This window comes from Tenrec ecaudatus, chromosome 4 (genome assembly GCF_050624435.1).
Source record: "Tenrec ecaudatus isolate mTenEca1 chromosome 4, mTenEca1.hap1, whole genome shotgun sequence".
Lineage (NCBI taxonomy): Eukaryota > Metazoa > Chordata > Mammalia > Afrosoricida > Tenrecidae > Tenrec > Tenrec ecaudatus.
The window spans coordinates 35,532,636-35,676,814 of NC_134533.1; the positions used below are offsets into that span (position 1 = coordinate 35,532,636).

The following is a 144,179-nucleotide window of genomic DNA, read 5'->3' on the forward strand; positions in this document are numbered from 1 at the left end:
ATACCAGGAGGTGAAGGGGAAGGTGAGGGGGTAGAAAGGGGGAACCAATCACAATGATCTACATATAACCCCTTCCAGGGGGACAGACAGCAGAAAAGTTGTTGAAGAGAGACTTCAGTCATTGTAAGACATGAAAAAACAATAATTTATAAATTGTCAAGGGTACAAGAGGGAGAGAGGGAGGAGGGAGGGAGGGAGGAAAGGAGGGGAAAAATTAGGAGTTGATACCAAGGGCTCAAATAGAAAGAAAATGTTTTGAGAATGAGGATGGCAGCAAAGACACAAATGTGCTTGGTACAATAGATGGATGGATGGATTGTGATAAGAGTTATATAAGCCTCCAATAAAATGATTTAAAAGACAAACAAACAAAAACATTAACCTGTACAGGAAATCTAAAAAAAAGAAACAAAAAGAATTTCTGGGTCATCTGATAAAAACCAAATCCAGACTCAGTGGCAATGAGTCAATGCCAACCCCCAGCAGCCCTCTAGCACAGTGGAGAACCGCCTCTGTGAGTTGCTGAGACTGCTTCTTTGTGGGAGTGGAAAGGTCAGTCTTTCTCCCACAAAGCAGACGGTGGCTTGAACTGTTCACCTTAGCAGCCAGCACATGACCACTGCTCCACCAGGGTCATGATACAGTTGGTGTCCAGATTGAACTTTCTGAGCAATCACTGGGCATTCTCAGATCCCTTCTTCATGCTCCTGCAAGGTCAGGGCACCACAATGTTCCTGCCTCGAGCAGAACCTCTCCTTCTCCTTCTCCTCCTTCTTCTCCGTCCCTTTTGTTTCACTTCAGCCTGCTCCTTTTCCTGAAACCTACTTAGCTGGGGGTGACGGCAGCAATTTTTAGAACATTTGTGTGTGCGTTCTAGGTGAAAATGTACATCGAAAATTACTGCCCCATTCAACAATTTAGACCCAGCGTGAGCAGCGAGGTTGGGTGCTCTCCCACAGTGCGTCATCACGCTCCCCACTTCCATCCCCCAGTTTCCATGCCCATCCTTGCCTTCTCGAGTCTGCTTCTGGGTAAATGTGACCCATCTGGCCTCACAGACTTGATGTTCTAAGGAGAACATTTCCCGAAGATGCTGTTTATCTGATGGGGAATCTGTTGTTTGGCCCGAGAGCTGACCTCCAGGCATGGCTTCAGTTCCCAGGGTACACATGTGTCTTGGGGGACAGTCTTGGTGATCTTGCAGGAAGTCTGAACCCTGTTATGAATTTGAGTTTTGTTTCACACCTTCTTCCCATCCTAACCAGAGCCTTTTACCGTGTCCCTGTCATCGGGCGCCACCTAGTTTGGGCTGGAGGAGACGATGCTCGGTGTGGCCATTCATCCTCTGGACTCATTGCTTCCCAGAGCTTTGGGCTTTCTTTACCCTCCTGTGTTCGGAATGGAGCCACTCACACGCTTTTAAGACCTCAGATGCATTAGCCGGAAACAAGGCTGCAGAAATGGGTGGGATACAAATGTTCCGACCAGCTACGGGGGCACTAGAGACACTCACTCATCTGTCAGAAGGTACAGTGGTAATTGGGTGCTTGGCGCACTCTACGCCACTCACTATGGGGATGTGGGGTGCTGGGCAAAGACTGTGGTGGACACTCAGTATGTAGGGAGTACTTGGTGTCACTTGTGTTTGTGGGGCAAGAGCAAAAGGGGGTGGGTACTTGGAAGAAGGATTCACGTTATGGATGAACAAGGCCTCCAGGAAGACCCAGGGGTGGGGAGCATGCTTCTGCACTCACAAGGCCTGGGTGTTGGGTGTGCCTCATTGCCTGCAGCCAGCAACAGGAAGCTAGCTCTGACTGACACAGGAGGGGGCATGTTCTTCCCATGGTCTGGTCGGTGAGGGGGGCTCCTGCTAACACTCTCTATTACTGTGTGCTCCACCCACCCTACCTACTGGTAGTCCTGCCTCCCGCTGTGCCCTGCGGATGCCAGGAGTCCTAGAACACGAACCCTGCTTCCGCTCCACTTGGTTTGATGCTAGCAGGTTCGCACAGTTTTTCTCTCTCTCTCTCTCCTCGGGGGTCCCTGGGATCGCCTCCCTGTACCCCTCACTGTGCTGTGCCGGCCAGCAGACGGCAACCTTACCTTTGCTTCTCTCCTTATTCGTTGCTGGTGTTCAATGTCTCTTTTCAATGAGCATTTGATCAAATACTCTCTTTCCATTGGTGCTCAGGCTTCCAGGGTCGTTGTCTGTGTCGGTATCACTCAGTTCTCTGCTCTCTGGTGTAGAGGTGTCTCTGCTAAGCGGTCATTTGTGCCAGGCACTCTTGTGGTGCCAAGGACACTGCCGCAGGGCTGGGATTCAGCCAGTTTGCACCGGTTCGGCCAAACCGAGACCTAATATTGTGTTGAGTGAGGGGAACCGGTTGTGGAAAGACACTTGTCATCAAGGGTCTCTCCCAGGTAAGGTAGGCGGCTGGACTTCCGCCCGATGTGGACACCACACATTTACATTCCTTTCTCTTTTTCCACATTTTCCCAGCATTTTCTAACCGCCTCTCCTAGTAATGTTCATTGTGTCCGCAGGCTTAAAAAAACTAGACACACTCTGCATGTAAAATGCATTTATTCATTTTAGAAGACTTGTTATACTTGTGATGAAATACTACATGTTCATTCCCTTGCGTTTGTTACTTCAGTAAACAAACATGTCACATAAAGAAAACAAAGTGCCAAACATGCCCCAGTTTCCCACGAGATATTAAGAGTTAATTGTGCAGTTCCTGAAAGTCTTCAGAAAAGCTAAAAATGTTGTCAGAGCAATTGCTGTAAGCTCAGCAGAAGCGGAAGGGGATTTTCCACAGATGAGCATGATGTGCTCAGGGGAGAGAACTCACCTGTGTCTAATACACGAACACAATGGCTGGGGCCTAATTGGCCCCCCTCTGCAGGACTGGGCTTCCCCTCCTGCGCTGAGAAGATGGTTACGGAGAAAGCACACAGCCGATGGCGCCCGGATAAAAACGAAGATGGCGAGTGAGAAGGCCAGTCAAAAAGCGATCTGGAAATACCTTAAATCGTGGTTCGATTGGTTTTGTCGGGTACCATTTAACATTCTTTCATTAATATGTTAAAACTCTAATACCAATCTAGTTTTGTGAACCCCTTTGATTATTCTTATTTAAGCGCTAACTAGGAAATAATACACTACCTTTCGGTATATTATTTTTTTATACTTGAAACAGTCATTAGGGCAGCTAACCTGTTGTTCAATTCTTTGAATTTTCCCCGTGTGCTGTGGGGATCATGATACTTAGCACAAAGTTTATATTTCTAGTAACTGTGTCCTTGGAAGCCTTCCCTAAGAGCAGAGGAGGGAGGAGAGCATGGCAGGTTTGATACAGCATCCTTGTCCTCAAACCAGACAAGCTGATGGGTAGGTGACTGCACAACTATGTCAGTGTATGCATCTGTGGGCTCAAGTTCAAGGACTCGTCTGCATCTGCTCTTTCTGAAGGCTCCAGATGATCCACCTTCCATGCTGAACATCTGTTTCTCCTCCTTCAAGTGAGAGTTGTTCCAAAGAGAAGTGTCTGTCTCCGTGTCTTCTGGATTCCCATCAAGTACCTGGAGGGATGGGAAAAGAAACACGGGCCACCCGGGTATTGGCTTGGCTTCTCCTGGATGACCTGCAATTGAGCCTACCTCAGCCCCTGCAGAACTGATTTCTTTCAGAAATTCCCTGTTGGAATCTCCATAACAAACCCAATTTCTCTCATTATATTTATATTCTTCAAACATCATCAAGCCCTTGGACTTATTATGCTAAATGAGCATTCGCTTTCACCTTGCCTCTGAGGTGATTTATTAGACCCCTTAGTGTGGTTTACAGTAAAGATGATCTTGTCCTAATCAATTTTCTCTGAACTGCGGGGCCGGGGAGGTCATCCGGTCACGGTGATATTATTTGAAAATTAACTCGTCGATGTGCTTGTCAATGAGCACAGAGGATGCTTTTAGGAACAACAACAGCAAAGAGCATTTTCCACATCAACTTTCCGTGAATGGGGCATTTGTCAGAAAACAGATTTTTTTGTTGCCTATGAGTCATGAAAACCAGCATTTAACATTTTTAAAGTTTCTAATTCTTTGGGGGGAACAATAAAAGACAGAAAATGCGCCAATCTTCTTGAAGTATTCTTAATTTCTTTTACCAAGTTCATTCAGTTAAACCCTGAATTGAAAGCCAACATTTTTAGTACAGAATCAAACGTATTCCCAAAGACCAAGGGAACAAGCAATCTGTGTTGCATTTAAAGAGACTAAAAAGTCAAGACCCTTCTGCGGCCTAGATGACTTTGAAACTTGTTGAATAGCTCATGGAGGCAAATTCCATCCATTTTCAGAAACTGTAATGAGAATCATTTCTGTTTAAATGGTTTCCTTGAATCCATTCCTGTTAAAAGGATCAGAATGTTCTCCCAAAGGAGGCCAATGCCAGCGCCAGGGAGCACAATGGTCCATCTGCAGTTCATCATGGGATGGAACAGGGCCGGCCATGTTTCGTTCCATTGTGCCTGGTGTCACCAGGAGTCGGGGGCTGACTTGATGGCATCTAAGACAGCCACGTGTTCAGGCAGAAGTGTGGTGTGCCATGACAACCGTGGACTGCCCACGGTGATCTGTTGGCCCTGCCAGTTGCTAATGTAGAGCCTTAATTTTCTCATCTGTAAAATGAAGATTATAACAGTATTTGATTCCACAAGATTGTGGTTAGATGCCATTATTTTCCTTATTTTAACACACTTGCATAGAGCGCTTTGTCTCAGGCATGGTTCTAAAATAATGGGTGTTGTCTAGCCGGTTCTCGCTCATAGCTATGTTGTGGCATAGCACCCATTTCACAGATGAAGCACCTGGCCAACCACTTAATGAAGTTAATACCTAGAACACATTTAAAGCCATGCTTGTAGATAGTAAATTCAAAGTGAGTGTCAACAATCACGGATAAACAGCTGCCTTTAATCCCTTCCTCATAAGATATAGTCTACTGTGCTTATCTGCCCAGTCACAAATGACTTGGTAGCCTTCGCCCCCAGCACGGTACCTGGTGGTCAGTGGAGAGTCTGTAAACTATGACTGGGGGACGACGACTTCACGTCCCCTGCTCTCGTGACCTTTGACGCCTTTGCACGCCAGATACGGATTAAAAAAAATGTGGACTAGTGCTGCACCCTGAAACTTTCCTGCTTCCACCATACAAGCACCTGCCTCGGTGTCGCTTTCACTCCGCGTCAACGCTTCAGTCTTTCTGGTCTTACCTGGACACTTCAAGGATGGAAGGCAGGCCACCAGGCCCAGTTACAACCTGGACCAAGGAGATATTCGGAAGCATCCACTAGGGGGCCTATGCAAGCCAGAGAAGACCGGCAGGTTGGGGTTTCTGGAAAGGCTAGGACCTCCGTGGGAGGATTCCTGTTGTCCTCCTCCTTGATTTGCCGCGGGATCACTGCAGGTCTTGACTCATTTCGATGTACACAATGCTCTAAACTTTGTTCAAGGAGAAAATGCCCTAAGAGGAAGGCCGGTGTATAAAGGCGGGTGTATTGGCAGAGGTGCCAGCCTGAGTCTGCCCCACGGGAACGCAGCGCTGACCCTGCCTGCAGCCCAGCCCGACTCGGTTTTCCTGAAGCTGTTTTGCCTTGCAGTCCATGGGTGCGGTGTAGCAACGATGAAACACACAACTTTCCTCTAGTTCCTGAACGCTTCCTCCCCACCCTCCCTATCACGATCCCAATTCTACCTGACAAATCCGGCTAGACCACAGGATGTACACTGGTACAGATAGGAACTGGAAACACAGGGAATCCAGGACAGATGAACCCCTCAGGACCAGTGGTGAGAGTGGCAATACAGGAGGGTGGAGGGAGAGTGGTTTAGAAAGGGGGAACTGATCACAAGAATCTCCCTATACCCCTCTCCCTGGGGGACGGACAACAGAAAAGTGGGTGAAGGGAGATGTCAGAAAGTGCAAGATATGACAAAATAATTATAATTTATAAATTATCAAGGGTTCATGAGGGAGGGGGACAATGGGGAGGAAGAGGGAAAATGAGGAGCTGGTACCAAGGACTCAAGTAGAAAGCAAACGTTTTGAGACTGATGAGGGCAACACATGTACAAATGTGCTTAACACAATGATGGATGTATAGATTGTGATAAGAGTTGTAGGAGTCCCCCAAAAATTATTTTTAAAAAGAAAAGAAAAATAGACTCTAAATCTTCAAACCAAGGCACCAAATTCCATGAGGTGCTTGTTGTACCTAGGCGGCCTCACCAGCTCCTCTATTTTTAAGTCATGGTTGTAAGTATAGCTATTGCGCAACTTTTGTCGACTCAACTTTCTGCAGGTGCACACCTTACCGACAGAAATGATAATAATGGGCTGCGCTGCTCTATTCCTAATCAATGCGATTTTTCCATCACTATTAATGGCCTCTTTCCCTGTCCCGCCCACCTCTGGTTCCTATTAATAAATTTTGGTCTAAAAAAAAGAAAGAAAGAAAGAAAAGTGGCTTCAGAGACATCAAGAATTAAGTAAGTGGGAGAGAACAGGGTCCAAACACAGCCAATTCCACCTGCCCTCAAAGTGCAGCCACTAAACACTGCTCAGAGCTAGAGGGGAGTTTGTGTTGGGGCTGGGGCAATGATGTTATCCCCACTGTGACCTCTAGATCAGTTCTCAGGTATAGAAGAATATTAAAATGTTAATAAGTGGTGACCAATTTTAATTTTGGGGGGAGGAAAGTTATTCAAATCTGTCTTATCTTTTACACTCTTCTTACGCACCTGGTAGCTTTCCTGATTTCTTGCTTAATCCCTAACTGGGATTTAGAGAATCCTGGGAGAGGTAGATGAGAGGGGCAATTCTTCCTAACTCCATAACCTGGCTGGAAGCTTGGCTTTCCCTTAAGCCTTTGTTGCTGGAAACCCATCTTTCCACTTCTGTGCCAATGAGTTCCCCTCCCAAGGTATCAGCTGAGGATCTCTGGAGCCCAGCCCATGGATTCTGAGGCCCTTTCCCCCTCCCCACCTCCCTCCCTCCAAACACTGCCCTTGGCTGTGGAAGAAACTTTACACAGTGAGGACTCTGGCAAAACAGGCTTGCCCAGGGAAAGCCTTTTCCTGATGGAGGGCTCTTTGGAAATCTCCTGGTGGGAAGGGGTAGGCTTTTAGGACCCCAATTCTTGAAAGGATTTGAGAAGGGCTTAGAAATTCTTGGAATACTTCTGACTCCCCTTAAACTGTGGTTTCTATCTATGCATACAAGAAAAATATTCAAGATGGCAAACAAGGGGAAGAAATTGGTGGTTCCCAGGTTAAGTCCTAGGCTTGCTATAAACGTGATCTTATTTAGTCCCATGTCACCCCCACGCCAGCAGTCTTTCTGGTAGAGGCTGCCGTCCACAATTGACAGATGGGGAAACTGAGGCACGGAGCCATTAATAACTTGGATGGGGTCACATGGGTGAGGAGAGGCAAAGGGGCAAGGTGGGATTTGAACTCAGAGTCCTAGTTTAAAGCGCACTTTTCGTAGGAAACTTTAGTGGCCTTTCCTGAGGTTTTTCTCCTCTTGAGGGAGAAAAGAAGGAGGAAGTGGTTTGGATTTGACTTCTGGAAAACAGTAGTCACCACACGATGAGGCAAGCGGTCTGCCAGGAGAAGGAGGCGGATCGCGGAGGCGGGTTGGGGGAGCCCCAGCTGGCTAAAAGGCTGGTGGTGAAAAGACCAGGTTTCAACACAACCGGGGAGCGGAGCTTGAGCCTGGGGCAGCTGTTGAAGCAAGAGCTCAGCCAGACTTCCTGATCTGCTGACCTTCTGCCAAAGGCATCGCTCAAAAATCAGGTTGATACCCACGCCTCCTTCCTTCCCTTCCAATAAACGCAACATGGATGAGGTTGCTTCTGGCTTCCCCAATAAACTCTACAGTCCACGTGGCCTATGTGGTGAGCGGACCTTTACTCACTCAGCCCCAAATTCTCCCCATGGTTTCTGGAAGCCCCCTTTTGGCCTCAGAAGGCACCGAGAAGGCAGATGTGATGTCCTGGCTTGTAGCAGTTGCAGGTATTCCTTTAACGTTAGCAAATCTCAGTCACTGGGCTTGTGATGAGGGTCCAGCAAGCACAGAAAGCTGGGGACCTTGGACAGAGCGGAGCCCCTTTCCATATTCTACCACTTACTACCCGACTGCCTTGGGGATCACAATGTGCTTGTCTTCACTCCAGGTGCCTTGCACATTAAAAATGAGATACGAAACTCTCCTACTAGGTTGTAATGAAGAATCCTGGCACTAAGTCCTCGACCCTAAGAAGGGGGTGTTGGAGAGACAAGGCCAGGTCCTGCCCCACAAGGTCACCTTCCATTGGAAGAGACAGATGCCACGAGCACATTAAATACCATTACGGAGTATTCTCCACACCAGGGACATATGGGCAAGGTCAAGGGTAGCAGTGAGAAGAGGAAAAGGTGCCTTGTCTAAATGATGTGAGATGAGACAATTTTCTGAAGAAATGCGTGAAGCCCAAACTGCGGTCGAGCTGTAGCCACTGCTTGGATGGCCAAGCTTCTCCAAAAGATGTCAGCTCATCTTCTTCCGGAACCCTCGCTCTTTAGCCTTGTTTTAAGGAAAAACTCTGTTGAAAACAAAGGGCTTCCCTTATGGGCAGTTTTGCATACTGAACAATTCTGGCTCAATCCGTCCCACCCTCAGTTAATCACTGCACACGCTTATACTGGTTCATGGTCAGGGAACTGGGAAGGACGGTGAAGAGCCTACTGTGTGCGTGTGAAAGATGGCAAGCAGGAATTCATATTTTTTTGTTAGTACACTGAGCACTTTACTTTGAACTTTTAACCAGAGGATGCACTTGAACATTGGAAGAAAGAGCTAGTGAATTATTTCTGAAAAGTAGCCATTGAAAACCTTATCAATCTTCTCTGACACCCTTGGAGTCAACACGAGTTGAAGGCAACTGGAATGCTTCCGTGCAACTGGTTAATAGACAGCAAGCATTGTAATCGGCTTATCAGCTTACAAACTCGTTCACCCTCATCTCAGCCCCATGAAGGCCTTATCTCCACTCACTGACTGATTAGAAAACAGATGCTCAATGTATTTAAGATGTGTGACCAAGCTTGTATAGTTAAGTAAAAGGTAGAGTCGGTATTGAGATTCAGACTTGTGGTTCCAAAGGTCAGGTCATTTCTACCATCTCAGGCAGTGTCTGAGGCATAGACTTGGGTTTGAAGCTATAAATGAGCCTGCTGCCTTCTTTTCAAAGAAACATGGCTTCTATGAAGTTGTTTGTGGCTGTCTAAATAATATTGCCAACATAGCAAAAATGGAATACAAGCTTCATGAATACAGATTCATTCCCGAGCGCGTCTAAGTCAGGTTGGTGGGGAAGTCTCAATGGGCGCAGCTCGTCCACTTTTAGCCTTCCTTGAGTGCAAGACAGAGCTTGACGCCTTCTCCACGAGTCAAAAGCTGCACAAGCAGCCACTGCAACAACTGGTCTGTCCTGGTAACAAAGTATGTGAGATCAAAGCCTTACCATCCTCACTTTGAAGGAGCATCCTGTCTGTGTGTCTTCCAAGACAGATTATTTTGTTCTTCTGGTAGTCCATGGTACTTTCAGCGTTCTTCGCTAGCACCATAATTTGAACGCACCGATTCTTCTATGGTCTCCTTATTCAAAGCCCAGCTTTCACATGCATATGAGGTGATGGAAAATACCACGGTTTGGGTCAGGCGCACCTTAGTCTTCAAAATAGCTTCCTTGTTCTTTAGCAGATTTACCCAACACAATATGTAGTTTGATTTCTTGATTGCTGCTTCGTTGTGCAACTTTCACATGCACTTGAGGTGAGAGGGCAAATTTACAGAACACTAAAGGACAAATAGATATTGTCCGTAATTCTGTTTATAACTCAGGAATTTGAGCATGAGAATCTTTCAACACATTTTGTAAATTTATTTTACTGAAGGCCGTGATGATTGACCTGGTTGTATCCAGATTCTTTGCAATGTTTGTCCCATCAATGCACCTCAATCAAGAAGTAAACATTTTCCCCACTTCCTTACATCCAGGCCGAGATTGAAACAAGAAGACCATGTAATGATTACATATGAGCACGGAAACTTAACTTCAAGATGTCCTGTGTGCAGTTGCTCTCACCTGGAACTCAGCAGAGTTGGATAAGCCAGCTGGGGACATGTGAATACGATGGAAGAGGCCCAGTCATTCAAGCCATCCCAGATGAAGACATCTTGCATCAATCAGCTTCTAGCTGACCCCATTTATTGACCATCGGACATGAACAAATCCTAGCCCCGTTCACCTCAAAAAATTACCCAGCCAACTTGTAGACGCATAAGAAATAATAATATTTTCTTGTTGTTCTTTTGTTCCAAGCTACTAAATTTGGGGGTAATTTTAATGCATCAATAGTTAGCAGATCTAACCAAGAAATAATTGGATTTTTCATTAGAGGTCAGTAAAGCTAAAGCATTTATTGTTTAAATATTAGGGCCTCCATTTTGACCAATTTCCCCCTATATTTCCCATACCATTGTCATCTTGAGAGCTCCCTTGATCATCGTTTTAGGAATTCCCTTTATTGTTGCCTGAATTTATGCCTTCCTCTTTTTCAGTAATCCCCATCCCCAACTTGTTGGAGCATATCTTTCGGGAGTTGTTTAAAAACTTCTCTCTAGATTTTTAATGGTTGCTATTATTTTTTTAAATAATCAATTTTTTGAGAATACAGAAAAGGTTTCAGAAAATATAGTTTCCATATTCCCCTCTTTCCTGCATACTGTTTCAATGATTAACATCTTGCATTCACGTAGTACCTCTGCTATTCTTGATTAATCAGTATCGATACATTATTATTAACTACAGCACATAGTTTACATTAAGGTTCGCCCATTGTGTTGTATGGGTTTGGACAAATGCATAATGCCATGTGTGGTAGTTAAATAATCTGGTGCCAACTTGAGGCTATTAAGAGTGAAGGGGTGGAGTTTAGCCCGTCTATCAGGTCACAGCTTAATGACCTCATTTGGAGGCGCTATGGAGATAAATCACTTGCTGAAGGTGGGACACACAGAGATTCTCTGCGGAACATTCCTGTTGACAAGCCACATGGAGCTACACTGATAGAACCTGAGTCCTGGAGCGGGAGGAGCCACGTAGAGACCCACAGCAGCGCTGAGGAACCTCCACCACCACTGGATTCACAAGACTTTCCACGCACTGGCCTGTGATCTTCCTGCATTCGGTGTCATTGCATGGCTGTGTCACTTTAAAGAGGGACTTATGGATTAATATTGACATATGGGGTACTATCAGACTTATGGACTTGATCTGGCCTGGGCTGGAATGTTTTCTTAATGTACAATTGCTCTTTGATATAAAGTTCTCTCTTATACACATGTGAGTGTCTATGAATTTGTTTCTCTAGTCAACCCAGACTAACACACCATGTATCTACCATGACAGTTCCATAAAGATCAGGTTTTGCCCTAAAAATGCCCCGTGTTATTCTTTCCTCCTTTTTCTGAACTCTAGATCCTTCCGAATTTTGAAGATGCCGTTTCAGGGTCTTCTATCTTCCAACATGGAAGTTGAGAAGCCCAATCCTGCTCTGACTCTGGAGACTGCATGATACCCATGTTGTTCTCTGCAAGTTTATGGAATGTTCTACCAATTGTCAGATAACATGCCTTGGTCTGGGTCTGCGCTAACTCCTTGTGCTAAGCACTCACTTGGCTCTCCTCATCCAAATATCTACGTCCTTCAATTCTGAGAGTTTCCTGATTTATTTCTGAGATGATATCTTCTCTTTATGTTTGCTCTTTCCGTGACCCCTATCATCAGTATGCTTTATCTTTCCTGCTGTTTCTATGCCTTTACTCTTTGGCAATTGAATTTATTTTTCGCTTGATGCTTTCATCTTTAAAATGTGAAGAATTGACTTTCTCTGTGTTCCCGTGTATCTTAGCATTGTTAGTGCTTCATAAATACACACTCTCCTCTGATCGCACTGAAGCTATTCGTGATCATCATTTTTTTTTAAGTTTCATCTTGCTCCGTACTCTCTTTATTCACAGTGACTTTTCTCCTGTGATCTGTAGCCCCCGTGTTTAATATCAGATACTTCCTCAAATGTCGGATGCTCCTGGAGTACCGTTCATAGTTGAGAATGAGCCACCGAAACTAAGACCAGGTTTCAACACCCTGTGTGCATGGTGGGGGCTTAGATCCTCACTGTACATTGATTTGTCAGGTCATGTATTTGGGGAAACTACCACATTAATGTCCTTAATGGTTTAAATCAAGTCTCCCAAAAAGATATGCTGCATTCTGACTTCTGGTGTCTATAAATGTGAACTTGTTTGGAAACACAAGAGGGCTTAAACATCTGTGGAAAATGTTCATTAAAGAATTTTATTTTTTCCCCACTAACTTTTTGGAACCATCTCAGGGGGTCTTGGCAGATGTAATCAGCTAACATCAGATCATCATGTAATAGAATGGGCCCTAAGTTAATGTGACTGGTGTCCTTTTGGAAGAAGAACAGAAACACAGACCCAGAGGTAAGGCAGCCATTTGAAGATGTGGTCAGAAACTAGCACGATGCAGCCACAAGCCAAGGAACACCAAGGATTTCCAGGGGTCACAGGAAGTAGGGATGCACAAGGGAAAATTTTTCGCCTACATCCTTCAGAAAGCATGACCCCGCAGACTCTTTGAGTTCACACTCTGGTCCGTGAAACAATGTGTCTCGATTGTTTTATGTCACCGGGTTTGTGGTACTTTGTTAAGGCTGCCTTAAGAAACGAAGACAGGATCTTCTGGGTTTTCTCTTGGGCTTCTCAGATTCTCCAGAAAGACAGATTCTGCCTGGAGGACATTCTGATAGGCAACTTGAGGGTCTTAATATCGCTTATGTAAAGTGTCACTTTTTCAGTCTTATATTTCAAGTATCAACTACATATACTGGAGGGTCCTTAACCAAAGACTGTTCCACTCTCTCCAGAGAATAAGTTTCCAATTCTTTGCCAAGGTTAGAGTCACCTAGCTATGGAGAGCGTGGGAGGTGTCTAGAGTTCTAACCATTTCTTAAATAAATGTTCAACCTGTCCTGCTAATTTTAGTGGCACTGCAGGTTAAGTATTGGGCTGCTAACTTTAAGGTTCGTGGTTCAAACTCAGTGGCCACTCTGCAGGAGAAAGATGAGGCTGGGTGCTCTCACAAAGTTAGTCTCGAAAGCCTACAAAGGCTCAGCTCTGTGGCACTCTGGAGGTAGTTCAAGCTGCCAATGCCCTAGCCTTTGGAATAACCTGGTTGCCTTTGAACTTCCAAATTTCTAGCTAGGATCCAGATTTTCCAAAGTAGCTTAATCAGTTACCAATTGATCATACTTTCCGGCTTCACAATTTCATTGCTTTTGCTACTTTTTCCACGCTCTTTGACTCGATCGGTTTCTACATTTTTGGAATACCCATTTCCTGTCTGTTAGAAGGCTCACAGGAGGGAATGGAGGTAAATGTCTTCGCTCTTCTCTTTTCAACTGGACCCCCAGGGGTAGCTCTTGGTTCTTACGAAACTAACACTTTACGGGATCTCATTCAGTTGGAAAAATATGGATTATAAACCCATGAAAAGTCCAATTTCGCCATAGAAAAAACTTCCAAGTGATGCAAGTCTTTGATGATTAAAAATAAAAAGAATGAGTGTAAGGTTTCCATCATTTCAAAACTCTTTTGCATCCTAATTACCCAGAGGGCCAATCACAGCTCAGCCCCTGCCACCCTCTCAGCTCCTGTAATTAGAGACTTCTCAGTACATTTCCATTAGCCTTTTTATATTTCTAATAAGTGCTTTCATCTGGGCACATACATATTGTATTTTCCTCATGATTATTGACCTAGCAATTCATGTACAAAAATCAGAAGGTGGGTGTGAAGAGACAAAGCAAAACTAAAACAGTGGACATGGTACAGGCATGGGCAATGAACTGTTCTTTCTACAGTCAGCACAAGCGATTTGCCAAACGCCGCTCTTGTGTCGCAGAGGTGAGTGGCTGGATCATGCTATTTGGTCCTTAGGCACATTTTTCTCTCCCAGACAGCCTAGGGATTTCCTTTTCCCCACTCCTGTTGGAGGAGTACTGGCTCAGCCTTGGCTACAGAGTCCAGTCAAGTCTCAACATACGCACTTAGAGAGGTTCTGCTGGAGAAATCCATCCTAACAAGGGAGGTCCTGCAACTATGTGGACACAGAGGTGTCTTAAGTACCGTTTGATTTTTCAACAAAACACAGTTATTGGAAACCCAGTGGAGCAAGGGTAATTGCTACCTCAATGCAAAGTCCTCGGGAGGCACAGATGATTTAGAGTTGCAGGGGGGAAAATTATATCTCTAGCTTTCAGGCTGCTTTGCAAGTTACTTAGTTAAATGCAGAACCTTTACTTTTACAAGCAAGGCCCAGGTGCTGTACATGATTAACATGATTTTTAACCAGAGGTTACACGTTTGAGTCTGCCTAGAGGTGCCTGACCCAAGCTGTGATCTTTTCAATCACCTTAGATGCACGTGATAGTTGGACAGGGAATAGGGGACACGGAAGAATAATTTGATGTGTTTGAATTATGGCGTTGGCAATGAATATTGAAATTACCATGGACAAACCAATCTGTCTGCAACGACGTACAGCCAGAATGCTCCTTAGAGGCAAGGATAGCACGGCTTTGCCTCATGTACTTCAGACATGTTGTTAGAAGAGATGCGTCCCTGGAGCAGGACGTCATGCTTGGTAAAGTAGAGGAGGTGGGAAAGAGAGAGGCCCTCGACAGGATGGATCCACACAGGCTGCAATGACGGGCTCAAACACAGGAACGATCATGAGGATGGTGGTGTAGTGTCGCCACAGGTTGGAACAGACCCCGTGGCATCTAACCACAACAGAGGTGACTATGAGTCAGAATTACCTCCATGCTCAATGGCGGTGAAGTCCTTTTTTTTTTTTTTGTGAGGTGCCTTGGAAGAAAGGCCTGAGGACCTTATTCCCCCAAAGGCAGGCATTGGAGACCCAGTGGAGCACAGTTCTCCTCGGACACACGTAGGAGCAGCGTGAAGGAGAGCTAGAACACCAGTAAGTGACTACTGGTTAAGGACTCAGCCCACTTGGCAACACACTGGCAAGAATAATTACACAGGAAAGCTTCCATAATCATGCCATTATGTTACAAGGGCGAGAATGCACCAAATCCCATGAACTTCAGGAGCATGGCATGCAGAGAGTCGATCAGCTCTCTGTTAAATACTCTGAAGCAATAGAAATCTTACCCACCCGGCTGCTGTGAGAAGAGTGGCCCCTCTTACTGCCGTCTGTGAGCACAAGTATGTCCAAGTAGGGACAGCAGCAACAAGAAGGACTATACTGAATTTAAAAACCCGACTGAAAACGGTCCATCTCAATCTGTTTGGGAATGCCTAGAAGGGCTGGTCTTGCTATCCATGCCCCAGAAGGAACCTGAGAGACAAGAGAGCCTCGTCGGACCCTCCTACAGCTGGACCCATATGCCTGAATGAGTCGGTCACGTCTGAAGCAGGCCCAGGAGAGCTCCTGGGAAAATGGGCAAAGTGAACACCAAGGACAGTCACAATACAAGAATCAGAAGGACCTGCTATTTTTTTTTCTTTCAATTTGTGGGACAAGGATGAGAAGGCCAGACACGTGATTGTGGGATTGGTCAATTGAGATCCACAGAGGAAGAGCTAGGAGGTTTTCTGAAGCCAATGCAGGGTGGGAGCTGAGGGTGGATAGCGGGAAGCAGTTGTGTGGGAGAGGCTAAACAGAGGCCAGCTCTTCTTTAAAGGCTATTTTTCAGCATAAACTCCAGGAGTAAGCTCTGTCCTAAATTACCTGGGCACCTAGCTCTTCTCCCTCCTCCCTGCCTCCTTTTGGTTTTTTTCTGTGGGAGACACACTTCCATTTAATCATATCAGTTTAGGCAACAGGTGAGATTTCATGGCAGCCTGTGGAAGAAGGTGTATCATTTTATAGGATCATAAACAATCGATTCAATCTCTTCAATTACAAGTAGCCTTTTGAAAGGTCCTGGACCAATGGAGTCTAATGGCCAAGGCATAAAGACTACAACGGAAGTCCTGAGTCAGGCACAGGTGGGGAGAACATGAGGTCAGAACACAGAACCATTCTTCCCCTTTATTGCCATAAAACTGTATCTGGTGATAAGATTCCAATTGTGGGGAGCCCAGTAACCTTTTAAGGCAGTGGTTCTCAACCTGGGGGTCAAACAACCCTATCACAGGGGTCGCCCGATTCACCACAGTAGCAGAATGACAGTTATGAAATAGCAACGAAAATAATTTTATGGCTGGGGGGGGGGTCATCACAACAGGAGGAACTGTATTAAACGGTCGTGGCATTAAGAAGGTTGAGAACCACTGTTTTAAGGATTCCTCAGACACTGGACTTATCCTGAGTAACAGCAGCAGAAGTGGAAGCAACCAATTTGTAAGTATAAATAAATAGCTAGAATCATACAAATACTTGAACAGGATTTACAACACCCCTACCCACCCATCTACCCATTCCAATCCATTGACCACTGATTGTACTCTTCCATTTCCATTGGCTTCTCCTTTTATTACAAGTGGTCTGAAGGGACTTTTGAATTTTTCTGCAATACCATGAAAAGGGTCTGCTTCTATGAAATGGCATCTCACAAATGGTAGGCCATGGAAATTTCATTTGGCTTTGAACCCTCTTGTTGTTTGAGAACAGGGGCCCATGAAAACACAAAAATGGCCTAAGCCTCTCTCCTCACCAGGCTGGTTTAGGGTGGGGACAGGAAGCCTTTGGATAACTTTGTAAATAAAACAATGCTGTTTTTCTTGGTGGGACAAAGACGGGGCTTCCTACTACCACTTTCTACTGAGTTATGGCCTCGGAAACTCACAGGGGCAGTTCTATCTTGTCCTGTAGACTGCTTGGAGTAGGAATTGACTCAGTGACCGGTAAGTCTTTCCTGTTCTCCTGTGAGACTTGAGTAAGTGAGCCTGAGTGGAAGCCTAGGCCCTCTGAGATGACAGCTTTCAAGGAGGATCATTTTTAGAGTTCTTGGCTTGGCTGTAGGGACCCTCCCCCCTTGCTGGTCTAGAAACCGAAGGATCACAGCACAAAGAATAAAGATGGCAGAAGGACAGATGTTTATTATGCATCAGCTTAAGCCCTTTTATGCTTCTGACAAAGTAATTAAAAAAAATACAGATCAAAGGACCTCCAGGGTTTGATATTTCAAAAACACAGATAAATAGCTTACTACAGATAAATAGCTTCACCCTTTGGGTGTCTCCCAGAAGCATCTGACATTTTACCACAGAGGTTGGGGGTGGGGAGTCTGGAGACAGGGATGTATAACCAGTACACCCCCATCTCCTACCGCATGGGAAAGCAATGTCCAGGGGTTGGGTTGGTAGAAGGGCATTATGGAACCATTCAAATTTCCTCCAAGAGACCAATCCCTCTTCGCCCTGGGGAATGCTCAGGTAGCTGCTACCCAGGAGGTGTGGAGAGGGAAGTTTAGGGATCAGGAAGATGTGTTTGTGACTTTTGTTACAAGCCATCCACAGCTCACCTCCATAGGTGAGAGGCCTCTAGGTGGGAACTGGAACATTCAAATTCATGCCAATTACTCGTTGGACTCTCAGTTCAGAAAGCAATGCTGATTTTCTAAATTGAACTTGACTTTTAAAAAAATCACGAAAAATCCCATACACAAAAAAGTAGAAAATGTTATACTAAAAAAAAAACGATCCCCAATAAAACAATCAGTAGCACATTGCATCTGTTACATGCCAGTCCCAGTTCCCGCTCATGGTGTTCTCTCTGTTGTTTCTTTCCCAGGTCGCAGGGCAGGTGTTACACGCCAATCTTCATGTCCACATTCTGCAGGTTCCGTGTCTCATCGGCTGTCATGCACTGGTCTGGGGTCTCCGATGGCTCCTTGTTGACCAAATGCACCATTTCCTGAGACTTGCTCGCTTCTCCATTCAGTTCACTCGGCTTTCTGTTCTCCACCGCGCCATTGCCGTTGATCACCAGTTTCTTCTTCTGTCCGCATCTGATGGCACACCGTTGCGGGGGGGGGGGGGGAGGGACAAAGACACAACAGTCAGCATTGGCATCCTATTGTCACCACCATCAGCTCCTCCACTCAGGTTTACTTATTTAACAGTTTTTGGCATGCCATTCCTGTACCACACAATTCACTCCAATCATCAACACAATCATTTTGAGAACGAGTCCCCCATTCTTGTGCCCTTTATTGTTTGGAACTTGTTATCCCCCAACCTCCCCGGGCATAGCCTACTTAAAACACAAAATCCAAACCTGCCTGACCAAACTCACTCACCCAAACAACTCACGTCTGACTCCTGGAGTCGATTCTGACTGACAGTGACCCTGTAGGTCAGAGCAGACCTGCCCTTCTAGGGTTCCAAGTCAAACTTTTTACAGGCAGAGAAGGCCTCCAGTGACTTTCCCGGTGATGCGTGGACGTGCCGATCACAAGGTCAGCAGTTAGTTAGGAACCGGCAGCTGCTCTTCAGGAGAAAGACCGGCTTTCTACTGTAAAGCAGGACAGCCTCAGGCGGCAGTTCCACTCTGTCCCATGGGGTCACTCGGAGTTGGCATTGACTTGATGGCAGTGAGGGAGTTTCTGTATCTGTAGGTCTACCAAGCCCGGATTTTACATAAAGAAAATTATATCAGTAACCCCAACAATGAGAATAAAATGAAACCCAGAATAACCTCCATCCAAGTGAAAACAGAACAGAAGCTAGAACAAATTAAAAATGGGTCAATGATCCATGTTCCATGGCAACCTCTCTCTCGGCAGGGATCCACTTTCCAGTGGCCTCTGTCCGCGGGCAAGACTAGTCACATGCCTGGTCAATCTGTTCCCGGCAATGCAATGGAGGTTTAATCCAGTGGGAACTCTGGGATGGACGGTGGGCTTTCACTGTCATCCACAGCCTTCTGGAACCGGGTGCTCAGAATACCACGGAGGCTTAGGGCGGACTCACTCTGTGTTCAGTGCTTTCTCCGCTACAACTTTTGAACTTTTAAACAAGAGTGGTTCTCAAAGTGAGGCCCCTGGGCCAGCATGAAGAGAGTATTACCTGGGAAATGGCTGAAATGGACGTTTTCAGCTATGTCCCAGTTCTACCGATCCTACTTGGGGGAAACCAACCTGGGGTGGGGGACCAGGATCTGTATTTCACAAGCTCTTGGGGGGGTTCTAATGCACAATCAAGTCTGAGACTCGGTGATCACAATCCACCTGGATAGCAGGTGTTCTGACATCTCCTCTATTACGGGTGAGGAAACTCCTCGAGCCCCGATCCCACTGGCCTCGAGTCACTGAACTCAGGGCCATCTTTACAGGAGCAGACAGCCTCGTCTTTCTTCCCAAAAGCAGCTGGTGAGTTTGACCTGCTGACCCTGCAGTTATCAGTTCAGTGTTCACCCAATAGCATCCCCGACCAAACCCAACCAAATTCACTGCCACTGGGTCCCTTCAGCCTCGTAGTTCTCCCACAGAACAATAGAGAACTGCCCCTGGGCGGGCTGTAAATCTTTGTAGGAACAGAAAGCCTCAGTTTCCTCTCCCAGGAGAGGCTTGTCAGTTCAAATCGCAGACCTGTGGCTAGCAACCCAAAACGTCACCCACTCCAGAACCCAACCTCAGGGCCCAGAAAAGGCACGACGTGCTCCAGGTCACTGGGTCAGTAACACAGGGTCAGGATTCAAACCCAGGTCTGTCCCACTCCGAAGTGCTCATTCTAATCTTATGAAGTTATGGAAATGCTTCCCGTTATGAGTGTTCGCCGTCTCCACAGGCTTAGGCTTATATAAACCATCGACGTGACGACTGTTAATCATTCTGATATGTGTATTCAAGAAAGACACACCACTTCCTCTTCCTCTGCTGGCCTGACCAGGGCGATTATTGCACTCACAGAGAAGAACACAACGTTTCTAGATGCAAAAGGCCACACTGATTTTCCCCGAAGACTAGTTAACCTGCAGAGAGCAGGTTAAAGTATGGAAAGCAAATGCTGACTGTTGCTTTATGGGTTCTCAGGAAATTTACTTGAGACGCAAATCTGGAAGTGAGTCTGTAATGGAAGAGCTTGACTTTGATCTTATCCCTGGGCATGGCCTGGCAGGGCTTCACCACACCCAGTCTGACACATTGCTTCCTCTTCCTGGAACATGATCATCGCTATACGTGTCGGAGTCACACGGTGCTTAACGGAACAAAGGTTCAGAGCCTCACACCTACAGTGAGGTGGGGGAGAAGAGAAATGGGCAAGTGCTTATTGGGCGCCTTCTGAATGCCAGGCACTTCACTTGCGATGCCACGGAATGTTGCTAATCATCCCCTCCCTGGTAGCGCTATCCCATCATACAGCAGTGGAAACTGAGGCCCAACAAGGTTTGAGGTCACACAGCCAGGGCCAGGCCTTTATGAATAAAGCCTGGGCTCTGCCCAGCTCATCAAGGCTGCCAGCCATCCGAAGACTTGGAAGCCGCATGAAGTTAGACCGGCTCACTTTGCTGCTGGACATTTGAAGCTGTAGAGACAAAGCCTCCATTGTTCAGGATCACGGGCCATTTCCTCTAGAAAGGCCAAGGCCGTAAACCTTAATCATGTATTTGGGGAAATAGAAGTTATACCTCCTCAACAGGAGGTCTAATCTTCTTCTTTAGCAAGGTGCTGGATGAGGGGTGGAGCAGGATCCGTGAGCAGGGCAGCCATTCAGGGCAGCTGGGTTTAGGTGGACAACACACAGGCAGCAGAGAGCGGGGTCAAGAACAGGAGCTTGAAAGGGCTGCTTTTGAACCCTGACCGAACATGACCGAACACTTGACTTGCAGTCTGACTTGGGAAAACTCATTTAACCTCTCTGTGCCTCACTTTTCTGATCTGTGACAGTGGGTATCTGAGAGTATCAGCATCACAGGCTTATGGGAAGTCTTGAAGCAGAGCATGGCTTTCAATAAGTGCATTGATTATTGCTCCTTGGACGGGCATCTAGAACGGTATCTGGAACACACTAAGTGTTCAAGACACGCTAGCTGAAATGGTTAATATGGGTTAGGAGACGTTTCTCATATTTCATCTCACTGCCTCCATCGACCTTGCTATTATTAATAAGAAAATGATTTCAAAGGCCAAAGGTACAACGTTGCTTACATTACTTCAGACTCTCACGTGGTCGCCTGTGTTCTTTGGTGAAAAGGTGTCTTATCAAAGTCATTCTCGCTTGCCTACCTAATAGATCATTGAGGAGTTAAATGAGATTGAGGGGGTGGGTGGGGGTTAAGCATAAAAGCTGTCTGTGCATGGTGGGGGGCTTACTGTCATGCTTTTAAGTGAAGCTGATTTTGCAAATGGATAACATCTGACCTGTAGTAACAGAGGAATACTGTCCTGGGCTTAGTCTTACCCTATTTCTCTTTGGATTTATGTGTCTCTGTTTTGGGGCCCTACTTTCTTTTTTTCAGGAGGCCAGGATTATCTTTATAAATTACTCGGGGCAAAGATTAGTGTTGCAGGCATGCAATAAGAACTTTTGATAAACAAGTCCTAATTTTTTTTTCAGTTATCGGAACTCAGTACTAAGGGCACTCAGAGACCACCGGTTCAACCCCTTCCCTGCGTAGCAGCTCTGAGAACCAGGAGGTCCAGGGTATGATCCAGAGCCCCACACCTCATCAGGGCAAGGCCCAAACGGCAACCAATTTTCTGACTCTCAGGGCCACAGCCACAGGTCTTGCCAAACTTGGTCCTGCACTTCTCTAGTTTCCCTGCAAATCCCAGACAGTAACTGAGCACCCAGTGACTCCCCTCCCACCCCCCGACCTTGCTATTATTACTAAGAAAACTATTTCAAAGGCCAAAGGTACAATGCTGCTTGCAGGTAGCCCGCTGCACCACCAAGGTTCCTCCATATTCGCCATGCGTCTCGGTCTGACTCCCTGCGCCCCTGCAGGACTAGGTAGAACTGTCCTGGGGGTTTCTGAGACCGTGTACAGGAGGAGAAAGCTTCTTTATCCCATGAAATAGAACTTAGTTCAGAACGGCTGACCTGGTGGTTAGCAGGTCGACATAGAAGCCACTGCACCCCAGTCTCCTTAGCACCCCTTCAATCAGGTTCTTGAAGACGGCGCTGCTCACAGATCCCCGTGCCTTGGAGGCCCTCGCTCAATCTTGCATGCCAATTTCAGAGACAGAGAGACTTTCCATTTTCTTTCTTCCTTTTTTAACTGTAATCCATATGACAGTGCCTGGCATGGCTTCTGTTCTCAAAAAACTGTTAGCTGACGGGAATTCGACAGGCCATCCTTGCCTCCGAACCTCAAGATTCTTTGGATCTCTCTTCCTCCTCCGTAAAACCGCTCGTCCGGGGATCCACTCAAGAGTCCTCGGCTGAACCAGTGAGTGCCCTTCTGCAAGCCAATATTTTCAACCAAGGAGTCCCGGCGGGGTCGAGGGGAAAGCACTGGGTTGCTAACCGCTAGGTCAGCAGTTTAAAACCACCAGCTTCTCCGTAGGAGGAAAGAAAAGAGGCTTTCTACTCCTGTAAAGAGTTATCGTGTTGGAAGCCCACAGGGCCAGTTCTTCCCTGTTCTGTAGAGTAGCGACGAGTCAGAATTGACTCGATGGCAACTCCTCTGGATGAAAACACGATTCTGCTTGTCTTCAGTGCGACACCCCAAGGGAAAAGCTGCCGACTGGTGAGAGGATTAGACCCGGGCTGGAGGCTTGAGAAACACACGGAGCCTGGAGGCGCTCTGTTGCCGTTAACCATCCTTCAGCTGCGTGGCAGATCTGCTTTCAATTAGCAAATCAGGCCATCATAATTTATGGCATCCAAGTAGCTACTTTCCTGGTGAGACACTCGCTGTGCCGGGCCCTGCATGTCCCTGTTTACCTGTTGCTAGGGCAACTGCTGGCCTTTGTAGGGGCCGGGAAAGGGGGGTGGGGGCTGTAATGAGGCCCTTTCTCTGCTGTTGACATGTTGGGTAAAGACAGAGAGCTAACCAGCCACCCTGTAAGGGCTCCAGCTGCTCTCAGGCCAGCTGAGATGCTTCACTGAAGACCCCACCCCCCACCGGGACAGCATCCAGGGCCGACGTTTCTATGGTGACAAAGTTATGGAACTCTATATATGAGCTGGAATCAAAGATCTGATTTCAAACACGAGGAAGTTCACATTTAATTGAGCAAGAGTAATCCCTGGCACAACAAGGAGGCTGAGAAGAAGTAAAAGGACATAGCGAGGCTCCCTCCAGTCACATAATTTAAATTCAAGTACACACAACAACAACAAAGATGCCCCATTTAGTTCATCGTAGATGTTTCAGGAGGTCTGTGAAGGTTTTTTCTGCCCCTGCTAGTGTTTGTTCCTTAGACGATTGGCTGGAAGATTGGGGGTTCAGATGACTCAGAGGTGCCTGTAGAGACACCCTGGCTTCTGAAAGGGGAGCACTGAAGGCCTGCTGCAATCCCACTCTGCAGACTGGGGTTCACCGTGACACTTGATAGCAACTGGTCGCTTAGAGCAATCAGCTATCTTGACTTAAAAAGATTTTTTTAAATTATGTTTCCAAGGTCATAGACCGGAGCAAAGCCATTAACATAGCACATTTATTAACTTGTAAAATGACATTATTTGAGTTCCTCCAATAGCAATGTACAGGCCATGGCATGGGGATTAGCTGCTCACTGCTCTCCAAAGGCCATCCATCCAGAGTCTAAAGACCTCTCCTTGCCAGGAAAGATTCTGGTTTTGTTTTTTGGCCAGCTGAGATTTTGTAAAGGTTTACACAGGTTGTGTAAAGACTCAAGCTGTGGGCATCTCCCGGCTGGCTGACTGGATGATGTGGCAAAGCAAAGGCCAGCCCTGTGGCTTCCACGTAACCAAAGGGAACCTCCCGGGGCATGTACGCAAGGCTCGCTCTGACTGTGTGTGTGCTCGCAGAAAGGGACTGCGCCTCTGAACGTCCTGGGTGGAAGGACAAACATGATCCCAAACTTAAGGTCTGCTTTATGTCAGAGTGCCAGCAGATTTACGAATCTAGGCAGGCCAAAGAGCACTACAGCCCCCGAGCCTGTAAATAAATATTGATTGAATGATTCGGTAAGTGAGAAGGTACACACCCTTCTGAAGAAGTCGTTCACAGTTTTCATCAGATAGCATCTCCATGGTGTTTAACCTTGAAAAATTTAAATGCTACCACAGAACACTCAATAATTATGAAACCACACTCTAAATTCTCCAGGTGTCTCCTCTCTTTAAAGAACATGCCAGAGCAGACCTTTCAGCTTGGAATATGTACCCGAATCCCTGGGATCTGGAAATGCACATGCTGGTATTTCTCTTGAGCTCCCAGGATGCTGGGCTGCTAGGCCCAGAGAGCATGCACTGGGCAGCACAGGTACGGGTCACAAGGAGCATTTCCTTACCTTCTTCGACTATTGACAGCGATGCACACGGCGAGAATCAAAGCCAGGGCCAAGAGGGATGCCAAGATGATGAGCCACTCTGGAATGGGAGAGCCAAAAGACACGCGTGAGCTTTGGAAATGCACCCTGTTAACAACCATCATGTGCTTTGTACACTGAGTTGCTCCAGACAAGATGGGCAGCACTGCACAGGGGGCCCAGCCAAAAGAACCAGCCAACAGGCACATCCTACTGAGGATTTGTTGTTGGTGGTGTTGGTGTCGCCTACAACAGTTTTGATGAACAGACGTCTTGTTTTAAACTTATAAAATCATGCGAGATCTCCAAGTTCCTTTAAATAATAAACTCGCTTCCCCAGAGCTGCAACGCGAGCTACCACAACTTGTAGGTGCACTTGGCACAATGTTACTACACAGACTGAGCAATGTTATGCTTCCCTTAAAAAGAAGCCTCTTCCCTATCTCAGAGACTGCATCTCACATGCTGTCAGGAACTCAATACAGGACCTGAAATCTGGTGTTGGCAGTGGGGACACACTTGTGGAGTGCTATAGGGTTGTGAACTTGAGAGTCATTTGCCCAAATCCTTCTAAATTGCTCATACTTTTGATCCAGTAGTTGCATTTCGGGTATTACTAGGGACTCAGAATTAGCTGTGTGAACTCTCATTATTATATTATTTATAATAAGAAGCATTAGAATAAGCTTACATTAGAATAAGTCCACTGTATCCTATAACAAATACAGGGAAAGAATATGTAGGTACTGACATGAAAAGTTGTGCCCAATTATTAAGGAATGTTAGCTTCCTACCGAGTATCTGTGTTAGCATACATTTTACAATCTGAGTTACACTGGTAAGGAGTACAACTACAGTACAATACTCCTGCACTCTTGGATCCAAAATGCTGACATAAGCTGAGGGCGCAACAGGAACGCTCACTCACTGATGGTGGGAATGCAGCCTCTTAGAAGACCGTCTGGCAGTTTCTGACAAAGCTAGTGTAGCATACAAGCAGCAATCGGGTTCCTACATGGTTATCCATCTGATCTGAAAACTTAACCTAATGATGAGTGTTTCTAGCAGCTGTATTCGTACTATACAGAACTCGGGAGGAACCACAATATACTTCAGAGAGGGACTGGATAAATGAACTGTGGTCCCATTCAAACAACAGAATATTATTCAGTGATAAAAAGAAATGAGCTATCAAGCCACAAAAAGACCCGGAGAAAACTTAAAGGCATATGTTCATATGACAGGAAGCCGTTGAAACAGGCTACCTATTACATGATTCCCACTCTCTGACACACTGCAAGGATGCAGCAAAAGATGAGCGGCTGCCACGGGCCCAGTGCATGGGTGGGAAGGATAAATAGTGTGGCATGTGTGATGCTGCACGATATTGTATGATACGGCAACAGTGGGTTCCTGGCACCATGCGCAGAGCTGTGCAACGCCAGGGGAAGGTGCCCGTGACCACCAGGACTTCAGTTAAGAATGCTGCCTCACTGCTGGCTCTTCAATCGTAACAAACGCACCAGACTAATGCTAGGTGTTCCTCATAAGGGGAATTGTGTGAGTGGCGATAAAAAAAGGGGGGTATGTGGTAGTTCTTGGTGCTTTCTGCTCAATTACTCTGCAAATCCAAAAACTACTCGAAAAAAAAAAAAGTCTATCCTTGAGAAAAAGGAAAGCAGACAGGTACAGTATCCACCGAGATGGTAAATGTGGTATCTTCAATAACAAGTGACTATATTTTCAGTCTTCTATTTGGCGGCATTTTCTAAAAGTTCTGCAATAACTGTGCATCACTTATGGACTAATAAAATGTTCTATGCATGTGAGGGAGTTAGTTTATTGTGCCAACCTGGCCGATAAACACATGTGGGGTTAATTGAAGGGTGGAGGGATAAATGGCTCGGTGAGCCTCGCCTTTCTAGTTCTCGGATCTCTTGCTTTCTGATGGTCAGACCAGGGTGCAGCTGCTTTAGCCAGTTCCCTGCTTCAGCTTGCAAGGCTCACTTCCTGAAAGACATCCCCAAGGAGAAGCCACATGGACCTACCCTGGTGCAGCCCTGGGTGCTGGAGCAGCTGTGTGGAGACCCCTGCCAGCGCTGAGATGCTTACACATTCACTGACTTGGCTTTCCTCCTGCAGTCAGCATCATTGTGTGTACTTTGTGAGATGGAGGAGGACTTTGTGGATTGGTGTCAGATCTATGGGTTAATGTTGGACTTGTGGGCTTGCGTAGCACTGGGTTGGGATGTTTTCTTGATGTGCACTTAACCTTGATATAAAACTCTTTCTTATACATGCGTTTCTGTGGATTTGTTTCTCTAAAGTGCCCAGACTAACACAGCACATCTTAAAATGACGTGCCGACTTGCTCCCATGTGGGTGAAGAGTGGAGTGGGTATTGGTCTAATGAACCATGCTCGAGGAAAGAAGGAAGATGGAAGGTCGTCCATGATCAGTGTTTACCCTTCTATTTCCTAGTCTGCCCTGCCTTGGCCTCACCTGTACTTCGTTAGGTGACAGTGGGGCAGGGCTTTGAGCCAGTTCTTCCGAGTTCAGTTATGGCTGATGAAGTGATACTGGGGCAGACCTGAGTTTTTAAGATGTGGGTGTCCCAGAACGATCTCTAGAATGGGATAGATTATAAGGCAACATCTGCTAGAAACATAGGTGCCCTCTGAGAAAACAAGGGCAGGGCACGCTCTGCTGAGCAGCCAAATCTCTTCGTCGGCCCGTTGGAAGCAACAGTGGCTCACTCAATGACGGTGGTCCTTCTGCATCTCGAATGGGTGTCACTCTCCACAGTCGCTCACCAGGCTTCTGAAAGGGGTCATCTCACCTCTTCCACGTCTCCATTGCAGGGCTTCACCAGTCAACTTTCCTATTCCAGTTATCGTTCCAGTGCACACACATTTGACAAATCAGATCCGTTCCCATTTGGCTGCACTGGCCATAACTGGACCAGTTCAAGCCAGTTCAGAGCCCTGGTTTTAGGAGGACAGGAGAACCAGAAGGGTGGGGCGGCCAACAGGACAGTGTCATTTCTGTCCTATCTCCCTGGTTAGCCCTGGAGGTGCCCCACATTTGATTTCACTCGAGCTGGGAAGATTCCTGGGGCCTCCTTTGCTCTTCCATATCCCCTTCCCCATCACCCTCAGGTGCCCTCAGGCAAGTGGAGGCAAGGCGGGAGGGGAGCACCCACCACATTGTTCCGTCTCTTCAAGGAAAGATCAGCTTTGAGACCAATAAAGAGAGGAAAGGATGAGAAGGCCAGCTTACAACTCTAGGAAAACCTTTCCCTTTCTTGAAATTCCCCCTTTGCCAAAGCTCAATTCTGCGCCCAAGTCAAACAAACATGTTTCATCAAATGGCTCCTATCTCGAAGCTCAGGAGAGTCCAACATTCCCGTCCCCTCGCTGCGCACCAACACTCTGGAAGGCGTTGGCTGCACGGGTCCAGAAAGCTTGTCGAGAACTAGGAAGATGCTGTACTTGCACTCATAGATACAGGCCTTGCAACTCCTTGCCCTCTGCAATGTGCACATCACGCCCCAGAAGCCAAGAGGAAGCTAGACCGGGCTGGGGAGGACCTGGTGTGCCCTGCAGTCTTCTGTGGGCATATTCATCTGGGAAGGAGGATTTGTTAACAAACGGAGCAGCTCTTTGGGATGGTCCTAAAATCAGCTCCATCAATAGCAGGCAGGTAGACCAAGCAAAAGAGGGCTCGACCCTTTCCAACTAAGAGCCGTGTCCTTTAACATGTAAAGAAGAGAAGGGGGATGCTTTCCAATAGGCCTCGTCTTTCTTTCGCCTAGAAGCATCTTTTCCTGCTCACAGCTGGAAACCCACCTGGAATTTGCGCTTTCCTCACGGGAGGTTCGGTGGTGCTGGCATCTCCCTGATTCCCACTGGAGTGTCCTGAGGAGAAAAACAACATCTCTCACTCAAAGTTTGGAATGCAAAGCCCTTAACCCCTGACAGCAACCCGTCAGCCTGCCTGTCTATCCTACATCACGGCGAAGCCACGGAAAAGACTCAAGGCATAGGTTCAGGCAAGGTCACGGCAACAAACCAAAACCAGTTGCTGACTCCGTGGCAACCCCACCGGTGGAAGACTAGAACTGCTCTGTCGGGCTTTCTCAGCTGTGATCCTCTAGAAGCAGACAGCCAGGCCTTGGTTCCGCAGCACTGTGGGTGGGTTCGAACGGCTAACCTTTCTGTTGTTAGTTTGAGTGCAAACTTTGCCAGTTAAAGACATTTCCACAAAACATTTTGGATTGATTAAGACCAATGTTTGGAGACGTTATTACTATCATTGTTTTTATCGAGGTACGTGAGAATCCTTAAAGGCAGTGGTGCTCTGTAGTATTTAAACTCTTGGGCTGTAGAGGTGGACAGACCTGAATCTAAGTCCTACCCCTGCTTCTCGGTACCAGTGTGTTCGCTAGACCATGTTTTCCTTTCCAGATCTCACATCACATGTAGATAATAATAATATCTGCTCCATACTTTTACAGAGGTTGAAAGAAATAATATTCATAGATGTGTGTGGTTGCTATTTTCTATTTTGTGTGTGTGTGGGGGGTGAGGGTCTTATGACTCGAACTGCAGTCTGTGGGTCACCAAAGCGGTCATCCCTTGGGGGCTTGCTAAGAATGCAGCCTATCAGGCCTCACCTAAGACACACGGGATCAGAGCGTTCCCTTTAGCAGGGTCCCTAGTGGAGCCCCCTACCTTAGAAAGACAAAAGCAAGTCTGAAAATCACAGCCAGAATGGTCCGTAGGCCAGGCTTCATCGAACATCTTGTTAGGATGAACCGAGGCTCCCTCACCTACCGACCCCGAACAACAACAAAGTCATGGTTTTATAGCACCAAACATAACCATTTAAAAAATAAGAGCTAACAGGGAAGAAGTGGCCCCTTCATGTCTATATCAACAAATCCATTTACAGGCCCGGATAAGAACATATTGGTGAAACATGCCCTGGGGTAGAAGGATGTACATCTCCTACTGCTGGAAAAAAACACAACAACAACAACAACAAAGCCTCAACCTGAAAGGAAGTCTCACAAGATGGAGAGTCCACCGGGCAGAAGAGGTGGTCCAGCAACATGCGGGCAGCATCAGGTTCAAGAAGAAACCAGGGAAGCTTCCTTTTCTGAGCCCTATCGCTCCAAACACAGAGTGAAACACTTGCCCAGATAATGCGTGGGTTGGTTTTGGGGGGTTTTTTTCTTGCTAAATAGGAACCCACTGCAGAATCCTAACGGCCCCAGAGGGGAGGAAACCAAACCAAACCACACAGAAACCATGGAAGCCTGTCTGCGTGATAATGGCTGAAGAGGGCCCGGCTCTACTGGACGAGCTTTCCTCGGAGAGGCCAGCCTCAGGCTCGGCGCAGTAGCCTCTAAGAGCCCGAGCAGAGGTCCGTTTGGGTCGCATGGCTCCTGTCCTTGTGATTTGATCCTTCTGGTAAATCAAAATGGAGCAAAACAAGCTCTGCCCAGATGCCTAGCCATTTCAAAACACCCAGCCCGGGTTTTACTTTCCAAACCTCAGAAGGAGTCCATGGCCCTTTCCACAGCATGGGGTGGCTGACAGGTTGTCTCTTGCACAGTCGTGGGTTATTGGCCGTCTCAACAGGCGCTCTCTGGGCTTCAAAAACTATCTCAGAGGCACAGTCGGTCTCGCTGGCCTTGCTCTGACTCACACCCGCCTTTGATATTCGAAAGGGAGGCTGGTAATGGATCCTAATCTCTTTATTTTTAATTTTTTAAAAAAGTGCTCCAAGCAAGGAAAGCTTTGGGTGTGTGCGCAGCAAGATGGAACCGCCTGCCCCAACCATAGACACCTGCACAGTCAAACAAAGGGGATGGCCTCCCGCCCACCCGATTCTCATTTCGCGCAAATGCCGGGGTGAAAGGACAAGACACAGGAGGCCTCTCCTTGAACCCTAGAGGTCCCCAAAAGCAAGTTCTACAAACGTGGGGGCATTGAACTCTCCAGTTGGGCAGATGAGATCAAATCTGAGATGTAATTCAGCAGCCTTTAACTATGAGAAAACAGTCTAGGGAAGGAAGTACTTCTCCAACTTTAAGGTGCAGACAAATTGCCTGGGGGTGTGGTGGTGTCTAATTAAAACACAGGTACCAATCCAGTGTGTCTGGGGCAAGCTAGAGAGTCTGCCTTTCCAACAAGCTCCTCAGGGATGTCAGTGAACCTGGTCCAAGGACCATACATGGAGTGCTTGGAGTCTCTTGGTTTTAGCCAGCATTTCTCCAAGAAGCTCCGGGTTGGTGCAAATAGTTGAGCACGTGGCGCCTACTAGAAAGGTTGCTTGGTTGGATGCACCCAGCCAGAGGTGGCTTGGAAGAAGACCTGCTGATCTACTGCATTCAGGTCAGTCACGCTACCCATTGGGCCACCATGAGTCCTAAGGTAACTGGTTCTGGTCCATTTTGAAGTTAACTGCTCCTTCCCATATCTTTGGTTCCTGATGAGATAAGAGATAGCGTGGACACACATATGAAGAACGAAACTGGTTGCATGAGTTAAAATGGACTCAATGCAGGGTGCAGTGTAGCACCAATGAAACACACAACTTTTCTCTAGTTCTTTAATGCTTCCTCCCCGCCGCTATCATGACCTCAATTCTACCTTACACATCCAGCCAGACCAGAGGATGTAACTGGTACCGATAAGAAATGGAAACACAGGGAATCCAGGACAGATAAACCCCTCAGGACCAATAATGAGAGTAGTGATGCTAGGGGGTAAGGGGAAGGTCGGGGAGAAAGGGGGAACCTATCACAATGATCTACATATAACTCCCTCCCTGGGGGATGGACAACAGAAAAGTGGATGAAGGGAGACATTGGACAATGTAAGACATGAATTTTTTTTCCTAAATTATCCAGGGTTTGTGAGGGAGGGAGAGTTGGGGAGGGAGATGGGGAAATGAGGAACTGATACCAAGGGCTCAAGTAGAAAGAAAATGTTTTGAGACTGATGATGACAACAAATGTACAAATGTGCTTGACACAATGGATGGCTGAATGGATTGTGATAAGAGTTGCCGGATCCCCCAATAAAATGATTTTTTAAATGGACTCGATGACATTTGGCTTGGTTTGGTGATCAGGAAATCAGAAGGGCCCTGTCCGAGGTGCCCAGTGAGCCCAAGACATGTGTCTTTTCTTTCAGATCCATTTCTAGTGAACCCCCAACTCTCTGGGCTCTAATACAAACAGTTCTTACTAAAGCCGTGCCATGTAGATGACCAATGTGTGCGTGTTTAAACCAGGAGGCACCCTTGGTGGGGATAGCAAGCATGACGGGGGAGGACAACAATTCACATGGGTTTGCTTGGATTTGTGAGACCATCATAAGCTGTTACCCCAGCAGAGCCCTTCAGGACTCTAAGCATTAGATGTCAGGAATAACTTCCATCTTGTCGGATTCAGCTGCCTGCTTCTAGGGAGCTGAATCATGGCAAACAGGACTCTGTGTAATCAAGCATGTCTAGTGATAATGATGGTCATTACGGAGTGCTTTCTGTAGACCATGCTTATGAGCAGCCATGTGAGACTCCCTGCGCTTTAAGCCCGAGTCTTCAATCCACCACTTAGATCAACTTGGCTTTCGTTTCCTCACCAGTAGCATGAGAAGAAAAGAACTTACAGATGCCACATGGTTTGTAGGATGATTAAATGAGTTGATGTTTGATGAACATATGAAATTGTTGATATTTGATTCTTACTGACTTCTGGAATGACATGTTCATATGGTCCATCTGGTCCATCTGAGGAGTTTAAAACAGCGCCTGACACCCAGTGTGTTTTCAATAGACTCTAGCTATAAGTACTATGTGCTAGATGATTCTAATTGTTTAAGGTGTGTTCTTTGCACAACCACTCAAAACTTAATACCATGGAGTCAATTCTGAGTCTTTAGCGACCCTAGAGGACAGAATAGAACGGAACCTGTGGGTTTTCTGAGGCTGTACAGCTTTATGGGCGAAGAAAGCCTCATCTTTCTCTGGTAGACCAGCCAGTCGTTTGAACTGCTCATGCACCTGAGCTCCTTATGCCACTTTCAGTAGTTAGGAAACAGTCTCCAGGAGCAAACAGAGGACCCAGGAGCAAACAAAGGCCATTCTTACTCCCCAAACATATTTTCTGAAACATTCTGCTTCAGGCAATGTTCAGTTGAGATCCTGTTTGAATTCTCCTTCATCCTTCCAGAGGGAAGATCTTCTTCAGAATGGTAGTTCACACAGTGTGGTCAATATTCACATGAAAATCAGCATCCCCTGAGTACTTACTAGACATATGCTCAGCTAGTTCCAGACCTCCTGAGTCAGAAACTCTGAGGGTGGGACTCAGTCGTGTGGTTTGATAAACCTGCCTGGTTCAAATGGCTAGGACACTTTAATTGGTAACCCAATATTTGGGAGTTTGAGCCCACCCAGAGGCATCTTGGAGGAAAGGCCCAGTGGTCTACTTCTGAAAAATCGCCGATGCAGCCCAGTTCTAATCCTACACCCATGGGGTCACCCTGAGCTGGAGGCACCTGGAGTCTGATGCATCCTTAAAGTCTTTGAGAACCACTACTCAAGAGACACAGTGCATACGTCATCAGTAATCACCCAGCAGGTTCGGTGGTTATGATGGCCGTTAATGTGGAAAGCCGCTCACACTCACCGAATGACTCTGATCCATGGGTGGTTTGGGACCTTCCAACAGTTCCGTCCTCTCGGTGTTCTGTAAGGAGCAATCGAGGAAGGTTCAGTATAGGGAGTGTCCACTTACACAGCCATCTGCCTGGTCTCCTGTTCGAACTGTCAGACAGCCCATCACGAAGTTCAGCCATTAAAAATAACCAGAAACGTGATGGCAGAGAATCTAAGGATGGTTCCAGGGGAGTCCTGGCCACGCATTGCTAATCCACAAGTGAGCCGGCTAGCGCGGTAATCACAATGAAGAAAACGGGAGCAACACGGGACACGAAGGGGGACCACAAGGATGGATGGCTTGGGGAGACATCTGGGAACTGGGTCAAAGAACACTTTAATAAAAAATATTATGGTGTTTTTTTTCTCAGGGCATGAAACATATTTTTTTAATTTTACGAATACAGAAAATAGAAAAAGGGTTGGGTTCACCTAAGAGATCTTGGGATTTAACTATGTCCACACCCAAAGAGAAAAGTGAACTACATATTTAGAAAGAATGAAAATGGGAATGAGGAATGATGGTCAAAACATGAACAACGTATACCTGAGTGTTAGGATAAGTTTAAAATAATAATATTTTAAAAGAAATTAAATTGTATCTTCAGCCCCAATAGTTAATATAATCCATCATTTCAGGCACCCATTACCCAAGGGTTTTATATGAAGAAGAGCTCAGGAATGGATAAAATTTGAATCCATAGGTAAACTTGGATTCTGTATAAAGAAACTCCCTCTTCTTTAAAAACCCCTTTCTCTACCTATATACAATGCCCAAGGGTATATTAAAGTCTTCAGAAAAAAACAAAAACATAAAAACACCCCGCAGGACAATGGTTTCATAAATTTACCATTATTCTCCATAAGAAGGTACCTTTAAGGAATATACAGAGACCTGATCATCAATCGTTCCTTGATTAGAGGAGATGTCGGTGGTGACTGTCATAAAATTGCACCAGAACGACAGATTTCTTTGTTCCTTGACTGACAATTAGAATAACTGAAAACAGCATGTGCTGAAATGCCAACACCAATCTGCCAAACCACATCCCCATCACCAACTCTGTCACCATCACCAACTCTATCACCATCACCAACTCCACCATCCCTATCACCAACTCCGTCACCATCACCAACTCTATCACCATCACCAACTCCACCATCCCTATCACCAATTCCGTCACCATCACCAACTCTATCACCACCCCCATCACCAACTCCACCAACTCCGTCACCATCACCAACTTTATCACCACCACCACCACACTGCTATCATCGTGAACACCACTACCATCACAATCCCAAATGTTTTAGTTCTTAACATTAAGCCTAAAGACTGAAGAAAAAAATGGACAGACAAGACTTTTTTATCTAGTAATAATTAAGATATTGTCTTAGGATATTATAACTATTAAAATTGTCCTTTAAAATCTAACTTTATTCTATTGCACCATAGGCCTTATTGTACCAAGAAAAAAAATATGTATGGCAACACTCTGGTTCATTTCTCCAGAAGAATACTAACAATGGTATTTGGAATTTTTAATAACTGGAGAGACCATGCTGAATAAAAACTAGTAGGTATAAAAGGCTTTGTCTTGCCAATATTGTCTGAATCAGTATTTTATTTTTACATTTCCCCTTGAAGCCTGGGCATGGCCAACCCAGGAGAAAGAGGCATCTGGGCTGTCTGGCCCACAGCGGTCAGAGCAGGATGACTGTCATCTATGTTCGGGTTCTCATTAGATTTTTTTTCTTTTTTCAGGAAAAAAAGTTTCCTCCTACAGAAAAATATATATTTAAAGTCCCTGATCTTTCCTGCACCTTAGTGGTTGAGTGATAAGAAACATTTGAAGAACCAGTACTAGGGGGAGAGAGGCCATTTTTAGTTTCCTGGCCAAAGTAAGTATTTTTCCATCCCCTTTTCTTCAGTTTCCATTTCTTATTGCAAATGGAGAAATAAAGAAAAACAGCAGCAACGAGGGCTTATTGCTTGAAAAAAAAAATGCTCCATGCAGAGTCTTCAAGTTAAACCCTGTAGTCATCATCTCTTAGCCATAAAAACAGGAAAAATGATGCCCAATGGTTAATAAGTTTAAAATGCATATGATAATGAGATTTATCCACCAACCCTTCACCAAAATTAAAATTCATCAATGAACAATAAAAGATCATTTCAGCAAATGTTGTGCTATCCACACTTTTAAGCAACACTAAAAGAAGGTCATGATTTCCGAGGCAGGCTATTAGGTTATGGGAATTACTCATGCACGTTGGCAAACCTTACTAAGTAGGAAAGACACATTACTCGAATCACATAAAACTGCACATGGTCAACCTTTTGATCTACCGGTTTCATGATTCAACTTAATATATCACAAGATTAGGAACAAGATGAATAAGTTCCATTAAAATAACCAATTCAAAAAAAGAATTGGAAATTACACTGGAAAATGAAAGCATTATTTAATCTCATGTGTGTCCCTGCAAGGTGACTTGTCCTAGTGTTGATGATTGGTGGTCAAAGCCATGCCCAGCTTACAACCCAGACAGGAAAATTTCCCCATAAGATGAAAGTAGGTGTTGTTTCTTCCGCTAGAGAAAGCAAACCGGATACCAGTGTCCAAATTACCTGGAAGTAAATTTCCTACATCAGAGCTGGAGTCTCCAACAACAGCAACTTCATCAACTCCAGGGGGCGGGGTCATAGCAGGGGTGACTGAGGTGAGGGTCCTGTTTGCCTCTGGCTCTGGTGAACGAGGAATATAACTTTCCACTGACGTAGCTGAGTCTTCAGGAAGATTTTCCTCTCTCGTCCCACCTCTGTCATCATTGCTAGCTGTGCAGAGGTGGAATCAACGGTGAACCCACATTCGTAAGGCCATTGTCCACTGTGCACTGGTCAATAGTACATGCAACTGCTGAGAAAGCCTGTCCTGTCTGTCTACTATTCATGAACAATGAGCACACGCTACTGAAGGCCATTTCACTGTTGAGCAACCAATATTCTCACCAACGCTACCCGGATAGTGTTCCACAGAAGGGATTTCCATGATGCTAACGTGCAGAAGGGACATTTACTGCACCCTCTGCTTAGCATGCTAAGGTAAGTTTTGTGTCACTTCAGCTGCCCCCTTGAAGCTCATGTACGAGTTGAGGTACTGGAAGCTGGGGAAATGCACCATTGGACTGAGTGGTAAAATACTATTTCAAAGCCCTTACACTTCCAATATATTTGTTTTTCTTTGTCAGAAGGGGCACTCCTTCTTTGTCAACAGCACCATGGATTTATGGGCCTGAAGACAAATGACAAAATAATACTGCTCATGCGAGGAATAAAGAGAGATATAATAGAGACTTCCACACTGCTCCTAAGTCCTACATGTGTGATTCATTCGTGTTAAACGCAGACACTAACTCATCAGGATTAAGAGATATAGCTCGCATTTAATGCACCACAAGGTCTACAAAGCAGAAAAATCACCGAGAACCGTCACCAGGCGCACCCTCTAATCGAAAGAAACAACACAGCCGCAATCCACTGCACCTCCACCGAAGACACAGCAAAAGCACCCACATTGTATTTATTTTCAAATCAAGAGTCGCCGCACAGGGGCTTTCTCGTGCTTACTGCTGGATGTTGCAGCAGGAGCTGTTGGGCGGTCCTGAGCTTCTTCCACGCCTTCATGTTCTGTTGAGAAGCTGCGAGAATGGCTCTCCTCTGTTTCAGTGAGGGATGAATCCAGTGTTATAGGGAAACCACGATACAATTTCTCTGTTGTCTACTAACAGGGAAGATCTAACTACGGAAATGTCCAAGATGGGTAAGCGCAGAAGAGAATCAAAGTTTGTGCACATCGTTCTCTTACGATTGCTTGAAAAACATACGAGAGTTTCTGTTGGCCCCTCGGTTGCCCCCTAAGACAGACCATCATCAGACCAATCAGCAACAGTAAAGTGCCCAGGTTAAAGCTAACTCAAAACCTGTGTCCACCACGGATCATCCCGATACCCATGTCCTGCTCTCAGCCACTCAGTACGAGCAGAGAACAGACACCTGGGAAAAGGAATGCTTGGATCTCAGTATCCCTAACAGTCAAAGCACTTGACCTTGGAGCAGGAAGTGAGAGCGTCATGAACGTCAAGGCCGCGGCAGTAGGTGACACATTGGTAACACGAGAGGACAGGGCGCCCGGAGAATAACCTACTCAAGTAACCCAGTACCAAAGTAGACGCGGAAACTCTGAGCACCCCTCTAAAGAGCATTAACTTGAAATTGCCATTTTACTCTATTATTGGGTTTTTTATTTCGTCAGTGGATGGGATTTTCATCATTGCGCCAAGGAAACGCTTGCCTGGACAAACACAGGACCTTCAGTGACATGTATCAATTTGAGGTTGAATCGCTGCCATATCTAAGTCCTTTTATTTCGAGCTCCTGTCTTTGGAGTTCTCAGAAAGGCATTCACCTTTGTCAATACCTGGAAGCACTCCATCCAGTGCATCGGTGAGCCATGCTCACCACCAGTTCATATGACAGTCAGGAGAGATGTATTCCCAAATCTCCAATCTGAAGAGAGTTAAATGGGAGGGCCCACCTACAGCAGGAGCCATTCTTTGCAGCTTCTTTGATGCTTAACACAGTGCTGTTTACATTGCTGACAATCAACACAAGCGGGCTGATTTTTGTCATTTGCCTGCAAGGACTCTGCCCATTATGTGTAGCCAGTGGTGGGAGGAGGCAGATGATCCTCTTAATTTGGCATTCCTTTCATGTTCTGCCAGAAAAGGGGGGAATGGCTTTAGACACAGATACTTGGATATCCCTGTACATACAGTGGAAACCGGGCTACTAGAAAGTCAGTATTGCTTCCTACCAGCTGCTTCATGAGAGAAAGAGATGGTGACATGTTGCTTGTTCTTTTTGTTGTTCCAGGGACCCACCTGCTTTCATCAATTGCCAACAACATGTGTCCCCCTCCTCTGTGGATGGATCTGATTTCTGCCCTCTTTCTAAAAAACCCTGGCCCCTGCTACCTTGATCAAGGCAAAGGGAATGGTCAGTAAAAACAAGAAGAAATCACTGTCCTCACCGTGGCCTTGGTTTCATTGACATGACTATGCAGAGAAGAAAGAGCAAGTTACATGAATGGAGTCCCACCACCTGGGATTTTTTTAAATCCAGAAAGCAGTGAATCCAGGAAGCATCAAGAATGAAGGGAAAACAGGTGTCAAGAGGCACCTTGGAGGAAGAATGGACAGTGCAGACAGCTCTGACACCCAGGCTGAGCTGATCTATGTAGTAACAAGGGCACCATTCCACCGCCAAGCAGGAATGCAGCTCCATGAGTGGCCGGTGGGCGTCATCCTTACGTGTTGTCACTGACAGAGGTCCTTCTCTGTCCAGGTTATCCACCAAACCACTGTCTGGATCTTCCGTAGGCCGAAGGGTTGTACTATGACTGGAGTCCACATCTGGAGGAATTAAATCCGTGTCATTGCTTCATTACCTGAGCCACCGCCTCAGAGGGGTTTGTGCACTCTGTGGCTGCCTTGCTTTTATATTCAAATCAGGGATAAGAGAAAAGAAAACATCGACTATTTCCGGTCTGCAGAAATAAGATCGATTATGGTTGCTTTGAAAGAACACCCCCCAAAGCAACTGCCTTTCATTAAAGGGGCGAATTCTGTAAAATCTATGATTTGGGCTTGTTTTTTGCTCAGTCTGGAAGGATGCCTGCAGAGTGCTAACGTGAGGGCACAGGGGAGCTCCCTAGCCTTGCGGAGAGACAGAAAGGTGACCGATGATAGGTGACTTGTCCCATTCCACCGGCTCTCTTAAAAGCTCGCTTCAGCGGGCACACGAAGACAATACAAAGGGCACCGGCTTACACACTTGCAACTTCTACTCGCCAAAGGTGCTTACTCGCAGACCTCTCCTTCACAGGGTTTGACTCCTAGGATCCCTATGAGCTGAACTCCACTTGCTGGCAGTGCGTGTGAGGGGGTCCTTTCCTCCTTACCTAGTCCCTTCTCATCCCAACGTGAGCATGCACGTGAAAGCAGAGCCCTATCACCCAAGACTTCCTAGGAGAGGCGACTGGAAGTGCCCAAGGACCGAAAGATGAAGCAGGGAGTGTCACTGAACCGCTGTCATAGTTAAATACAATACAACATGCACCATGGGGGACGCTGCCAAAATGTCACTGGAGTCTGTATAAATGTTATCTTTAATCGATATCACAGATCTCCTGCACAGAAATAACAAGTCCTAAGTGAAATTTGGGTCAGACAACCCATCAAGCTCATTCGCGTTGCTGACTCGGCCATTCCATCAAAGCCTACCCACGCTTCTGCCGCCGGGGAAATGTAATCCATTTCAAACCACTCCAGGGGCAGCACTGACTATTGGACACCCACCTCTGCATTGCAGCTTTACACGCGGAAAGATAAGGCGATCAAAGTCTTTGGAGGACAAAAACATGCACGATTCCATCCTAACGTTCAAGAAACATGGAAGAGCCAGCACACTTCAGTAAACATCCCAACTGGATTTCCTTCCAGAAAAACCCTTGCTGGTTGAAGGGTCTGATTCTGGCGCACCTTTTTTACAAGTAGAATCGTCAAAGGTGCCCAAAGCATCTTATGGCCAAAGCCAACCATATTGTTCTGGGCGTGTTCACCAGGTTAAGGGAAATGCTCTTGGCTGACTTAGAGATGTACTATTGAGCCTGAAGTTCTTGGGCTGGCTTGCTTGCTCACCCGGCGTGTGGTCAGAGTCCCTCGCAGCTGTGTACATAACATTTGTGGTGGATCTGCAGTCACTTGGTACCAATGGCCCCAAGCCCAGTCCTACAAACGTATCTTCGGTTGTACTACCGGGAAAGCCTGCTGGATGGACTCCCTCACTGCTGACAAAGACGCTCCTTTGCTCTCCTTTGTTTATGACTCTCCTCCCAGGAGTCTTCTTCGGAGGAAAAGTCCCGTATGTCTTCTCTGCCTAGGCAGGTTTCCCCCAGCCTCGGCCCCACGTTTTTCTAATTTGCCTTTCTGTGACACTAGCCGGGGGCTTCTCTGAATTGGGGGCAAGGTTACTGTGGGCAATGTTCATGTGCTGCTTACCATGTACTGTCTCCTAGAGTTAGCCAGCATGTTGTAAATAGTTATAAAGGACCTCTGATGATGTCATGGGATATGCATTGGGCTCTAGCCCAAAGGCCAGTCATTCAAACCTACCAGCTCCTCCATGGGGAAAAGAGAGAGAGAGAGAGAGAGAGAGAGAGAGAGAGAGAGAGAGAGATCTACATCCATGAAGATTTACAGCCTCAGAAACCCAAAGGGGCAGCAACTCTAAGGGGTTTCCCAGGTGGTACGTCTTTACATCCTGTCTTTCTTAAGAGCATACCATAAATTGAATATCTTTGTGTCTCCATGATGCTTTGTGTAGCAGCAGATATTTAATATGCATTGTGGGTTAAGGGATATCTGATCAGTAATATTTGAGGGAGGTATAGGTGGTAGCTAAGTGTTCAAAAGAAATGTAATTATATAAAATCTAGGCTTCATTTTTGGAGCTAACTTTATATGTGCTCAATACTGAGAGACATAATCAGTATGCCCTTAGGACAGATTTCACTAAGTGTGTACCATGCATGCGCGTCATGATCTGAGTTCAGATAGCATATTCAGTGCTATGATTATAAAGCTGCAAGCCTATGTTGGTTCTCTTGGTTTGGTTTATTATGAATTCCTTGTTGGGCATGCTACTTTTCGGTCATGAAGACAACATATTCAATTTTTAAAAACATATGACTAACTCTGTTCATGGGTTAAGTAAGGAACAGGGATTCTTAAAGGCAAGAACAAAGGAGGACCCCCTGCTACCAACCATTGGAGACAGTCAGAAAAGATGTCATCTATTATAACAAGGCTAGATTATTTTAAAATATAAAATGGCTGAGATATGGACAGTGTGAGATTGACAAAATAATAATTTATAATTATCAAGGGTTCATGAGGGAGTGGGAGGTAGGGGGCGGAAATGAGGAGCTGATGCCAGGGGCTTACGTGGAGAGCAAATGTTTTGAAAATGAGGAGGGTAACGAATGTACAAATGTGCTTTATACAGTTGATGTATGCATGGATTGCCATAAGAGTTGTATGGGCCCCCAATAAAATGATTTTTAAAAAGTGCTCAGATAAAATCACAATCTTCACTTATAATGTTACAGTGTGACTACTGGTATCTATCTCTCTTTTAATTCTATTTTTGAATTATTTGTAGATAAATTTTAAAAATGGTATTTCAGGAAGCTGGGATTCAAGAAATCAAGTTCACAAACTTAAAAAAATAAAAAGAAGTTGATCATCCATTAAGTTCACCAACATTTCTTGAAAGTAAAGGGTGGGCTACATCCTAAATCCTTCTGTTGGTACTGAATTATCTCTGAATATGACCAGAGGAAAGAAAAATGCTTTCTGAGCCTTGTAGTTATCTGTGTGAAATGACTAGTCACAAGGTATTGACACCTGATTTCTCTCCTAAAAATAGATATATTTTGGGGTCTACAATGGAAATAGTCACCGAATCCATCATTTAGCTCTATTTAAAACTCTCCAGGCAGAAGTAAAATGAAAAAAAATATCCTGACTGCCCCTGCCTCCCAGGAAATGACTTCTGCTCCCATCATTCCAGGGCTAATTCTTGTTTAACCCGACTGCAAAATTCTTCATGATCTGCCCAGGAGAAGCTGATGAATCTGCTTACCATTCCCACAAAGAAAATGAATTTTTAAAGACCCTTCCAGTTCCTCCCTGGGAGAGTGGACTGGTCTGAGGAGCATATCTCCAGGACAATGACCCTGTGGCAGATTCCAAAATCATAATGTGGGGGGAAATAAGCACAGAGCTTATTACCCGTGGTTCTTTCTGTTTGATGACCTCGTCCCATTGGATGTGAGATTGGGTCCAAGAAATCCATCCAGGAGCTGCTGTCCTCGGGACTGGGCGTTGTCCCTCTTTGATTTGCGTGGCTGTCGTGGGCCGAGGCTGTCGTGATCATGCAGTTGCAAGCAATTGTCAAAGTGTTAATTGACATTTGGCCTGGTACATGCTATTCACAGACAAGTCAACAAAACCATCTTTCCCAGCTCGTGGGCAAGGAGGCTGCATCAATGCAGAGTGTTTGAGCATGTTCGAGTTCATACATGCTCATTTTCTCCCCAATCAGCATGTGAACAGGGGAACTGCAAAAACATTAAGAACTTGAGCAGTGGATAGACCACGAGGTATTGACATCTAGAGGAGATGAAACAGCAGCACTCCGCCCATGCCATGTTGCTACAGTCTCCTAAACGAGGAAGTGATAGACTCAAGAGCGCAGCCCAGAAACAAGCCAGAGAAGCGCATCCCCCCAACACACACTGCGGGCTGAAGTGGTGCAGCCAAGGAATCAGATAACAATTGCCCATCGGACAGATAAAAGCCATTCATCTCAAAAGGATGAATCCAATCCATCAGAAGCATTACCTTCTGACAATGGGATTTCTGTCCAGAAGTGCCACAGAAGTGTGCAATGAGGGCCTTTCCTTTGCTCTTAGCCCATAAAGAAATGCATGCAGAAAAAAAGTATGATAGTAATCTGTTGTCAACAATCACCACCACAGAGCCAGGCTGAATCCACCGCTGTGCCTGAGCTGCATTCAGAAACTGCCACCCAGTAGAAGGACATTATGCAATACACCCAATAGTGTAAGCAGGCAGAACTACAGGGATACCACTCACCGATACCAAGTGACAGTGTGGGGTTTGCATTCTTTTACAAGACATGGTGCATTTCAACGCATATGTCACACAGACAAAAGAATGGTGATATAGTAGCTTGCAAAGGTAGGTTATCTGGCAACACTTAGAGATGATGACAAGACTTCAGTCCCATTTCCGTAATCCCACAATTCAAGGATAACGAAGATGCCTTTCGCAATGTACCCTCAAGGAGAAATTGCCAAGCAGAGATAGGAACAAAGGGCCAGCTGACAACAGACAGACATCTTTTCTCTTCTTTTTCTCTTTCAAACAACCCAGTGCCGTTTTTCCAATACTGAGGGCTCGACAAAATTCTGTCTCAATAACTGAGAACCTCATAGAACTAGGTTGACGATTTCTTTCCAAAATAGGAGTTTCTAAGGTCGGGTTTTTGCTGTAGTCTCACTAGGGGATGCCGCAAACTAGCTCTGAACGTGACATCCTCCAGCGTGGAGTCCCTGGGTCTCCTCTGCCTGCTATGTCCAATCTACTCAGGGGGGTTTGCTATGGTCATTTAGGCTTAGGTTGGAGTTGATGGCATCAAACTTTATTAAGGAACTTTAATGTCTGTGACAATTACTTCAAGACTGGTCCTTTGTTCAATATCTTCAGTAGCCAACATTTCATTCATAAGGAACCTTCCACCCAAGTTTTCTTATTAAAGAATCTATTACCAGGTGCTCCTGTTGTTGAATGGGAGTCTTCCTTGCGTGTTTGTGAATGTTCCCCAGGCCAGCCATCCCCAAACCACGGCTCCTTCTGCGTAGCTGTTTCTCCGGTTACACTACTAGGAGTCGCCTGGACTGTGAGAAGAACATGAGCCATGAGCCATTATTGCCCAACGTCTGTACCAACAGCCACTATGTGTTCCTACCTGCACGAAGAAGAAGAGCTAGCAAGGGAAGGCGGCAAAGAGAGAGACCCCGGATAGCCCCATAATGAGTATAAGAAACCAAATGGCCCGATCCTTTAACTTTGCAGATGAAACATCCGAGGCCCATTTTGATTTGCTCAAAATCATGTAGGCGGATTGAGAGAAAGTTAGGATTAGACCACAGCCCCTGGATTCTCCATGCATTCTTATTTTCCTGCCATCGATGGTCTCATGCGGTCTTCTCCATGGCCTCACATGGATGTGCAGGAGGGACTGTGTGGAAGGAAGACCACAGAAGAGTCGACGCCTGTGGAGGGTGGTGCTGGCCAAGAACAGGGAACGCTGCTGGAGAAATGAACAGATCTGTCTTGGAAGAGGGATTGCCAGAGGCTCCTTAGAAAGGAGCATGGAGAGACATTGTCGCCCCACCTTGGACATGTTATCAGGAGGGACCAGTCCCTGAAGGAGGACCTCAAACACAGTAGAATAGAATAGAAGGTCTGGAAAAAAAGAGGCTGAACAAAATGGTTGGACACAGTGGCTACCACAATGGATCCAAAGGTAGCCCAGTTAGGAGAACAGCAGAGGACTGAGCAGCGTTGTACCAACAGGGTCCCCAACAATGTTACACTTAGTCATAACCAACTCCATGACACCTACCAGCAACATGGGCTCGCATATCCTGTCTGAGCAAACCTCTGCTCAGCGCTAACCCCGTCACCACAGTCAAATCTTGAGTTTTCTCTCTGACTGACTACATCTCTACTTCCTGACAATGAGTTGGAGAGGCCACTAAGCATAATTTCTATGAGGAAACCTGGCCCAAATGGAGACGGCCACATTACTCAACTCTTTAAAAGACGGAAAAGAAACACACACATGCACACACACCACTCTATACTTCTTCTATCACAATCTTTATAAGCATAAAGTACTCATAAAGTACTCAGTAGCTCCCCAGTGTTTTCCAGTATGAATTATCAGGATGGGTTAAAAGAGTACAGGATTTCCAGTACGGAGGCTGACTCACTTCTGGAAGTTGTACTGTTCAATGGCTAAAGGCCACAGGTCACCAATTAGAAGAACAATTAGAAGAACATTATGTTTTGTGAGTATTAATAAGAGAATGTCTACAGATATTGCGGCATTCTTATTTTTCTTCTTCCCCCATTTCCATATGTCTGGTCCTTTCATGGATCCTTCCTCATAATTATGCCCCCAGCCTTGCTAGGAGACCCATTGGACCCAAGCCTCACAAGTGTTTTGAAAGTGCACATTCTCTAAAATAATTTTGAAACTATCATGTCAGCATCCCGAGGGCACTGGGACAGAGCCCTGACTCCTTGTTCCACGACCCTCATGCACGTGCTGCCTCTCTTGGGGGAACGTACTGAGGTTCGGGGCTGCTGGGTGTGTTCCATGGAAGGTGTAGGAAACTTAATAAGCTCGTCTTGGCTGATATCTGAAACAGTTTTGTGTTTGGGGGGCAAGAGGGCATGAATTCTCAACCTCCTACAGTTTCTCTCTTGGACTTCTCTCTCGGTTATTTTTTACACATTTTTCCCTTAGGGATATTCAAACCTCTGAAGACGATAGTTGAACCATAGTTGGAAAAGGGCTACAACAAAATAAATGCGCCCCTTGTTCCAAACAGGACAGCTATCCATCTGTCGGAGAACTAGACGACAGAAGAGTACAGACTTCTTTCTTCCTAAAATTGTACCCTCGTTGTGTAAGCGGCCCTGGTGGGACAATGGTGAAGAGCTCAGCTGCTAACCAGCACGTCAGGCGTTTAAATCCACCAGCTGCTCTGCGGGAGAGAGATGCAGCAGTCACTTCAGTGGGAAGGGCAGCTTTGGAAGCCCTGGGGGGCCATTCTACTCTGTTCTCTAGCATCCCTGGGTCAAAATGGACTCAATGATAATGGCTTTTCTTTTTCAGCCTCCTCATCTCTCAGACTTGAGATTGTTTGAGAAAACCTAGGGTGTTTGTATACACATGGAAATAACAACCACAGCCCCAAAGCTTCAGGTTACCCAGTGTCTAAGGACAGAAGAGAGCAGTGTGGGGTTAAAATACCGACCATGTGAGCCACTCACATGGTGCCTTCATCTGAGGCAGAGAGGACCACAATGGGGAAGGAAACGGGATTCATCAAAGAGCTTCAGAGAAAATAAGTATTCCAGAGAAGGTTTCACTTGGTAAGTCCTCCCCTTGCCAGATCGCACAAGAAAGCTTCACTTTCCACAGTACACACCAAGAGAACACACTGTCCGCGATACGTTTACACACGCACACACACACACACCACCTCCACCGCCATCAAGATAGAACCTCAAGCAACCTTTCACACAAAAATCAGAGGTCTGTTTTCTTGAACATTTTGGATGTTAGGATAACCTGAAAAGTTAGCATTTTATTTCCACTTTCTAAAACTTGTGTGCAGTCTTGGTAACTTTTCAGGCTCTATACATGAAAGAAACGACTGAGCAGAAGAAGAGAGAGCCAAAGTTGCCCCTGCTCTTTGGAATGACTTCGCTAACTGGTCTACAGTAGACCGCTGACCGCCCCCTTCTTACTTGTGCTGGTAGAAGGCTGGCTCTCCACGTCGTCATGATGCTCAGGGTGAAGGAGGGGAGGCTGTGATCCTTGGGTCGAGTTTTCTCCGTGAGCACTGATATCACTTCTGTCCACATCTGTCGCAATGATGGGTGCATACACTGTGACTTTTATTGACCAACCATTAACGTTTCTGTCCTTCTGTGATGTGGCACAAGCTCTTTAACCACTCTGCCTGCCTAAATTCTACTCTTGTCAATAATTGTCATGCCTAGCGAGTGCTCCTGCTATTCTGAGTAATTGCCAATGGTTTCCACAAATGACTCCCAAGACAAAACCACTGAACGCACAATTGTCCAAAGATGAGTTGTTATTCTGTGGTAACCACTCTGTCAAGAGCAGCACCTTAAATCATTTTAGTGCATCCATTTTTACAACGAGGCAACATAAAACACTGATGGCTATACTATATGATGGACAGACATCCCCTCAGTAGAACCGAGGGGCCCCGTGAAAGCGCACAAAGGATCTGTGATGTGATTCCCATGAAATTTCCCAGGAAATCCTGATGATTGACCATATCACAGAATGTGAGGGGGTTGGGGGGTGGGGAGATCTTTATGTAAGTTGACATAACCCATTACCAGTCATCGGTGTGGTTGTCTGGAGTCGTGAAAGGCCCGAGTCCCATGGGTTCCAGTCCTCGTGTCTTGTGTAGTGAGACAGCCGCGGTGTGGTTGAAACTGTGACAACGATGATTGAAGCAGTTAGAACACTTTTATTTCTTCATCCCCGCTTGCTTTGCACCGTCTCCCCTCCTTCAGTCTATAGGCGGAATCATCTATAGCAGGTTATATAGATGACTTGAGTGGCAATGGAGCGAGAGCAGAGAGAGTCTTCCGCTTGAGGCAGTCACCTTGAAAAACATCTCAATGTCCTTTGCATTCTGTTATAGAATACTTCCAGGTTCAGAACATGAGATCTTCCAGAGAAACCAGCCAGAGAAACTGCAGCATGAGGAAGAAGACCTTTGAAAACACCAGCCCGCCACCAAGGACAACCAAAGACATCAGAGTTTTGCGCCTCCATGCCGTCTGTGGTGGCCTCCGTCCTCGAAAGCCCCAACAGTTTGCATCCCTGGCAAGCATGCTCGGCGTAGATCCTCATCCTTCCTCAGAGTAAAGGGGTGGGTAGGTGAAAATTACACCATGGCGGCCACTTTAGGTTGTTAGAGATTTTGTTGTGGGAAAAACACTTAGAGCAACCAGAGATTTCCTGTAGATAATCTTGAGGGGAACAAAATCTACTTAGAATAGTGGTATGATTCAGATATACATTTGTGAATATTTGTCAACCCCCCTGGATTTCTTATCAAATAATAAAAAGTATATCGCGAGCAGGTCATCATAGCTAATGAAAGGCAAACAGACAGCCAGTTGAGAAAGCGCACAGGCAATCACCCACCACCATAGCGGCACACCAAAGGGGGCACACACCCACCAGTGCGCTCACACGGTCACCCAAAGCATTGCATCAGGAGTAGGGGACGAACCACAGAGCGCGATCACGGGAAAAATCAAAATCAATGTATTTTGTGAAAACGTTGTTGACAAACCCAATGCAATTCATTGAAACTTTATGTTAGTATCCAAATTATAGATGGAGATAGAGTCTGGAGAGATACATTTAGTAGTATAAATAGCAGTGCTGTCAGTTCTATTTCACAAGCTAAGAAAATCCTACTTAGAATTGTTAACGATATTTTCAGAAAGCATGAAAAAATGACAGTTATCACACCCCTCCAGGAAAAGGAGGCAATTTGCTAAATGAGGTGCCTAGGGGCCAAATAGAAAGGTGAGCTGAAAATCTGCCACAGCGATAAAAACAAACAACAAAACTCACCAGGTGTTTCGTTCCTGTTAGACCCTATTATTTCCAAGTTGGGCTATTTGATGCCACCCATTTGTCTCTAAACGGTCCAGACTACAGCTTGACTGGTGGACTCAATTGAAAGGTGGGACCACAGAGGAAACCAGGAGCCAGGGTAGCACTAAGGTTTCAGTGTGTTTTGTCATTTGCTTTTCTTTTTGAAGTTACTAAAGTTAGCAACTTTTCTTACTGAAGTTACTAACTATGCTTTGTGGTGTGTCTAGTCTAAGGAAGACACCACATGCAGGTTTAGAAATGAAACACCTAATTGCTCTTGAGTGTTTCTTGTACTAACACCATATGCTCAGATTCTTTTAAGGCTCAAACTGTATTTTTGGAATCAACCCTAACTTCAGGAGTTGTCCAGTAATGGAAGCCCCAAGAGCTGACTGGCATCATTCAAAGGCTCACCTTCTCTAAGGAAATGCAGAGCAATGATGGAATGAGGCTCAGGATTTTGATGAAAAGTCCCAAGTCATTACAGATATGGTTAGAAACTCAAGCACCTGACAGACAAGGCAACAGGCTTTGCGTATTAGAATTTGTTTAAACGGCATTTTCTCGCTCTCTCCCCATCCCTTTGTTCTCAAAAAGGTATGCTTATTGTCCCACTTCTGATCCTATAATGTAGTGGTCCTTGCTTTGAATAATTGGCCCTGTTCTGTTAATGTTCAGGTGTTCTTTGGCCAACTCATTCATTAAAACCTCTATTTATTCCTTTACCCTCAAAAAAGTTTTGGCAATTCCTGAATTGTGTTTCCATATTGTAGACCTTTCTAGGGTCTTCTATGCTTTCAATTTAGGATTAACTACACCTTCTAATTGCCAATCTCTTAATCACATTGTCTGAACCTATTGTTCCAACAGACTAAGAGTCCCTGGAGAGCAAGGGCTCTAACATTTTTCTTTTGTATTCGCAGAATCGACTATAAGAGATACAACAATGAAGATATATGCTAATGTTTTATTATGTTACTCTCTGGCAAAACTTCAAAGTTTACTCAAGTTGTTAAAAAGAGAAGTCACAGCAGCAGACCCCATAGCTAAAGAAATAGGAAGAGTAAAAAGAATTAAGATTTTATCAAAACAAAACAAATAAAAACCTTTCCTCCAATGATCCTCCAAATATATTTTGGCTTTCATTGAATCGTTCCATTTATGCCTCTATCACCTCATCAAAGTACAGGACCACATTCATTTTTCATATTAACTACTCCCGAAGGTAGACACCTATGGGGTATTACCCAGCTGAATCAGTAGGCCTTGAATACATGATTTGACTGTAATTGATTATTCTTACTGGTGCTGGAGATAAAATCTTCATCATCATCAATGCCTGATCCAGAAAAACTGGGGGTTTTGTCTCTTTCATCTTCATTTTCTTCAGTTGGCTCCGGGCCTGCTGACCTGGTATTTGAATCCGTACCTGTGTGGTGACTAACGTTAGTGGATGCCAAACAACCCATTTATCAAAGGAAGAAAGCTAGGCACAGAGGCCGGCCACAGCTGTGAGAAGAAAGACTTAGTTGGCTCGAAGACTCCAAATTCCTATGTCCCGATCTCGAGAGCCAACGTATGCAATTACACGGAAATTCTTTAAAGAAGCTAAGAGCATAAATAGGGACATAACCCCACGAAAGAAGATGAGGGAGAAACCATTCACATGTCCAATTTCCCCATGGTTTCATATATATATTTATTACCAACTTATTAACCTATGTCACTACAGCTAGGAAGACAAGAATTGGGTGAAAAGGTTTCAGCTATGCTTTTGCAAATCACCTACAGGAAAACCTTAGATCATAGGTTCTGCAGCTTATTTGGCCTGCACCCCTCTTTATAGAAAAAGGTGCTCCGCACCCTCTGGCAACCAAAAGCGTTTGTATTACGGTCCGTGTTCCAGGACAAACTGTGGGTGTCTCTTTTGTAGTCCCTTTGGATCATCCAGCACACACACACACCCCTCAGGGGGTGCTATGGCCCATGGTGGGAAACACTGCCTTATACTATAACCCATGTCAATAATTTCTAAACTCTGAGACTGTGTGTACAGTGTGCTAATTCACTTTTCAACCCGCTCTAGTATCAGATCGATCTAGCTGAGTGCAAATGGAAGGCCCGGTGGGGTTGCCAGCAGTATTTTAGTCTATAGCAACAGGGACAGTCGGTGACTAAGGAAACAACCATTGGCACGTATTTTAGTCCACCAAAAGGATTGATTACAGTGAACTGTAATTGCTAACTTAAGAAAATTCCTAGTTTTCCTCTTGAATATACTCATAGAAAAGAAAATAGAAACTGCTCGGTAATTCATGTAGAAATGTCACTCCTGAAAGGGGCCTTCCTATATTGAGTGGGACTAAGGCTGAATTTGGCTTTTCATGTGACTAGTGTCTCTCCCAATCACAGTTCTATTGCTCTCTGTGTCCCATCTTTTGTTAGAGCTTACTATCTATTTTTTATGACAGATTATTTAAGAAGTCACATGTACAATCTTTCATAATTAAAATTTTATCTGGCCATCCAGAAAGATCTGCCTCTTTTCACAGTCTCCATAGTAGCCTCCTCCTATATTAATTGTGTAGTATAGAAAGAAAAAAATCTGCTTATTAATATAAACCGCTAAACATGAAAATCTCAGATTCCATGCCCTTCTGAAATGATTACAGTGATTTGTGAGACCAGAATGAACTTTAGATTATGACACTATCCCCAATGGTCATGAGCATAATTAAAGATGATCAAGAAACCAAATAAAGTGAGGTATCAAGAACTCATTACCAGCCTTTCCATTGTAGGGTGAGGATCATTCTTAGCATGTGATGGCTGAAGCCACCATGAAAACCAGTCTTTGCCATCTTACCTCTCAGTTGTTGTACCAGGAGGGCTGGTCAAAGCTGTTCATTAACTGTTGGTCAAGTCCTCGGGATTAGCCTTGTGTCTACTTTCACACTTTTACTGAGAGAAACCAACGACCCAATCTAAACTTCGTAGAATGCAGACATGGAAAGGCCTTAAATGTCATCTGGTTCATGCTCTGCCTTTGAAAGATTTTTTTTTTAATGTGTTGGACAGGACAGGTCTTCTGATCTTTCCTGATCAGAAATCTAGTTAGCAACAGAGACGTTGCAAGGAGAACATGAGAGCCATGCTTGTATTTTTTAAAAGTTATAATGTCATTGAGTGGATTCTACCTTGGAACAGCCCGGAGGTGGCTATACATCTTCACAGGAGCAAATAACCTCAACTTGCCCTGGGGGGTGGCTAGCGGGTTTGAATCCCCAACCTTAACGGCTAGCCATCCAACGCTTCCCGGAGAGCACCACTGGAGTTCCTAAATAAAAGATGAAACTTTTTGTCTGTGTTCCCACGAGGCCAACCTAGGTCCCATGGGAGCGAATTTCAGTGAGATAGATAGCTTTAGAAATATTGGATTTTAAAAGTAGCAATGTGAACTATTTAATAACGAGTTTTTCATAAGGTGTTATGTTCCCACTACCAAAAAGAGATTGCATAGTTGCTTGGAAGTATCGTCATATTAAATTATAAGATTTTCTTGAACCAGACAATTTAAGATTCTCTCCAAATCTGATATTCTATGATTCTAAAACCCAATTCTCCAGAATTCTAGTTCCCTGATCTTCTACACAGGCTCTCTTGGCCAACCAATATCATTATCCTATACTTTGGGATATGATATTTCTGCCAGTAATTCTAGACACATAATCCCAGTAATCCCCGACATAGAAAGAATGATCACAAAGCATATTTATAAACGATGCCTCTCCACTGATCTCAATTTGGAGTCCCGTTCTCCTCCCAACCTTACCCACGCCAGGTTTATATATATCAACAGTCCATGCTGCAAAGGAGAATAAGGACACTTCAAATTCCATTTTTACAGAATAGGATACTCATTCAGGAAAGACAGGGAGGATGTAACCAAGGGCCCCACTAACAAAGAACAAAAGTAACAGAAGTAGACACAAATGGAAACAATGTCATTTTCCCAGGCTGCCACTTTTGCATACATGATGTGCATCAGAAGAATATCCGATAAGAATAGACTAAACCCTGGAAGCAAGGGACTGAAACCATTGTTGAACTCTCAAATACGAAAGCGAATCAGGCTTATTTTATCAGAATAGAGTTCTTCCCTCGAGAGTGCTGGAAAAAAAAACATTTGTTAAAGCCCAGAAATGACCCAAGATGAATACCACCAAGTAGACCATTTCCCCCCAAACCATGTGCTCTATAAACTTTAGAAATAGTTAAAACCACAGCTTTATTCCATATCATTCCACTTCTCATCTCTTTTCTCCATCTCCCTCTCTCTCCAGCACCCCCTTAATCATTACAGTACGACAACCACACCATCAGCACCATTTTCCTTACAAGACTGTTGATGGAAATGAAGGACTTACTATTCGATGCCTGATCAGATGAACAAATGTAACGGGCCAGGGCTACTGCTGTCTGTCTATGGAAGGAATGCCCGATAATTTTGAAATATGGTAATATCCTCCATCAACGAACGTCAGAATGGGAAGGTATCCTTTTCATCTTTCATTGTGATGACAGATTGTGAATATCCCCTCCCTACAAGCTCCCGAGTCAAAACCCTTTGCAGGGATGTAGAGCTAACCGCCCAACATCTAGAGAGCTTGTTAGCGGTGTCACTGCTAACACTGAGCAGCCGATCTTCTCCTACACTCGACAGTTGAAGGCCTACGTGTCCGTACCTGCGTGCAGGTATACAGCAGGGTTTCTCTAATTATTAACCTTGCTAATTAGACCAACAGGAAGCAGCAAGATGAATTTCATAATACACTTCTTTCTAGGAGAAATGTTTGCGTGAATCTCATAGTCAAAGTCTCTGCAAGAAAAATCATTCTGAGTTCTAAGTTCATGTCCAAAGGAGAGCAAGTAGGATGATGAGGGGTGTCCAGTCATATTCCCAGATGCAGAGCCCTTCCTGATCGCTGACATGGCGTCCCCGTGTGTTCTCACTAACAGCGGTGAAGGAGAGAGAGCTAAGGGGCAACTTCAATGGGCGCCCTCTTCCTTCACACGGAAGGCGCGACGTGCCATTCTGGACAACTGATAAGCAAAAGTAGTCATCGTTTACCTGTAGCTGCTGCTGTTGGGGCATCCTGAGTCTCAGGCTGTGAATTACCAAACCAGGACCACAGCCAACTGCTTTGCTCCTTGGTTGTTGCGTGGTTGTGTAAGCGCGCGGCTGAGGTAGCTGGAGCAATTATGAAAAGAGCATTGAGTGAGGTCTTGCTGCAAAACCTGTACCTGCCCTCTGACTAGATACAACATTTGTATCTTTTCTGGAATGAAGATTTCAAAAACGGAAGCCTCGTTTTATCTTTGCAGCCTTCTGAAATCATCCAGAATCTCTCAGCAACATCAGAAATGTAAATTCTGGATGGATGGCAACTCGACGCCATTACTTTTTTAAACTGCGCTCCCTGATTACAGACTCAGCAAAATCGGCTAGCAATATCCAAACTGTATGGAAAGAGATTTTCTAACTACTTGATTTGATGACCAAGTAGTCAGTCCATCAAAGTCCGTCAGAGTAGCTTTTCATCGATTGGCTTTGATTTCTCCTGAGGGCACCATTGGAAGTGTTTGCTACTTTTATGGTCTGCCCAGCATGGTGCAAGTTACTTATTTTATGACAGGTGGCATCTGAAAACTCCATCTAGGCCAATCAACCTCACTTCAAGCTTTATCACTGAGTAGCCACTTTTTTAAAAGGTGTGTGTTCCCAGAATTTTGAATTCGGAGAAAGTGTCTTGAGCGTCCATTGACCGCTTTCTGTTCTCCACCCTCTGGCTCTCGTTCAGATTTGCTATCAGAAGAGAGAGACAGAGGGCCAGGTCGGAGCCCTCCTAGACTCTAATCAAATGACAGAAAGGATCACCAGGAAACCTTTCCAACTTATCCCCTCTCCTGATCTTCAAATTGGACGTGAGTCAAGTATGTTTTCTTATCACAGCAGAACGGAAAATTGCACCAGGGTAACCATCTGAACCAGAGGAGGTGTTTTTTTAAACAAACAAACAAACAAATCCCCTCATTTTGGGTAACAAATCACTTTGAAAATCTGATCTAACTTACAGCATCTCTCCTCAGGAAAGTGATTTCGAGTATATATACGCACTATCACAATTTTTCATATGATTTCAGGTGGCCTGTCGTTGAAACTTGTGAGACTCAGCACACCCGTTTTACAGCCCTAGATTCTATACATGCCAAACATCACCCCTGAACAATAAACCCTAAGCTCTAGAACGACAATGCTAGTTCAGAACAGAGACATAAGCACCAGCCCCACCATGGCATCCCCAGATCCACCTGAGGATTCCCTTGAAAAGTCCACAGACACCTTCCGAAAGCTTATTAAAGGTGCAAAGTTCCTTACCCAATAGTATACGAACAGAGAATAAGTGCAAGCAAGAAAGCAGCAGGCCTTCTGGCTTTCTGGAAAGCATTGTGTGAGAGGGGAAAATGGAAACAGCTACTGCTTAGCTATCAGGGTTTCCAGTTTCCCCACCCAAGTAGGGCCTATCAGACCAAGACTGAAAAACACACAGACCAATGCCTTTGACACCCAGAAGACAAGAAAATAAAGCGGTCCACGGTACTAACTGGCCTCCTGACTTAGTTTTAGATTTCTGGATTCCAAAGAGTTCCAGCTCACCAAGGGGAAAGAGGCTCATCAGCCTCCTCCAGGACAGTTCTTCCAAGAATAACACTTATAATGCAAAGCCCACTGGAAGCTACAACTGCTCAGAGGGTTGTTCTTATTGGACTTTCCCATTGCCACCCACTAAGGATCTTAAAGGAGGGAATGAGGCGGCCAAGCCAACGGCAGGCTTCTAGGTTCCCAGCCGGCCCACCTCTTGACTTCTGTCAACGGCTTTACAGCCACTCCCTCTCGATTAGTTCCAACTCCCAGCCCAGCCGTCACAAGGCGTGGGATTGGGCAAGAGGGTTCTATTCTGGAACTTGCCAATACAAACTTTTGGTAGTATATGCAATAAAGTATTTTTACTTTTCCACCTGATTTTTCTTTCATCTGTTTGGAGCTACCGTTGTCGTTCGTGGATCCGATAGCACATCAATGACTCTCAGGGTAACCAGAGATCAACCTCATCCCTGATGGAAAAGTAATCTCTCCTCTGGTGGCACAGGGGGTTATATGTCGGGTTACTGACAGTAAGGTTAACAATCCAAAATCACCAGCTGTCTCCAAAGGAGACAGATGAGGCTTTCTACTCCCGTAAAGAGTTAGTCTCAAAAATGCAGCAGTTCTCCCCTGTCCTATAGGTTCTTTCTGAGTTGGGATGGATTCAATGGCAGGGAGTTTGCTCTTTGGTTTTCAAATATTTAATGAAATTGGCCAAGTGCTCTGGAAGGAGGAAACCCAAACTCACTGCCATTGAGTTGATCCCAACTCCTAGGGACCCTTGAGGACAGGGCTGAACTTCCCCTGTGGGTTTCCAGGGCTGTCAATCGTTATAGGAACAGAGAGCCTCATCCTTCTCCAATCGAGCAGCTGCTGGGTTTGAACTGTGGACCTTGCAGTTAGCAGCCCACTGTACAACCCATTCTGCCACCAGGGCTCAGAAGGAGAGAATCACCATTAGTTTCTCAATCCACATCCCGAACCGCATTCTAGTTAAGTCTCATAGCACCCCCTTTCCTTGTCCTTGACTTCTGAACTAGTATTGGGCTCCAGGAGAGTAGGTTGTGATGAGGATTGTCCAGTCATGAGCATCTCTAATAATGGGAGCAGTATGTGGCCCAGCAGACACCATTGAGGGAATGATTCATTTACTAAGCTTTGCTTCTTTTCAATGGGGCTTTCTAGCAGTGCTTTCCCCTCAAGACCTATTTGTTGACTAACTTGGGCAGGAACGGCTCAGTCCCTAAGGGATGTGCTATGACTATGAATATATATGAGGGAGCATCAAAAGTTTGCAGGAAAGAGGAATTAAAAGATAATGCAAATTTTCCCAAACTTTTTGAAGACCCTTTATAATGCCTTCTTTGTCTTTTCCAAAGGACACAGCAATATTTAGAATGTCATGCAGGCTATTTTCGGTTTGAATATTACATTCAGCTGGTTCCCCCTAAGAATGTATTTTGTCAACAATGTCTACTTTGGTGGGAAAAGATCCTTTGAGAGCAGTCCAGTTCTGCTTCGTAGTGAGCTCATTAACTGCCGTGCATGCCAGCATCTGACCAAATGCGATGCCCGGTAATAAGCACATTCAAGGTGGCTGCTTTAAGAAGGCAGAGAACTCACGGAGCAGCAAGCAGCACTGCCTCAGGATCTGGAGAAAAGCACAGGCTTCTTGTCTATGGACCTGCCAACACTGTCTGGGGAGCCAGTAACCCTAGAAAGTGTGGGCAGTTGGACAGGAGCTGGGTTTGCAGTGCTTTGGGGCATCATCGGGAGTGAGTGTAATCGCAGGCCGCCTGATCTCATGCCTGCAGCAGGCTGCTAACAGAATGTTAGGTACCGTGGAGAAAGGACGCATAACTCACAGGGCTCTTGGGGCTTCCCTGGCTTCTGGGTGACACAAGGGAAAGAAAGGGGTCCCGTTGTGAACACTCACTAACCAGCCTGCTTCTGCCTCAGAAACTGGAGGCCAGAGGTCCACCCCTCAAGAGCCATAGCCAGGAATGGAGAAGATCCAGACCATATTAGGAGACCGCCCAGACGCAGATGCCCGTAATCCTCCATAGAAGGAGCCCAGCCAGACTGGAAAGCTGCTTCACAAGGGGGGGGTGGGGGAGGGAACAGGGGGGTGTGGGGGGGGGTAGAGGTGGGAGGTGGGGAAGAGGTTTAGAAAACAGGGAAGAGAAGAAAGAGACCAAAGAGGGACTGTAAACACTGGCCCAGGAAATTGAAGTCCAAAGGACAAACCCCACAAAAGCTAGTGCAGTGTTGCCACGTCTCCCCGCTTGTGGTTCCCAGGAACAAATAGCCCCCACAAACCAGAGGAGTAGCAAAGAGCTCGCCCCAGCAGGCTGGCCTAGAGAACACTTAAGCTGATTTAATTTGACCCAGTAAGTCGTCCAGATCGGCTTTCTTTAACCCCAAACAAGAGACTTGCTTGGCAAACCATGGCTTGTGAGTACCACTGCACATTATGCAACTAAGCCGAGGTCAGAGGGCAAGAAAATGCCCCAACAGAAAGTTAAGTAAGAAATGTAAAGGGTAGCAGATGGAATGGCATGTATATTCCATGATCCCCGGTGCAGGCAAGACATTTTCATCCCAGGGCTGAGGAGAACCTGAAGGAAACACACGGAGTGGAAATAGCTTTTGTCTCAGGTTTGGGTGGGGCCTGAAAGTAGGAGTGTCCCCAAGTTCGAACCCAAGCTATCCCCAGGGGTCTGAGGAAAAGGGAACTGTTCTCCAAACTTCCAAGATGAGGGTGAGGAAAATGGAGTCATATACAGGGGAAAAAATGTCGACGGTCGTTATCAATGCACACAGAACACCAGGACCCGGCGGCCCACCTCCCCCGATGATGTCTCCCGTCTCTAGGGACGGAGGAAAGCATCCTATGCGCACGTCCCACCCACGACGGGAGGGGGCAGCTTGCAGAGGAAGGACTGCCGATGGGAAACCCGGTGGCCCATGCTCCTTACTGGTAGTCGGCGCGTTGTCAGTGCTGTCAGGGCTGGTGAGGTCTGGAGTCGGGTCTTTAGTTGGAAAACTCATGTAGAAGATATTGGAACCTGCAGTGCTCCGGTCGATGGATGAGCCGCTGCTGACATCATCGTCGTTGGGGTTGCTGGGATTGATGTCTTCAGGGTTGGTTCTGTACTCTCCCTTCTTGGTATAGCGGGTGCCGTCCCGGTTAACAATAGCTGAGAGAGAGGGAAGGGGTGTTCAGAACTTCAGAGGACAGGGAAAACCGCGGATTGCCACACAATCGAACCCAACCAAGATCACTGCCATTGAGCCAGTCTTCGCTCTGAGCCAGCCTGGAGGCTGGGGTAGAATTGCCCCCGTGACTTTCCAAGATGGTACATCTTTACAGGGTCAAAAGCCTCATCTTTCTCCCACGGAGTGGAGTGGTTTTAAATTGCTGCCTCGCAGTTAGCAGTCCAATGTTAACCCACGGCACGACACTACTAACTCTTAATTTCCCTTTTATGAGGAAACACCTGGCTTCCCTGCATATCTATGTCCTGGTGGGATAGGGTAGCTGGTCGACTAAGGGAGTGTACCTTCTTGGCATTGGACCTGGAAGGGGAAGGCCAGACAGCTCTCCCTGGGTGTTTCCTCCTTTGAAGTGGGGATACGGCCACTTTCTGGATGGGGCTGCTTGTTTGTCCTCTTTAAAGAGAACCCTCATGGCCGTAAATGGGACAAGAACAAGACCACCACAGACATGTCATCGGAATAGGGGAGATGATGAGCAAGGTCCTCAGGATGGCCAAGGGTTTTCTGGGATACATAGCCTTTAAAAGGGGCATGAGTGATCAAAGAAGCCTGTGACATAAACACGGCTGGTGGCAGATCAATACAATATCGTTACCAGTGGGATTCTCAGAGCAGGGATTGTCGGGATCAAGCAACTGGTTCCCTAAGGAACACTGAAAACGAATGCATGATGTAAGACAGAGGAGCTTGCAATACTGGTCCAGGGCCTTCCCCAGGGCAGGCATGGCGTGGTGGCTCATGAACACGGGACCCTGAGCGAGCTTGTTTTAAGCATTATGATACCTTGTATGTAACGTGCTCTGCCTAGTATTCAAGAAATGATCAGTCTCCCTCCTGGGTCCCTATGCATCCTTCTTAAGTAAGCAGAAAAGTTATTGCTTTTATTTCTATCTTGTTCCAGAAAGGGGTCGAAGTACCAGTTGCAATGGCTATGAATCTGAACAGGTAGCTACATTTCTAATCTGTGACGTTTTCTTTCTAAGGGGCCATTAACTGTGTAAGCGAACCCTGCTTCCTAGCTATGGAATTGCCATGTATAAACATAGGCTGAGCCTCTGCCATCTTCTATGATTTCCGACCTTAAACTTAACTAGCATAGATGTGTAGACAGAAGATCAAAGGCTTTGGTTTGAACAAGCAAAAGGACTACAGTGAACAGGAGCCAAGGAAGCAAGGGTGAATCTGTTCATTTTTCCTCCCTGAAAGGAGGGTTTATTGCCTTCAAGTCTCAGGCGAAGTTAAACACAAATGTCCATTTAGTGGTTTAGTTAGTTAGTTCTTGCCAGATTGCATTGCTGGTACCAAGCATTCCTTTTTTGTCCACCTCTCCGGCTTGCTCAGTTGGAACGAGTAATAAACATAAACGCAAATCAAAATTCCTAACTCTCTATCACATTGATAATCTCTGCAAATGAAGCCTTGATAAGAGATTACAACCCCAAACCTCATGGCCATCAGGGTCATTTTGACTCACATCAACCCTCTAGGACAGAGGTGTGCTGCCGAGACCGTAAGCCATTTGTTTTGGTTTTGTCCTCTTTCAATGAATTCGGCAGAGGTTTTCAGATCATCTTTTTCCCCCTTAATTCATAAATTTAAGCCACTCATCAAACCTCCAATAGCTTGTCAAGCACTCGGGCTTTTGTTCTCTTCTTCCCATCAGCACCTTAGCTAGCACCTGTCTGCCCTCTGGCCGACTGCTTCCCATTCACTTTCCCCTTTTCTCCCCCTGGGAACTGTCAACTTCTCTTATCTTTTGGTGTGAAAAAAAAAACACACACCCTTTAGTTTGATTTTTTTTCTTTTATGATAATAGTCTTAGGCAACATTTACCCTTTTGTGAGTCTGTAAATCTTTACCAGAGCGGAAAGCCTCATGTTTCTTCCTAGAAGTGGCTGGTGGTTTTGAACTACAGACCTTGTGGTTAGTAGACCAATGTGTAATTCACTATGCCACCAGAGCTCCGAAGGAAACAGAAGGGCGCTTCAAAGTGTTCATGGAAAAAGTGCATTCAGAAGATAGTCCAATTATCCCAGGATCCTATGGAAGCCCTCTTTGAACTATTGATAATTTACATGAGAAGCTAGACTTTGAGATCTGTGGAGACCAAAAAAAAAAAAAAAAAAAAGGAGGACATGTATTGAGTATCTACTCCGGGTGAGACTCTGTTGTGCTTCCTTTAGACATGTTACTAGGAAAGAGCAATCGCTAGAAAACAGTGTCATGTTTGGCAAAGTGGAAAGTCGCTAAAGACGAGGAAAAGTCTCCGTGAGATGAACTGACGTGGTAAGTGAAACAATGGGCTGACACATAGGAATGACTGAGGATGGCGCAGGACTGGGCAGCGCTGCCTTCCGTTCTGCACCAGTGGGAGCCATCATGGTGGCAACCAGCAGCCGCAACTCTCAGCCAGGTCAGAGAAAAGAAACAGACCCAGAAAAATGGTCGCGCTGTGTACGTGGGTATAAAAAAGTCAATGTGGTTGCGGCTTTTAAGTAACTGAAATTTGAGGAACAAGGTATGACGGTAGCCATCTCAAGCCACAGCAGAGAAAGAGGAAGAGGTCTTGAACCACATCTCACTCTCACCAGCCTCAGGAGAAGATTGCTGTTCTATTGAAGTAACAAGCATAGGCCCCCTCCCAAGAATGGAAAGAGCCAACAAGACGAAGAGAGATACTTACTGATGGTGATGACTCCCTCAAAGGAATTGGGCAGGTCTGTGACAGAAGTGCAGTCTTCCTTGTCGGCTGGAGCTATGGGGTGGAGAGCAGTAAGGCGTGAGAACTGGACACCAAGTGAGCCAAGCTAGCCCATTTCTGCACTAGAGAATTAGCATGCCGTTTTGCTAGAGCTTGACCGAATCTTCGTCTTTTTCAGAAACGGGGTGCATGAGCGAGGAACCCCTGTGACTTTCCTGGTGCATTTCCCCTTTTTTCCAGCCTTATAAACATTTGGAAATTTCCTTGTTCCCTTACCTGCTCCAACAATTTGCTTGTTAACAAATAAACATATATACAAGGAATTTTAAAAAGCTTTATGGAAAAATTTCATGACCTTTTCATTCCATTTTCCTATGAACTGTTTGGGATTCATCATTGCCATCAAGTCGATGCTGACTCATAGCAACCCTAATATATATATATATATATATATATATATATATATATATATATATATATATATAATATACATATTATACATATAATATATATACATATAATCTATAGTGTCTATGTATATGTTACATGTATATAGACACTATATATTATATGTGATCTATTGATTATCATATATGAGAAGATGTGAAAGGTTGGGGTATAATAGTGAATAAACTAAACATGGTTGCTCTCCAATGTACCTTATATTAGAAAAGATTTTAAAATTTTATTATATAAGTTTTGTGGGATCATTGTAAAAATGAAAAAAATCAAGAAATCGAATGAACTACAATAGAAAATAATTCGTAGCCCAGAAGCCACAGGAAAGCATAACAGTTGCATCCAATCAAATGGTGTATAAAGCTGAACACCATGATGATGTGAAAACCAAATAAGATAACAAAGAGTTTACTTGATCAAGTATTCTTAAAACAAAATACTTTTAAGTCTTTTTAAAATGAATGAATGGATTCATTTAGCTTCTCTTTTTAAGTGCTTATTCTGTATGTGAGGAACCCACATAACATAATGGGTGAAGCGGTGGGCGGCTCATCAGGAGGGAAACCCCAGTCACCACGAGCAAGAACGGAGAGCAGTTAGCTTCTGCAGAGATTCATGTCCCTAGAAAGCCCACGGAGCAGTTCAACTCTGTTTCATATGGCTGCCTTGTGTTGGAATCACCGCAATGGCAATGGGTGGTGGTGGTGGTGGTGGCGGCGGCGGCTGCAGTAAACTCTGTACTGGCTGTTTTCTCAATGTTTTGCTTCTATGTTTCTTGCTCTAAGCCCCCCAGGCACTTTCTTGAGCCGACATTACTGGTAATCCTGAGTAGCCCTGCGTGAAGCCCTCAGAAAAAAGTCCCCACGGTTCCTCCCTGCATACGATCCTTTGGGATTCTATAAAACAGTTACAAGACGTATCTTAACCAGGCACGTCACTCACGTCAACATGCGCCTGCAGTCACTGCATGTTATGCTGGGCTCTAAAGATTCATACCTTTGCTATAATATGAAAGTGATATCCATTAATATTTGTTATACCTTTTAGTCCATGTGTATTAAAATTTTAAATTATCAAACCAAATTTGATCATTTGGCTTCTCCCAGAGGTGCTTCATATCAAAAAGGAAGAACAAAAAGGATGGATGGATGGATGGATGGATGGATGGATGGATGGATGGAAGGAAGGATGGATGGATGGAGACTTCTGTTACAAGGAAGGCTACTATCACACATATTTTAAGAATTCCACCACAAACGGTTAACTACTAACAAATTTTGGAGGCGGTGAGGAAAGAACAAAATAGATTTAATTTGCTTCCTGGTCCCTGGGCATCCCTCCCTGCAGATTAAGGGCACTACCTTTCACCCACCCACCTATTTTATTGGTCTTCTAATAAAACTGGCAACTTGATACAGTTAACCGGAGACAAGGGTTGATCTAAGAGTCTCAGAAAGTGGTCACGACTTGAGTGCAGCCATTCCACACCATCACTTCTCCCACCGTCCTCACCATCACATCACCCTGCGCTCGTTCCTCTCCCTGGTGCACACTCACAACGTCTACTGCGACCTTGTGCATTGACTGTTTGTGACACATCACCCAACTCTGACCCTCTGCTGCATCCTCTCTCACACACAGAGAAATAGGGACACTCACATTTCTATGTGATGAGGACAGAGAAGTACTCGACAGATATCTGTCGAATGAATCAAAAGGAAAAAAGATCTGATAAAATGAATAGGCTAAGGATGTGTCCTTTCACTAAGTGTCCCTAAAATGTGAATCTCTAGCTCAGTGCCAGCGAATAGATTCTGGCTCATATTGATCTTATAGGATGGGACAGAGCTCGCCCTCGGGGTTTCTGGGGATAGCCCTTTGTGGGAACAGGAAGTCTCATTTTTCTCCCTTGGAGGGAGCGGCTACTGGATTCTCACTGCTAACTTTATGCGTAGTAGCTCAACTTATAACCTAAGACATGACCAGGACTACTTGTTCACCTCCAAAATGGTCTGAAAAGATAAACAGGTTCAAGGTGGGGACGGCTAAAGAATGGCAACAGCATCTGGTAGAATCCAAGGGAGTTACTGAGATGGCAGTCTGCATATTTATTTTCAACACCGATATGCCAGACTGCCTAATTTAAAAAGGAAATGAAAGAAGAATTTATGTTTCTGTCCCTACTTTTGAGGAAAGTCGTAGGGGAAATAATAGCTCATAATGATTTAGCTTTTTATAGCTTTCCCCCAACTTTCCAACTGTTTCAGAAGTTAATCTTCAGGCCTCTTTCTGAGGCATCTTTGGATAGACTCAAACTTCTGACTCGTTGGGTAGCAGGCAAGCGTGGTAATGATTAGGGCTGCCCACGGACTCGGAGATAGCGCGTGGGAGGGGATTAAAAAACAACACGCTCCCTTAAATGCAAATGTCACCACAGATGTCTGCAGTGGACAGGAATTCAATTTTAATAGAATGGGGCATGGTGTCAGCAGCAACAACAAAAGCAAAGACGGTTTTTGAATGACTAGAGCCTTTGTTCAAAAGAAGCCCTTCACGCTCCATTTCTCCTTCTCTTTTCGGAAGAGCATCAAGTCTGGCAAGCATTGAGGTGATGGTGACCCAAATGTGCCATCTGTACACCCCCGCTCCTGTGGCAGACAGCAGGGCCTCATTAGATAGCCTTTGCCTCCACGGAATGAACAACGTACTGCTGGGGAGGACTGCGCATGGCTCGTTGGTATGCGACCTGCAAGGTCTGTCGTTCAAACTCACCAGTGGCTACGTGGGAGGAGAAAGAGGCTTCCTGCTACTGTAAACATCACAGTCTCAGAAATTCACATGGGCAGCCATATACTGTTCTCCAGGCGCCCTAGAGTTCTGGCCGTATGTTGTTGCTAAATATAAAGTCAGCAACTTGAAACCAACAATTGCTCTGTGGGAGAGGGAAGAGACGGCCTGCTCCTGCAAAGAGTTACGGTCTCAGAAACACACAGGGACACTCCTACCCTTTCCTGTAGGGTCTTTCTGAGTCGCAAGAATTCTCCGTACTGCTGGGAGAACTAGGATTTGTGATGCTTTTCCAAACCCAAGGATTTGTTAGACTACATTCTCAAAACCACAGCTCCAACCCATCGATGGCCAAAAGAAACATTCGTTATTAAGTCTGGTCAATGATATCGTGTCATCTACAAAGACAAGTTTCTCCAGGCTTGATATGTTGTTGGTTTCGAGTAAGTATTGCTCGAATAAGTGGTTGTATAAACAAAGGAACGGAAGTTCTACCTTCAAAAGGGAACGGGGTGAGGGGTCGACACCACAACTAGCTGCCTTGCTTTATTGAATCACACACGAACGATGTGGACTGGGAAAATGTGCTCTTGCTTTTTTTACAACGATACAATTTTCAACAACAACAACAACAGAGGGAAGGAAGAATTTCAGTGAGAGGAAACATAAAAAATAAACGAATTCAGCTCGGTATTCTGTGTTATTAACTTGGAAGTTACTAGACTCATGTTAGGCCTTGTGACCTAGAGGTAAGATGCTTAAAATCATGCTGCCTTTTCCAAGATCTGCCTGATTGTGGTGTGTAAAGCGGATGCATGTTTCACAAAAAACGCTGCGGAACATGTGAGCGTACAGAAGCTACATGCTAAAACTGAGCTACTTTTGCACTGTGGCTAGGTTACACAGGGACCACACCACTGGGTCTGGAACACCTGCTTAAAGTTCTCAGGCTCCATCGTGTCTTTCCAGCGAGATCTTTGACGTGGAGCAGAAGATTGTCAAGGTTTTAGTTCACCTGCCTTCCTGTCTGCCTCTCAACCAAGACAGGTAGAATGCATTTATCCCGAGACACACACTCTTCTGTGCCTCGCTGCATTTTTATTTTATACCTACCATGGTGCTGAGAACCCCTTGTAGATTAACAAATGCTCTTTTAAGATCTACAGAATTATCCAATAAGCCTATCACCTTTGGCTAAATTTGGAAAATACAGAAAACCAAAAGCATGACTCCTCACTTTTGGCACCTTAATTCAGTCATTCTGGTATATGATTCAAACAAATAAAACTCCCAAGTTGTGTGTGTGTCAGAGTAGAACTATGTTCACCATAGGGTTTTCTTGGTGTTCATCTTAACAGAAGTAGATAGCCAGGCCTTTCTTCAAAGACATAGTTGGATGGAGAGGAGTACCACCTCCCACCCCCACCCAGTCACTCCAAGTTTTCAACTAAACTGATCCTAAACTAAACTGAGAGGGGTGTTAATAAGCACTGTGACTCTACTCCATGGCCAACCTCTTGGTCAAAGACAAGAGCAAAGTGAAACATCTCAGTAGCAACCCTCCTAAGATGCCTTCCGATCCAGGTATCAACAGGGTGAGCGCCTACCTTTTTTGAGTTAAGGTGCTTCCTGGCAAGTGGCAATAACTTGTCAAACTGGTGATACAATAGAAATGCATAACTAGATGATTGTACTGCACATGCTCACTCGGCAGGCTTCAGTGGGAATGAGGAACTGGGCTTGAGCCATCTACTGCCCAGCCTCATTTGGGTACTCACTTCCTTTTAGTCAAACCTCATTTGTGTTCTTTGCTCAACTAACAGGAGGAACTACACCTTCTCCGGTTTGCTCGTCTTTGCTTGGTGCACCTCTCCCATAGGTTGACTGACAGCCCCACACAAGGTGGTTCAACTCCAGGGACAACAAAAGAAACACCACTCTATGGGGCCATCTTCCCAAGTCTGTGTTTGCACCCATTGTGCAGCCTCTGTGGCAATCCATCTCATTGAGGCGGTTCCTCTGTTTTGCTGCTTCGTTACTTTACCAAGCACGACAGGAACTGGTCTCCCTGATAACATGCCCAATGCGTGAGACGAAGTCTCACCATCCTTGCTTCTAAGGAGCATTCTGGCTGTACTTCTTCCAAGGCAGACTTGTTTGTTCTTTTGGCAGTCCATGATACTTTCGATGTTCTCCACCAGCACCATAATGCAAATGCATTGACTCTTCTTTGGTCTTCCTTGTTCGATGTTCAACTTTCACATGCATGGGAAGTGATTAAAAACACCATGGTTTGGGTCAGGTGCAACTTCGTCCTCAAAGTAGCACCCTTGCCTTTCAACAGCCTGGTGCAGTAAATTGTCCAATATCTATGTGTCATAATTCACTGGCTTCATATACTTCAAATTATTCGATTTGATAACTTTCCCTTTCTTCTAAACTCTAGATTGCCCTCTTTGAATTCCCACTCTGATCCCTATTGCTCACCCAGTAATGCATGAGTGGCACAGCCGAAACTCACTGATGGAGTCTCACAATTTCTTGCATGTCCCTAGTTTACCTTAAAATCCGTGCAGATTACATATTCCCCTGCCATATATACCACCTGTGCTTGTCTTAAACAATCTCTGAAGCCATTTTCTAGCTAACTCAGTGTATGTACTCTTCCCATCTCCAAAGAAAGCTGACTCCACAAGAAGGTGTGTCCAGTTTGTTGTGTGTGGTTTTATATTTTCCTTCACATACTCTCAAACCTTCCAGAGAATCGAGGGCCCATTTGAGAAGTAAGACACTCGATTGTTGATATTGAACAATTTGACATTTATGATTTTTACCTTACTTAAAGGATCCTGAAGATTCATGATGCAGAGAACGCTCTAATTTTACTGGGGCCTGAATTTGAATTCAAATGTAAACATGTGCCTCTCGATCAGTGATTGAAAGCAAGTCCCCCAGACAGAAAGGAGCTGTGACCAGCTGCCAGGGGCCACATCTTAACTTGGGTTCTTATTCTCTAGCTGTTGCGTAAGGAGCACTTAACAAGGTCAAGAGCTTGCTTTGTATCCACCCAGCCTTGGCTCTCAACATCATGCATCCGAAATCCCACTCCTATTTGGCTTGCATCCAAGGCTAGCATTAGATTCATGCCACTCCTCTATTCACAACTGTGAGGTGACTGCACAGCACACTGAGAATGGAATCCCAACTCAGGTCCTCCATGGCTGACAAAGTCCATGTGATCTGGCCCCCGCTCATCTCTGATCTCGTTCCTTGGTGTTCCGGTCACCAAGCTTTAGCTACTCTGGCTTCCCTGCTGTTCTTGGAACAAGCTCCCATTTGCCCAGTCTGGCTGTCCACACTGCCCAGAGCCCACGCCTTCACTTCCCCTAGCTCTCCTACCGGCACCTCCTCAAGAGCACTCTCCTTAACCACCTCCCCGAGAAAGCATCCCTGCTACACGTCAGCTCGTTACTCTGCTGTCGTTATTCTGGTTTGGGGGCTCACCAGTTTTGAAGGTTTTTTTATTGTGCTTTTGCCTTCCTTGGTGCTGTAAAAACATCGATAACCCAGTTTCCAGTTCCACACTGTTCATTAAAACCAATTACCTCCATCAGGGTGCGCGGCCATCACCAAGATGGCTTGACAGACTTTCCATCTCCATAATGTGACGCTCTCTAAATAATGGCACGCCCACCCCCATTTTCCCACTCCTCCCAGCCCTAGTCCCCTCTCTGACTTCACGCAAGGTAGTTCCTGCTTGATTCCCTGGTTTACCATGGGCCACCATGGAGACAGAACTCTCGTCTCTGTGGATGAGATTGGCACTGACTACTTGTCATAAGAACGAAAGCGCTGAGATCAAACCACCATCAGCGATGCTGCCAAGGTTGCAAAGAGTCACCCAGAAAACCAAAGCCGACCCACTGGGCACCAACCTGAAGCGTTGAAGCAGTACGTGTCGTACTGGGAGGTGTTGGACGTGAGGATGTAGACTCCGGTGTTGTTGGCGGCACAGATGGAGTTGGGGTTGATGCGCGGGATCACTACATGCCCTTGTATGAACCCATACCTGCCCAAGAAAACGAGAGGTCACTAACCACCCGGCTGTGAGGGGATTTAACAATCCGCATGCAATGACATTGAAAGCAGCGCCCACTGCACTCCCTTCGCCGCCAGGGATGTGGGGGGCTCCCAGTGTGGAGCTGTGCAAAACCCACAAACAGCAGGGATCAGAGGGAAGGTGATCCACCGTGCTGATCTAGTGACAAGGTGGTTTGATTTAGAGACCTAGAAAGAGAGGTTTCTTCTCCTTTCTCTCTCCCTGCCTTCCTTTCTCTCCACCCCACCCATTTCTCTCTCTGTCTGTCTGCTCCTCTCTCGCTCGCTCTCTCGTTCTCAATAATGAAGATCCATGACAGGGTGTGGTCAGCGGCCTCACGTCGGTTTGAATGGTGGAAGACAGGGGACCCGGGGGGCTGAAGACTCACTTGATGACCCGAGAGTCAGTCCTGTTCTCAATGCCCACCCCCCCACCTCATTTTCTAGAAAGGACTTAGTGGATGACCAGCTCCCGCAAGCCCGGCAAGAGTGGCTCTTGATTTCAGTCTGCAAATGCCCAACGCAGGCTATGGACCCGAGGGTGAGCTTCAGGGTGGTTTCACTGCCTCGCTTGCCAACCCACCCACCCACCTTCCTTCCTGGCTTCGCCTCCCTCCTTGTACCAGTCGTGCTCCATCATTCCAAAGGTGAGACCGTGGTGGCATGCCGAGGATGCCGCAGAGTGGGACACAGGAGCATCCCAGCCACAGTGTGGGTGCCAGTAGAAATCTGTTGCCCATCCTTCAAATGGAATCATAGCAGAGTTCCATAGCAGCGTCCCTGGGCGGTACGAGCGGTTAGTGCCCAGCGGCTAACCAAAAGGCTGCTTCAAATGTACTCAGAAGAGTTGATCTACTTGCCAAAAAACCAGGCCCAGAAACCCACGCGGAGGAGCCGTTCGACTTTCACACGTCAGAGGCAATCATGAGTCGGTAGCAATGGGTATGAGGAGACAGATAGCAAGGACTCCTTCACCTCAGAGACTTTTTATTCCAGAAGGGGCACAGCCAGAGAAGCGATGAAGTCCCTCCGTCCCACCCAAGAGTTGCTGGGAGCGCCCTCCGGCTGGGGGTCCTCTGCAGAGACCACCGTCCCCTGCTCAGCCTCCTGGCGTCGGCACATGCACTCAAGGGTCACTTGTACCACAGCCACATCGGAACATAGATTGCCTCAAAATGTGAGCTGCGTGCAGAGAAATACCGTTTGCCAGGGACGAGGCGGTGGCAGGAGGAAGGCAGAGAAAGGTCGAGAGAGAGAGAGAGAGAGAGAGAGAGAACGAGAGAAGCTAAATCCAGCAGGTCTCTGAAAATGTAAGGCCGACAAAAGCGCAGAGCACAGAGCCTGTCCATCTTCCCGCCAGCGGCACGGGCCGGAGCGCAGTGCCCACAAGCCCACGGAAATGTCTGAAGATTGAAGTCTCTGAGCACATAGCCCTCACGATGCCTGGGTTGCAACTGAAGCGCACATGACTCATTCCTCATCTGAATGGACAGACTGGTTTCCCTGAAATCGCCTCAGCTTGGTGGTGGTTGTGGGGGGGGGTTGTTGTAATTAAATGTTAATAAGTGTCCGTATACCTGAGAATTGCGACTAATCAGGGAGGGGCAGGCAAAAGGTTTTTATCCTAGCCTGGGAGACTGCCATCTGTCCTCCGGCGGGCAACTGATTCATAGCTACTGGAGTGAAATTATGGAAATGAGTTTTGCAACTCTTAGTCCTTCTTCTGGGGGGGGGTGATAGATGCTTTGGCACCGTGGTTTGGGGGAGGGTGGGGGGATAATACCCCCGGCCGGTCTACGCAACCCTCTTCACACAGCCTGTTGCCAAGTAACACCGGCATTCTAGAATCGAACACATTTCCTTTGTAAATTTTACTGTGGTTTTTCACCATAGCGAGTTGCTGCAAGTTTTATGTGTCCAAGTACGAAGGAGTTGGAAATATTAGATTTTATATGCGACTATATGTTCTCAGGCAGGAAAGAAGACTCAGCAAATACTTCCATTTCCCTATTGCACCCGGTTCTTCAGGCTGGCTTGATCGTGAGAATCTGGGTATGAGCAAGTCATCTAAGCGAGGCGCCAATTAATTCCACAAGGAAGAAGCACACCAGCTCGTGTGATGCAAAGGCGACAATAACAAAATTCAAATACGACAAAGGGAAATGTATCAGAGCCCGAATTGTGAACACCCAATTTTTAGACAGTTATAGAGGATAGTGGGCGCCCCAAAGTCCATCTGCAGAGTCTCGAGTCAGATGAAGCCGCTGGCAGAGCCCCACTAGGCACAGGCACGTGTCTCGAACAGCTTGACTGTTAGCAAGGGATCATTTCAATCGTGGGCATACTGGATCCAACTGAGACTTGGTCAGCTGAGCTCCCTCTCGACCCAAGCTGAAATTCTCCTAGATGCAAGGATTTCTTGCTAGTTCCGTGCCAAAAAATGCCTTCCCTGCCCTTTTAAAGATTCACGGTGGTCTTTTCTTTCACACTCACTATTTGTGCTATTATTATTTAATCCTTATCACTTTATTTTGTTTTTTATTATTTCTGTTGGGTTTTCCAGTCTGTGATGTGCAGGAGTAGATGCATAGAGATAAGAGCTGGTGCAAAGGTTTATAGGGGAGGTGGGGGTAGGGTGGGAGAAAGGAGGGGTGAAGAGGCAGGGGAGGGGAGCAAACACTCTATATGGAAGGGGGAAGGGAGCACTAAACTGATGGTGATTACACAGCTCAATTTAAAAGTGATTTAACCATGGGTGGGGGTGGGGGAAGAATGTATTCTGAAATTGATTGTGGTAATGATTGTGCAATTCTTCTTGATATGCTTGAACTACTCAATTGTGTGATATGTGGATTAAGTAAGTGCCAATAAAACTGTTAAAAAAAGAAATCTAATTCTAATCAATCAAGGTTTAAAAAAAAAAGCAGGGTTCTAACATCAGTCTCCACAGCCTTGAGACCAGAAGAACGAGGTGGTCCCCAGCGATCCCTACCAACTGCTCGGAAAGGGGTCACATGAGAGGATTCGGGATAAAGTAGGAGACTGTAGAACAAAACTGAACATCATAAAGCAGACCAGCCTTACTGGCCAGCTACAGACTGGTAGAAACCTGCAATCCACCCCAGATGATGTGCTGATTCAGTCCAGCTTTGGAACGGAACCCATTCCCACGGTTCTACTGTTGGATTGGAAGAAGAACCTCCATGGGTCTGTAAATGGAACCGTAGCAGGAGGATTACACACGCCTTAAAATAATCAACCATGCGAGACTCTGTAAAAGGGCGGCATGTACCCCAAAACCAAGCTCATTAGGGTCAGGAAAGAAGGCGGGAGGGCATGAGGAGGAAGGGCTTGAGTGAGGTCGCATCGTAGGGAATGCAGTCAGGGACACGAAAGAAAGCGTGTATGAATTGCTGAATGGAAAACTAAACTGCTCTGGAAATCTTCATCCGTTTCACAAGACTTAAAAGACAGACATTTGGGTTCTGGACTCAGATGAAATAGCATCTTCCTAACCTGTCTACCTAGAAGTGGTGTGGTCCGGGACGAATGCAGACTGGCTCTAAGCTTCAGTTTCTTCATCCACAAAATGGGGTAATAATATCCACCTTCAGCAGATATGGAGGATCACGGGAAGGACAGGGTCAGTGGGCCACAAGGCACCTAGGACTTCCGGCCCCAACACTTGGCTGATGGCAACAGTAAGAACGTCTCCTGATTCACAGCACATGAAAAAGCTTCTGTATTTTGCAATGATGCTGTGTCTACATTTCACAATCAAAACATAGCTTACTAAAAGCACTTTCTTAGGCTGGTGCCTTACCCAGGGCCATACTGAACTGAGTAGCCTTGGGCCTAGGATAACTGGGCTTGCTAATTGACCTTTCTCATTGCAGCCTACAGCCCAGGTTAGGGAGCTAACCCGAGCAGTCTCCTTTGCTCTGCTCTGGTGTACCGATTCCCTCTGACCAAGCTGGGGACACAAATAAAACACCCGTTGCCTGTAGTTGAGGTGGACCCATGGCAACCCCATGGAGTAGAGGAGAACTGTGCCTTAAGGATTCCTTGGCAGTTCTCTAGACCGACGCAGATTGCCAGTGCCCACTGGGTGGGTTAGCGGTCAAGCACGCACTGTGCCACGCAGCGACTTTCTGAGCACACAGGTTGTCATTACTGTGTGCTGTCGACTCAACTCCAACTCATAGCCCCCTACTGAGCTGAGCAAGCCCCAAGAGTTTCTCAATCTTTACAGGCGCTAGGGCCAGGGGGGTTTTCTCCCTTGGAGGGGCTGTGGACCCCCGGCCTTTCCACAAGCAGCTGGGCACTGAACCGTTGCTCCACTGGACACATGCTACCCAAACCTAGCCCATGGTCAAGGAGTGCATTCTCTCTCAGAGCACCCGACGCACAGACGCGAACTGCCCCGTGGGGTTGCCAAGGCCGCAATCCTTGAGAGGCAGATGACCGCCTCATTTTCCCACGGCGCAGCTGGCGGGCTCAGGCACGGCCTCGCACTTAGCAGCCAGCTCCCTGCAGCAGCGCCACCCCTCCAGGGCATCTTGAAGGCATCGAAGTGTCTAGAAACACCGGCTTTCCTGATTGCAGGAGCACGCTGCACCGCGGAACTTTCTACCGCGATGGAAAAGGTCTACCATCCGCATGGTCCCCTGCGGCAGCCTCTTGCGGGGGGGGGGGGGGGGGGCGTTTAATGGAGCACTTGGAGGGCAGTGTGTTCCCTGGAAGAACTGAAGGTGTTGGTGCCTTTAACCTTCAGGAACTCAGACGTACGTGACCATAGGTGGCCACTGTCTTTGGGAGGTACGACGTTAAAGATGCTCCTTTCTCCCTATCAGCAAAAAGAATCTCAGTCCCACACATACTGCGGCTGCATTGCTCTGTCATTTGCTTACCTGACATTTCATGGTTCCCACAGGGTTCTACGATATGAGTTAAACAAAAAGATCCACGCATGAGAATGCGCGCACACTGTGAGAAAGAGGAACCTCGGTTGCCTAATTTTGTTTCAAAAACAGGTGGGGTAGGGCAGGGGCAGGGGCAGGGCAGGGGCAGGGCAGGGGCAGGGGCAGGCCGCTCTGGTGCAAATTTCAGAGCCGTCATTGCGCTTTCCCAGACCTCTGAACAACCACTTGCTGGGGAGGTGAATCATGGCCCCTTCACCTGGGCCAGAGCAAAACTTTTCAGAAGAAGCTCCCCAGGACTTGCTTAGAAGGCACCTCTGGTTAGACTCCAACTACCCACTTTCAGTTCGCAGCCTAGCGATGAGCCATGGTGGAACCACCCCGGAATGCCTACACTCGCCAGTGACAACAAAACAAAACAAAGCCATGGTCGTCACCAAACCTCGCTGTGCACCACTGGCCACAAAACCATCAGAAATGCACACCGACAGCCACTGCCGGTCACAAGGACAACGGGGCAAGGTGGACGGAGTCCCTGTCTGTGGAGCGTGGTAACAACTAGTGGGTCTTCAAGGGTCCCTCCAACCCTTGTCAGTCACTTTCTAGGACATATAATCCTGATTTTCAAACTTCTGACTTGCTCTCTCTGACCAGAACAACACAGAAGAGAGAGAGAGAGAGAGAGAGAGAGAGAGAGAGAGAGAGAGAGAGAGAGAGAGAGAGAGAGAGAGAGAGAGAGAGAGAGAGAGAGAGAGAGAGAAGAGAGAGAGAGAGAAAGAGAGAGAGAGAGAGGCTTGAAATTGTGCATTGAGCCAAGTCTGTAGGGCCAAGACTACCAGCCACATATTTATTTTAAACACTGTTCTTTGCTCTGTGTTTTCTTGTGGTCCCGACAATGATTCTGCAGGGATCTTCAAAGCCAGAGGAGTGCCATGGAGGCATTGTAGACACGAGGATCTCAGCAGATGACCCTCACTGCCTCCGCGGGGCTCCCCACTATGATTCACAAAGGTGTCTTTAGCTGACTTTAATTCCAGTTGTCATACAGGTTCCAGATCTACCGGGCCAAATTAATAGGTGGGGCCGACTCTCCAAGCGGTAATCCATTCAGCTGCCAGAGTGCAACCTTTCCAGGTCTAAACTCCACCCTGGGGCCAGCAGTCAGGTTTACCCAGTGGGCAGGCACAGGCCTCTTACCTGCAGGTCTCGAACCCGATGCTCCGGGCTTTCTCCATCTGTTCCATGGTCGGCAGGGTGCTATTGAAAGCCTTGCAGAGGTCAGCCGCCTCCGTCAGCGAGATGCTGTATCGGCCATTTTTCTCCACGTGGTATACACCGGCATATCGGCAGGTTATGTTCAAATCTATGGGATGGAACAGAAGGGTTAGATCCTTTGGCATCAATCCTTGGGCAAGAGGAAGAAGTTCATTTGGGGAGCAGTAAGGGGATCCTGCTACACTGTCTCTTCTTCGGGTTCTCTCTGCATCCCAAAGCTCCATCACACTAAGCTCAAATCTGGGCCGAGACACCAGGCAGCGTGGCTCCAACATGTGCTCCACAACAAAGTCGTTGTGTTTTTTTTTGTGTTTGCTTGTTTTTCTTTTAAGAGAACATGTGATTTATTTCTGGTTGCTGGAGCAATTCAGACTCCTGGAAAGCTACACAGGATACCAGCAATGGAGGTTCCCTGAGCGGCACAAATGATCTGTGCTTGAGGCCTAGCCACAAGCTGGCGGTTCAAACCCAGCCTTTGGTGCCGTGGGAGGGGAGCTGGGAGGTCTGCTTCTGGATAAAAGTCCCTGTCGCGAGAACTCCAGCTTAGTGTCCCTCTGGGGCACACAGGGTCCCCAGGAGTCGGCATCAACCCCCAGCAGTTGGTTTGGTTTCTCAGTTTAAAGAAGTAAAAGCAAAGCTCCGCGCCCTGAAAACCATGGCACACATTTCACTGTCTCGCGCCCCGCGTCCTCTCTGAGGATCTCTGAGGCATGGCGGCCCCATGCAAACAGAGCAGAGCCCACTGGGCCCTGCTCCACCCCCACAACAGACTGGGGATGGGGCCATTCTGACCCATAGGGTTTCCATTAGCTGGTTTTGGGAAGCGTATCACCGGAACCTTTCTTCCTACATTGACTCCAGGAGCTCTGCCAGGAACTGCTTAGCGTCATAGCAACACATCCACCCTCACTACCGGATGGACGGTACCCACACAGGAGGAGCGTTGGCTGGAATCAAACCCAGGTCTTACATGCGGAAGGCAGTCATTCGACCACGGAAGACCCCACATCTGAAAGACCCAGTGTTTTGCTGTGAAGACTAGAAATAGGAGCTGGCCCTCCAAGAGTTTTCTGATCATACACGAGACGGCTCCAAGAAGTTCGTGGGAAAACTCCATTATCTTTCCCCTCCAGGTTCTCACACATTTTTTGAAGCCCGCCCCCCCCCACCCATGCCCCAACGCATACACTAGCTAGTTGAAAAAGCACTGAATCTATAGCTTTACATCTGAGAATCCTTCTTGCACATAATATTGTCTGTGTACTTTTCCACAGTCGAGTGGTATCCCTTCATTGACTATAACTTCCAAGATCCAGAATAAATGTACTAGTCATGGCCAGTGGGAGGAGCCCTGGTGGCGCAGTCTTTAAGCACTGGGCTACTGACCAAGAGGTCGATGGTTCGAACCCAACAGCTTCTGTGTGGCGAGCGAGGCGGCGGTCTGCTTCTGTAGAGACCACAGCCCTGGCTGCCCTATGGTGCAGTGCTATGGCAGTAGCCTCTTTGGGGCCCACGATGGGACTCCCGTCTTCCTCTCCAACCTCCAAGTAGTATCTCCGGCTCCAGGCGCAAAGCTTCCCTCTGGGTCCTTCGGACACCGGAGCTCTTTCCCATCCTACCCAGAGCCCATTGCCATGGCCTTGACCCTGACTCCCCAGCACTACAGGACAGAGAACGATTCCACGGGGTCTCCAAGCTCGTCATCTTTATGGACACAAATGGCCCCCATCTTTCTCCCATACAGACGGCGAGTCCGAACAGTCGACCTTTGGGTTCACAGCGGAGCATTTAACCATGGCACCCCCGAGGCACTTATATCTGGAAAGTTCCATCCTCAGTTCTTCACGTGGGTGGTTCATTTTTGCCAGTCAGCATTTCCACTCCACCTGCCCTCGCTCAGAGGTCTTCTCTGGGCACCGGATACAGTTTCCAGCCTCCCCTCCCCTTCCTCCCGCTCTTGTGTCTTCAGGCATGACCAGCCTCCTCTCCAGGTGAGGCAAGTGCCAGGGAAGCACAGCCGGAGGAGTCCTGTCCGGCTCTGTCTCCAACACTTGCACGAGTGCCCGGCATCATGTAGATGCTCCACAAATGCTGACTGAATGCCCGAACGCTCATAGACACCGTTCTCCGCCCCCAGATGCTTTTATCAGACAAACATATCTTGGCTGCTTGTAACCAAGAGTAGATGTCATTGGTAACAGAGGCATCCTGCTGTCGGCTGGTTACAGGGTGATTTAAGGCAAAGACTTCTGTGAGTCTTGTACACAACCAATTGATGGCATTAATCTGAAATCTCAACAGGGAGCCCCATATTCCCCTGTGATGTCTGACCCTGCATAATAATCCCCAAGGAATTTGAGCCCCTTAATTAAAAAAATTAAAATGTTCTTCTTCTAGGGTTGTATGATCCTTGGGTTACACCAAGGTGACCCTGCCACTGATGTCTCGGTCACTGGAACGGGCCTGGTGATGCATGGCTTCTCTGAAGAAGCACATCACCAATATGCACTCTGAATCTACCCCCACCCCACTCCACCTCCCTGCCCCAGGCACCTGGCCTGGCCCCACTGTGGGTCCACTAAGAACCAGGTGTGGATTCCGACAGATCCCAAGCTCCTCGTCTTGCTTGTGCAGGTCTGGAGGGGGGCGTAAGTCAGGACTGAGATTGCATGCTTCCACTTAGGTGAACTGTCCAGAGTAGCCAAGTGCACACAGACCAAAAGCTCACTGGTGGTTGCTCGAGATGGGTGGGAAGGTAAATGAGGGTATTGCTTAAGGGGTACAGGGCTTTTGCTAAAGGTGATGAAATAAAAGCAAACAAACTCATGGTTTCCTTTCAAGTGGCTCATGCAACACTCAGCTGGTGAAGCAACTGAGGCACAGAGAAGGGAAATACGCAAAGAAAGCCCTTTTGCAATACGATTGTTTCTTACAGTGGCATTTTCAGCCCTGACCTCCATTGGCCAATCCTTGCAAAGGGAAACTGCCACTCTGGGTGACAGCCCTTCATTCAGGTGGCTCTCCTTGTCCAGCCTACAGAAGCAAAGCACAACCTCTAACGCGGCATCTTAAAAGCGGTGGCTGAGGAGGGCCTTAGGCGGATGCTGGGACTATCTAGCCGCTGGCCCAGGTGGCTGCTGTCTGAGGCACAGATGGTGGTTTGGAGCTGAGTAGCAGATTCTTCCTCATTGAATTGTCTCACCAACCAGTCAACAAAGTATGCAAATGCAGAAGGAACTAAGTCAGGCTGAAGCCTGTGAAGGAGCCTCCTGAGTCCCCTGCGTAGCAGCCACCATAGCATGAGAGCTAACCCTCATGAGCATCGTGTGAGCGGGTGGATCTGTGTGCCAGCCCCTGAGCATGTAGGTGTCCACCAAGACAGGATGAGAGAGTACACGTTACCTTCAGCCTGCCTAGGGTGGAGAGCAGGGACAGGGCCTGACACATGACAGGGGCTCAGCAAGCGGCCGCCAAATGAATGAAGGCACTCCATTCAAACTTGATTCTGTATTCCTTTCAGTCACCTGAAGAAGGCCAAGCTCACAACTCTGATGGCATTTAGACATTCAGGAACACAAAAACGGTGCCCACGGCTTCCCTTCCTGCCAAACTGTGTCATACCATTTCTATCTTCTGAACCCCTGTGCTTTAACTGAGACAAAGCCTTCAAGTGCGCGTCATTTAAGTCCTAATAATTCATGAAGACGTACCAAAAGGCATCCTTAGCATGTCAACCACTACAAACGACCATCTCCATGAGTACTGATGACTACCCCATAATACAAAAGGCAAATCTCAAACTCACGGCCAGCGGGTCGGTTCTGACTCAGAGTCCCTGTTAGGCAGGATAGAACTGCCTGTGGGCTTCCAAGACGAAAGCTCTTTCCAGGAGTAGAAAGCCCCATCTTTCTCTCACAGAGTGGCTGGTGATTTCGAACTGCCGGCCTTGGCAGTTAGCAGCGCAACTCAACCACTATGCCCCCAGAACTCCTAAGAACTACAGTCCCGGTAACTGATACTGATTGTGCCCTTTCAATAGTGGCAAGAGGCCCTGAAGAATATGTGGGAAACATCTATTATCTTTTCTTCCCACTTTTCCATGAACTTTTGGAAAACCTCTTGCATTTTCCAAAGAGCCCTCCCTGGTGGCCCTGGCAGGTAGTGCTGGAGAAGGCTGGCAGTTCAAAACCACCAGCCACTCTGAGGAAGAAAGATGAGGCTTTCTTGTTCCGATGAGGATGTGCCTCCTTGGAGACGCTCTATAACAGCGGTTCTCCACCTGTGGGTCATGACCCCTTTGGGGGTCAAATGACCCTTTCACAGGGGTTGCCAGATTCATAACAGTAGCAAAATTACAGTTATGAAGTAGCAACAAAAATAATTTTATGGTTGGGTGGGCACCACCACATGAGGAAGTGTGTTAAGGGGTGGTGGCCATTAGGAAGGCTGAGATCCACTGCTCAAAAAGTTCACCAAGACTCAGAATCGACGCAAATCGCAGTGAGTTTGTATGTGCCAGGTACTCCGTAAGCTTGTTACAAGTACTAACTCATTTTACGCTCAATATAGCCCTATGAGTTAGGTAATACTATGGTCCCCATTTGCCAGCTACAGAGGCCAGGTCCCAAAGAGGGGAAGAACCATTGCCCGGTTCACAGAGCTATTAGTGGGGGAGCCAGGCTTCATTAACTGCAATTCCAGGCCCTCGTTTAAATAACTGCCCAACTTGTAACCAGCAAGTCTACTCTTCAGGTCGCTCTAGAGCTCCTGCACCTACGGCCGGGATGGGGCAAGGGGATGCATGGCCAAGTGCCCAGGGACCCATCGCCCACATGGGAAGAGGTCCTGCGGCAAAAACTAGAAGGAGAGGTGGTAGCTCTCCAAGAACGTCTCTTTATCAATCTGCTCTCTGGTACTCAGCCACACAAGATTGGGGTCACCTGCGGATATGCCCGTGCTCCAGGTGGCAGGGCTAGTTCCTGTCCCACTCTCAGCCTCCTCTCCCATCCCTTTGTGGCTATTTACGCATCACCAGCAAGCCAATCCCAATTCCGAGCGACACATTCAGACCGAGTGGAACTGCCGTGGCTGCCGGGTTGGGCGTGCTGACCTTCTGTAAGCAGCCAAGCGCTTAGTCACTGAGCCACCAGGGCTCCTTTATTAAATGAGATAAAATGTGTTTATCGCTCACTGCGGAGCTTAGCACATACAGGAGTGCCCCCTTATCTACAGTTTCGCTTTCTGCAGCACGTAATGGAAAATGGAAAATTTCAGAAATGGAAATCCCTACGTTTGAAATGGCTGCCATCCTGGGTAGACTGCTGACATCTCTCCCACCATCCTGCTCGGTTTCATCCTTTGGTCCAGCGTGTCCACTCTCCGGAAGCTGCCGACCGTTAGTTGCTTAGAAGGTGTTTTGGTTAGTGGCTCGCTGCAGTCACAAGGCGGTGCTGTGTTCAAGGGGCTCTTGTTTTACTTTGCTTCGCAGCACAAGAGCAGTGATGCTGGTAATCGAGAGAAGACGCCCAGTGCTTCTTTAAGTGAAGGCAAGGGTTCTCAACCCAATAAGTCAATTGGGTGGGGCGTGCCCACGGGGTTAACCCTTTGCTGGTTACTAGGATCACATTCACATAACGTTCATTACAGTATATTGTTCTCAGTGTTCGGTTCCATTAGTTATGGTTGTTAATCTCTTACCGTGCCTAATTTAGAAAGTAACTTGAGCATAGGTATACTTGCACGGGACAAAACATAGCACAGGATTCGGTAACTATCTGTGCTTTCAGGCACCCACTGGAGGGTCTTGGACTATATGCCCCTCAGATAAAGGGGGGCTATTGGAATAATGCTTAGCAAAGATACTGTGTGGTTACTAGTGGTTTATGTACTTCAGCTGATTTAATTCTCACAAAAACTGCTTCAGGTAGGACCCACTGTCAAGACCATTTTAGAGACAAGGACACTGAGACACAGAAAGGTTAGGTAATTTGCTGGAGGTCATCCACGTAGGGTAGTCCGGGTGCCAATCTCTGTTCACGTTGCCTCTTGTGCAGGGGTCTGGGTACATACATCCTCAGATGGACACACCATAGCTGGCCCATAATGCCATTTTTTTAACCTCTATTTGTCTTCCATCTCAGACCCGGGGGAATAAGATCTCTGTACACAAAGTGGCCGAGCTCGGGTTAACACTTGCCCTTGATTACAGGGCCTGAGAGCAGCAGTGTCTTGGCCAGCCTCCATCATTTCCTGGGAAGCAGAAAGTCACAGCATCTGCTGGAAGGTGAGAAGGTACTGCTTGACCTCAGCTTCCAATGAACTGAAGAAGGAGGACATTTTCTGCTCCTGTGAAAACTTACAGCCTTGAAGACCCACGGTGGCAGTTCTATCTACCCTGTCCTATAGGGTCGCTGCGGGTCAGAATCCACTAAATGGCAGTGAGTGGATCGAGCATCTACATCTTCCAAGCCTTCCTGAGTGCTGAGTAGGTCTACCTCATACAGCTGGTTACTAACAGAGCTGGGAGGCCACAGGTTTTTAACCTTAAATCCAGGAGTGGCCTTTAGGGAGGGGTGAGGGGAGGGGGACAATGAGCCTGGGGTGCTGCAGCAAGACTGTAAGTGACTTGAGCTCATCATTAGTGGGTCTGTGTTTCACAGTGGGCGGTCTGTCCGATCACTTTGCTGTGTTAATTGTACCTTATGAAGAGGCCAGCCACTAAATCTATAGGAAACTCACGTTCCATGTGGTTTCAAAAGCGTGGAGCCCACCCCACTGCCATCAATTCCATTTCAACTCGTATCAGCCTTACATAGTGTTTCCCAGGCTGTAATCATTCAAAAGAGCAGAGAGCCTCATCTTCCTCCTGTGGCATGCCTAGTGGGTTTGAACCTCCGACCTTGTGGCTAGCAATCCAATGGTTACCCAATAAAGAGCTGTGAAAGAGATGTCTGGAGAGAGGAGTTCACATATATTGAATATTATTTTTAAGATCAGAGCTCTCTTTGTTCTGGATTGTAATGCTCAAAAGGGCAGGGCTCATTACCCATGGGCTTGGTAAGGAAGGATTTAGCGGAAAAGCCTCTCTAATGGAGCTACCACCCTCTCTCCAGAGAGAAGATCCTGAAGGCTCAGTAGTCACACACCTCCCCAACTGTGAGCTGGCTACCTCTCGCTGTTTCCACCCATTGCACTTCCCATGATCTCTTTGGGAACGAATGTAGAGTCCAGCCTGATCTGCAGTCCTTAGGCCTCCTCTGCTCTTTACAGCCTGAGTGCTAATGATCAGAGGACTCGGGTCGTGCTTGGTCCATGGTCAAGAACCCATATCACAAGACATCTTGTGACATTTGAGATGTCCGTTGACCAACTGACAGATCTAGACCAAGCATGACTAGATAGCAGATCACTGTCACCAGAATGCAGCACTCCAGGCTGACCGCGTCAGACTGAATGTCCCCAGGAGGTGGTCACACTCAGACCTCTTGGACAGCAGCAGCAAAAGCATTAGTCAGGTCTCCAGATTTTGTACTATGATCGGGTTTATCACAGAAGAGCCAGGATTCGGTGTCCATCCTCCGATGTGCGGAGCTCATGTCCAAAAGTGAAGATTACACAACTCACAAACCTAGGCGAGCTGATTCTAAACAGAAGTTAGGAGAGAAAAGGCCAGTGTCTGGTAAAGAAAGAAAAAGACGAAGAAGACGCATGATTGATAATAGGATCATCCATCGTTAAGGCCGGTAGGGATGAGAGAGAGCGTCTAATTCAATTTTCATGTGACACCAGACAAAACAAATTCCAGAAGCACTGGCCTGGCCCCCCAGCCAGCTATGAGCAAGGCTGAATCTCAGGGGCCCATCATTAGCAGATTCCCGACTCGGAGTCCAGTGCTCTTGCTCCTGCCGGTCTTTTATAAGAGGCCTAAACAAGCTGTTCCCAATAAAGCTGCAGCACATCATCCTGACAGTCCATGAAGAAACCGCTGTTCTTCGTTTGTTTGATGCCTTCAAAGCCTAGAAGTTCCCATTTGGGAGCGTTGCTAGCTGATGTTGCCCCTGCTGCCACCCAGGGCTTCCAGTCCTGAAAGCTGGCAGCCTTCCTAGCCCCCCCCCCCCCCCATTCTCTTGCCCCCATCCCCTGACTCGCATGTGACAGGCTGGTGAAAGGACACATTGTTCAACATCCACCTCTGGATGAGGCCGGAATCACACTCGGTGGCTGCCTCGCCCCTGGCTGCCCAGGGCAGGCCATGAGTCTTGGGTGACTCAATCTCTCCCTCTGGGAATTGCCCCGGAGGTGGGCGAGGATTAACGAGCAGAGAAAACAGTCATACACAATCATGCCTACAGAATGTCCTCCATGGCTTTCAACCAAACCCTTCATCCCTGGGCCCGGAGAAAGGAAGAATCCCAACCTCTTGGTGGCTGGCTACCCTTCCTGACCTCGCAGCAGGGCGCTGTCATGGCGGCCAATGCTGAAGCAACGGGGTCCCATCACATCTATGCAGTCAGAAGAGAGCCCAAAGGCTTCTCTCAGCCATGCCCCTGGCCCTTCAGCCAAGGTCTCCAAGTGACTACACATCTAAGAGTCCTGGTGGTAGAGTGGTCACACACTGGGTCGCTAACCCGAAGGTTGGCAGGTTGCAGCTACCACGTGCTCTGTGGGAGACAGCTGAGGCTTTCTACTCCCATAAAAAGCTCCTGTCTCAGAAAGGGGCAGTTCTACACTGTCCTGTAGGGTCGCTATGAGCCGGGACCAACTCCAGGGCAGTGATGAGTGAGGGACACCCAGTCTGAAAACCTGGTGGTGATCACCGGGTCAGAAGGGAAACCCAGGTCCTGCTTCGCCCTGTGGGGATGGAACCTGAGGGGCTGCTGAGGAACAGCCTATTCACAGCCCCTACTCCCAAGCTGGGGCCCCACAGAGCTCCCCTGGGCAGAAGAGAGCAAGTCCCCCAAGCACTGGGGGGGGGGGGGGCGGCTCAAGAGGTTTGTCAAGCCAAGTGGTCTTGGGTGAGCAAGTCTCCAGGAAGACAGCTGGGTGTGGAAGTCACCGTGTGTGTGTGTGTGTGTGTGTGTGTGTGTGTGTTGCCATAGCGATCAGGAAATGCAAGTGGCTCGGGCCTTTCCACCTTGGTTTTCTTTCTTTCTTCTTTTTTTTTTTTTTTTTGCATCTTATTGATTTAACAGATGGGCTAGCACAAACCCAGGATGTGGTCAGTGAAGTGCAAAGGCATCTCAGGGGCCTGATGGGGTTTTTCCTGTAGCAGGTAAGAAAAGAGGAGGTCTTGCCTTCCTTTGGGGGTGGGGGGGAGAAGGAGGGTTTCTTTGTTTGCTTTCTACACCTCCACACCACATAATGCTTATCTCAGCTCTGGAGCCAGGGGTTTGAGGAAGTGAAGACCTAGTTTAAGGGAAGTACCTTGAGAGAGGAGTCCCTGAGGGTTACACACTGCTCACAACCCAGTCTGGTGGCTATGTGGGAAAGTGGGAGGTTCGAGTCCACCAGAAGAAAAGCCCGGAAAGGACTCCCCAAGCCTTGAACTCCCCCTCCCCTCCAGAGCAGTTCTGCTCCAGCACCGGAGTGCTGTGGGGTGGCCCTGGTCGAAGCAAGCCTGGCGGGTCCCTCGCAGGAGCCCTTTGCATTTTCAGCAGCATGCCCATGACCTGGGGCCCCCCAAGGACAGTAGGATGGACTGACTCTGGCCTCAATCTGTTCAAGATGAAAATAAAATACAATAAATAAATATCTGGACACAGTGAGCTGTGTGACCTTGAACAACAAAGTCTAGCTCCTTGGGCCACACCAAGCCTTCCTCGATCCCAGGATGAGACGGGCTTGAAAGACACGGAGCTTGTGCAATAACGGGAGAGGGACAGGCACGCCCAGAGCAGCTTCTGGGAAGTCCTGTGTGGACTAGAGCATATGCGGGAGCCACCCCCTGCTGAGAAGAAGGGCATCATCGGAAGCTTCCCTTAGCAATTAGGAAGTTCTCTGTGGTGGTTACTGGTGGGGCTGTCTGTCACCCGTGAGGTCAGCAGGTCAAAACCATGGGAGAACGACAGGGCTTTCTACTCCCATAAAGAGTGACAGTCCGGGAATCCCACAAGGACAACTCCATCCTGTTGCTTAGGAGTCAGCATGGACTCGATGGCGTTAAGTTTGGTTTGGGGTTTCAGACGTTCCCATCTCAAAGCAGCCCCACGAGGCTCACCAAGTAGGGTCTATGCACCCAGTTTACAGATGGAGAAGAAGCGCGTGTGATTCCGAGGCTCTTTAAAACTCTAGCATGGTCATAAAACCCAGCTCTCAGCTCAGATTGTTCAGGTCTTCTGTTTTTGCCTACCTCCCTGGGGTGCTGTCTTCCCAGCCTGGGTTGTCAGCAGGCAAAGTGGGGCCATGACGGTTTATAGACAGGAGACACGCTAGGAGAACAATGCTTTGCAGACATGTTTATGCCCCATGTGAGGTCATCTCATGGGCTGCTAACCACATAGACGTTGGGTCAAATCTACCAGCCACCAAGAGGCTATCTGCTCCCATGAAGATTTACAGTCTCAAAGGCCAGTTCAACCTGGTCCTCCAGGGCCACTATGAGTTGTCATCAACCTGGTGACAGGGGTTTGGGTTTCAGGTGGAAAAGGTGTCTTCCAGTGATCGTCTCAGGGGTGCCTCCAGTCTCTATCAGACCAGTTACTCTGGTCATTTTGGTGCATTTGAGACTGGTTCTACAGTTTGCTCTCATTCTAGCTGGGCCCGTCCATTGTGTCTCTGGTTGGGACAGCCAGTGCTGATAGCCAGGCACCACCTAGGTCTTCTAGGCTCAAGCAAAAAGAGACTGTGGTTCAGTGGGCCACTCCTCCTGTGGGCGAGTTCTCCACTCTCCTTTGCTCCAGACAAGACGAGAACAGCAGTGTCTCTCAGATGGCTGCTCAGAATCTACTCACCACGCTAGGGTATATAGCATTCATTTGTGAATTTGGTTGCGTCTCCCGAGATTAAGATCCTTCGTCTTCACGACCAGTAACTCTGTCTCTATAGGTTGTCTAAGAAGGGGTGCCCCATATGCTCCTGGAATCATCATGGATGACCTGCTGTCTGACCAGTGCAGTGCACTGCCTACCTTTCAGTTAGCAACCAAGTGCTTAACCACGGTACCACCAGCCTTCCTCTCCAGTTAATAAAAACCCCAAATAACAAACCCACCGGCACCAAGTTGACCCCAATCATATGGACTCTTGTCCGAGTCTGTACATCTTTAAGGGAGCGGACAGCCTCATTTTCCTTCTGCACAGCAGCGGGTGGGTTTGAACCCACTGACTTTGTGTTTGGCAGCCCCAGGCCAACCTGCAGTCTCACCAGGGTTTCTTCTGTACTTAACTCACTGCCATCCAGTTGGTTCTGATTCACAGCCTCTCCTATTGGACAGGGTAGAACTGCCCCTATGGATTTCCAAGACTACATAGCTCTTTATGTGAGTAGAAGCTTTGTCTTTCTCCCACAGAGCTGGCAGGTGGTTTTGAACTGCTGACCTTGTAGCTAGCAGCCCGTTGTTCAACCATTATACTACCCGGACTCTTACACAAAGGGGCTGGAAGGAAATAATCTAGATAAGTGGGCTTTTATTGTAGATAATGTTCTCTCTCTTTCTCTAAGTGCATAGATATTTGTTTTTATTTTAAGTATTTAGATACTATAGATGGTAGGTAGATAGATAGATAGATAGATAGATAGATAGATAGATAGATAGATAGATAGATAATGGATAGACCAAGATTCTTTTCCACATTCCATTCCTCTATAAGGAGCCCCAGCAGGCTAGTGCATTATCCTCTGGACTGCTAACTGCAAGGTTGGCAATTCAAAACCACCAACCACCCCAAGGGAGAAAGATGAGGCTTTCTATCCCCAAAGAGTTACAGTATCAGAAACCCACAGGGTAAGTTCTACTCTGTCCTATAGGGTCACAATGAGTCAGAATTGTTCTGATGGCAGTGAGTGAGGTACTCACATCTATAAAACTTATTTTAGAATGGACCCTGCCCAGGTGGCACTAACATATATAACCCAAGGGGACAATCTCACATTTAGCTTTATATTCCCAGTATCTAATATACAGTGAGGTGGTCAAGACATGTAGCTTGGATTTCGGGGGGAAAGCACGGGGCTGAGAGACAAGTTGCAGGTTTCTTCACGATAAGCTGTGAGGACTGGCAGACGTCAGCACTTCATCTCCATAGACCTGCGTCTGTGTCGGACCAGGGAGAAGCTGGACCCTCGGATCTCTGGGTGCCCAGCCAACCCAGTCCTCTGCCTCTACAACTCCCTCTACACTCTGTCTCTACCCGGGGTGCCCAGGAACCTGAGGGGCTCCCTCTGGCCAGCAGGGTTGCTGCGTTCTGCTGTGCCGTCAAGGTGACGGTGGTGTGACCAATGCGCTCGGGCCGAGTGGACTGGCCAGCAGAAAGAAACAATAGACAAAACAAGAGAGAGAGAGTTCCCAGCATCCTGTTCTCAGATTACACCAAACCAAAGCCGTCCAAGTCTCAGCGACTGGAACCTGCCCCACTGAAGCGAGAAGGAGAGGGTGGTTTCAATTAAGGGAATTACTGAGGGCCTCAGAGTCCTCCTAAATTACGACAATCAGCCCAGCGCCGTCTGCAGTGGATGTTGGCATTGTGGGCCAGTTCTAGCTATTCTGCCTTGGTGATGCAGTCCTGGTGTGGGGCAGGGTATTTCCCTCCCACTGCTACCAACCTAGCTCCTTGGTCTTTGGCCTTTGATAGGTCTCACTGCCACCAAGAGAGAAGACAGGGGAAATCCCCACCTCCTCTTTTCCTAAAGATGCTTCCCCCCGACACAAAACAAAAAGGAAAGAAAGAAGAAAAAGAAAAACCCAATGCTGTCTTGTGGATGACGACTCAGGGCGACCCACGTGTCAAACAGTAGAACTGAACCCCGGAAGGTTTCTCTGTCGGTCATCTCTAAAGAAGCAGAGCACCAGGCCTTTCTCACGCAGCACCGCTGTGGAGTTGGACCACAGAGGGTGGGTTCGAACCACCAACTTTGTGGCTCACAGATGAGTGCAAGCTGTTTACATCACCCAGGAACCAGGGCAATCATTCTGAGGTTGTGTCTGTCTTTGTTTGTCCAAGTCTTTACTTTCCAACGAGTCGGGAACCTCGAGATCTTAGGGGAAGGACATGCTTGGGATTGTGCCGGCTCCAGTTCTGGGCCTGGAAGAATGGGATGGACCTCCTCAAGCGAAGGGAGACGCACGGTGTGGCGACGGAACAAAGAAATCACTAAGTAAGCCAAAGATCCCTGACTGGAGCCCCAGCCCCACACACAACCGTCTAGCCATGTAGGGTATGCTGTTTTCTTTACTGGGCCTGAGTTTCTCGGTCTGAAAACTACTCTGCCGAAAGTCACTCGTTTGATCATCAGCAGATAATCATCAAGTACCTCAAAAAGAAGTCGAAGGGAGAAATATAATAAATGAGCGTCCGGGGAGGGCCAGCATGATCTGGTGGAGGTCGGGCACTTACTAAGTGTTCACCCTTTCACCTCTCCCTCTGGAAAGGCAAAGCTTCGGGCAAGTGGGCACCACACCCCAATACGAAATGGAACCTTCGGGTCTCATGTATCATTTATTTACTCCGAGAAATCATGTGTGCCCCGATGGCCGTCTGCCTGCTCCAGCCCAGACACCAGTCTGCACCCACAGTCCAGAGCCTCCGACAGCCTTGCAAACCATAAAGATTATGGAATTAAGAGCCAGGTGGGAATTTGACGTAAATGCAAACACGGATGAAAGGCTGAAGCCTTACTCATTCCCGAGGCGTGGCTGGGAGTGGCCAGACCTTCCTTTCTTTAGAATCTAAAGTTTAGATGGAAAGCTGAGCTGCAAGTTGAAAGTCCTTAAAAGTATGTTGGGGAGTCCTGCGGGCAGGGGGGTCGGCGCGGCCTGGGCTGCTATGGGTTGGAGGCTCCATGCCACTCAGGAGCCTCAGGAGAAAGGCCTGGGGGTCTGTTTCTAAAAGCTGTAGGGAGCACAGGTCTACTCTGACACACCTGCGGCCACCGTGAGTCAGAGCCAATGGGAGGGCATCTGATGGGCTAGAGGTAATTGTAGCAAGGAGGAAATGAAACAGCCTAAAGATGGAATGGGGGCACTTGTGGCCATCCACACACACACGACCCAGAAATTCCAAACACGGGTTTCCAGGGAGGAAGTGCGCTCTGGGAATCCCCAACATTCCCAGGATGGGAGGAAAGCTAGTGCAGAAGTTGGTTGAGGCACCGCTGGGCACTCCTGCACTCTGAAGCCAGGGAGGGGCAAAGTAAGGGAACGCGTCTACCCAAAAGAGGAAAACTCCATCTCCTCCCCAGGCCCCACCGGGGCCCGGGCAGGAAGTAGCTGATCCTGCTGAGACAGGCGGCCTGGGAGACGGGCTGTAATTGTGCAAGTGAAGACAGGATCCCGTGAGCATTTCCCCATTCTCGCTAATAGTCCGGGCAAAACCCGAGGTTCCCAGAATACCCGGTGTGCTTTATCTGCTCTACAGCAGTTGTTCCTGTGGGCCACGAGGGCGTCAGCAGCCTGGGCTGCCCACTGCCTGCCATTATATGAGACCTCATTGGCTATTGTTTTGCCCAGAAATGGAAGGAGAGTTTTCCAATGGCAGCCGGAAGCAATTTTGAAATCCAGCAGCAGGCAGGGGAGTGCAGAGCAGGGAAAGGAGAGCTTCCAGATGGAATAAAGTTGCTGTGGTTAACTGTCATCACGGCAGCCCTCTGCATGGCAACCCGGTGCACAGCGGAAGGAAACAGTGCCCAGGCCTGCACCAGCCCCGTGGCAGTTGTGAAGAGCGTGGTGATCCACCGGCTGCCACGGACTGACTTTCAGAAGTCGGTGGCCAGGATTGCTCTTCTTTGTCTTGCTTAGGCAAGAAGCTCTACGAACACGTGTTAAAAGGCATAGCAACCTACAAGCCACCAATGACAGGCTGGTGGTGGCTGCACCCAAGGTGCACTGTCCGGGAATCCAATATGTCTCTCTGGGAGGGAGGGGAGAGGGGAATTCTACCACTGAGCCAAAGGGTCCCTAGACCCAATCATAGACTTATAATTATTAAATAGGCTGCTTACTCCATAAGGAGCCCTAGGTGGTGTAGTGGTTTCATGTTGGGCTGCTAATCAAAAGTCAGCAGTTCAAAACCACCATCCACATCATGGGAGAAAGATGAGGCTTTCTAATCCCATAAAGAGTTACACCCTTGGAAACTTCGCAGGAGAGTTCTATCCTGTCCTTTAGGGTTGCTAGTTGTTGGCACCCATTGGATGGCAGTGAGTGAGCTTACTCCACACCAATCATTCTGCCAACGACTGAGTGGGCATTCCCACATTAATCCTTATGATGACCACCAGCTATAATAGTAATAATTAGCCTGTTTAAAAATGAGAAAATGGATGCTTAGACGTCAAGCATATTTAAGGTCATAGAACGGATGAATGGCAGGTCTTGAGCCAAAGCCTACCTGCAGAGCCCACACCGTCTTCCAGGTCCCAAGACACCAGACTTACATCCCACCCAGGTGTCTCTGACAGCCTGCCTGCTCTGAAACTATGGGGGCTGGAATAGACATCCTCAGTTCCAACTTCTAGAAGAAGGTTGGAAACCCGATTTGAGGGATACTGTTTCCTGCCAGCCTATTTGGAGTGAGCTTATGCCTGGATGTCTTCCACAGGACCTGGGAAGCTCATCTGGAAAAATGACCAAATGGATTTTCCAAAGTTTTTAAACAATGCGGAATGCAAATGTGCATATTGACTTTAGTCTTCCAAATCATAAAGAACAGGAAGCTCCAACAAATAATAGAGTGCCTTTCCTATACCTTAACAAACAATGCCCAAGCAATACTGGGATTATCTAACGATGTTTGCCTGGAAGGAGAAAACTGCTCCAAGCTCCTCCCAGAATGTAGTCATAGGACGTCCCTCCCTGCTCCCCAGCAAGAAAGACTCAAAGTGTCCAAGACTCGCTCCCCCAAAGCTTGTTCCATCCTTCTTATTCCATTTTTTAAAATGTTTCCTCCTTGGTTTTTTGCACCTATCCCAAGTGGTCAGACATTTCCTAGATTCCCTTGGATCCCTTGCAGAAAATGGTAAAAGAACTAGTTTTTTGTTGTTTTTTTTTTAGATTGGGCTGTTAACCTCTGGGTCAGCAGTTCAATACTACCAGCTGGTCCAACAGAGAATGATGAGGCTTTCTACTCCAGTAAAGAGTTAGAGTCTTGGAAATCCAGAGGCAGTTCTACTCTGCCCTATAGGGTTGCTATGTGTTGGAATCAAGTCTATGGCAGTGAGCGAGGTTTTTGTTTGCTTGTTTGGCCCCCAAGTAAGAGGGGTGAGGTAGTTGAGTGGTACACAATCAATAAAGTAAAAGAAAAGAGAAGAAGATGTGTCCAGATTGTTGGCCCCCTTTTTGTTGATGCTCTTTTGTTTACACACTTTTTCTTATTCCCAATAGGAGAATCAGGAAGGGAGGAAGGAAGGATACAGTAAAGGGAGAGATGGATCGATAGAGAGAGACAGCAGGTGGGTAGAGAGAGAGATTTTCTACAATCATTGAATTTGGAGTCCCTAGCCTGACTCAACCATGGTAATTCTCAATGGTACCCAACCCATCCCACCATTGAAGAGTGCAGGCTTCCAAAAAGAAAATCCCATCTTCATTTTTTCAGCAAGTAGTTTTCATTCGGTGCCTAGGCATCGAGTCTATGGTACTGATTAAGGTAGATTAGACATCTGTCCCAATGAAGGGACAGAAACATCCATCGTGTAGACAACACAGTGTGCTAAGTGTTGCGACAGAAGCACAAGATGGACTGGGAACCAGTCACTTAGTCTAAAGGGGAGCCTGTCCTCTCCAAAACCTCTCATGCCCGAAAGGGAAGGTGCCTTAAGGAAATGCCAGGCCAGCTGGGAAGGGTAGGATGAACGAAGAAGTAGCAGGCCCCCCCTAAAGCTCCGTCCAACCACATCCTTGACGTCTACCTTGGAACATCCCCTGGTCCTGTCTTGCAGGATGGAGTCATCATGGCTCTTACCCTGAGTATCTTATGATGCGCTCACTGCAGAGTCAAGGGGCTGGCCCAGGTGATGCTCATGTTCATTTGGGGGATTATTAAACTAATGAGATGTTGGCCCCTTGGACTTTGGACTCAAAGAAGTTATTAGGAAGGAGTTTTCCTGCCCATGGAAGGGCAGTTATTGATATGCAATTCAGTAGTCGATTGTGGACTCCTTGGAGGCAAACCAGGTTCCTAGGGAGCTGGGGTAGTACAGAGGATGGACATCAGCCCTGGGAGGTGGAAAACTGGAGTTCAACTGGCCTGAATTGACCCTAATTAGCTACACGACCTTGGCAAAGTCATTAAGGAGCCTATACAAGAGGATGATAATGTCAGCCACTTACCCCACTTTACAAGGTTAATGCGAGGACTGGATTAGATCATGGAGCGGAAAACATTTCACATATATTAAAATACCCTAGGAATGCAGTTATAGGAAAAGGAAGCTGGTAACCCCCTTGGGGGAGGCATCATCTCGTGATTTACAGGAAGAGAGGCTTGTCCACGGCCATAGTAACTCCTTCTTAATGGAGCACTACTGAACAGTGGTTCCCATGAATGGTGCCGCTCTGGCAGTGCGGAGATGGATTGCAAGTAGTGAGCGTCTAATAATAAATTGCCTAAGTGCACAATAGATGGGCTGTTTCTTAAACGTGACAGCAGAGTGAAGGTAGGCTTTTTTTCCCTTTTTTTTTTTGAGAAAAGAAACAGGAAAATCTACAGCTTTTATGACTGAGTATAAGCCCTCGGCCAGCTAAGCCTCAAAATGGACTGTCCCCCTGCCCATGGGAATCCTACCCACAAGATGTGTTCTCTCGGGCAAAGGTGGCACAGCTCTCTGAGGACTTAGATTTACCCTTTTTTGTTTTCTAGGAAATCTCAACCGCAACCCTAGGCATGTGCATGAACACCCTGTGGATCCTTACTCTATGTTACGGCGTTCTTTCGGAACCCACCAAGCCCCAGTGGGTCCTCTACGTCAGACACGGAGGTCCTCGGCCTCCTTGCCAGTGACTTAACCAGTTACAGGTATGCCCTTGTTTGTCCAGGGACAAGTAAAGAGAAGTCCGTGAAGGAGTTTGTGAAAAGTCATTCTATCATTTTAAGAAGAAATGCTTGGGAATAAGCATTTCTGCTGCTGCTGCTGCTGCCTTGGACAAGATTTCTGGGGTTACACGAGTTGTTTGAGGAGCGCACGGGGTGCTGCATTACAGGAAGACACTGGGAGTGTCTGAACAGAACGCTGGAAGGAACGGGGGTCCTTGCTAAGGTCATTGAGTTCTGGGAACTGCCCTAACTTCAGACTTCCTTCTGTGGGACGCACTATTTTTCCAGGGCTGGATCTTCTGTTACTTTACACAGCAATTCAGTGAGCATGCAACCACGAAGCTAGACCAAGACATCTGCGCTAGATCACAATCCTGTCGGGAGGGGTACACACCACGGCCTGATATAAAGCTGCACGGAAGCTGGTGTTCAGTCACGATGCCTGCATCTCCACCTCTCTCTCCTACCCAAGAAAGGCTCTCTATTAACAGAGAGTGGGTGGGAGATTATCACCGAGCTTTTGCTTAGACCTTGAATCTGCCCTTCTTTGCAAGATACCATTCTTTTCAGGTTGGTGCTACCTGCCCACTACTAAACCCAATTGTTACATAGCTTCATGACCACCTGTGATGGTACCTGAGAGCATCTTAAGGGGTGTGTTTGCTTTTGTTTCCTCACCATGTTGAACGCACTTGCCTGAAAGAGCCCACTTGTCTTCCCCTAGAAAAGTTCTCCCAGAGGTAGGTCTCTCAGCCACCAAGGAGAGAGACACATGGGGCCATTGCAGTCCAATGGCTCAGGGTCCTCACACCAGAGTCCTGCCGAGACCCAAGAGATTCCTTCACCGGAAGTAGTCCTGGAAGCCATCTTCTCCACTCCGCCCCACTCGAAACACCATTCACAACCGGAGCCGAGGCTCTGGTAGGTCACTCTCCTGCTCCAAACACAACCAAGATGCCTCTCACAACATGAACGAGATGTGGCCACAGCAAAGGCTTACTGCTCAAGAGTCCTAAGTGGATTGTGACTGTTTCCTTATTGCTGCAAACGAAATCGTTTCTGCCCCACGGCCACTTTTGTTTCCCCACAGTGGAGGATCGTCTACTCCCCTAGCATGCGCTTCGAAAAGCACCAGTGAGCGTGGGGTTTCCATGTTCTCTGCCCAGCACGTCTATTGCAGGGCAGACATGAGAAGCCAGTTGCTTTCAGAATCTCAGCAGAAGGACAACGGTTTCTCCCCTGGCTCTCTTCAGTGTATGCGGCCACTGCGGCTCAGTGGAAGAGAGGTGGCTCCAGCTGGAGTTGCCATGGGGAGCTTGGCACCCGTCCACCGGTGTGTTCCCTGGTCCTTGGAGGGAAGTCCTGTAAGCACGCTCCCCAGGGAACGGCGGGCATCTAGTGCAGACAATGAGACTGCTCTCCACCCTACAGGTCTCAGGAGGCCTTCCTTGATATCCAGATCAGATGAGGTCTCCCTGGCATGTGCTCTCACAAGAGCTTGCCCGTCTCCTTGATAGCACTGACTTAAATAAGGGCATAATTAAGCGTTTACTCTCTGCCTTCCCTGATAGACAAGGAGTCCTGTTGGCATCGTGAGTTATGCATTGGGCTGCTAACCTCAAGGTCAGCAGTTTGAATCCACTAGCCAGTCCTTGAGAGAAAGAGATGTGCAGTCTCAGAAATCCAAAGAGCAGTTCTACTGTGTCCTATCAGGTCACTGGGCATTGGAATCAGTTCAGTGGCAGTTGTCGAGGTCTGGTTTTCTCTGCGAGACTATAAGCTGAAGGGAGCCGAGATGGTTCCCATCTTGTTTAAAGTTGATTCCCCGGAGTCTAGTCGAGCACCTAGCATAGAATAGGTGTGTGTGTGTGTGTGTGTGTGTGTGTGTGTGTGTGTTGAGTAAGCAAATGATCCTTTTCAAATGATCCATTGTTGACTCAATTCACAGAATTGTTCAGAGAGGCTTGGAGAAAGCTAGGCCAGGCTAGGTTACATGGGGTTTCCAAAAGCTCATTAAGACACACACACACACACACACAATGATGAAAACAAACACCAAAGACAAGTGGGAAAAGTAGTGCATGAGGACCAGGTCCAAGTACGATGCAAGCGCCATTGGGACATGAAAGTCAGCATCCTCTCTCCTCTTTCTCATGCTGGTCTTCTTGCTCTGGTCACCCCACCCACCCCCTTTCTTCTTGTGTCGTGCTTTCCCACCTCTCCTCTCAAAGGGTATAATGGAAAGCGCATTGAACCAGGAGTCAGCCAATCAAGGCTCTGCATTCACTCCCCGTGGGAACGGGGCAGGCCACTTTCACTCCTTGAGCCCCCCTTCCTTTATCTGACCAAGACCATTGGACTTCAGAATCTCTAACCCCCTTCCCACAGTGACTTGGCAAGCTCACGCTAGCTGCTCACTTAGGCTCCTCTCTCTCTCTCTCTCTCTCTCTCTCTCTCTCTCTCTCTCTCTCTCTCTCTCTCTCTCTCTCCTTGTCTTCTTCTTTGGGTCTATCCCTTGATGCTAAAGGCAGGGTCCAGCTCAGCCTTAGTAGACACACTGTCCCCAGCAAAGCTTCAGAAAACCTCGCAGTATTAAGTGACACCAGCAGAAGCAGAGACCCCGCTTGCCAGTGCAGCCCGCCATGATGCATCGCCATGCGTTAGGTAATGGCACAGCCAAGACACCTGAGCAAATGCCAGACGCTCTGTTAGATAAGCGCTGCCCAGTAGGGGACGGCAGCTCCGAGGGACTTGGTGAGCATTCCGAAGAGTACAATTTCAATGATTTCAGGGTCAACCAGCAACAGGAGACAGAGATAAAGGTGAGCGCAACCTCAGGTAATAATAGGTCCTTGTCGTTTTGTATCACATGCTTCTGCCTACCAGCACAAAACACTTTCACACCAGTAGGCAAAGGTGGAGAGGTCTAGAGGAGGCAGAGGAATTATTGTCCCCAGGTTCACACAGTGTAGTGAAGCATTAGACAGATAAAGCCAATAGCCTAAGGTCACACAATTAGGCCTTGACAGGGTGGGAATTAGAGCAGAGTGTCCTAATCTCACCCATGGGCTATTTCTAGTTGACTCTTGAGGGCGCCTTTTGTTTATACCTGGCCTCTATCTTATCTCACCTGCCCAGGTAGGGAGCCTGCTTTTCCCCTCCGGGATGAGTAATGGGAAACTTGAGTGGCCCAGAGTGAACTGGCCAGTCGGAGTTCAGAATCCAGTCTTCGGAGTTCAGAATCCAGTCTTCGTGACTTGGACTCGAGGAACAGAGCCCAGTGGGACCCGTCCATGGAATGCAGCCACCGCTGGCATTTGGGAGGCCCAGAAGAGCCCTCCCGGTGGCAGCTGAGAATGCGGAGGCTCCAGGGCTGATAAAAGTGGTCATTAATGTGCACACAGAGCCCTTTCATCTTCAAAGGCTCTACTCCCATTAGCTAGGTAGTTCTCCTATCACCCCCATGGGTGAGACATCATTTTCGTGTTCTTTCTCAGTTTGTAGATGGAAAAGCTGATATGCAGAAGGGGCCCTCTGCCAGGAAGTTTGGCCCCTGTTTCAACCGAAGATATTCCTGGATCCCAGCATCGAACTTTACTGGGGAGGACAGGAAATCAGAGTGGACATGATTCAAAAGAGAAGACTCAAGCAACTAAAGTAGCCCTCTAGGAAGAGGCTGCCTTTATCCTGTCCTCGAAGCAGGGAGAGTCTAAGTTCTATCCAGCTGGATCGATTCCAAAGTGGATTGGGGAACTCTGGATAGAATACCTAAAGGACTCGGAAGATTTAAAAATAGATCTTATTGCTCGGCTGTGAGACCCGGGTGATATACTGGAGACAAGTATTCCATGATATGCCCATGGCAGACATCACTAATGGATCTCAGCATTCTTTGAGCTAAGACTTGCCTTCCAAATCTTTTCCAGCATAGCACTCCGAGCAATTCCTACTGTTCAATGGGTGTAGGTGTTAGTGGGCCCACAGACCGGGGAGCTTGCAGAACATGAGACCTGGAAAGGACACTCTAGAGGAACGAGAAGCCAGTCTTCACGTTACACAGGTAGAATGATGGGTACAGATGGTGGGTGAAGTGCCTGGTTTGGCACTACTACCACTAGTAGCAAAGATCTAAGTGAGAAGTCTTGGGCACCTTCCTCTAGGCACTGTGTGCTCCCAGTTGTTCTAGATACTAAGCATGTGCAACTTCCCAAACTCACACTGCTTCTCAGTGTCAGCAAGGGGAATCTGTGCTGTTTTATGGTCTTTACACGACCCTCCTACAAAGCCAGACCTCCGCAGCTCCATCCACAACATGTAGAACATCTGGTGGTGTGGATTTCATCTTTGAGCTGGGAATTTTTCAAACCATCGACTGAAAGAAACAAACTTTTTTTTTCTTTCTTTTTTATGAGTTTGAATACACTGGCCAGGACGCCTACATCATTTCTCTGGGTGCTGTTGAAAACATCATTTTGAGCTTTGGGTTCTTTCAACATGAGGCCAGATTTGGAAATGCCTACCAGGGACTAGAAGCAGACAGTAGTCCAAGGAAGCAAGGATCCAGGGTTTCCAGTAAATAAACAAAGCCTCGTGGGCTCCAGGCTTGCCTGACATGTTGAATCTCAAGAAAGAGACACTGGGCTGGAAAGAGTGAAGAGAAAACTTCAAGGAGGTTTCAGGGTCACGCTAGAGAGGCAGGGTCCCAGGGTGGTTCCAGCAGCTAAGTGCTCGACGACTAACCAGAAGGTTGGAGGTTTGAGCCCACCCAGGGTGCCTTGGAAGAAGAGGGTAGCCACCTACTGAACAAAACAGCTCTTGAACACCCTCGGGAGCCAATCCTATTCCAGTACATATAGGAGCATCACGAGTCACACCGACTCGATGGCCACTGGTCTGGGCTTTCCTGAGAAGCCCTAGGGAAAAAAAAAAACTAGGTTTCTATAGACCAGAAAGAAAAAAGGAGGGAAAAAAAGAATTAACACTTAGAAAAGCCACATTAAAAGTGAAGTGAAATGCTCATGCTAGCCAGGTCTGGAAATTCCATTCATTGAATCAGCCACCCCAATTTTCATTGAGCGCCAACTACTGTAATTGAGGAACAGAGAGCTGAGACCTAGAAGCTCTGTCCTAGATGCACACCAGAAAAAGAAAAGCGGTGACCATAAAACGTTCCTCAGACTTTCTCATTTTCTTCTTAAATGGAGATATGCTTGGGAGCTTTGGTCATAAAGGGGTTATCAAGAGAAATAATTCGTTAATTAACAACGTGGCGGTTGTTGGGTCAGTTCCGACCCATGGTGACACTACTTTCCACGGAGCAAAACACGACCCTGTCCTGCGCCTTCCCCACAACGGTGGTTCTGTTTGAGCCCAGGGCTGTAGCCCCTGCATTAACCCATCTCATGGGTGTTCTCCTGTTGTTTACTTAATCACTAATTAACTTAATTAGTGAGAGGGGAAAGTAAAAGTCAGTGAAGAGAGTCCAGATCTGACTTCTAAGGCTACCCCTGTATAAACAACCCCTGGCCCAAGAGAGAGAAGGGACTACAAAGATTAAATTCTGAGAAGATTGCTATCATAGTCCAACTGTCTTCTTCGAACAACTATCTGTATAGGTATGCCCAGTGGTACTCTGAGCTTGTGGGTCCTGCATCTTCCGGGAACGCTGCGGGATGAGCCGGAGCCCTGGGCTGCCCTCCTCCAGGCTGAGAGACGGTGCTCAGCTCTACTGGACTCCTTTTGGGGTCTGGACACACTCAACCATGTCAGCACTATGGCATGTGGTTGATTCCCGTTAGGAATTTTGGAGTGTCTGCAATCTGAAAGGTCTGAAGTTCAAAACCACCCACTGCTCTAAGGGAGAATGATGGGGCTTTCTACACCCATAAACAGCTACAGTCTCAGAAACTCACCAGGGCAGTTCTACCCTGTCCCATAGGGTCACAATGAGTTGACTTCAGATCCCTGGCTGTGAGTTGGGGTTGGGGAGGAGGAGGGTGCTTTGGATGAATACCAAGGCCAAGGACCTGAATGAAAGAAAACAACTTCCTAGGCCAAAGGCAGCAGGGCCAGCAAGTAACTGCAAGGACTGGGTTTCTCCTTGGAATCTTAATCTGCATGAGAATAATCACGTGCTAAGGGCTGGAAACACTGGGAATCCAGGACAGATAACTCCACCCCTCCTTGAGTGTAGTCATACCAGGAGGGGAAGGGGAAGATAGGGGGAGAAAAGGGGAACTGGAACCGAGCACAATGATCTACTATAACCCCCTCCCAGGGGGGTGGACAACAGAAAAGTGGGTGAAGGGAGACATCAGTGTAAGATGTGAACAAATAATAAACATTTATAAATTATCAAGGGTTCATGAGGGAGAGAAGGTGGGGGAGGGAGGGGGAAAATGAGAAGCTGATAGCAAGGGCTCAAGTAGGAAGAAAATTTTTTTTGAAAATGATGATGGCAACAAATGTACAAATGTGCTTGACACAATGGATGGATGGATGGATTGTGATAAGAATTGTACGAGCTCCCAATAAAATGATTTTAAAAAGAAGAAGAATCACATTCAAACGGACTTCACTGTCCCCACTCTGATTAACCTTGCAGGTTCGCTTTGAAATAAAGAAGTCGAAGCCAGAGCCTGGTGTGTGCCTGGTGTGTGAGCCCTTCTAGAAGGCACCGCAGAATCACGCTCAGCGTGAATGAATGAGTGCGGGGGGAATGGAAGCAGCCCTCTCCAGGACAGACTGAGTGAACTGTCCCCAGGGCTTAACTCCGCCTTTCCCGGCCTGGCCGGTAGCTCAGCCAGGGGCACCCAAAGGAAACGCCCTCGATGTGATGACCAGAGTCCAGGTCACCTGGTTTGGGGTCACACTGAACAAAGGATAGCATTGTAGCACACGTCCGGCTCTTTCGAAATTCCTTATGCTGAGGAGGAGGGTAGCTTGCTTCCTGATGGCCTCCGGTCTCAGGGATTCTCTCTCTGTCTCACAGGTCTGAGTTGGTGCTGAGAAGGCCCTAGAAACAAGGCCCCTTCCTTGTCAGACCCAGAGCCAATTGTCATTGAGCTGATTCCAACTCAATGATCCTGGGTCTGTCAGACTAGAACTGCCCTCCACAGGGCTGTGAATAGCTGATTTGGGGAGCGGGCTATGGGGTGGGGAGTGACGCTGGGGTTACTAGAACCTCCAACCTCTGGGTTAACAGCCAAGCACATGAACCATTTGTACCCACTCGGGAAAACAAGGACCTTCAGCTGAATGCAAATATTGTGCTGCTAGTTGCTTGGCTCCGTTCTCAGCTTTGACCAATCACAAACCAGAGTCTAAGACAACTGAGAAATAGCAGTCAGACTGCTTTACCTTTCACCCAGGTGCCAGATAATGAAGTGATGGCGGAACAATCCGCTCAATTCACCGCCCCTCTGGGTCCCGCTTCCTATCACACAGAAAAGAGCAGACCTTCTATTCAGGGGTGGAATGAATGAGCTGCTTAGAGTATGAATGGAAAGACGCTTCAGTTCCAGTTCCAGCCCCCTCCCAAACACGGTGTTTAAACAGGGAAGGCCAAACAGCCTCGGAGGCTACCCACCCCACTCACAACCACATGGAGTTTGAGTAAAGCACCAAGGAACCTCAACGCATAGTCCTGCAGGCTTCTGGGGGCCCTGACATCCAAAGGGACACAGTACGGAGTGACGAAGAACACGGGTTCCACGGGCGACTATCCAGGATCAAATCCCAGGCCCCCTGCTTACCAGCTGGGTAGCCTGATACAAAGGACTTATGTTCGCTGTGGCTCAGTCTCCCCAGAGGTAAGAGACGGATAAGAATCGCAACCCCTTGATGAGGTTGGCATGTGGATTACATGGCTCGAGGTCGAACAATAGGACAGGGTGGCCCATGATACTTCATCTGGGGCTTTGCTATGGGTACTAGCATGACAGTGGTGTGTCAGAAACACAAATACCTGCCAAGAAGCAAGAGGAAACGGCGCATGGACTCCAACTCCCCGGTAGCCTTGGGGGGACAAAAGACCACTTTTCAGGCTCCGCCAAAGGACACCGACAATGGCGCCCTAGCCAGTGCTCGAAACTCAGGTCCTATGTAGTCTCTTTCTGCTGCAGTTTCGCAATGAACGTTTTCTCTTAAAAGAACAAAAACCAGGGGAGACTCTAGGCAGGTTTTCCGGGCCTGGGATTTGCCAATCACCTCCCAGGGTGACTCAGCCCCTCTTCAGCCACCAAGGATCTGAGATTTGTTGTGACCTGTCGGCCCACATTTGCACCCAGGAGGGACTTTTGCCTCCAAAGGACACACCCAGAGAGCCAGAGAGTTCTAGTTGCAGGCAGGCCACACGAGGCCCCTGCCCACTTCTTTGTCTGACACCCTGTGTGGGGCTGAGTCCACCGGAAGGAAGATCCAGGAGGAGATGGCACCTACCCCGTTGGGAGCGGTGTCCGACTTGGCAAGTGAGCTCTGTGGAGGAGACCCGTTTGCCGGCGCCACGTGTTTTGATCAGAGGTCGGCTGCCCTGCAGGTTTGTCCCTTGGGGAGCTGCACAATCCCCTGCCTGGTGGCAGCTTGATATTCACCGCAAGAGACCCACCCAAGAATGTTTGAGGAAGAACGTTTGCTTCTCCGCCAGCTGACTCCTCTCTGTCCTTCCTGGGGCCGGTCTGGGAGAGCAGGGGTTTGAGCCTCTTACCCACGGATTCCAACCTCTGATCCACACCTTTTAAACAACTAGACCTCCAAGCAAGCCCCTGCTAGGGACGATGTCATGCTAGGCTCCCATTTGAGTGTTGCTATCCATATCCCACCTGCTCCCACTCCCTCTCAGCCCACGTAGCTAGTCACCTGATCCCTAGACTCACGCTTCTGGCCATAGCGAGCAGCCACCAAAGCCACACATTGATGGAAGGGCTCTCAGGTGGGGAAACCCAGCAGCCCAGTGGTGGGCATTTGGCCAGTCAAATAAATGCCTTCCTTGGCCCTGCTTTGATCACCCCAGCCAGCACAACCGTTCATCTGTATCCATCCCACTTTACTGGCCAGCATCTCTCCACAGAGATGAACAGCGTGTCTCTACATTCAAGATATCCACGTCAGTTCAATCACCGTTACTAGTAAGTGCGGTGGTCAACACCAGGACCTGGGACCACAGAAATAATCAGATAGGATCTGTGGTGTCAGGGGGCTGCCCCAGGGCTGTCGGCCAGAGATGAGAAAATCGGTGTCTTGGTGGTTGTTTCTTTTGGTGGCTGTGAAAGTCATTAGCACTCCTTGACACCACCAGCTAAAGATGGGAAAACCTCCCCGTGGGTTCTTACTAGGAAGCATTGGCATAGTGGTAACTTGGTGGGGGGCTAACGGCAAGGTCAGCAGTTCAAAACCACCAGCCTTTCTGGAGGAGAAAGATGGGACTTTTCATTCCTGTGAAGTTACAATCTGGGAAACTCCCCGGGGCAGTTCTAACTCTGTCCCCTAGGGTCTCCCTATGAATCAGAATCGGCTGGCTAGCAGTGAGTCAGTGATTTAGGCTGGTTAGCAGTGTCAGAGATGGAGTTTCTGCAAGGGTAAGATCATCTAACCATCTTCCAGACCAAGGATTCTCAAATGGGGTGATTTGGTCCCCCATGGGACACTTGGCAATGTCTGAAAGCCTTTCTGGTTACCACAACGGAAGGTGGGACTGCTCCTGGTACCTAGTGGATAGAAACCAGGATGTTGCTGTACTAAACTTTCTAGAGCAGGCAAGACAGCTTGACTCCATCCCGTGCCAACAAAGAAGTATCCCGCTCATATGTTCATCGTGCCCATGTTGAGAACCCTTATTCTCAGGGGCAAGGACTGTCTTCCTGATAATCCGTCCTCCAGGGCCTAACCACTTGGTGTCCCAAGGGGGCAGTACATGAGTGGTTGCTGAAGAAATCATCTTGTTAACCTGTCCAAGGGACGGTCAATGAATAGCGGAGAGCCCCGCATTCTTTCTCATTCGTCTTCTCCATGGATCCAGAATCCAGCCTATCTACCCTGCCTCCTCCTTTCTGAGGCCTTTCTGATGGATGGATCCAGACCACCCTGCGATGCGACTGTATTGCCTTCAACTCTAAGTTGGTCAGGCCATCTCACAGGTGAACTGTGCTGGTGGCATGGTGGTTATACATTTGGCTGCTAACCATGAGGTCAGCAGTCCCAAACCACCGCTCACTCCTTGGGATAAAGATGAGGCTTTCTACTCCTGTACACAGTTACGTCTCGAAGACCCACAGGGACAGCTCTCTGCTGTCCTGTGGGGTTGCAATGTGTCCAACTCGACTTCATGGCAATGAGTTTGTTGGGTTTCAGTGCATGTAGAACCAGAAGTCCCTGTCATATAAGGCTGCTGTCATCTCATGCTTTAATTCCCCCATAATGCCCAGCACCATGTGGGGCCCACAGAAGTGACCAATGCTTGGCAATTGATCAGTAATGTCCACCTCATGTGTAGACACACTCATTCAATGGTGGACTCATAACTTGTATATGTCTCCCTCTGACAAGCAAGGCTCAAGCATGTGACTTGTCCTGATACTTCACAGGCTGTGGTGATCAAGAACTGGGGGACCGAGGAATGCTAAATATTTGCACCTAGAGTTCAGGCTTCCTGAACCAAGCAGGAATACAATCCGTTCACGGCCATGCCACCCTGAAAGCTCCTGATTTCATCTGATCTCAGAAGCTAAGCGGGGTCGGGCATCGGTAGTAGTTGGATGGGAAACATCATTGAATCTGACATGAGAGTGATGAAGGAGTTTCAAGGTACAAAGGCACATATGCCAAAGCTTTTCAAAGCTTTTAACTTCCCAGCACAGGAAGGGTAGGGGGAAATATATATATATTATCATAGAGTAAAAATAGATACCACATGTCCACCTGCAGGAGCAAGATGGAGCTGTCCATACCCATCAAGGGTCGCAGCCTCGGAAACCCTGCCCTATGGAGTTGCTCCAAGTCAGCACCAAACTCCTGGCTGTCCCAGAAAATCTGGAGTGCATGATCACTGGGTCCATGCCAAGTCAGGCTCTAAGAACGCAGGTTCTACAAGATGCTGGCAAATCCCGCTTGCTCCCCAAACCCTTGTTGGGCAGCTGCGGGAGCTGGGGTGGGGGGTGGGGCAAATTTTGAGAAAAACAAAATTCAAACTGCCACAAGTGAAGATCAGGGTTCAAATATTAGGTAGAAGACACCAGCTTGCCCTGTCACTGCCAAGAATATGTGTGCCCTTCCCATTCAGGCCGGGGCACAAAGGGCAGTGAGTCATTGGCTTCTCCCTGTGCAGATGCCCAGAATTTCTCTTGGAGGCAGAAAAGATTCTCTTTGAAATCTACCCTTCAGCTGGCACCCTCAGCCACCTGCTTCACCCGGTTCTTTCATAAGAACCACTTCCCCTCCAGGCCCTGGGTGGAGTCTGCTCAAACAGAGGGGCTGAGGAAACACAACTGAAGTGCGGTCTCTCTCTCAGCTGGATCCTGGCCCTGGGCATGAACTATTGTTGAAAAGGCTCAACTTATTTTCCACCAGCTCCTCTCCTGCAAGGAAGCCCATCCCGGAGCCTTCTGAGACACTGCAGGCTGACAGGAAGGCTCACTCGGGTGGCCCCGTGTCACCTGGGGGTTCCACATTAAGTTTCAGTTCAAGACCTTTGACTAGAACAGTAGAGAACTTGATGTGTAGAGAACTGTATCTTCAAGACCCCATTGGGGGTCCAAGCAACCAGCTAAATGCCAAGTGATTCCCATGAGCATAGGAGGAGGGGGTTGATTTTCAAGGAGGATGTACCTGCACAGTCACCACGAGAGACTGGACACAGTGTCCATTTCTTAATGGACAGCGGGGAACTGCCCTAACTTGTCATTTAGAGAGGAAACAGCCTCTCCCTTTTCTCCAAGCCTGCAAATGAGAACATGTCTAAAAGGACAACTGGACTCTGATAAGGGAATTAACTTATTTTAGTCACATATCACTAGGTTGGCATCTTGGACAGCTGTGGCCAAGCCTGGGAGAGGCAGGGCAGGGCAGGGCAAGAAAGGACAGTCCGCAGCCTAGATGAGAGAGAGGCAAGTTACTCACATTTGGCTTCGCCTCTGCTGGGTGCAGGGGACAGAGACAGGTAAGAGAATAACTAGCAGTTTCTAAAGAGGCAAAGTAATGACTGGAAGGAGCGTAGGCACTGGAATCTAACAGACACAGGTAGGGACGACGGCTCTATCATGTACTGGTTTGTGTCCTTGGGCAACTTTGCTATCTCTCTAAGACTTTATTTCTTCATCTGCAAAAATGGAGTTAAGAGAAAACCAAAAGTTTGTCCCCTTTACCATGAAAGCAGACGAACTACGGGGTGTCCAGATATAATTATGAACAATGATTTTTAAAAAATCTGATCAAAAAGGGGGAAATACAAAACGGAAGTTCAAATTCTCCTAGAGTCCAGACTTTCTGGAACCATGGAGGCTAGATGAACCCTGAATCTAGTATCCTGAGATGACCTTTAAACTTTAAACCAGGAATCTCCTGAACTCTTCTCAAAAGCAAGCAAGAGTTGCGCTCAGTGAGTAGAAAGCGTCTGCCTTGAACACTACGCCCTTTACGGATCTAACTCTAAGGGATCAAACTGACCACAGCAGCTTGAAAGAAGCTAAGGGGACAGTGAGTCGATGCTGACAGAGGAACAACAATTCGGTAAAGAAGGGTCAGACTGGTTGCGCAGCTGACGTCACTGAAGTGTCCACCTAGACATTGTGGAATTAGCGTAGGTTATGCTGTGTATGTTTTCAACAACAAAACATTTATATTTGAGGGCAAGAGTATTACAGGTATTTGTCTATGATGAAGCTTCTATGTCCGACATCCGGTAGGTCCTCAATAAGTGTTACTTATCATCTCCCAGGAGCTAGGACTTTGCCTTTAGCACACAGACATGATGGTGCAGTGGCAGAGAGCTGGACTTCTAGACTTGGAGTGTTTCTAACATAATGGAATTCAGCCATGATCCAACAGGCCCCGGAAAACCCAGGACAAAACAGAGTCTTCCTCCAGCATCAGCTGGGCTAAATGGTAAGCCCCCAAAAGCTTCACCGCCATCGACTTCATTCCGACGCATCATGGCTCAATAGGACAAAGTAGAACTGCCCCTGTGGATTTCCAAGACTGTAACTCTTAAAGGAGTAGAAAGTCTTATCTTTCCCCCACAAAGCAGCTGGTGGTTTTGAATCGCTAACCTTGTGGGTAGCAGCCCAAGCCATAACCCACTACACCACCAGTGCTGAATGGAAAGACACATATATTTACTCTTCTATTGAGAACAATGCTGGTCCAGTGGCCCATGGCAGCAGGCTCACCTTCCATGTGGGAGACCAGGATTTGATTTCTAGGCAACACACTCCATGCACAGCCACTCTGGAGGCTTGTGTGTTGCTACCAGGCTAAACAACGAACCGTGGAACTTCCAGACTAAGAGGGACTAGAAAGAAAGGCCTGATCATCTATTTCTAAAAAAAATCAGTCAGGGAAACCCCTGTGGATGATGACAACTTGATCCCATAGAGCTTGAGCTCACCATGAGTCAGAGAGGGAGGCCTGACTGGACTAGATGGAAGCTCACATCTGTCGTAGCATAAATCTAAACAGGCTGGGCTGTTGGACAAAACCCGTATAAGGTGGCTTCATAAGATGTGTCTGAGATTTCCATGATGTTTTCATTCTATATTTTTTTCACAGCCTCTCCTCTTAAGTGCGATGCGTGCTTGGGACGATGTTTAAGATGGGAAGCAGATGCAGTAAACTGGTAGACCACACCCTCCCTACACTGCAGAGGTTGGATGTGGGAGCTCTCATCCCTCCTTCCCGCTGGAAGGGGTATCTCAGAGGTCCGGTGTATGGAGCCCTGCCCTCAACTCAGCAGATGAGGGCCTCCTTTCTGAGAGAGGGGATATCACTCCTCCCTCCTTTTCAGGGTCTGCTTCCTCCTTGGAAAAAAAGAAGGGGTTTTTCTCACTGAGTTTATGAGCATGAGTCAGGAAATAGTTTTTGAATGAATGTTAGGGGATCTATCATAAGCTAAGAATTCCATGCAGTCCAGCAATGTTGCCCAGTGTGGGGTGATTTGCCAGAACTGATTCCCACCGGCTGTCTGTCTCCAGCACAGCCCAGGGCCTTGACTGGAAGTAGAAGCCCGCTGTGTATCTGGGGAGAAACAAAATTAACTGATGCTAGCCTAAGCAGCGATGGATATTTTTGGTTCCTTTACCTGGGAAAAAACACTCAAAGCTCCGCAGTCCCCCACAAGGAGGAGGCTTTAGTGCTCAATGGGAACAAAAAGGTTCCAACAGCCCCCAACTGCCAGAATCCTCGATGGCACTCCCCTTTTTCAACACCAGGGGCGCAATTCCCTGGACACATTCAGCCCTGCAATGGCTTCACACCCACATTGAGTAGGAGGCAGGCGCAGGGGAGGGCCTCCAGCTGACTCCAGGACAGTTCATCCACCTGTGCTTTCTCCAAGCAACTTGCCTCCTCTCACAAACACCTACTTCAGCACAGAACACCTAGTTCAAGACGCCTGCTGTCCACTTGGGATTCTGAGCCCCAACGCCGCTTAACTTCATTTTGCCATTTCTCTGCTTTTAACTCTGTAGCACAAGACTGGATGGTCCTTTACTCCTCCTCAAAGCCTTGCCCTTTCTAATGCTTCCTCATTTTCATCCACAGCTCACCATTTCCCATAACAGTGTGACTCTGGCACCATCCCTCCCTCCCTCCCTCCTCTCTTCCTTTTGTCTTGCACAAGCCTGGGTTAAATCTTGCCTCCTCCCCAAGCTCCTTCTTTACAAGCACAGCCTACTGGCTCCTCACTGTGCCTCTAGGGGGCATTGCCCAAGGAACCACGGACATCCAGGGCAGGAGTGAGCCTGCTGATTGATCCATGGGCAACCTCTTGGGTCAGGGTGCTGCCAAACATTGGACAGTGTGGCCGTTTAGAAATATCTGAGTCAGGTTGAATGGATCAGCCATCAGACTCTTTAGACACAAAGCCCAAGACTCCACTGGTAGATAACCTATAAATACTGCTTCCCCAGAAGCCACAGGAAACCACCAGGGTGGTCGTCTTTGAAGCCAAGCCCTTCCTTCCCTCAAGTTTACCTCTCTTCTCCCATCCCATATACTCCTCCCTCTCAAAGGCTGGGTGGTGCCCAGTCCCCTTGTGTAATCTATCCTAAGGCTTATGGTCCAACACAACCTCTCCAAGTTGTCCAGAAAGTACTCCAAAGAAGTAATGCCTTTGGGGATCCACATGCCTGGGTACAACTCCAGACCCCTACTATGTGGGGGGCTGTGTGACTGCCCGAGTCACTTCACCCAGTGAAACGGGGCTGGAGCCTTCTCCCTGGGTCATTGGGGAGGACTTCTGTTTCCCCTCCCCCCTGTTTTAGTTGCTTTGGGGCTTCCGAAATCTAAGTTCTGCTTCCCCCCAGGCTTCAGTCTAAAGTTCCAAAGAGGGACCATGTCTTTTTACTTTCTTAGTACTCCCAGAACTGGGTTTAATAAATACTTGCTGAGTCAAATTAACCATAGGCTGGGCTGTCTTAATGACCCAGCTGGCACTTCTTAAAAGAAAAACTAATTTCGCTGGCGATAAGTAAATCGGCTATATAATTATGTGCACATACATAGACAAAGAAAGGGCATGCTTGGAATTCAGCTAGGATACAATATCTCACACGCGCAGCTCTTCCTTTTCAGACACCACCGCAAAGGCACAGCCCCCTGTTAGACGGGACATCGGCAGCCCATCTCCGGTCACCCTGCGGTCCAGGCTCCCTTCTGCCCCTCAGAGACTCCTTCGTATTCCTGGCCTGGGAATGTGAGCCTTATTACAGCTTGGATTTCCCCCAGGCTAACAGGCAGTAACAGGAGGTTGCCAGGATAGAGCGGCTCCAGGCTTCCATGGATGCCTCTCCACCTCACTCCAGGCTCCAGGCTGACGCCAAGATCCAGGACCTCTGAGGAGCTAGTTCAAGTTCCCACAAGCGCTAGGGCACGCACTGACTGGAGCTGGCTGTGGGAGCTTCAGAGTCTGGGCGCCCTTGTGAGTGATAGAGACCCAAGACCCTTTCTGAAAAAGCTCTCACCGGCATAATTGGGGCCACCTCACCAACAACCCCTGCTCCTGCCCCTGTCCCTGATCTCTCTTTGTTTCAGTCTCTGTTCCCACAGAGCCTCTAAGCTAGCCCCTGGCCCCAAACTGAACTGCCTTGGTCTCAGTCTCTGTCCCTGACCTACACCAGTCCCATACTCTGCCCCAGCCCCTCTCCTACCTAGCCCCAGCCCCAGTCCCAGCCATAGCCCTGCCCCTGTCCCAGCCCTGCCCCTGCTCCTCCTGCTCCTGCCCCTGCCCCAGCCCCAGCCCCAGCTCCAGCCCTACCCCTGTCCCAACCCTGCTCCTGCTCCTCCTGCTCCTGCCCCTGCCCCAGCCCTGCCCCAGCCCCAGCCCCAGTCCTGCCCCTGCCCCTGCCCCAGCCCCAGCCCCAGTCCCAGCCCGGCGCCAGCCTGGCCTGGACTTCCAGCGCCCTTAGGCACTGGAGCCTGTTCGTCCAGACTCCGGCTGCGCGCCTCGGAGAATCCGCGAGTACAGTTACTCTCTGCCGCGTGCTCCGCGCCAGCGATCTCACCCCAAAGCGCGCGCCGGCAGATTTGCCCGGCCAACTTTCAGCTCTCTTCCCGTCTCCTTTGCAGAAAAGGCGGCTTCCCACCCGCGCCCGCGCCCGCGCCCACGAACAGTCGGCGCAAATCTCTGCCCAGCGCTCTGTAACCCCAAACCAGCCCGTGGCACCCCTGGCTCCGGCCCCCTGGGGCAAGTCAGCCGGTGGGGTGGCCCGAACCCTCCTACCCCGCGTCCCGCCGTCCCGCTCCACGCGCACTCACCGATCTGCGCCAAGCTCAGCGACACGAGGCAGAGTCCCCAGGCTGCGCGCCACCAGAGCTTGTCCATGGTGTCCCGGAGCAGTGGAGCGCGAGCGAACGAGCGAGCGGCCGGAGCCGGAGGGTCGGTCGCGGGGCACAGGGAGGGGACCGGCGGCGCACTGGGGAAGGAGGGCGGCCGGGACCTGTGGGAGGCTGGGGTCCGGCTGGGCAATGAGGCCGCCTCGGAAGTTGGCTGCAGTTTTTATTCGAGGGTTGGAAGAGTGACCTAAGAGGGAGGGAGGGAGCGAGCGAAGGACACACCCAAGCGAGGGGGCTGTGACGAAGCAGCCGCTCGGAGGTTTAAAGACGTACCAGCCATTCTCTGCGCTACCCCTGCGGAGGGCGGGGGTGGGGGTGGGACGGGGACTGCCAGTCCGGGCTACCTGCACCCCGGAAGCCACGGCCTTCCCAGCGCCCCGGCCACCGGGCCCCTTTTCCAAGACTGCTGGGTTGGCGGCCAGAGCGCAGAGGATGACTGAGCCCCGGAATCGTGTCCGTTAGTGCAACGTTTGGCCTTCTAGCCGCGAAGCGAAGTGTTTCTTTTAATCCACCCGGGGCTCGCTCTGGGTTTCACGGGCAGCTGGGTCCTGGGAAAGGGCTGTACCGCGCGGAGTGGGGTTTCCTTGTTTCTGGAGATGGGGTTTGCGACGCTCCCTGGGGCAGAGAGAGCGTGCACCCAACTTGCCTCCAAGGAGAAACCGGTGCACTGCGCTCAAGTGGAATTTTGGCTCTTGCTGAGACTGCCCTGGCGAAACTAGAGATGGGCCGCCGGTGCCGTTTTTCCCCACTCACCTGCGTGTTCATCCTCCAGTCCATCCATGCACCCAGTCATCACCCACCCACCAGCAAGTTCATCCTTCCAAACACCGACCCCTCCGCCCACCTTTCCTTACACCCTGCCAGCCCTCATCCAGCCCTCTACCCTCTTATCCATCCATTTACCCATGGGCACATCCAGCCATCATTTCCACGTTTCAACTATTCTTGCAGGATCCATTCACCTTTGTTCCATTCATTTATCCGACGTTAGACCTTTTCATCTAGCGAATCATCTCTTTTCTCTTCTCACCCAGTCTTCCATATGTCTCACCCATCCTTCCATCCATTCTTTTTCATGTCTCTTCACAAACTCACACTGGCCCAATCCATACCCACCTCTTCATCCTCCTGTCCACCTATGTCTATGCATCCATCCATCAGTTGCTGCCCAGCCATCATCCACATCTGCATGTGGGCCCATTTTTCCATACCCACATGCCTAGCCACTCTCCCTCACCAACATGCACACTGCCATCAATGCAAACATTAATTCACTTGCCCCCATCTAGCCTCTCCAGGAAAGAGGGGGGGGATCATTAAAGTCTTCAGGAGAGACACGTTGACATTGAAAATGTGCGTGTCACACCATGATTCCTAACACAAATTCATACGCATGAGTGTACAGATGCGTAGTCCCTACTCCGGGTGACTACAGGTGTGTCAGAGGAAAACTGTCCTCCGCGGGGGGTTTCAATGGTTGATTTCTAGGCACCTGTGATAAGCCAAAACCTTCAGACGTTCCAATAGCAGCTGAAAGTGTGAAACCATTTACAATATATGATGATTCAATATTTGGACATCACAAGCAGTATTTTTAAAGATCATTTTACTTGAGGCTCTTATAGTAAAACAATCCAGACATCAATTGTATCAAGCATATTTGTACATATGTTGCCATCATTATTTTCTAAGCGTTAACTTTCTATTTGAGCCCTTGGTATCAGCTCCATTTTTCCCTCCCTCCCCCCACCTCCCACCCTGGTGACTCCTTGATAATTATAAATTATTATTTTCATATCTTACACCGACCACTGTCTCCCTTCCCCAACGGGTTCTTCCCCCCTCTTTTCCTCACTCCCCCCTACGCTCCTGGTATGGCTACTCCCATTTCTGTTCCGGAGGAGCTTATCTGACCTGAATTCCGTATGTCCTGAGCTCTTATCTGTACCTGTGTACATGCTCTGGCCTCACCCTAAGTGAAAGGTAGGATTGGGGTCATGAGAGTGGGGTGTGCGGAAGCCTCAAGGAACCAGAGGAATATTGTGTGTTTCATCAGTGCTCTGCTGCATCCTGGTTGACTCATCCCTTCCCTGTGACCCTTCTGTAAGGAGATATCCCATTGTCTACATATCCCGGTATGTTTGTTTGTTTGTTTTGAGTCTTCTGATGCCTATTACCTGATACCATCAACACTTCATGATTCATACAAACTGGTATACTTCTTTCATGTGGACTTGTTGCTACTCTGTTAGAAGCAGTATTTGTTGTGAATGGAGCTACTGAAATCAAAGCTGCTAACTAACAAAGGTGGAAGCCCCCTGGTACTTGTACTTTTGAAGCCACCCAGAGATGACACAGGGGAAAAGAACAAAAAAAGGGCCTGGAGACCTCCGTCTGAAAACTGGACCACTGGACACTCCATGGAGCCCAGTTCGACTCTCACACCCGGAGCTGCCACGTATCTACTAACGCCATGGTAACTGTCTTATGTCGGTGTGCGCCCTGGTTATTATCGACAGTGAAATTATATGAGAGCATGGAAAAGAAAAGGGACATGGCTTCGTCATTGAGGAGAGAGTGGTGTTGAATGACTAGAGCATCCGATCAGATGAAGAGTTGGGGGGCGGGGGTGGGGCAGACAATAAGACAGGAAGCTAGGGAGGTGGGAGGGGCTAGGTTGTAAATCATTCCTGAGAGTTTGAACTTGATCGTGTTGGAACTAGGTAGCCAGTACAAGTTTTGGAGGTGGGAACAGCCTGTTTGACAACAGGTGGATCTAGGTGCTTTTTTATAGACGGTGTTTGGCCTGAAAATCATTGTCTGCTGCAGTATTTTCTCCAAGTTCCCGGGGTCTCCAGAGTGAAATGAAAGCAGGACTGCTGAGTCCCCACCCGAAGAGCTGGTGCTTTGAAAAATGCTGCCAATGGTCAAAATAGTTGGTCCCACTACTATTATTAGGTAGAGTTTCAAGCTTTACTCACCGAAGAATCCACTACTGGTGAGCTCCTCCCGGAGCAAGGGCACTGGACTCGTGGCCTTGGCACCTGACCGTACCTCTGGGCTCTTCATCCTTTTGCATTTGGAAGAAGGGAGTGGAGTGGGTGAGTAGTCACTGGAGACTTTGTCTCTCGTCCTGTGTTTCAGGAAATGTGGAAGTTCCTAAGAGGCTGGCATGGAAGAGGCCAGAGCAAAGTGTCTGTTGTTCCCTCTCCCTGGTGCTGCTGCTGTTAGGGGTCAGCTGGTCAGTTACAGCACATGGTGACTCCAGGGACGGCAGAACAAAATCTTGTGCGGTCTTGCACCATCCTGGCGTTTATTCTTATGTTTGCGCCCATTGTTGCAGCCACGGTATCAATCCATCTGGTGGAAGGCCTTCCTCTTTTTCTCTGCCTCTGTGCTTTACTAAGCATGATGTTCTTCTCCAGAGACTGGTCTCTCCTAATAACGTGTCCAAAGTGTGTGAAGTCTTGCCATCCTTGCCTCTAAGGAATATTCTGGCTGTCCTTCTGCCTAGACAGATGTGTTTGTTCTTTTGACAGTCCGTGGTGATTTCAATGTTCTTCGCCAGCACCAAAACTCAAATGCTTCCATCCTTCTTCAGTCTTCCTTAATCAACGTCCAACTTTCACATGCATAGGAGGTCATTGAAACTACCATGGCATGGGTCAGGTGCACCTCAGCCCTCTAAGTGGCATCTTGCTTGTCAACACTTGAAAGAGTCTTGTGCAGTAGATTTACTTAATGCAATGTGTCTTTTGATCTCTTGACTGCTGTTTCCATGAGCATTGACTGTGGATACAAGCAACCTGAAATCATTGACATCTTCAATCTTTTCCCTGTTTATGAGATGCTACCGATTGGTGCAGTTGTGAGGATCTTGGTTATCTTTACCTTGAGTTGTCATCCACACTGAAGGCTGCAATCCTTGACCTTCTTCAGCAAGTGCTTCAAGTCCTCCTCACTTTCAGTAAGCAAGGTTATGTCATCTGCATCTCACAGCTTGTTAATAAGCCTTCCTCTGATCCTGATGCAACATTCTTCTTTATCTAAGATAGTTTCTCTGATTATTTGTTCAGCAAACAGATTGAATCAGTGTGGTGAGAAGATACAACACGGAAGCACACCTTAGCCAGTTAGCCAAGCAACTATCTCACAAATTTCTTGATATAGATGTATAAGTGCTTCATCAGCCTGTGGAAACATTTCAAGTGCTATTCCATCAGGTCCTTGAGTCTCAATTTTGGCTACTGCTTTCAGTGCAGCTTGGACTTCTTCATTCAGTACCAATGGCTCTTACTCATATGTTACTTCTTAACATTGTTGACTAAGGACCAGCTCTTTTCGGTACAGTAACTGTATTTTCTTTCCATCTTCTTTGGATGTTTCTTGCTTCATTCAATATTTTGCCCATAGAATCTTTCAATACTGCAACTCAAGGCTTGAGATTTTTCTTGAGTTCTTTCAGTTTAAGATATTCTGAGTGTTCTTCCTTTTTGGTTTCCCCTCCTCCTTCTACCCTCACTTAAACCACAGAAGTTCAACTTGTATCCATTGTATACATGAGATCTATCTATCTACATATACATGCATCTCTCTCTCTCTCTCTATGATACACACACACAGAGAGAGAGAGAATGCAAATACTCCAAGAGGCTGGGCAATATGAAGAAAAATGTGACATTAACGGTGGAGAATTGCTTATTAACAACCTGCAATATGCAGATGATACAACCTTACTTGCTGAAAACCAAGAGGATTTGAAAAAAACAGCAACATTTGGTGATGGAGATCAAGGCCTGAAGCCTTCAACATCCATCGCCACTCAATGTAAAGGAAACCAAAATCCTCACAACTCAACCAGTAGACAAGCATCACGATAAACAGAGAAAAGCTTGGAGTTGTCAAATGTTTCATTTGGCTTGGATCTACAATCAATGCTCATAGAAACATCAGGCACACACAAAAAATCAAACAACATATTGTATTGGGCAAATCTGTTGCACAAGACACCTTTAAGGTGTTGACAAGTTGAAGATCAAGGATCTCACTTTGAGGACTAAGGTACCAGGTGAGAGTTCAGCAATGACTAAAGAAGACTTCAGAAGAACTGTTGCATATGGATTATGGCGTTGGTGAAGAATCTGAAAAGTACCACGTACTATCAGAAGAACAAGCAAATCTGTCCTGGAAGAAGTACAGCCAGAATGCTCCTGAGGAGGGAGAAGAATGAGATCTCATCTTGCAGTCTATGGACATGTTCTCAGGAGGGATCATTCCCTGGAAGAGGACATTATGCTTGGAAAAGAAGAAGGGCAGGCTAAGGAAAAGGGGGGGGGATGAACATCTCAATGAAATGGATTAACACAGTGGCTGCAGTAATGGGCTCAAACATAACAATTTTGAGTCTGGCACAGGCTGGAACAATGTTTTGTTCTATTCTATAGAAGGTCAGTATAACTCGATAGCGCCCAACAGCACCAGAGTATATTAAACATAAAGCACCAGTAGACTGGGTGCTCTCAAACCCTAGCCCTTTCTTCAAGAATGCAGAAAACAATCGTCAACTTAAAAATAAACAAATTAAAAGAAAAAACGGATGTGAAAGTGCTTTGCAAATTCTAAACAAGCATGTAAATTTGAAGGATTGTAATTAGGATTATTCTCATAAGGGGGATATTTTGCTTGCCTGTTTCCCGATAATTTAAGGTGTGACTGAGGTTTTTGCCCTCATGCCCCCAAATGATTCATTTCGAGAACCAACCTAGTGTCTTCATGAGTCAGTGATAGCCTTCGGGAATTCCTGGATCGCCCCTCTAAGCGTCCCTCTCATACTCTTCCCACTCTGAATGTTCCCTGTCTCTCCCCCCACCCCCCCGTTGGTCTCACAGAGACTGGCCCCTACTCTCTCGTTGAGCCACTCAGAAAGCCTTGAAGTTATTCAGTAGGTGAACTTTATCTGCTGAGTGTCGCCTAGCCCAACATCGGAATAGGGGAAACTGGGAAAGGGACCTTGTGTTGATGAGCGTTGGTATGCGCTCACACTGCTTGGGAGGAATCCAGAATGCAGTCCACAAGCCTTGGACCGAGAACATTTTAGTCTGAGCATGCTCATCTCTCTCCATCAGCCAGGTGACTTGAGTCACTTAACCTGTGAGAGCTTTAGTTATTTCATAATCCAAATATGCGTAATAAGGCCTTACTTCCAGTTTATTACGAGTAGTGAATGGAAGAAGGCATAAAATCTTTCATGAGAGAGTCTGTCTTATGATGGAAACTCAGGGACCCAATAGCCTATAAGCTCCATGAAGACAGAACCTTGTCTGTCTTAGGCGGCAAGCAGTCCATTCTCAACTCAGTGCATGCCCTGGCCTAGTGCCTGCCTCGGTTGGTGCTCAGTAAGTGCCAATCCATCTAGGGCTACTGTTCTTTATCTTCCTGCTGTACTGTGTGATGTTGTTTCAGGGGTCCCATGAGCTAATAGTTGGGAACACTTAGTGAACTTGGCACGTTCTAGACCAGTGGTTCTGAACCTTTCTAATACTGCGACCCTTTAATACAGTTCTTCATGTGGTGGTGACCCCTCAACCATAAAAATTATTTTCATTGCTTCTTCATAACTGTAATTTTGCTACTGTTATGAATTGGGTGACCCCTGTGACTGGCTCATTTGACCTCCAAAGAGCTTTTGAGAACCAACGGCAGTTTGAGAAGCACTGTTCGAGACAAAGGCAAGACGCAACATCCCCAGTTTGGGAAGACGACAGGGGAAGCAGAGCAGGGTTCACTCTGGTTAACTCATAGTTCAAGCAGAGAGCCCCTCCATGGGAGAAAGACAGGCTGTCTGCTTCCCTAAAGACTGACCATCTGAGAAAGCCTGCAGAGCAGTTCTTCTCCATCCTGGAAGGCAGAATGGATTTGGATGGCAATGGTGTCATCTCATTGGAGCCCTAGAACTTTCGACTAGTAACAAATCTTGTTCCTCTTGAGCAAACCAGAAGTCAAATCTAAACCAAATGTGAGCAGGAGCATGGGAGCACTGTGGAATGTTAGGATTCCAAATACAAAGAGACCGGGCTCATTTAAAGGGACAGCTTCCAATCCCTCTATGGCGCGGCTTCCCAGAAAATGAGCAAACTGGTAGGGTAAAGGATAAAGTGCCAAGCCAGTTAAGTTTTAACTGTAAAAAAAAAGCCATTTCTGGGTTCCCACTTGTGGCAGGTACATAGTCTGTCAACTTATGAAGGGGTGGAGTCTAGTCTGTCAATCAGGTCACAGCTTGATGACCTCATTTGGAGGCACCACAGAGATGAATAGTTCACTGGAGGCGGGACACAGGCTCTCTGCTTCCTCGTCCTGATGACACAACACATGGAGCCACACTAGAGCCCCGGAGCTGAGGGAGCCACGTGGAGACTCACGCCAGTGCCAAGATGCTTCCGCAACCACTGGATCCACAAGACCTTCCACCCACTGGCCTGTGATCTGCCTGCATTCGGTGTCACTGCAGTGTTTTGTGAGTCTGAAGAGGAATTTATAGATTGGTATTGGATATATGGGCTGATATCAGGCTTATAGGCTTGAGCTGGACTGGGCTAGGATGTTTTCTCAATATTCCATTGCTCTTGTATATAAAGGGTATGAATTTGTGTCTCCAGTCAACCCGGACTGACACACTTCTCAAACTATGAGATCTGTGCATGCAAATGAGCAGTTGTGGGAAAGCTCCCATGAAATGAGTATTAATGAAGTCTAAGTACCCTGGTAATTTGGGAAGCAATCTTCAAGATAAATGACATTTGAATGACTAATTCGTCTCCAGCTTCCCGAGTGTGATGATGGAGAGGAGCCTTTAGGGTTACAAACGTTCTTTAATTACATCAAATAAAGTAGCTGGTGGGACAGCTACACTTGGGAAATCACGGGGGGCAAGGGACCTCTAGATTTCAGGTATCTTCATAACCTCTAAAAGTTCAACCAATGCGCCAATGGGACCAAACCCCACCTCTGGATGGTGGCTTGTTTGGGAATGTGAATTTTGAAGGGGAAATTGTTTTGTTTTATTTGTTGTTGTTCAAAATATGCCCAGCAAAATGTCTACAAGTTCAACCACTTCTACTCGTACGATCCAGTCTCAATGGTTGTGCTCTTGTGGATGAAATTGAAATGGGTGGCATGTGATGTTATTTAGCTAGCCAAGTGGGAAGAAGACATGTGTCTGAGTGACAGGCTGTATCGGGTCCCCTTCTTCTAAAAAGTAACGACGTGTCTTCTCCTGAGTGTATTAAGTAACTGCTGTTCTTCCATCCAAGGTCGTTGGCTGCATAGCTACAGGCAGGCCCTGGTGGGGTCTGCTTTCATGACATTTAAGCATGATTCGTGTCGGTCATAGCCAAGGTTGGTATGCAGATATTGGCTGTTGGTGACTGTGATAGGTGGTTTTATTGTGTCAACTTGGCCAATAAGAACATGTGGGATCAATAAGGTCACAGTTTGATTGGAGGGCAAAGAGATAAATGGCTTGGTGTGCTCCGCCTCTCTCTCTCTCTCTCTCTTGTATTCTGGTGATCGGACCAGTGTGTGGCTGCTAGTTCTCTGCTTCCAGGTGTGAGCTACACTATCTGTGGGACTGCCAACCTGGGGATTGTGTTACTAGAGCGTGAGGTTCCTTCAAGGCCTGCTTTGCCACACTGCCGGTGTGTACATTGTTTGAGCTTGGGACTGTCGGCCCTTAACTGCTTGTGACTGTTGGTGAGTCACCCTGCTGTTTGCTGCCTGTGGCTAGACTGCCTGCATTGCCTACAGAAGACTCAGTTCTCTGCTTCCTTAACCTTGGACCCAGCGACCCTCATGAGTTGAAGGACTTCCAGTATATTAACTGTTGCATGGAAGTGAGTTGAACTGAGCCCTCTGTACTGCTGTATGTGCTAATTAGCTGTTATTTTAATTCATGCTGTATATATCTATCCTAATATATATTATATATAATATATGATTTATATATATAGATATATAATCATAAGTGTCCTGGGTTTTTTCTCTAGAGAACCCTGTCTAACACAGTGATCACTGGCATTCAGGAAACGTAAATCAAAGCAACACCTCACCCCAGCATGAACAGCAGAGTTAAGATGAAAAACAAAAACAATAAACCGTAACACAATAAATGCTGGCGAGGGTGCAGAGAGACTGAACCCCTCCCACGCTGCTGGTAGCACTGTCACATGGTGCAACCACTGTGGAAAGCAGTGTAGCACTCCCTCAAACAGTTGGAATAGATATATTGGAATAGTCATCACTTTACTTGGTACATATCCTAGAGAACTAAGAGTCACAACACTAGTGGATCCACACACACGGATGTTCATTGCTATGCTGTTCCCAATAGCAAAAAAAAGACAGAAACAACCTGAAATGCCATCAGTGGAAGAATGGATAAACGTTGGCACATACACACCATGGAATACTGTGTAGCATTCAAAAATAATGGCGCCTCTGTAAAACATCTTATAATGTGAACAAACCTGGAGGACATGAAGCTGAAGGAGAGTAGTCCATCATGAAGCAGCCAACGTTGTATAAGACCACTGTTATGAAAAGTCGAGAAAAGGTGTTCACAGTGGAAGAAATACTCATTGATGGTTACCAAAGGTAGGAGGCTAAGTCGTGGGCTAGAGGATAGACAAGCATTATCTTTGGTGGGGGGAAGCCATACAGAGTAAGAGAATAGTTGGAAAAAATCACGGAGGCAGGGGAAGACAGTGGGAGGAGTGCAAGTGGTAAAGGCAACAAAGGCAAATACTGTTATAAACACGATTCTGCAGCAGTGATGGTCTATGAGTAGGCACTTGGATAGACATGAAGGCTGAACCGGGTATAGGAAAGAGAAAAATAATGAAAAATGTTCATTTTCTTAATTTACTCTCTAAGTACCACCTTGATGGCCAAGGGCACCCTCATCACCACTACCTCCATCATCATCAATATTATAGTTAACCGCCACAACTATGTGCCGAACCTAATGCCATTGAATTGCCTCCATAAGCCCGTGAAGAGTTCACGTCTAGTTCACAGAAAAGGGCCAGGGGCTTAGAAAAGCTAACTGCCTTGTCCAAAGTCACACCTTCATTTGCCCCAGCAGGCCTTTCCCTCATTAAGGCTTGTAGAGAGACTATGTAGAACCCTTCTTGAGTCTCAATTTGGTGAAGATTCTTCATCAAGGCAGTTCTAATCGTGTGTTTTCACCAAGCTTTCTTCCAATCAGTGTCTGCTAAGAAAGAAAATCCTTTTAGAGAGGATTTTATTAGAATTGAGGAGGTGGACAAAAGATGGTTAGAATAGAAGAGGAGGAAGGTTGATTTCACCACGCATTGAAAAAATTAGACCCCTAGGATGAGGCAACTTTAATTGCATAGACCCGACCCCTGACTACTTGCAGAAGCACATCGGATTACATCTTAACTCCTTATATGTGAGATCCCTGTATGTCCAGCCTAGAAGTGAACATTATTCCTTGCTGACAGCAGCTGGCAGCTTATGAAGTTATTGGTCTCATTCATCCCTCACAACAAGATACATTCTCAATGGTTGGCCCAGCTTACATATAATAGATCCCCCCTAACTATCCATCCTGATCCTCAGTCAGATTTGTACTATGTGACTCCTATCTTCCATGGTCACAACTGATTGGCTGCAGGACAAGCAGTTGATACAAGCTGGGCCTATCAGAGCCTAGTTCTAGAAACATGGAATTGGAGGGCAGATGAATCTGAATGATAGGACCATGAAATCTGTGGGGTACCTACACACCTCCGTGTGACTGGAGAAGCAAGAGGTGGAAGGATAAGACTGAAGCATCAAGATAAGTAATAAATACATCTTGAGGTTCTGATTCTTTGGGGTTCCTGTCTATTCCTGACACCTAGCTTCACTCTTGTGATTAGGTTCTGGGAGGCACCCGCGCATCCTTCTTTAGAAAGTTGCCTTTATTCATCTCATGGTGGTGTCCATTGGCTTCTGTTCCTTGTAACAACGATAAGCTGATAGATGCCATCTCTTCGTTTTCCACAAGACTAAGCAGAGGATCGAGTGGATCGGTGATGCGATAGGTGATTGGATCTTGAATACAGAATTTCTGACTAAATCTTAGGTCTTTGGATTTTAGGTACTATACTCTTTTCTTTCCTCACCTCTAACATCCCTCCCCACCGGCACCCATTATACCCCCAAAATATCACCATGTCTCCTTCACTGTGATAGAAACCACCCCCTAGACACCCCGGACGTTTGGCCGACAGTTACACAGTAATCCGAGTGAGTGGCAGGTCTTCCAAGTCCCGTTTCCCTGGTCTTGCACAGGGAGCCCCTTTCTGCTTGAACATGCCCCACAGACGATTTCAAAGGCAAAGCCATTTATTTGACTGGCAGATGGTAACAGCGGCTTCTCTCAAAACACCCAAAGGTAACACTTCTGGGCTTACCATCAGCTCCTGCAAGAGCTGGAACAGGTACAGAGCACGCATGTGATGCCAGGCCCCAAAGTCAGTTGATTCCTGGATTCTCCTCCTCGTTCACTGTAGCTGCGACGTTAGAAGGCGGTACGTGGGTGAGAAAGAGACGTGGTGAACGGAACTTAATTGGGAGAGGATGTGGCGAGAGAGGGGAAGGAGGGAGAAAGGAGGAGGCTTCTTGAGAGAGCAAGTGAGAGGTGTTAAAGGCCACGATACTTAGATGGCTGGTTGTTCTACCACAAGGGTGACTTCACATCCAGACCTGAAGGGCAAAACTAATTATATGCTCTGTAAACCTTCCCCTAATTCACAATAACAAGGTATTTTTTAAAAGATGAAAGACACGGGCATCAATCCACCATGATAAGACGCGAAAGAAGGGTCTTTCGCTTGTCAAGCAAGAGTTTAGCAGACCCTGCTATAGACACTGGGGACTCTGGTGATGTGGTGGTAAGGGCTTTTTTCTTTAAATAGGGTAGGTTTGATTGAAGGATACACAGGACACAAAAAGAATATGTGAATATTTTAAAACTGAAAATTATGATGGATATTTCTGAACATGAATATACAGTAAAACTGTACAAAAGATGGAACCTGTGTAAGGCAGAAACCAGTCAGAAAAGAAAAATTCCAATATTTATGACTAAAATGGCACCCTGTCCAAAAAAATGGAGGGGGTGGGAATTGATGAGACCTGGGAAAGTAAGGTCGTCCTCTCCAGTTCTGGCCCTCAATTTTCACTGCATGCACAAGTAGAAGAAAGCATAATCAATTCCCATGTACCTATCACCCAGTTTCAGTACATGTCAACTCATGGCTCATTTGTGCATCTGTACCTCCCACTTGCCTCCTCAGAATTATTTTGAAACAAATCTCAGAAATGCCATGTTTTTAAGCTGTAGAATTTTCAGTATGTACCTATAAAAGATAAGGGTTTTTTTAATTAAAAAAAAACCATAACCACAACTGCTGGTTATTTAGAGGCTTTATATGTGTGTTACATGTTGCATTAACACATTTATATTTATATGTGTGTTACATGTTGCATTAGACCAAGATGACTAGAGAAACAAATCCAAGGAGATTATATAAATATACAATATAGATTATATAAATATATATAATATAATATATTATATAGATATATATGTGTTATGTATAAATATATTATATATTTATATAATCTCCTTGGATTTATATATATAATTATATATATTTATATATAAATTTTATATATATAGACAGAGAGAAGACATAAAATTGATAAAATTATATATATAATTTTTATATATAATTATATATATAAAAGAGTGATTGCATATTGAGATAACATGCCAGCCAAGCTAGACCAAGTCCATAGTCTGACATTAGCCCATAAGTCCAATATCAGTCCAAAAGTCCCTCTTCAGACTTATGCAGCACATGCAATGATGCAAACTGCAGAAAGATCACAGGCCAGTGTGTGGATCCAGGAGTAGAGTCTCCAAGTGGCTCCTCCAGCTCTCTGAGTGTCTCAACTGCAAGGAAGTGAAGCAGAGAGAGAGAGCTTCCAGGTCTCAGCAGGTATCCCTGTGGCTTGTCAACAGGAAGACAAAGGCAGAGAGAGAGAGGAAGTTCCCAGAATCCTCATGAGAAGGCCATGCCCATAGGAGGCATCATCAGGCTGTCACGTGATTGACAGGCTAGACTCTACTCCTTCACTCTTAATACCCTCAAGTTGACGTGAGATTATATAACTACCATACATGTGTATATTAGTTTTCAGTTTTTAGAAAACATATTACGATGTAGTAAACATAACAAGCACATACACACGTGTACACACATACTAAGGTAGCTCTGTCACCATCTAGAGGGATGCACACCTGAGGGTAGTCTTTACCACCTATTGGTTGTGCCCATTCAGTCTGCAATAGAACCAAAAATGAAGTCCTGCCCACCCTCATCCGGTCACACCTGAGATGGAAGCAGATAGAAATCTGGCAGCATCTACATCTGGCCCACTGTTCCCACATGGTAAGTAGCCCATTCAGGTAGCCAATGAGAAATGATGCCAGGTACACTGACAATTCGAGCAAACAGGAAGAAGGGCTATCATGTGGGTCATTTAGAGAAGACCCCACCAGCCCCTCTTCCGCCAGCTAGCACACAGCCAAACGTCGCCATCCAAACTTGCTGTTATTATTTATTAGTCGCTAATTGGTCTTTTGCCTTTAGCTCAATGAGTTTGGAAGATTTTTCCATAAACAAGCTTGGTCCAGAAAAGGGGTTATGGGGGAGCCCATGAGACTTTGATGATTCGGGAGAAAGCCAGGCTGAGAGGTCCAGGAAGAGAGGTGGCATCTACGACACAATGACCTTTCGTTTCCATTGCACCCAAGACTTCTGCAAAGCAACCCGGTTTCCTTCCCATTCTAAGCAGAATGATGCCAATGGTTATGTCCAAGATATTGCTTAGCCTGCACACAGAGGACCGTAGGGCCGGCCCCACCACAAGACATGACGCTCCCTCACTGACCCATAGCACGACGGGGAACAGCACTGGAGACACTGTGCAGACAGTCTGCCCGGCTGCCCCAAGCACAGTGGGGCGAAACACGAAGGGAGTGCAACAGGCCAGCAAGGGGAGCAAAGTAACAAAGTCCCCGAGGAACCCTAAAAATAGGCATCTGACTTGGGAGACGGCTTGGCACTTCATCAGACCCACCAGGAAAGCACTCACTCCTAAGGTCAGCAGACAGACCTGGAACTATTTAACATTTTCCCCTTCTCTCTATGTCTATCTATATAAGATAGGCAGGACAAACAATCCCGAGGAGGAAACAATGGGACCAGCATTCCCGGGGAAACATGGGAGAGGAGGGGGAAGGGAGGGGCAGCGGGGAGCCAACAAACTCAGTGATAAGGGAACAAGAGATCTAAAATTTATGGTGAGGAGGCTGTATAATGCCTGGTGGGGTTTGATAAAATGCCGTGTATCCGAGAGGAATGACTGACAGCTGAATGGAGGATGAGCATCATGGTGGGACAGGAGGAAGGTGAAAGGAAATAGAGGAAAGTAGGAGGAGGCAAAAGCTATTTATGGAGGTGTATCTATATAGGCATGCATATATGTAAATATGTTAATTTATAATGAAAGGGATAGAGGTGGATGTGCATATATTTATATGTTAAGTATTAAGATAGCAGCCAGATTTTAGGCCTCTGCTCAAGGGCTCCCTAAACACAAGAGCACTTTGCTCTAATAACCTCGCATTCCTTGATACTCACCTTCCCGACACGATCACTGAAGGCAAAATGGGTGCATAAGAAAATGTGATGAAGAAAGCTGATAGTGCTCGACTATCAAAAGATACAGCATCTGGGATCTTAAAGGCTTGAAGTTAAACAAGTAGCCATCCAGCAGGGAAGCACACGAGCCCACATGGAAGAAGCGCACCAACCCATGTGATCATGAGGTGTTGACAGGTTCAGGCATCAGGTATCAAAAGATCCAAAACAAACAATTATATCCACGAGAAAGGGGGGGTTGAAGTGGAGACCCAATGCCCATCTGTAGACAATTGGACAGTTCCCCTTTCCCCCCTCCCCCGGAAGAGACGATTCAACCAGGGTGCAGTATAGCATCATTTCTCTAGTCTCTGAATGCTTCCTTCCCCCACTACCATGACCCAGTTCTACCTTACAAATCTGACTAGACAGACCATAGTACACACATTGGTACAGATAAGAGCTCTCGACACATGGAATTCAGCACAGATGAAACACTCAGAAACAGTAGTGACTCCGGAGTAGTGTTATCACAAGGGTAGGGGGATGGGGTTGGGGTGGGGGGAGTGGGAGAAAGGGGGAAACCCATCACAGGTTGGATATACAGCCCCACCCCGAGGGGGGGTGAATAACAGAAATTTGGGTGAAGGGAGAAAATGGACAGTATAAGATAAGAAAAAAAACGATAATAATATATAATTGATCAAGGATTCAAGAGGGTGGGATGGTGGGGGAGGGAAGGGGGAAAAAGAGAAGCTGATACCAAAAGCTCAAATGGAAAGAAATTGTTTGGGAAATGTTGATGGCAACATTTATACAAGTGTGCTTAATACAATTGAATAATAGATTGCTATAAGATTTGTAAGAGTCCCCTCAAAAACCCGATTAATAATAGTAATAAAAATAGTGCTTAGCCCTTGTTTATAGAGGCACATTTTTCTTGCCATTTATGGATGCAAGTCCTGCCTTGACTATACAGCAGGCAGACTCCTGGGACAGGGAATCGTGAACTTTAAGCAGGGGGTGGGGGATGAACACTAAGACTGGCATTGTCTTCTTCTTCTTTTTCAATTGTTTCATTAGGGGCTCATACAACTCTTATCACAATCCACACATACATCAATTGTGTCAAGCACATCTGTACATTCATTGCCCTCATCATTCTCAAAGCATTTGCTCTCTTCTTAAGCCCCTGGTATCAGCTCCTCATTTTTCCCTCCCTCCCCACTCCCTCTCCCTCACGAGCCCTTGATAATTTATAAATTATTATTTTTGTCATATCTTTCCCTGTCCGGCGTCTCCCTTCATCCACTTTTCTGTTGTCCACCCCCCAGGGAGGAGGTCACATGTAGATCCTTATAATTGGTGCCCTTTTTCCAACCCACTCTCCCTCTACCCTCCCAGTATCACCACTCACACCCCTGGTCCTGAAGGGATCATTTGCCCTGGATTCCCTCTGTTTCCAGTTCCTATCTGTACCAGTGTACATCCTCTGGTCTAGCCAGACTTGCAAGGTAGTATTCGGATCATAATAGTGGGTGGGTGAGGGGGGAAGGAAGCATTTAGGAATTAGAGGAAAGTTGTATTTTTCATCATTGCTACATCGCACCTTGACTGGCTCGTCTCCTCTCCTAGACCCTTCTGCAAGGAGATCTCCAGTGGCCGACAAATGGGCTTTGGGTCTCCACTCTGCACTCCCCCCTCATTCACTATGGTAAGATTTTTTTTTTGTTCTGATGATGCCTGATACCTGCTCCCTTTGAGACCTCGTGATCGCACAGGCTGGTGTGCCTCTTCCATGTGGGCTTTGTTGCTTCTGAGCTAGATGGCTGCTTGTTTACCTTCAAGCCTTTAAGACCCTAGATGCTACATCTTTTGATAGCCGGGCACCATCAGCTTTCTTCGCCACATTTGCTTACGCACCCATTTGTCTTCGGCGATCGTATTGTGGAAGTGAGCACACAATGATATGATTTTTTGTTCTTTGATGCCTAATAACTGATCCCTTCGGCACCTCGTGATCACACAGGCTGGTGTGTTCTTCCATGTGGGCTTTGTTGCTCCTGAGCTAGATGGTCGCTTGTTTACCTTCAAGCCTTTAAGACCCCAGACACTATATCTTTTGAAAGCCGGGCACCACCAGCTTTCTTCACCACATTTGCTTATTCACCCGCTTGGTCTTCCGTGGTTGTGTTGGGGGCTTTGCCTTATTTCTTAGAGAAAGAGCCCCATGCCCAGTGATCAGTACCTGCCCTTCGTGTGATGGCATTCATAATACTTCCGAATACGCACGCTGTCTCCAGCCTGCTATGGGAGAATGAGAAGTGAGTGCTATTATTCTAGTGGGTATTGCTCGTCCTGCTGATGGCCTCCCCATCTTCTCTGTATCCTTCTAGCTTCTGTGCCCCGCCCCCACGTCTCCCTTTCTTTTTCCTTTGGTATTCCTCATGGCCTCTTTGTTCAACTTCTCCCACTTTGCCCTCTGTTCCTACCTCCTAGCTCGCCTCACCTCGCATCCCCACACATGTTCCCTTTTATTACTCACGTCCTCCCCCTCCTTTCCCCTTGTTGCTGCCTGCCTCCGCCCGGAATTGTCCCCTTCATTCCCCCGCCCACTGATCTTCAACGTCTCCATTCAAGGCTTTTGTGTGTTTCCATTGCCATGACACGCAATCTGGAAACTCACTCTCAGAGCTAACTGGGTGGCTCTGGAGTGCGGCGTAGAGGCTTCCCCATCTCAAACGTCTTCCTCAAGCAGTGGTAGGTTTCTCTGGCTCCTAGCCGGAAGGGAAGGCAGTGTGACCGACCGGGAATTCTCCCATAAGATCATTGGGAGGACACAGGAAATGGTTTGCTGCCAGCCAAGTCCAGAGCCCATCTTCCTGGGAGACAAAAAGAAGACAGAAAGTACCATTCGTGCCACTGGGCAGCCACTCAACTACCTCTGGTCATCTCGTTGAATTCTGAGCAGCAGACCTGGCTATGGACTTCTGAAAGAAGGAATCTGAGGACCAGAGAGCAGAGGCAACTAGCCCTCCGCCACACTGCCAGGAAGCAGCAGGGCCAGTAATGGAGCCTGGTGCCTTGCCAAGGGCCTGATTGTTTCCACTACACCGAGGGCCTCTAAAGACTGAGTTTAAAAAAAATAAAAGACTGATTGAACGGTCTTCTCTCTTACCCATCTGAGAAAGCCTCTTCTCATCTTACACGTGTACACTTATTTCTCTTTCCTTTGCATCTCATTTCCTCTCACAGATAGTTTATAAGTCGTTCCCCACTCTCTGCCACGCCCCATGCACTTCTCTGCCCACGGTTCAGTGATGTCAGCAGCATCTTGGGCAAGTTCAGGGGAAAGTTATTTGCTGGGGGGAGATCCTGGATTCAAGCCGTGTGGAGTCAGGGTCAACCTTTCCCTCCCTGTGGGATGGAGGCTCGCTGGAAACTCTGCTCATGACCTCAGTGTCTGCTGCAAGGTAGCATGACGATCCGGGATGGAGACAGGAGGTGAGGCTGACAAGACTGCAGCTCTCTTCAAGGCCAGGCGACAGCTCTCCTCTTAAAGATGCCCAGTGCTCCCTCTCCCACGCAGGCCACAAAGTCACCTTCAGAGCAGAATGGGTGACTCTGGGGCACACCAGTGAGCCAGCGAGTGCCCAAACACATGCTTCTGTCTGCAGGGCCCAGGCAGATCTTGTCTGTTGGCCTTTATCGGCAAATTAATGTCTCTGCCATGTTGAAAACAATCTTGGTAGAAAAAAACCCCAAATCACCTTGAATCCACTTGTCATTTGAAATATATGTATATATGTTTTTGCACATTTTTGGGTATTTATCAAGTGAGCAGACACCACCATACCAGTTTTCTTCCACCCTGTGCCCTTAGCAAACTGCATTACAAGTTGCTCATTTTTCCGTGTAAGTTTCAGAGTTATTGTTTTTAGATAATGTCTAGCATTCCATAGATTGACAGCAGCACTTTATTTCCTGTGGAAATAATTTATCTTGTTGTTTGAATATGCACAGCAGAATATATAAGGGGCTCCCTTACCTTTCAATTCCACTTTTCCACAAACTTTTTGAAGCCCCTGTGCACACCAATCCAACAGTTTTTCCATGTCTACTTCAGTGACATTCAGTATATTCGGGGTTTGCAGCCATGCTTACCCTCTTTTTCTTTTAAAAAAATCATTTTATTGGGGATCATACAACTCTTATCACAATCCATCCATCCATTTTATAGCAAGCACATTTGTACCTATGTTGACATCATCATTCTTAAAACATTTGCTTTCTACTTAAGCCCTTGGTATCAGTTCATTTTTTCCCTTCCCACTCCACTCCCTCCTCCCTCATGGACACTTGATAATTTATAAATTATTATTATTTTGTCATATCTTACACTGTCCAACGTCTCCCTCCCTTCACCCACTTTCTTGTTGTCCGTCTCCCAGGGAGGAGGTTATATGGAGCTCCTTATAATCGATTCCTGCTTTCTACCCCACCTTCCCTCCACCCTCTTATTTCGCCACTCTCACCACTGGTCCTGGTTTATCGGTGCTGGACTCCCTGTGTTTCCAGTTCTGATCTGTACCAGTGTACATCCTCTGGTCTAGCCCAGTTTGTAAGGCAGAATTTGGATTATGATAGCGGGAGGGGAGGAAGCATTTAAGAACTAGAAGAAAGTTGTATGTTTCATCGTTGCTACCCTGCACCCTGACTAGATCATCTCTCCCTGAGACCCTTCTGTAAGGGGGTGTCCAGTGGCCTACAAATGGGCTTTGGGTCTCCACTCCGCACTCTTCCCCTCATTCACAATGATACATATTTTTTTTGGTCTTTGATGCCTGATACCTGATTCCTTCGACACCTCATGATCACACAGGCTGGTGTGCTTCTTCCATGTGGGCTTTGTTGCTTCTGAGCTAGATGGCCGCTTGTTTACCTTCAAGCCTTAAGACCCTGGATGCTATATCTTTTGATAGCTGGGCACCATCAGCTTTCTCCCCCACAGTTGTTTATGCATACCTTTGTCTTCAGTGATCATGTCGGGTAGGTGAGCATCATGGATTGCCAATTTAATAGATCAAAGTGTTCTTGCATTGAGGAGTACTTGAGTAGAGACCCAATATCCATCTGCTGCCTTAATACTAAACTTATAAATATATGCACATAGGTCTATTTCCCCACCATCCTATATAAATATATTTACATATGTACATGCCTGTATTTAGACCTCTATAAATGCCCTTTGCCTCCTATTTCTTTCCTCTGTTTCCTTTTACTTTCCTCTTGTCCCACTATCATGCTCAGCCTTCATATGGGTTTCATTAATTTCTCTTGGTTACATTGCCCTTGATCAATCACTACCAGACCTCTCACACTCTCCTTGCCACTGATTTTGGATCACTTGTTGTTTCCTTGTCCCTGGGTTGGTCAACACCCCCTCCTTGCCTCCCCCTCTTCAATGTCCCCCTGAACCATTGGTCCTGTTATATTCTCCTACAGACTGTTCATCCAGCCTAACTTATCTAGATAGACCTGCAGAGATAATAACATGCACAAAACCAAGACAGAGCAAATCAAAGCAACAAAAGAACATAAAACAATGACAACAACAAAAAACAATGACAAAAATAAATAAATAGATTTTAAAAAATTTAAAAAGAAAATCCTGTAAATAATTCAAGTTCTGTTTGTTGACCTCTAGGCATGTCCTCCAGTGGAGTCCAATAGGGTGCCACGCTATCCTTGGCACTCCCTTGGGACCGCCCTGCTCTTCCCCCACCTCCCACCCTCCACCCCCGCTGCTCTGCCACACACCCTTAGTGTTTTGCCTCGGTGTGTTGGGGTCAGACCGGGCCAATTCCCACACTGTGTCTCCAGCGTTTACCCCCCGTAGGGCCATGGGTCAGCGAGGGACGTCGTATCTCATAGTGAGGCCAGCCATATGGTCCACTCTGTGCATTGGCTGTTCTGAGCGGGGATATCGTCCTCCAGGCCTGATGGACCAGGATGCACTCCACTCTCTCTTCCTCCCCCTTCATTTGCTCCCATGTGCTCTGATCAGACATGTCCCTCTCCCTGAGCTGCAGCTTCAGTGCTGTCCTCTGAAGTAAATTCTTCTGGGGTGTGTCAGTCTAGGTAGACTAGAGAAACAACTCCATGGATACACATATGTGTATAAGAAAGAGATTTATATACAAGAGCAATTGAACATTGAGAAAACATCCCAACGCAGTTCAGATAAAGTCCGTAAGTCTGATATTAGCCCACATATCTGATACCAATCTATAAAGTCCTCTTCAGACTCATGAAACACATGCAATGATGCCGAATGTAGAAGATCACAGGCCAGTGGGTAGAAAGTCCTTGGATCCAGTGGTATTGGAAACATCTCAGCACTGGCAGAGGTCTCTGCATCAGGGAGGGTCCATGTGTCTTGTCAGCTGCTATGTCTCCCAAGGTGTGGCAGAGAGAGGTGTCTCCCTCCTCCAAGGAGGAAGTACCAGATTTCCCAGAATTTTCAGGAGAAGGCCATGTCCACACAGAAGTCTCATTGGTTATGATCTGATTGACCAGCTAGACTCCACCCCTACACTCTTAATCCTCAAATTGACAAATGTATATATCTACTACATGGTGGGAGGGGCAGCTGTCCATGTAGTTGGAATTGGGGCTGGGTCCTCAGACCCCTTCACGATCTCCCCACTCCATGCCGGCACATGCAGAATAATTTTTAAAAGAAATCATTTTATTGGGGGGCTCGTACAGCTCTTCCAACAGTGGTTCTCAACCTGTGGGTCATGACCCCTTTGGGGGTCGAACGACCCTTTCACAGGGTGGCCGGATTCATAACAGTAGCAAAATTACAGTTATAAAGTAGCAGTGAAAGTAATTTTATGATTGGGGATCACCACAACATGAGGAACTGTATTAAAGGGTCGCGGCATTAGGAAGGTTAAGAACCTCAGTCTTATAACAGTCCACAGATCCCATTGGGTCAAGCACACTTGTACATATATTGCCATCATTCTTTTCAAAACATCTTCTATTTGACCTCTTGGTATCGGCTCCTCATTTTTCCCTCCCTCCCCCATCTTCATGAACATTTGATGTTATAAATTATTATTATTTTCATATCTTACACCATTCTCTGTATCCCTTCACCCATGTTTTTATTGTCTATCACCCTGGATGGGTAGGTGGGAGGTTATATATACATCAATCATTGTGATCAGTTCCTCCTTTCTCTCCCCACCTTCCCCCTACACTCATGGTATCCCTGCTCCCATTATTGTTCCTGAGGGGTTTATCTGTTTGGGATTCCCTGTGCTGAGCGCTCTTGCCTGTACCAGTGTACATGTTCTGGTCTAGCCAGATTTGTAAGGTAGAACGGGGGTCATGATAGTTGGGGGGGTGGGGAGCATTAAAGAACTAGAGCAATGTTGTATGTTTTGTTGGTGCTATACTGCACCCTGGCTGTCTTGTCCCTTCCTTGTGGCCCTTTTGTGAGGGGATGTCCAATTGTCTACAGATGGGTTTGCGGGTCTCTATTCCAAGACCCCACATTCACATTGATATGATTATTTGTTCTGGGTCTTCTGGTGTCCTGTGGATGCCTCATGATCACACAGGCTGGTGTGCTTCTTCGATATGGGCTTTGTTGTTTCCCAGCTAGATGACTGCTTGTTTATCTTAAGCCTTTAAGACCCCAGATACTATATATTTTTGATAGCCAGGCACCATCAGTTTTCTTCACCACATTTGTTTATGTGCCCATCATGTTGGGAAGGTGAGCATCACAGAATGCCAGGTTATTAGAACAAAGTGTTCTTGCATTGAGGGAGGACTTGAGAGGCCCAATGTTTGTCTGCTACCTTAATACTTAACATATAAGTATATGCACATAAATCTATTTCCCCATCATTATATATTAGTATATTTTCATATGTACATGCCTATATTTATCCCTCTATAAATGTCCTTTGCCTCCTAGTTCTTTCCTCCACTGCCTTTTACTTTCTGCTTGTCCCACTATCATGTTTGACCTTCATTCGGCTCAGTGATTCCTCTCGGCTACGTAGTACAGCACAATTTTCTAAGCTGTTTTCCTGTTGTTGCACATTGAAGTTGCCCCCATGATTTGCAATCCTACAAAACACTGCCGTGGAAATGTCGTGTGCGGAACATTTTGCTTCCTCTGAATTATTTCCTCAGAAAATGTATTATGTTTGGGACCATAAGTCAACTGCTCTGAGCCATGTTCTTGTGACAGCAAGTTACAGTTCAGATCAGAATCCCGAGACCAGGTTTAAAACCCATTTGAGCACATCCCACCTGGATAACCTTGGACAAGCCACTTAGTTTTACTAAACCTCAATGTCCTCCAACATGAAGTAAGATTTACTCATGAGGGTTGAATAAAATAATTGCCCAAAATAAACTGCACCTGCTCCTCCCTTGTGGACTCCATTGATATCTCACCTTTATTAGGACCAGAGTAAAAAGCCTGTGCATTGATACCCAGCAGGAATGAGGTGAGAGTGTCACTGGCTGTGGTTGCTGAGATGCTGTGTCAACTGGACTCGGCCGCACGTCTCAGCTCTTTGGCAGGAATGCAATGATACAATTTGGCAGTTATGTTATGATGCGATCATCCTCCACTGTGGAATACTGCTGGTTTGGGGAGGCTAATCGTGTTGACAAGTGAGGGTATGTGTCACTTGCAGTCTGCTTTAGCCAGTAATAGTCCTAGGACACGAGTGCCCATCTGTCACTTTGTCACACTGTGGTCCTCCACATGCTGCCATGGTGCTGGAAGCGAGGCTACTCCAATTTCAAATACTAGCAGGGTCATCCCAGGTGAAAAGGTGCCAAGCAGAAGTAGGAAATTAGGACAATCTAGGGGGAAAAGCCTGGCTGCCTCTTTTCAACAAGGAGCCGATGAAATCCCCACGAATGGCAATCACATATGGCTCCTTAAAGTGCTGGAGGATGAAGCCCGCAGGGTAGAAGGTGCTCCCGAAGCCACAGCAGTGGATGCCAACATTCCAACAATCATGGAGATGACCCCAGCCCGGGAGATGTTTCTTTCTGTCATGCATGACATCACGATGAGCCGGCACCAACTTGATGGCAGTGGACAATAGCAGTACGAGACTCACTTTGCTGTGACAATGATAACACACTTTGCTCGTCTTTGCCTTTGGACTAACCCGACTCGGCACCATGGGACTAGATCCCAGAACGTGGCCAGGGGCAAATATGACCTGGTTCCCAATATCATTGCCAGGTCCTTTGACCTCACCTCAACCTCTCATCCGCCCTGATGGTGTAGTGTTTGCGATCTGCATGTCAGCAGTTTGAAACCACCAGCAGCTCCCCCTGAGAAAGACCAATCATTCTCGCAAACCCTCAGCACTGACTCCAAGGCAGAGAATTTGGTGTTTTGGTACCTCTCACCCACCCCACAACTCCCTTCTCCAGCTACCAACTCAATCCCAAACGTGATCTCGGAAAGCTTTCTGAAGGTCTCCAGCGGACCCGGGCCCTCTTAGTTTTGGAAATCACAATCCAGATGGCATCAAGCGCATTAAACTGCATCCTCACCCCCGGCTCCTGCAGGAAATACAAGTCTATAGGGGCAGAAGGCTAGGTGGAGCAGCAGATTAGTAAGCATAGCATGAGATTTTGTGTGAAATTAAATCTTCATGATTTTTGCTTTTGTGGTTTGAGTTAAGAGTTGGCGGTCCAGGTGAATACTACCTTTGATCTCTTTTCCTGATTTCAGAACCAAATAAGAAATAGACTCAGAGCTTAGACTCAGAGAGATGAAAATATCCATCTTTATAACTGCGAAAAGTTGAGGGAAAAGATATGGCTAAAATGCGTAGCCACAAGAGACTTCCTAATTTTGCCACCTGCAATGAACTTGTACCCCCGAATGAACAGGCTCTCTCATGTGACAAAAAGCAAACCATCTCCCCGGTTGGGGCCTCTCTGCAGGCAGGCGTATCTGAAAGGAGAGAGAAGGTGTACTGTCACATGGTGGGGTGCGGAGTCTCTCTACAGAACTCCCCAGTCAGATGAGAAACCCCCCCTCCTCCTCTCATGGGGAGGAGGGGCACAAGGGGAGCAGAAAAGCCAGCGGTATTTTTAGCTGGAGTTTCTCGACATGAAAATATTGGGCCAACGAAAGACAGTTTCCTCTCCAGCAAGTTTCCCTTCATATTCTGAACGAGAGAAGACATTTCAATGTTTGTGTGGTAGGAGAGGTTGGGGGCAGACAGCGGCTAATTACAGGGAGTATGATATGTGGGTTATATCCCAATACAACTGTTCTTTTTTTTTTCAGGTCTTGGTGTGTGTGTGTGTGTGTGTGTGTGTGTGTGTGTGTGTGTGTGTGTGTGTGTGTGTGTGTGTGTTCTATTGGTTGTTTTGAGGATCAGAACAGAGAAATCACAAACCACTTGCACAGAATTCTTTTTTGAGGTGGAGGGGGTGTCCTCAGAAACTGACCCAGCTCAGTATCCACAGCCAAGGGAAGACAGGGTTTTGCTCCAGATCTCCAGCCTGCTCCAGATCTCTGGCCCACTCCGCATCTGGCCTGCTCATGGATCTCCAGCCTGCTGTGGACCTCCGGCTAGCAGTTGGACTTTCCTCAGGTTGGCAGGTTAACAGGGTTGGAGGGACCAGCACAGCTACAGGTAGTAATTCAAGGTCTTACAAGAGAGTGTGCATTTCTTGCTATCGGACTGGCAGAGTTTGGAGATGTCTCAAAGTCAGGGTCCTCTTTGGAGAGCCAAGAGAAAGGGGAAAGGAGAAGGGGGCTAACTCAGCACCGTGATCCCAGAAGTCTCAGTCTTGGACCTTTTTGTAGGCTCACAAAATGCAGAGGTTATCAGCCCAGTTTCGACAGGGCTTAACCAAAAGGCACGTTCTGCCTGATGCTGGCCCGTTGCACACGTGAGGGGCAGGCATAATCACTCCACGTGGGCCATGATCTGGTTCCATCCACTCCTTCTGGCCTCTGACCCCCCTCGCCAAACCTCCTAGGATGGAGGATACAAGGGCCTGACGTTTAAAATTCTTAATTCACCCATCCACCCAGCGTTCCCGGTAATTTCTAACTCTATCCACCACACACTGCAGGATGTTTCAGTTACAAACAAACTAACCAAACAAAATCCCGATGCAGACCGGCGGCAACGTTGGGATTTCATCTCACAAAAGAGAGGGAAAGCCTGACGGTAGCGCTCATAGCGATTCAATGATTATGAGTGACTCAGGACTTTTCTGACTTTCTACCCTGTCTTCGACCTCTTTACCCTAAAACGGATCCCCACTAGGGGTCTTAATACCTTAAAAGTCCCACCTTAAGATGAATACCTTCATATCTGAAGATCTGAGATCACCATGCTATCACCCCAGGCCACCCAGCCAAGTACCTCTCACTGAAACCTCACGGCCAGGCCATCACTTCGTCCTGACACTTAGTGACCCTGGAGGGCAGAGGAGAACTAACCCCTGTGGGCTTCTGAGACTGAATTCTCCTGGAGAGCAGCTGGTGCTTTTGAACTGCTGACCTGGTAGTTAGCAGCTTAATGTGTAACACACCATGCCGCCAGCGTTCCTCCCCAGGTACCACAGCAGCAGAAAAAGACATGAAAGAGGAAGTTGCTTTTCTAGATGGAGAAACCCATTTGGTCTCTGCCAAACCAGCCTCTAAACAAGGGGGTGGGATCACCATGATCGCCACAGACCTCCCTCGGTTGACACCCCGGGACTCTGGACAGGCTGGCCCTCTGACAAAGGGGAAAGGCAGAACAGACTCTGGACAGGCTGGCCCTCTGACAAAGGGGAAAGGCAGAACAGATGTTGGGGGCAGCCAGCCGTGCCTGTGTGCTCCGCTAGGTATTTGTTTCGGTGGTTACGTTTTGAAAGACCTAGTCTTCTATCTCTGTTTTCTCACTTCTGACCCTCCGGTTCCTCATCTACCTCCTTCCGCACCTTGCAAGACTATTATGATGATCAACGCAGATAGTGCCTGCAAACTACAATGTGTTGTGTAAGCTTGTATCTGATAAACACGATAATCAAAACACGAGCTTTCCCTACCCCCGCGGAAGCATACCTCATTCCAGACTCGAGCAGTGGCTTGCCAATTTGGTGCCATCTTTGCAGGACTGGAAATGGCAAAGCATCTCATCACTGCAATAGGCGTTCTCCTTTGACCCTGAGATACAAAGGAGACCTTCGAAAGGGAAAAGTAAAGTGCATTAAAACTGAGATTTGATACGTGATTCATGCCCCAAATAGACAGACTCACTCAATGCACTGTCATCAAAGTGGGCTTCTCCAAGTCAGAAAACATCCAGGGGACTCTAAAAACTCAACAGTAAGAAAATCAACAGTGAAGACCTCGAGCATGTTTTTGTTATGGGAGGAAAACAAACACTCCAATTGAAAAGTGGATAAAAGATATGAACAAACCCCTCGCCAAAGAAGATATGTACATATGAGCAGATGAAAAGATACTCAGCTGGATGTATCTAAAAGATGGAAGAGGAGGCAGATGAGTGACCCGGTGTGGGTTTAGGCAGCCCAGAGTCTAGCTTGCAGGCCTGCAGCTCGTTAGCTGGGAGCAAAATTGCTTACCCTTCTTGAGCTTCCACTTCCTCATCCGTAAAAGGGGGTCATCGTAGATGGCCCACATTCTGGGAAGCTGTCTAATGAGGATCCAATGAGACAAGCAAGTGAAACATTTGACTCATTGCTTAGGATACTGTTGCCGCCTCACACACAACAGAAGGAAGGGCTGTCTGGTCTTACTCTGTCTCCACAATCGGTGCACATTCCACAGTGTTTTCCATTGACTGGACCTCAGAAGGAGTTGGCCAGATCTGGGCCTTTCTCCCCAGCCTGCCTTAGTGTGGAGGCGGATGCTGAAACCAGGTCAGCGGCACAGCAACTTGCAAACCTCCACGGACAGACAGGTGGCAGCTGCACTTGAGGTTCACCAGCCAGGCATGGATCCAGGTCTCTTGTATGGAAGGTGAACAACCAACGCCCTCATGCCTAACATGTTGTTGTTGTTGTTGTTAGGTGCCATTGAGTAGGCTCAGGCCCATAGCGACCCTCCACCCCATAGAATGAAACGCTGCCCAGTCCTGCACCGTCCTCACAAAGGTGCCTGTGGCTTGGGTCCTTGGAAGCGGCCACAGCATCAGCCTATGCCCCCCAGGCCTACCATTTGGCAGAAACCAGTTACACAATCTTGATGATGGTTCTTGTTATTTCAAGAGACTATGGAGAGTAAACAGGTCAGGCCTCTGGGGGAAGGAGTCCGCTGCGTGTTTTCCATGATTTCTTCACTGAGAAGCCTCTGGGCAGCAGCTGCCTCAGCCTTCAAGTTTCACGGTGGGAACGCTTCAAATCAGATTGACCAAAGTCAGCTGCAGTCCTTCCTGCGAAGGAGGGAGGGTGGGAGGGGAAAGGCCGTGGCCCTGGATAGAATGGGGAAGGTCTGTCCACCTTAGAAAACCTCACCTGGGCCCCTCCCAGGCCCTGGGACCCCAGCCCCATGTGCTCCCCAGCAGGACCCTGAGCTCAGGCTCTGCCACTCCGTCAGCCCACGCTTCCTGACCACCACGTGGTTTGCATTTCAGAGCGTAACAGCAGCTGTTGGCTGCAGGTTCCGGCTATTAATACCATGACCAAGCAACGGTGGCGGCTGTGAGGTCAGTGGTTTCTTCTTTCTCCACAGGAGTGGGCTCGGTGAGCCCGGAGGGAACCCAGCGGTACAGGGCAGCCCCGGGAGTCTTGGCACTGGCTACCCAAAGGGTTTTCAGATTTAAGACCCACACCACCAGCTCGTGCTCGCCTTGAGTCAGACATTGGCTTACTCACCAGGGAGGGGCAACTTCCCCTCGGTAGCTGACACTTTCAGAGGCTTCTGGAATCTGCCTGTGAGTCTCCAGTACTGTATCATAGATTCCTAGAGGTGGCCAAGTCCGTAATATGACCCATGTCATAGGGAAAGGAGAGCCAGAGGGATGACATGACCAATCTCAGCTGGTGCCGGGAGTCAAGGTAGGACCTGGCAGGAAGGACCCCTGCTACACACAGCAAGCCCGGAGTTTCCACTTCTTACAATCACAGAGCCTGTTCTGCACTATTGCCGAAAAAGGCCCGGGTCCTGGTAGCTGGGACCTGTGGCCCCCGGCCCCCCGCAGCCTCCTTCAAGGGCCACACACCTTGGAGAAAGAACCTGACATAAGCAGATAATGAGCAAAACTGACAGCAAAGAGCGATGTATTTGGACACAGAGATGCCCCCTCCATAGGATACCCTCTGATCCCAGTGGAATCAGGAGCACATGTGCACACACGCACCTGACCACACCACACACACACACACACACACACACACACACACACACACACGGGGGCGGGGGGTGGGAAGAAAAGACTGAAAGGAAAAGGAAAATAGATTGTTACTCCGGGGAGGCAAGATTATGGATAATTTTACTTTTTCATTCAGATTATTCGTGCCCCCCACTCCCCATAAAATACTGTGAGCTTGTTTACTTCTGCAGCAACAATTTTAGAAGAATACAAAATAAATGGAGACATGTCAGGGTCCCCAGCCACCCTCCGTCAGACAGGCCGGGCTGGCCGGGCGCTCCCAGAGCAGACTGCACCCTCTGCCCAAGGCGGGGGCGGCTTCCTTTCCGGTGAAGCCCAAACAAGCTGAGACCTGAGGGCAGGCAGCCCGGCAGCTTCTCTGCTTGCCGCCTTCCAGAGCAGCAGCTCCAGCTCAGGGCTCTCCAGGGCTCCACTGTGGGGGCAGCAGGGACTAGACCCCAGCCACTCAGCTGGCTTCGTGAGAGTGGGCCTGGCAGTCTGAGGCAGAGGCCAGGGCTGGGGTGACATGGTGTGTGTATGTGTGTGTGTGTGTGTGTGTGTGTGTGTGTGTGTGTGTGTGTGTGTAATCCCAGAGGCCACACCCTCCAGGAAACCTCACGGCCTGGTTCTCTCTCAGACGTGCACTGGTTCAGCTACTTGTCCAGTGGAATGCCAATGCCATCTTGCTAGGCTATTCCAGGAGGACTATTCCACAGGGGCTCGCTGGGCCTTCTTGCCTATCCCAGGCCAGGGATTGGCAGGACTTGTTGCCAGCACCCCAAAGCTCAATGAGACTCCATATACAGAACCATTCCTCACGCCCCCTACCTAGTTATCGAGTCAGGGATATAGCATCTGCTCTGGGATCTGCTGCTGAGAGCACATGTCCTGGATGGCAGGCACCTCTCTTGCAATACGGTAAGAAACAGATGTGTGCAATGTGGGGCAACTTCTCTTGGTCCCATGCGGGAGTTCTTATGGCTTCTTCACATGGCAGTGACCCATGTAGAGGCCACTTGAGCCGCCACGTCCAGGGAGCCCTGCAGGTGAGCGGGCAGAGGACTTCAATCCTAGCTTTGTGATTTACTGGCCCGGGGCGTCTCGGAACCCTGGGTAGTGCCAGTGCTTAAGGGCTTGGCTGGTAACTGAAGCGCTGGAGGTTCAAGTCCACCCATATGTAGCTCAGAAGAAAGACCTGGCAGTTGACTTCTGAAAAATCAGCCATTGGAAACTCTATGGACACCCAGCCCTGACCACAGCTGGGGCGGCCGATGGTGAGCAATGCTCACAACCAGGAGCGCTCAGGTCCTGGGGGTGGTGTCGTCAGGGGGAGCCACAGCCCCACTCCGCAGGGACGTGGAGACCTTGGGCTTGAGAGCTTGGGAAGAGCCGACCGGAGCAGGCCTGCATCCAGCCTGTGAGCTTGCTCACAGAAGGGCCTCGCCTACTTCACCGAGCTGCCATGGTGGGAATGAGCATACTGAAGGTCTGCCCAAAGTCCACCAGAGAGGGAAGAATCTCAAGCTCATTGCCCATCCCCAGGCCTGCATCCGGGCCATCCTTGCCCGGGAAGTACAGGCCACTCTATTCCCTAAGCCTCTTATGAAACAGCTTCCGGTGAGCTATGCAAACAGCTAAGACAACCCCAACCACTACTGGGAACGGCGGCTCTGGTTCGAGCCACTCTTCTGCCTGTGGATCAGAAATAGGGGGCCTTAAGTCTGTTTCTCACTTGCACCCAATAATGCCAGGAGGCTGATCTTCCATCTCTTTGCTGGTGGCAGAAAATGGATTCAGTAAGTCACGTTCCTGAGATTGATAGGAAGGCAGAAATCCCATGGAGCCAGTTCCACCCTGGTGGAATCGACTCAACGGCCAGCCACTTCTTTGATGGGTTTCTTTGATTATTTTTTTTTTTTCAGAGTAAGAGGGAAACAGCCCCGTCCTATGCCAAACCTCAGTAATCAGCGGAATAGCGGCTTTCTCCCCGTGTGATCAGGAGGCTGGTGGCAACTCTCCTGCCCTGGCCTTTGGGTCTCAGCAATGCTGCATGTTGCCAAGATTACCGATGAACCATCAGCCTTTACTCTCAGTGACACGCTCTGGTCTCAGCTCCATGCCGCCCAAGGTTGGCTGGATGCACATGCTCCTGGCAGCTTCCTTCCTGAATAGTTCCAGAACTGTGGCTACACCCAGCCAGGCCCCATCCACATGCCTTCCCTAAAGAAACCTGAAACACCTGGCCTGATCCCAGTCCCTCATCCCATCCTTTCCCAAGAAGCCTTCCCTGGCTCTTCCTTCTGGGCCTGTCCCATGCACTTCTTCCCTGTCTTTCTCTGACTCCCCCGCAGCGTCCGGACAGCACCTGGGTGTAAAGGGCCAGGACAGGCTCTGCCTTGCCTTTTGTTCTAATTAATCCCCCAAAGAGCGCCCTGCCCGTGCTCCGGGTTCCATGTAAGCTGGGATGGTGGGGAGCAACTGGGTCAATAGGTTGAGCTCTGAGTTGTCAGTCCTCCATCACTTGCTAGCTCTGGGGCCCTAAGCAGGTCCTTCCCTGCTCTGAGCTTGTTTTCTCCAACATACGGTGGAGAGAGCATCTGTTTGAAGGTGGCTGAGAGGACACAGTGCGACAATGCATGCAGAGAGATTGCAATCCTGCCTGGTGCTCCATAAACACGAGCGGTGGCTATTTCTCTCACCACGTGCTTCTAGAAATTTCACCACCAGACTCCATCCTGGATATACCTGAATGCTTATGGAGAGGTGGATGCTGTTTGGTGGTGTCCTTCCTGCTTCGGCAGAACTCCACCCTGTGTGTGCAGAGTAGAACTGCTGCCCAGGTTTCAGAAGTAGATCACTAGACCTGTCCATCAAGGCACCTCCAGGTGGGTTTGAAGCGCCAACCTGCTGACTAGTAGTTGAGTGCTTGACCCTTTGGGCAACCCAGATCTCATCCACACACTCACTACCATCACGGACGCCAATGCAGAAGGACCCTACAGGCAGGGTAGAATTGCCTCTGGGGGGTTCCAAGACTATAATTCCAAGACTATAATTCAAAAAGTCTCATTTTTCTCCCATGAAGCAGCTGGTAGTTTTGAACTGCTGACCTTGCAGTTAGCAGCCCGACACATAAATACTATATCCCTGGGACTCCTCTGCTTTAGATCTCACAGTCAATGGGAGGAGGAACCTATTCACAGATGGGTACAGTGGAATGAGGCTTCGTGCTTAGGATACTGTGGGCCGCACCTTAGAGCAGGGGGTGGTCCTCCAACTCTGATGTATGTGGTGGTGGAGGGGACAGGGCGAAGGGAAGATCTCCCAGGTCTCAGGAACCTCCACAGGCAGACAGGAGCCGGAAAGACAATCCAGGCGGCCAGATGGCAAGTGGAAAGACCCAGGGAGTGTCCTCCAGGTGACTTAGCTTCCCAGAGCTAATGTCACAGAGATGCCCCTAGTCGGTGGCTGCCATGAACGGAAAGGTTGGAGGAGTGGGGGGGGGGTGGTGATATAAAAAAAATACTGCTGCAAAACCAGAGGAGCCTTTATGAAACCAAGAGCAACATATGAAGCTTTTGTTTCTCAGCACGTCCTCCATCTGGGCCCGTACATGTCAGCAGCCGCTTCCCCCCCTCCAGTCCTTCCCGGAGAATTCGGTGCTGTTCTATTTACTTCACATCAAAACGTCAGTTTGAGGACCCTTGAGGGACAGCTCCCATCTTGTTCCTTGTGCACGTTCTTTGAATTCGGGGAACAAGAAGGAGTTGGGGGGGGGCAGGAATGTAAGGTGAATGGGGTCAGGGCTCCCCATGTGCTTCTCATAGAACAGCCCTTGCTCCCCTGGAAAAATATATATAGTTTTATATATGTAGTTACATATAGTTTTATATACACCGTTATATATAGTTTATTTACTTATATATAATAAAGTATATTTTTATATAGTTATAGATATCGTTTTCAATGTTCTGAAAACGTCTTCCTCATAAAGACCCTGGATCACCTGTGTTCTTTGAGGGAACCCTATCAAGATGATCCCCGAGGAATCTCAGAAAGCAGTCGCCATAACATTCTGAGTTGATCTCACCGCCCTGCGTTTAACTGGTCTAGCGGAGTCCCTTGGAAGCAACTTACTTGATTGGACCTTCCTCCACGCCCCTAACCCCGCCTTCAGGGAATTGGGGCACACACAGGAAGGAGGCATTATAGAAAGTAAACAAAACAAAACAAGCCCATACTCACTGGCATGGAGTCCATTCCAAGGCATAGTGACTCCACAGGACAGAGTAGAACCACCCCCTTTGGGTTATGAGCCTGTACATCTTTGTGGGAGTAGAAAGTCTCACCTTTCTTCCTTGGATCGACTGGTGGATTCAAACTGCTGATCTTGCAGCTAGCAGCCCCACCTGTAACCCCCTAAGCCCCGAGGGACCCATAAGGAAAATTGGAAGAGCGTCTTCCTGAAAGAACTTGTCTGCAGCCTCCCACTGCTGGCAGAGACATGTTCAGACACTTGTCTCGAATAAACACACGCAGGTATGAACTAGAACCCGAGGAACAGTATGGCTTTACCTTACCCTTCTGTTTTCTCCTCCGTCAGCAGGCTTCACGTCCACAGCCAGGACAGCAGCCAGAGAAGCAGCCTCTCTCTCAGGCAGCTCTTGGAGAAACGCCTTGTCTCTCTCAGCTGCTTGGGGCCCTGATGTTCCTGAGCTCTTTGTCGGTCTCCCCCATTTGTCCTCACTTCTATGTCTAACCTACTCTTTTGATACTTCAGAAGTGATTGCCTTTAAAACCCACCCTGCACTGGTACGGACTCATTAACATGACAAAGAAATCCTTATTTCCATCTAGGATTCCGTTGGGACAGAGTGTAGGACCCCGGCATGTATTTCTCAGCAGGCACAATGCAATCCACAGCCCCATACAAGTCCTTGTAGTGTCTAAGGTTAAGGCCATGGCTGCCCAGGATGGAGCAGCAGGAGTGGAATCTGTGGAGACAGCAGCTAAATGGGAAGGAAGAAAAAGTAAATGTGT

At 47.5% G+C, this 144,179-nt stretch overlaps 1 protein-coding gene across 20 annotated transcripts; it reads right to left on the reverse strand.

Moving 5' to 3' along the window:
* Positions 1–17,240: 17,240 nt before the first annotated feature.
* CD44 (CD44 molecule (IN blood group)) lies at positions 17,241–110,107 on the reverse strand. 20 transcript variants are annotated; one of them, XM_075545887.1, is made up of 18 exons: positions 109,880–110,107; positions 74,655–74,820; positions 68,376–68,509; positions 61,177–61,248; positions 58,193–58,414; positions 53,640–53,759; positions 49,812–49,937; positions 47,227–47,325; positions 46,603–46,719; positions 43,824–43,952; positions 42,262–42,393; positions 38,719–38,820; positions 36,977–37,066; positions 35,978–36,184; positions 33,317–33,376; positions 28,461–28,529; positions 24,595–24,673; positions 17,241–18,177 (listed from the first exon to the last, which is right to left on the reverse strand). In XM_075545887.1, the coding sequence occupies exons 1-18, from the start codon at positions 109,944–109,946 to the stop codon at positions 17,976–17,978; spliced, it is 2,193 nt and encodes a 730-aa protein (XP_075402002.1). In that variant the 5' UTR covers positions 109,947–110,107; the 3' UTR covers positions 17,241–17,975. The 20 variants fall into 20 exon arrangements, with proteins under 20 accessions (XP_075402002.1, XP_075402003.1, XP_075402005.1 ...); XM_075545888.1 differs by lacking the exon at positions 53,640–53,759; XM_075545890.1 differs by lacking the exon at positions 49,812–49,937.
* Between the last annotated feature and the right edge of the window lie 34,072 nt (positions 110,108–144,179).

Excerpts from the sequence above, each read along its gene's own strand:
- CD44 (XM_075545887.1), bottom strand. The coding sequence starts at position 109,946 with ATGGACAAGCTCTGGTGGCGCGCAGCCTGGGGACTCTGCCTCGTGTCG. Across the intron at positions 42,394-43,823 it reads TTCAACAACAGGAGCACCTG|CCTCGGCCCACGACAGCCAC; the intron begins GTAATAGATTCT and ends TGATCACGACAG. Across the intron at positions 36,185-36,976 it reads TCCTGCTGCAACATCCAGCA|CTAGCAATGATGACAGAGGT; the intron begins GTAAGCACGAGA and ends ACCTCTGCACAG.